Here is a 144,179-nt window from a genome sequence, read left to right on the forward strand (position 1 = left end):
CTCCAACTATCAGAACTAAGAAAATGAGTGCAAAGGAGGAGAAGCGGACGACCAAATCAGAGAGAGAAACCATTAAAAAAATGCTTGTTTTTCTTTACATCGCTGCTAGGGATGTAACGATAAATGATATTATTGATAACTGTGATAATTGAAAAAATTTGAATGATAGCTCAATAGCCAGCTTAAATGCTAATTCGTGATAGCTCTATTCTCAGAGGAATACAGGAAGTGAACTTGCATCATGTCACATAAACCGGACATGTTCATCGTTATTTTAAAAATTGAAACGGAAGAACCTAAACACATTTAAACCCTCAAATTAAAACAATATAGCTCTGAATAAGCCAGAACAATACATATTGTTTCTTCTGCCAAGAAAGTATATTGTGTGTTTACTTCCTTCTTTCTTTCATAAAATGTGTGTGAGTAAATACTTTCTGACCACATTTAACAATACCATGATAGTTTTGGGTCACAGTAACAGTATTTTAAAAAATGTCATATTGTTACATCCTTAGTCATCACCTATGCACCAAAATCCAGGCCAATTTAATTATCTATTATTGGATATCCCTGGCATAAGCTTTTACTGTTTGGGGAACTGGCTCATACTGGTATATTGTTAGTTCCTTTATGCACTGGAATGAAAATGACATTTGTCAAGAAACTTGTCAGCCTTCATTCCGATCACAAACTATTAAGATGATATCTTAAAAAAGTGGAACTAATACAAGGCAAGAAGTTATGATAAATAACACAATCCTGTCACTGGATGTGCTATTATCAACAGTATAGTAGAGCTGAAACGATTCCTCGAGTAATTAGATTACAAAATATATTCGAGGAATTTTTGCTGCCTCGAGGTGTCATTAAGTTTTTTTTACGGCCTCTTTTAGTTTTGTTTCGTTTCGCATGGACTGTTTAGGTATTGCACAGCGTGTTTACGTCACAGATCATACGCCCCCTGCACCGCACAACAACGGTCTTTTAAATACGCTTGAGTTTAGAAACCTTTACGCCGACATAACTCGCAATGGCAGACGCCGCAGAAAGCAGTGGACAAGAGCCATAGCAAAACGAGGGAATTAAGAAGTGACAAAAGTTGTCCAAGGTGGGAGAACACTTCACACTAAAATCGAAGAAAAACACAGTAGTATGCAAACATTGCTAAGTGTAGCTTGCATACCATAATAGCACAAGTTCGATGCTGTAGCACCTGTAGAGGTAAGTAATCTGTTATCAAATGTAAAGGCAAAAGTTGTGTTAGTAAAATAAATGTTATTCATTATGATAACCATCATGTGTTCTCTCACTCCCATGATGTCATCAAATGCCGCCAAAAGATGTTGAAAACTAACAACGCTATCCGAGCTGTCGTGTTCAACTAGCCTTTCATTAGTAACCATGCGAAAGTAGTCGTGCAAAGTTATTCAAGTCATGCAAACACATTCTACTTGGATAGCTTGCACTTCCACCCACTATAGTCTCTATAGCATAGGCGCCGATCTACATTTCTGCCAGTGGGTGCTCGGACCGGCGGTAAATCTGACGCTACTTTTCTGAGCATGCGCGGTTTTTGCTTGGTGGTGACTCACCACTGGTTGCACATTTCAAATGCAGTATTAAAGGCACTACCTAATCCACTTTTTATGTTTGATATAATGAAAACTGTTCTTATTGTTTTATTTTTGATACTAACAATATAGTTTTATTTTAACTTTCTCAGGGAATATTAATTTTGAACTAATTTTATATAAATGTGTTTTCATCTCAAGCATGTTATGATGGCAAAATTAACATTGATTCTTAAAATTTAAAACTGTTGTCGTCATTCCTAAGTGGTTTGTCTTTTTATATTGTTTATTGTTGGCAGGTTGAAAACAGCTCAGCGGATTTGTGTGGAGAAACCACCATTTAAACGGCACCGTATAATAATCATCAAAAACGCACGCATGTTTATGCAGTCACACCACACAGCACATAGGGCTGTGAGCGCACCTGTTTTTATTAGCACAATCAATTTGTGCTAATAAATTGGCACAATCAACCACGGACGCATTTCAGCTGTGCGTGTCAGCTTTCAGTAATGAAAACAGGTGTTTAGGAAATAAAAGACAATTAGGTGAAACTCAATAATTGAGGGCACATCTTAACATGTATAATTAAACCTCAATTAAGCAAAAATATTGCTTCGGTCCGGCTGCACCAAATAATAATTTAAATCAATTTAATGAAGTCAAAATACAAATAAGGCAACATGAGAAGTATCCCACACTTCTCTTTTGTAAAGTCAATTTGTACAGCCGATATGGGCATCTACATCAACAATATGATTTGCCTGAGAAGCTGGACAGGACAAAAAAAACAAACTAAAAAAAAATCGAGCAAAATCAAGATTTATTCGATTACTCGATTAATAGATCTGGATATTCGATAGAATACTCAATTACTAAAATATTCGATAGCTGCAGCTCTACAGTATAGTGAGTAATGTTATGGGCTTAGAGTCATTTTCAGTTATGCAATTTAAAGGGGAACTGCACTTTTTTGGAATTTTGCCTGTTGTTCACAATCATTGTGAAATACTGTCACGTTCAAACACTGAGGACATCTGTTAAACAAGACAAAAGGCAAGGAATCAAACAGAGACAGAATTCAATTTGGACTCAATTGAGGAGAGACATGGCCACTGCACTCTCTGTACAGTCCTGCACCACGCTCTGACGAAGAAGGTTTTCGTCACCTCCTTTATTCAGATGTTCAATGTTCACGCACCAACACATGTCACAGCAGGAATGGGGAGTATGTAAAACAGTCATTGTTTTCGGTCGCTTTGAAGTTCAAAGGGAAGAGGATTTCTCGGGCTTGGGCTCTTCCTGGATCCAGCTGGGGCAGGTGTTGGAGGACAATGGATAACCCCTCCCGTCTCCTGACCACAGTGACTTCAAGAGGGCAGCGGGTCATAAACAGCGTTGACCTCGGTCACCAAACAGTTGGAAGAGAGTTTGTGAAATACTTCAGAGAGAGTTCGTTTAACACTTCAAAGAGAGTTCCTCTGGAAGTTGAGCAGATCCTGCCATCTGTCCGTGTTGAAATCACAGTGGAGTTTTACGAGCCTTCTTCCTCTTGTTAGGCCTCGAAAGACAGCATTCATAATACAACGTTTCTTTTGTGATAACTTACAAACAATTATTCCAACAATTCCCTCCTGTTTATCGCAAAAACGTTCCCATAATCTCCTTATCCCTAATAACTTCTTCTTGCAATTTTCAGTTAATGGTTAATTTCCTTACGACAAAGTTATGTTTACACTCAGAATTGAACATACATTTTTCCTCATATTTATGACATTTCTGGAAATAAATCAGGAACACCATCCTGGTAGGTATCCTCGTCTTCAGATTCATCTTCCTTGTCGTCCACCAGGAAGTACATCTGAACAGCTTTATCATCTGCTGGGCTAATCGCTGTGGTAATCAGACGGTTAAACAGAGAACAGACAGGGAATACAACAACATCCACACAACGTCATTATTGCTGAACACGGCCATAGATACCAGATACCAAAGACTTGTATTTGCCAAACACGTCCATCCACCCATCCCACATAGATGTATCTATGCCTGAGTGCTCTTTCATTTTACCGTTGAGGGTGTGAAGGCCTTCCAGTGCTTTGGTCAGGCTACCTTCTGCATCGGTGTTGTTTGGTATGAACGTGCAACACTGTTCACCAAATATTGCGCACACACCCCCTCTTTCCGCTAACAACATGTCTAGCGCCATACGGTTTTGAAAGCCATAATGAAGGTGGCGGTGGCGAGTTGATTAGCGACGGCTTCAAGTCCGGCCTGTGTCCAATTTCCCAATCTCTGTACGTTGTAGTGGGCATAGTTTATTCTGTCAACATTCTTGTTAATCGTACACCACCAGTAGACGTATGATTCAAATCCAGCTGCAACTTGATTTACCAATTTATAGTCGTCAGATATACTTCTTTGGACACCCATCAATATAAGTTGGATCTACAACACTTTGCCAGTTTACATCATGTCTAGTTATTTTCCAATGTTCAGATATCAAACTGTTAAGGCGTGTTAACAATTCTTGTACAAATATTGATACATTTACTATGTGTATGCAGTTATCTGATGATACGTTTCCTAACTGTTGTACAGAGCCTTGCATGTTAATGCAGGTATAATTAGCTTTTTCACATATTTATCAAATATTGGTTTCTGTTTTGTCTCTTTAGCTACAGGGTCAATTTTGTTTTGCTCATTACTTCAATTCAACTTTTTTTTTGACTCATCTTGAGTAATTGTCTGGGCTTATACATACAACACAATCAGTTTTTGTAGCCTTTCCCACTTGCTCCGCCATAAGGAACAAATTAATTACCAAAACAGGAACCAATTATTATCAAACTTTGACACACCATCAAATGGTATGTTTACAACTATGACACAGTGGAATTTGTAGTGTGCTAGTTAACATGTCCCTTTGATAACACAAATACAATTCCAAATACTTGTTTTTTTCCATTATATGACCTTTTTAAATACAATCCCAAATACTTTTTCCCATTATATGACCTTTTTACTATGTGCTAAGTGTATTTAGCTTGGTCTTTCCACTATCTTTCAAATGGTTAGTCCTGTTGTACTTGTAATGTTAATGTACATTTTTACTAAATATTTGCATAATGCTTTTGCTACTGTCAGCACATCTGCTTTTCCTTTAGGAAATATTTCTACCTACTTTGAAAATGCATCTACTATGACCAGACAATAATGTTTTCCTTCACTCTTATTTAGTTAATTGCCTAGATGTTTTATACAATTTTTTTTTTATAAGAATTAAACTATAGGAAGTATAGTACCGTATTTTCCGCACTATAAGGCGCACCGGATTATTAGCCGCACCTTCAATGAATTACATATTTCATAACTTTGTCCACCAATAAGCCGCCCCGGATTATAAGCCGCGCCTACGCTGCGCTAAAGGCAATGTCAAAAAAACAGTCAGATAGTTCAGTCAAACTTTAATAATATATTGAAAACCAGCGTTCTAACAACTCTGTCCCAAAATGTACGCAAATGTGCAATCACAAACATAGTAAAATTCAAAATGGTGTAGAGCAATAGCAACACAATGTTGCTCGAACGTTAATGTCACAACACACAAAATAAACATAGCGCTCACCTTCTGAAGTTATTCTTCATTCGTAAATCCTTCGAATTCTTCGTCTTCGGTGTCCGAATTGAAAAGTTGCGCAAGCGTGGGATACAAAATGGCCGGTTCCGTCTCGTCGAAGTAATCGGAGTCAGTGTCGCTGTTGTTGTCCAGCAGTTCTGTGAATCCTGCCTTCCGGAAAGCTCGGACCACAGTTGTGACCGAAATATCTGCCCAGGCATTTACGATCCACTGGCAAATGTTGGCGTATGTCGTCCGGCGCTGTCTGCCCGTCTTAGTGAAGGTGTGTTCGCCTTCGGAGCTGTGTGAAAAAAGCCACCCGGCCTCTTCGCGTAAACTTCCCTTAACCACTCGCTCATCTTTTCTTCATCCATCCATCCCTTCGAGTTAGCTTTTATGATGACGCCGGCTGGAAAGGTCTCTTTTGGCAAGGTCTTCCTTTTGAATATCACCATGGGTGGAAGTTAGCATGGCAAGCTAGAACCGCAGTGAAGGATGACTTCTCATTCCCTGTGGTGCGAATATTCACCGTACGTGCTCCCGTTCCACAGTGCGGTTCACAGGAATATCAGTTGCTGTGAAATACGGTAGTAATCCGTGTGCGGATGGAGAGATTGCGTCTTTTTATGAACCGGATCCTTGTCGCTTTGTAGGAGCCATTTTGTGGTCTTTACAGATGTAAACAGGAAATGAAACGTACGGTGATATCCGCGCGTTTTTTCTTCTTCTTCCGGGGGCGGGTGGTTGCTTACAGTAGAAGAAGAAGCGCTTCCTGTTCTATGGGGGCGGGTGCTTTCCTTGGCGGTTGCTTGCGTAGAAGAAGAAGCGCTTCCTGTTCTACCGGGAAAAAAGATGGCGGCTGTTTACCGAAGTTGCGAGATCGAAACTTTATGAAAATGAATCGTAATAAAGCGCACCGGGTTATAAGGCGCACTGTCAGCTTTTGAGAACATTTGTGGTTTTTAGGTGCGCCTTATAGTGCGGAAAATACGGTACTTCTGTATAAGGGTATTCATATCCCTCCTGTTGAGCCATGAGTTCAATCATGGCTCAAAACTGCTACCCATTTATATAGATTTTTTGGTAAGATTAGTTTATTGTCTGGACATACATAGATGTCTTCTTTGATCAACGTGACTTCGTTTTTTTTTTTATCCATTTATCTTTTTCTTTTGGAGTACTTTGTTGTTGCATATCTTTTAGTATATCATTATTCATGTCACTAGTTTGTCGTTTGAAATTTGTATTTCCTTTTCTGTTGCTTGTTTTGCTGTTTTGTCAGCAAACACATTTCCTATTGATACTGTGTCTGTTCCTTTGGTGTGTGTCGCACTTTTGTATATTACTATTTTAGCTGGTAGCTGTACTGCTTCTACTAATTCTTTTTTCTCTCTCTTTTTTTTAATTTTTTTGATCAGTTCTCCAATGTGTTACAGATTTTCCTGTTGACTTTATCATTCCTATATTTTGGCTATCTTTATATATATTGTGACCTTTTGATCTTTCATTACTTTACATGCTTCTATTAGTGCTTCTAGTTCTGCCGCTTGCATTGAGCAATTTGATGGTCATTTGATAGCTTTCAAAATTTTCGTTACTGTAACAATCGCACATTCTGTTCTATTTTTATTTCACAGAATGCTGCTTTAGCTTCTGAATTCCACTCTACAGATGATTTAATTTTTTCATTAATTTACTTAAAGGAGCTACTATTTCAGCATAATTTGGTATCCAACTTCTACAATAATTAGTTAATCCTAGAAACTACCTCATTTGCTTCTTTATTTGTGGTTTTTGTACTTGTAGTACTTTGGTTTTCTATTTTCCACAATAGTGCGTCCATTTTTGTTTAGAGAACGTCCTAGATTCTTTACTTCTCTTTTGCATAATTGTACTTTTATTTTGCTTATTTTGTGTCTTTCACTATGTAGATGATTTAATAACGCTAATGTTATTTTTCCTCCTAATTCAAATGTTATACATATTACTTTATGTATTTTTTAAGTAATGTTTTAAACTCACTTAACTGTCTATACGTCACTTAATCTATACTTTTAAACTCTGAATTTACATTCTTCCCATTGTTTATATTTTTTATTTGCAATTATTATTCAACAATATTCAAAGCAAACAGTTGTCTATCGCTAGCTGATAGTTTTCCTGATTGCCATACCTCCTTATTTATTCTATGTTATGTCCTTATCTTATCTTAGCTCAACACTCAGATGTATGGTGTTGCAAATGTCTAAAACATAATCTAACTTAAGAATGTTATACTACACTTTAAAGTTAAACCTACTTTAAACTTACATGTAATAAATTCACTTTCACACCTCCCCCACTGCGCCACGCACACACACACACATGGTGGTGTGTAAGTGCGTGAGTGCACTCTTAAGGGCAAAGGTCAGCAACACTTGAAGAGATTTCTCTTTTTTTTTTCTTTTTTCTCTCTTCTTTCCTCAGCTAATAAACATGTAACCCACTTTATCATTTTATCGTACTATACATCTCAACTCTTATTATAGTTATTAATCTAGGTTTTTATTTGTTCCATTATTTAATTATACATATATATATTTGTATATATAAAAGCATTCTTTATATATCCAAACATACATGTATATCTTCAGTCTACCTTTTCTTCATCTCTTATTTCAATACCCCCATTATCTCTGTCATACACATTAGTTTATTCCATTTTGCATTAATTCTTCTTATTGATTTTTCCCCATTTCTTCATCTATTTTTACTTTTGTCTCATTTTAGCTCTTTGAGATTTTTCTCCTATTTGCTTTTTCTTTTAACCTATTTCTATTTTTATTTGAACCTCTGGGGTTTTTACACAATTTGTACCTGGAAAGATACACACTTAAACACACATTAACAAACAAACAAACACATTTGCAGCGATCTTACCACCAATGGCATACGCTGACAACATGACTAATTGGTGTCGTCTTTTAACAGTCATGCTGAGTTACTTTGATTGTTAATTATTTTTTTTTTCTCTCAGGACAGTCAGTTTTCGCGGTTCCGTTTACCTGCAGTATATTGGCCTCTTCAGTTTTTGAATTTTAGTTTTTAGTTTATTTCGGGTATTTCAGTTTTCGCGGACACCGACGTCCTGCAGTAATTTTGGCCTTTTTTACCTGTTAGAGCCTAGGATTTACAGGGTTTGTCTATGCGTCGTAACCCTCGTCACACGCTTTTTCTTAGTCGTTTCTTTCTTCGTCAATTTAAAACGTACTCACTGCTCTCTGCCTTCCTTCCTTTTGTCCTCGGATTTTCCGTCAGTCTTTCCAATTCCAGCCCGAAATGAAGAAAAAGCAGTTCCTCAATCAGGATTTGGTTGCCATGGTCTTTCTGGTTTCACTCACTCATGCTGGAATCGTCAGACGTGTTGGAATCCGGCTCGAAGGACCAATAAGATGTCACGTTCAAACACTGAGGACATCTGTTAAACAAGACAAAAGGCAAGGAATCAAACAGAGACAGAATTCAATTTGGACTCAATTGAGGAGAGACATGACCACTGCACTCTCTGTACAGTCCTGCACCACGCTCTGACGAAGAAGGTTTTCGTCACCTCCTTTATTCAGATTTTCAATGTTCACGCACCAACACATGTCACAGCAGGAATGGGGAGTATGTAAAACAGTCATTGTTTTCGGTCGCTTTGAAGTCCAAGAAGAGGATTTCTCGGGCTTGGGCTCTTCCTGGATCCAGCTGGGGCAGGTGTTGGAGGACAATGGATAACCCCTCCCGTCTCCTGACCACAGTGACTTCAAGAGGGCAGCGGGTCGTAAACAGCGTTGACCTCGGTCACCAAACAGTTGGAAGAGAGTTTGTGAAATACTTCAGAGAGAGTTCGTTTAACACTTCAAAGAGAGTTCCTCTGGAAGTTGAGCAGATCCTGCCATCTGTCCGTGTTGAAATTACAGTGGAGTTTTACGAGCCTTCTTCCTCTTGTTAGGCCTCGAAAGACAGCATTCATAATACAACGTTTCTTTTGTGATAACTTACAAACAATTATTCCAACAAATACATACATTAATTTATTGCTTTATTTTGTGCCCGCCACAAATACATTTGACAGCTACAAATAGATTTGGCGCTACTACCGGTCTGACTTCGCTCATAAACACATTATAAAAGGACTGTCTGTGAATGTAGCTTGTCGTAACAAATCCATACAGTAGATGGCCTCATAACTGATATATTCATATATTTAACAACTATTCAGATCATTTTTAGATTGTCTTTTTCAAAAAAGCTAGTATCACTCCTTATAAAGAGCAGCAGATGTGTCATAAAAAAATTACAAAATAAAGTAAATTTGTGTTTATAAACACATTTTGCTTTTCATGTTGCTCACTTTTTGTCTTCCACAGATCCCTAAAAATGACATGCAAATTAGATGATGACATAATGTAACCTCCTTTAACCCACCACCACAGATATATTGCAGTCCTGTAGGAAACACTGTCCTCTGAGAATGTATCAAATGTGCTCCATTTTGAGAGATACTGGATCTGAGAGAATGATATACTACTTACCAAAAAGTTCCAATCAGTATTGATGCGGTCTGCCAGGCCGGTGATGAGTAAGGTGAGGTAGGCGGAGGAGAGGAAGAAGGCAATGACAGACACACATGACCCAGTCTTGCAGCAAAGGAACGGGAACATTGGAGGAAGCCACCAGGATCCATACTAAACCACCAAATAACTGCAAACACAAGCATCAAACACTTCAGCATCGTAAATATTAGCATTAAACATTAAGGTATTAATCAATCAAAATATAATATTTAACACAAACAATTGTGTTTTTAATGGCAATAAAACACATAATGACAGCATTTCCACATATATAAGATTGATACCTTGGCATGTGGTAACAATTCACTCAACATTAGGTACAGTATGCATAAAGTGGTGCAGAGGGTCCCAAATACGTGCAGAACATGTAATTGCTATGTTTTCAATTTCTGTCCAGTCCATCCTAAAGCAGCTTGATCAGACTGGAAATGTTTTTGAGCTATGATCTTATTATTTGTGTTTGTTTGTGTTTTAAGTGCTAGAAATCTTCCTCAGCCGACACTGAGGAAGATGAATACAATTAATTAATTGCAAAAAATATTTAAATACTGTCTGTGCCCAAGGTAATAGTTTATTATTCATTGGTGTTAATAGACTTGAATTACCTGTAATGTGTGTGTCCCGCTAAAAAACTTTTGGAACATCACAAATATATTTGATGCTCCCTGTCCGTACTTGTTCATAAACACATTACAATGGGACCATCTGTGTAAATGAGCTTGATAAAAAAAAAATTCAAAAGCATTTGGTCTGACAGAGAATAAGGAGACAGAGCAAGATGGATGCCAACTATGCCAGATACTCTTTTTCAAAATAGCGATAAGCAACAAATCTAGTAAAGAAACTTCTGGAGACTAAAACGGAGAGGCTCTAAAAAGGGTGAAATGTTTCCTGGGTTTTAAAGTGGTTCTATGATGAAATGGACATACGACACTTGGTAAGACTATTTTTGTTAGATTTTTCTTCAATGAGACTTTTTCATCGCAGTGCTTCTGAGCAGGAGACAGGCATGGATCTGTTTACTTCCTGGGTTGTTGACGCGTCATGTTGCCACGTGACTGTTTTTTTCTTTTTTCTGTTTTTCACTAAACCACAATATTATTTTGTACACAGAAGATACATAAGAGTTTTATTTTTATTTGTTTCTATTTGATATCCGAACCTAACTATGCATATGGTGTGATGAATGGGAATTATTTAGGAAACTATTTTGCATTTTGAAGTTGTTCCATATTAAATATGTGATACTTTCCACACCTCATGCATGTATGATATGCATGTGTATATATATGTATATATGTGTATGTGTATGTGTGTGCATATTTTTGTTAATATTACTTCTTTAGTTTTTTACTTTTGCAATTGGATATTTAGTAGCTCTTGGGGGGAGCTTTTTGTTTTGTTTTGTTTTTTTGTTTTCCATGTTTATTTTATTGCCTGCAGTGTACGAGTGTATGTTTGTGTGTGTGTGGATGAGAGATTGTTTATGTGTTTGCTTGAATGGTCCAGTTGTGTGCATGTTTGTGTTGTGTGTCTGTGGCCCACAGTCTTTGAACATATGCCCTCTTCTCTTGTTCATGTTTCATGAACAGAGGAATGATTTATCTGACCATGATCACACACCCTCTTCTTCCTTTCATGTTTCTGAAATAACACTATATGGATAGTTCTGATAGTGAATTCTCCTCTGAAATAGAGGAGAATGAAGATTTGATAAACTCCCACAATTTGGAATCGATCAGTTTCTCAGACCACATCAACTACAAATCACAAAGATTTATGAGCGAAATGGATCCAGATAGAAATGCTCCTCAAAACACCAACAATGATTGTTTATATTATACTGACGTCACATTTGATAAAACATTTATGCAAGATAAAAACATATCTCTAGTACATTTTAATAGCAGGAGTCTATACTCTCATTTTGATGATATCCAGGACTATTTGAATCAGTTCAAATCTCCATTTAATATTATAGGTATTTCAGAGACATGGATGAATGAGAATACAAGTAATGAGTTTGAATTAAATGGGTATGAAATGTTTTGCACCAACCGTAAAAATAAGAGAGGAGGAGGTGTGGCTCTGTATGTGGACAAAAATATCAGCTGTAGTATTGTAACTGATATGTGTTTAACTGTTGAGGAACTCTTCGAATGCGTCACTGTAGAATTATCATTTTCAAATAGGAAACACATTATTGTAAGCTGCATTTATAGAACACCAGGATCCGACTTAAAAATATTTAATGAATGGATGGAAAAATTATTTAAGAGAAACAAAAAAATATATAGTATGTGGTGACTTTAATATCAACCTTTTGAATCCTAATAAACACAAACACACAGCAAAATTTATTGACACCATGTTCTCCATGGGCTTATTCCCACTGATCACACGACCCACTAGAATCACAACACACAGCACGACACTTATTGACAACATATTTTGTAACATTGTAGATCAGACTGTAACTGGAGGCTTGTTAGTGAGTGACGTCAGTGATCATTTACCCGTGTTCATGGTGTATAATATTAACTGCAAAACATCCAAACCTGTAAATAGTGAATATTATCGTAGAGACACAACAGAAAGATCATTAACAGCACTAAAGAATGATTTAGCAAAACACAACTGGGATTCTGTTTTTCAAACGTCAGATATAAATGCAGCTTATAATTTATTTCATGACATTTTTTTCTCACTTTATGATACACACTGCCCCATCAAAAAATGCACTATAACTAACTCCACAAAAACTCCATGGATAACTAAAGGGCTTGCGAACGCTTGCAAAAAGAAAAATTATTTATATAGGACTTTTTTTAGGCATCAAACCATAGAAACAGAACAAAAGTACAAAACATATAAAAATAAATTAACCAGCATATTAAGAGCAAGCAGAAAAGAATACACCACCAAACTATTAATCCAAAAGAAAAGTGATATAAAGGGAATTTGGAAGGTATTAAATACAATTATTGGGCATGGTTCAAACAGTCCTTGTTATCCAGAGTTTTTTGTTGAGAACGACCAAATCATAAGTGACAAGAAGATTATTGCTGACGGCTTCAATATGTTTTTTGTTAAAGTTGGGCCTGAGCTGGCAAAAAAAATCCCAATTAATGATGTACAGCCTATGGAACTTATTGGAAAAAATCCTTACTCGATGTTCCTTACTCCGACTGTCGAAAAGGAAGTTTTAGAGATTATTCATAAAAGCAAGAACAAAACATCACGTGACATTTATGACCTCGACATGAGGACGGTCCGGAATGTAGCGGAAGAAATCATCAAACCATTCACATACATCTGCAATTTATCTTTTCAACTTGGACAATTTCCTTCACAAATGAAACTCTCAAAAGTCATCCCCATCTTCAAATCTGGAGACAAACACCACTTCACAAATTACCGGCCCGTCTCCCTTCTGCCACAGTTGTCAAAAATTTTGGAAAAATTATTTGATAATAGACTTCGTGGCTTCATTGAAAAACACACATTATTATCTGATTGTCAATATGGGTTCCGACAAAATAGGTCAACTTCATTAGCTTTAAGTGATCTAATAGAGAACATTACTAATGGTATCGAGAAAAACAAATTTGTTTTAGGAATTTTTATTGACCTGCAAAAGGCTTTCGATACCATTGATCACCAGATTTTGGTAAACAAACTGGAAAACTATGGCATAAGGGGAGTGGCAGGGAAATGGCTGAAGAGCTACTTGAATGAGAGACAGCAGATTGTTCAGATCGACCAACATCAATCTACACTCATGAACATAACCTGTGGAGTCCCCCAGGGGTCGATACTGGGACCCACACTATTTATAATGTATATCAATGAAATATGTAAAGTATCAACACTGCTGAAGTTCATCCTCTTTGCTGACGACACAACCATTACATGTGCAGGTGACGACGTTAAGCAACTTCTGGCCTCTGTAACTGAGGAGATGATCAAGTTAAAAACTTGGTTTAATACCAACAAATTGTCTCTCAATTTAAAGAAGACCAAAATCATGCTCTTTAGCAATCGCAAAAGTGAAATACCCATCAGGATTGTTATCGATGATACACCAATAGAATATGTTCAACAAAATTCATTCTTAGGAGTAGTAATAGATGAAAATATATCATGGAAGCCTCATATAAATTACCTGAGGACAAAAGTTGCTAAATGTGTTGGAATGATGAGGAGATCATGTCATTTATTGAACACCAATGCTCTGCTTTTATTGTATCATTCATTTATTATGTCATATCTAAACTATTGTGTTGAAGTCTGGGGAAATTGTTATAAATCCCATTTACAGCCTTTAGTCACTCTGCAGAAAAAGGCCATTAGGATTGTGTCCAATGTTCACTACTTACATCATTCAAATCCACTATTCATGGAGTTAAAGCAACTTAAACTGCACGATGTGATCAATTTTAAAACTGCTCAAATTATGTTTAGGGCATCCCAAAACTCTCTACCATCCAATATACAAAACCTATTCCAGGATAGAGATGCTCATCATAGTTACAGTCTAAGAGGAAACAACAAATTATATTTGCCTAAATTTAGAACAACTTTAAAATCAATGTGCATTTCAGTGCGTGGAGTCAGTCTGTGGAACAACTTAGGGGACCAGTTAAAAACCTGTTCTAACATGATTACATTTAAAAGACTGTTTAAAAAAGAAGTACTGAAGAAGTACGAGGAGGAAAGAGAGTGATGCCCTAAGCACAGAGCCATGGGAGAGAGGTGTATGGTCAGAGAGTGTTTGGGCCTGTGTGTGTGTGTATGTGTGTGTGTGTGTGTGTGTGTGTGTGTTTTGTCTCGTCTTGTCTTGTTTTATAGTAACAGTGGTACTATTGTATTGTTAGTGTACAGGAGCTTTTCTTGTTTTTGTTTGTATAGTATTGTTCTTGTATTATATTGTTTATGTTAAATGTGGAATGAGTGAGAGGGGTTGGGATATTATAAGCATTTGCTTCATCCAACCCCTTTTCAAGCCTTGCATAAATGTCCCTGCCAAAATGTTTAAAAAAAAAAAAAAAGGTGTGTGTTGTACTGTGCAGGTTTGAAATAAATAATTCAATCAAATTCACCTTTTCTCACTTATAAATTAGTTTAGTTTAGTTTAGTCTTTATTTGAAGGAACAATGCACAGAAGAAACATTAAGCTCAAAGACAGATATGTTCTGTACCAAATTATAGCTAAATAGCTAATTTCCATCTGCAGTCCCTGGCTACCTAAATTAAAGGGATACAAAAATCATGCAATAAAATTATGACAATAAAATCATACTATAGCATGTAATCAAATTAAGAAAAGTCATAAAATGCCCTTTCATGGACACATACTTAAAATACAATACAACCACACCTCTTTTACATCATCACACAAAGACAATACATGCTCTTGTTCACATCTGTCATCATTTGTAAAAAAAAAAAAACAACCATGATTTTAACAGACACACCTCACAATTTACAACAAAAATGCTCTCATGGATGAATATAATACACATTAAGTTGATGTGTCAAACATAGTGCCCACCTTAGTGACCGTGTGAGCAGCTTTGATTACTCCAAAGCCACTTTTGAACTTCAATTGTGAATGAAGAGTAATCTGTTACACTTTTCAAGTTTGTTGTGAGGTCGTTTCATTCCTTTATTGCTTTTATATGAAAAGGCTGATTGTGCAAAAGATGTTTTACATCTGGGTACGCTACACTGCCCCCTGGTGGAGGCTCGTGTGTTTCTAGTTGTCATAGCAGATGTAAACTGGACAAAGTGCTTAAGTGGCGCTGGTGCAGTGTTATTTAGGATTCGATGAGCCATTCGTATTGATGCTAATCTTTGAATGTTAGCTAAATTTAACAATCTATATTTTTGGAGAACTAAACAGTGATGGTGGTGTTGTGGTTTTCGGTCAAGGATTTTGAGCGATTGTTTGTGCAAAGTTTCCAATGGCCTCAGTGTCATTTTGCTTGCCTGCGACCAACATGTTAAACAATAATAAAAACGAGACATAATCATTGCATTAAAATAAGTTTGAGCTGCCTCCAGTGTTAATGAATACCTGATACATTTGAACGTTTTTATGTTGTATTTAAGACTCTGGCACATCTGTTTGATATGTTTTTTAAAGCCAAGTGTTGGCTCTAAAATGACACCCAGGTAACGATATTCACTATGGTATTTTTATTTATTTATTTATTTTTGTCATAAATACAATCATGAGGGCTTACGGACTGTATCCCTGCAGACTGTATTGATCTATATTGATATATAATGTAGCAACCAGAAATATTAATAACAGAAAGAAACAACCCTTTTGTGCGAATGAGTGTGAATGAGTACACATGGAGGGGGAGGTTTTTTGGGTTGGTGCACTAATTGTAAGTGTATCTTGTGTTTTTAATGTTGATTTAATAAAAAATATAAAAAAATAAAAATAAAACATTTATTTTTATTTTTTTATTTTGTTTCTTGTGCGGCCCGGTGCCAATCGATCCACGGACCGGTACCGGGCCGCGGCTCGGTGATTGGAACCACTGTTTTAAAGTACCAGTAGAGTGAAAAAACAAGTTGATTCCATATTGAAGCTATTATAATATACATCTGATTTATGACTCCAAAATACTTACAAAATTTGCAAATATGATCAAAATAGTATTAATCTCATGGAGATTCCCGAGCCATTTTGAGAGTTAATGAGGAAGCCAGTCATGTGATCCGTGATGTAGAGTTAGGAAGCACAGATCCCTCCCCCACAACAACAATGCTAATCATGCAGACTTTGTGAGAGCCAACGACTATTACAATTAAAATTATAATCCAGAACCTTATATTTTTGAGCGCGAACACAAAGAATGAGCAATAAGTTTTAGAAGCACAGTGCTAAACGGATAATTTAGTTTAGATAAAGATTCAATTGCAATCCTAAAAGGTTGCCACAACTAGCGTCTTTTTGTGTAATTTCTGTCAACTCAGGGGGACCTGAAAGTCGACCAGCCTGTCGGTCCATGGCCACATTTGTCTACTACCGGATAACTAACCCCTAAACGAATAATTATTGAGCCTAAGCCCCGTTTCAGCCACACTAAACCATCGTTTAAAGTCCCCCTCCTCGGATAAATTTTAACACGGGTGAGTGCGCCGTGTATTTCTTGAATCTCAGGCTCTTAGCTTTGTATGGACTCATTGATCGTTTACAAACTGAGTTCGGAGAGGAAGTGACACCAGAAAGACCAAGCGTGTGCTTTGTATTACTTGGCCATTGAGGGAAAACTACGGAAAACGGCGAATGCTTTTGGACTGGAAAAGCAGACTGTATCAGTTATTGTCCGCCATATATGTTGCGGACTCAGCGTCTAGGTCCAGAGTATATAAAGTCACCAAAAACGAATGGACAATGAAGGTGACCAGCCTGTCGGTCCATGGCTACATTTGTCTACTACCGGATAACTAACCCCTAAACGAATAATTATTGAGCCTAAGCCCCGTTTCAGCCACACTAAACCATCGTTTAAAGTCCCCCTCCTCGGATAAATTTTAACACGGGTGAGTGCGCCGTGTATTTCTTGAATCTCAGGCTCTTAGCTTTGTATGGACTCATTGATCGTTTACAAACTGAGTTCGGAGAGGAAAGTCGACCAGCCTGTCGGTCCATGGCCACATTTGTCTACTTCCGGATAACTAACCCCTAAACGAATAATTATTGAGCCTAAGCCCCGTTTCAGCCACACTAAACCATCGTTTAAAGTCCCCCTCCTCGGATAAATTTTAACACGGGTGAGTGCGCCGTGTATTTCTTGAATCTCAGGCTCTTAGCTTTGTATGGACTCATTGATCGTTTACAAACTGAGTTCGGAGAGGAAGTGACACCAGAAAGACCAAGCGTGTGCTTTGTATTACCTGGCCATCGAGGGAAAACTACGGAAAACGGCGAATGCTTTTGGACTGGAAAAGCAGACTGTATCAGTTATTGTCCGCCATATATGTCGCGGACTCAGCGTCTAGGTCCAGAGTATATAAAGTCACCAAAAACGAATGGACAATGAAGGTGAAGGCAAAGGAGTGAGGAGTGTCCTGACCAGATATCTAGATCCCTAGATTGATTGATGTAAAATGTTCTTTTTCACATTGTGTACTTTCGTGTCCAATAAATATTTGATTAATTTATGATGGCTCAGGTGTGAGTCACTGCAATAGGGCTCCACAGCACACTGAATTCCAGTTAATTGAAATACCACAACACTGGATATTGTTCAGATAAGTAAAATTTAAGAACTTGCACACTAAGCAACACTGGAGGTGACTATGACGTCTCACAGACAGCAAGCGCACCTTCTTACATATGTTATATATATATACGCCCTCGCGGAGCAGAGAGGTCGCAGCATGGGTAACGTTAGCTGTGATGCGAGTGGTAATACGAGAGAAAGAAGGTGCGAATCTGGTAACAAATGAAGGAAGAATTAATTCTCAAGAAAAACCGCACAGGGTCCATCCTGTCGGTGGTTTGGCTTCAAATGGGAATATGTCGAACAGACAACTGTAATTTGTCAATTGTGGGGCAAAAGCATTGCTACAAAAAGTAGCATTACTACTAATTTGGAGCATCATTTGAAAAGTCACCTGCTAGAGAATGAAGAGTGCTTACTCCGCATGTCAACATCTCCATTCGGTGCCACACCAACAAAATGCAGAGGCAACCATTTCCAGATCAACACCGTATGAAAAAATTAGTCAACAACAGAAGGAGATAACGTCCGCATTAACCTACCACAGAGCGAAGGACGAACACTATTTGATTTCATATTATGCAGCTCATTTTGACTTAATTCAGTCAATTTTATTCTAGGGACCCGGATGCAAAGCTATGGTGGGCCGGATGTGGCCCTCGGGCAGCCAGTTGATGACTGCCATTATGTGCTTGTCGTTTTGGTTGAGGGTGTTCAAGTTTTGGACCGGTAGTGTATAAAAAATAACGAAGGTCACTTACAAAGTAAATACATAAAGTTGTTGGGAGAAATGAGGGGAGAATGCAATCACCTTGTAGCTGTAAGGTCTTCAGCGGAGACCAAGAGTTAGCTATGCTAGCTAGCTAAACTTCCACTTTTCCTATCAGATTCCCCATACACTTCTACAGTTTTATTTTAAGTCTCAGTCCATTTTTTTAACTGTAAAGCAAACGTCCTCCCCTCTGGCTCTGACCCGTTGTAAAGCCGCTGGAACAAAGGACAAGAGTTGTGGGGGGTGGATTCCTCAGGAGTCAAGTGTCCCCTGTTGAACAGGTTGGACAGGTGCACTCCGGGCCACTCCCAGACGGCAACAATGCTGCTGCGTTTAAAGACATCACGGAAACATCAGTGTCCAATTGGACTGTGACCGAAAGAATGGGCTACTATCCAGGGCCGCCTGAGGCTAAATTGGGACTCTCAGCACGATTTTATTTGGAACCCCCCCTGCAGTCATATACTATTTTTTTTCAAACTTTTTTAATATAAAACGTATTATTTTTCAAATGTATTACTTTATACCAGGGGTCGGGAACCTTTTAGGCTGAGAGAGCCGTAAGCCAAAGATTTTAAAATGCATTTCCGAGAGCCATATTATATTTTTTAACACTGAATACAACTAAATGCGTGCATTTTTAAGTAAGACCAACATTTTTAGAGTGTAACAAGTTTCTTATTCTTTTTAATAACATTGTTATTCTGAAGCTAACCAATAATAAATAAAATACTTCTTACCAATAATGCGACTTCTTGAACAGGTGCGGTAGAAAATGGATAAATGGATTAAAATGCATGAGAATGTTTTATATTTTGAACTTTATTTTTAACACTGTGATTACCAGCGGAATTATACATTACTTATCGTGTTAAGCAATGTCAGCTAAGATTTATCTGAAAGCCAGATGCAGTCATCAAAAGAGCCACATCTGGCTCTAGAGCAGGGGTCACCAACGTGGTGCCCGTAAGGACCAGATGAGTAGCCCGCTGGCCTGTTGTAAAAATAACTCAAATAGCAGCACTTACCAGTGAGCTGCCTCTATTTTTTAAATTTTATTTATTTACTAGCAAGCTGGTCTCGCTTTGCTCAACATTTTTAATTCTAAGAGAGACAAAACTCAAATACAATTTGAAAATCCAAGAAAATATTTTAAAGACTTGGTCTTCACTAACTGACAAAGAAACAGATAACAGATTTGGTGTCCAGTTCAAAGTGTGACATGATTTATTTAAAAATTTGAGAGTTGACTTTTGTATTTTACATGAGTTATTATTGGTACAAACATGGTGCAAAGTAATTCATGATTTGTTAAAAAATATTAGTGGCTAGCTAGTTAAAATGCTGAGGTGCCGTGGCATGCCGGCTGTGGGCGCAGGGCTGGGCCCTTATGGCTTTTTGCCGGATGGGATGCCTGGTGGGTGGTGGGCGGGGGGGGCCTGGACGTGCGGGAAGGGCTGCGGGGTTTGGTGGCGCTGGGCACTGTTGGCGACCAGGCCTCTTGTTTATTTTTATTTATTTTATTTAATTTAAAGGGTTTATCCATCCATCCATCCATCTTCTTCCGCTTATCCGAGATCGTGTCGCGGGGGCAGCAGCTTAAGCAGGGAAGCCCAGACTTCCCTCTCCCCAGCCACTTCGTCCAGCTCCTCCCGGGGGATCCCGAGGCGTTCCCAGGCCAGCCGGGAGAGATAGTCTTCCCAGCGTGTCCCGGGTCTTCCCCGTGGCCTCCTACCGGTCGGACGTGCCCGAAACACCTTCCTAGGGAGGCGTTCGGGTGGCATCCTGACCAGATGCCCGAACCACCTCATCTGGCTCCTCTCGATGTGGAGGAGCAGCGGCTTTACTTTGAGCTCCCCCCGAATGACAGAGCTTCTCACCCTATCTCTAAGGGAGAGCCCCGCCACTCGGCGGAGGAAACTCATTTCGGCCGCTTGTACCCGTGATCTTGTCCTTTCGGTCATAACCCAAAGCTCATGACCATAGGTGAGGATGGGAACGTAGATCGACCGGTAAATCGAGAGCTTTGCCTTCCGGCTCAGCTCCTTCTTCACCACAACGGATCGATACAGCGTCCGCATTACTGAAGACGCCGCACCGATCCGCCTGTCGATCTCACAATCCACTCTTCCCCCACTCGTGAACAAGACTCCGAGGTACTTGAACTCCTCCACTAGGGGCAAGATCTCCTCCCCAACCCGGAGATGGCACTCCACCCTTTTCCGGGAGAGAACCATGGACTCGGACTTGGAGGTGCTCATTCCCATCCCAGTCGCTTCACACTCGGCTGCGAACCGATTCAGTGAGAGCTGAAGATCTTGGCCGGAGGAAGCCATCAGGACCACATCATCTGCAAATAGCAGTGACCTTATCCTGCAGCCACCAAACCAGATCCCCTCAACGCCCTGACTGCGCCTAGAAATTCTGTCCATAAAGGTTATGAACAGAATCGGTGACAAAGGGCAGCCTTGGCGGAGTCCAACCCTCACTGGAAACGTGTCCGACTTACTGCCGGCAATGCGGACCAAGCTCTGACACTGTTTATACAGGGAGCGAACTGCCACAATAAGACAGTCCGTTACCCCATACTCTCTGAGCACTCCCCACAGGACTTCCCGGGGTACACGGTCGAATGCCTTCTCCAAGTCCACAAAGCACATGTAGACTGGTTGGGCAAACTCCCATGCACCCTCAAGGACCCTGCCGAGAGTATAGAGCTGGTCCACAGTTCCACGACCAGGACGAAAACCACACTGTTCCTCCTGAATCCGAGGTTCGACTATCCGGCGTAGCCTCCTCTCCAGTACACCTGAATAGACCTTACCGGGAAGGCTGAGGAGTGTGATCCCACGATAGTTGGAACACACCCTCCGGTTCCCCTTCTTAAAGAGAGGAACCACCACCCCGGTCTGCCAATCCAGAGGTACCGCCCCCGATGTCCACGCGATGTTGCAGAGTCTTGTCAACCAAGACAGCCCCACAACATCCAGAGCCTTAAGGAACTCCGGGCGGATCTCATCCACCCCCGGGGCCTTGCCACCGAGGAGCTTTTTAACTACCTCGGCAACCTCAGCCCCAGAAATAGGAGAGCCCACCACAGATTCCCCAGGCCCTGCTTCCTCATAGGAAGACGTGCTGGTAGGATTGAGGAGGTCTTCGAAGTATTCCCTCCACCGATCCACAACATCCGCAGTTGAGGTCAGCAGAGCACCATCCCCACCATACACGGTGTTGACACTGCACTGCTTCCCCTTCCTGAGGCGGCGGATGGTGGTCCAGAATTGCTTCGAAGCCATCCGGAAGTCTTTTTCCATGGCCTCCCCGAACTCCTCCCATGTCCGAGTTTTTGCCTCCGCGACCGCTGAAGCCGCACACCGCTTGGCCTGTCGGTACCTGTCTGCTGCCTCAGGAGTCCCATGAGCCAAAAGAACCCGATAGGACTCCTTCTTCAGCCTGACGGCATCCCTCACCGCCGGGGTCCACCAACGGGTTCTAGGATTACCGCCACGACAGGCACCAACTACCTTGCGGCCACAGCTCCAATTGGCCGCCTCGACAATAGAGGTACGGAACATTGTCCACTCGGACTCAATGTCCAGCACCTCCCTCGTGACATGTTCAAAGTTCTTCCGGAGGTGGGAATTGAAACTCTCTCTGACAGGAGACTCTGCCAGGCGTTCCCAGCAAACCCTCACAATGCGTTTGGGCCTGCCAGGTCTGTCCGGCATCCTCCCCCACCATCGCAGCCAACTCACCACCAAGTGGTGATCGGTAGAAAGCTCCGCCCCTCTCTTCACCCGAGTGTCCAAAACATGAGGCCGCAAATCCGATGACACAACTACAAAGTCGATCATGGAACTGCGGCCTAGGGTGTCCTGGTGCCAAGTGCACATATGGACACCCTTATGTTTGAACATGGTGTTTGTTATCGACAATCTGTGACGAGCACAAAAGTCCAATAACAGAACACCACTCGGGTTCAGATCCGGGCGGCCATTCTTCCCAATCACACCTCTCCAGGTTTCACTGTCGCTGCCAACATGAGCGTTGAAGTCCCCCAGTATAACGAGGGAATCACCCGGGGGAGCACTCTCCAGTACTCCCTCGAGTGAATCCAAAAAGGGTGGGTACTCTGAGCTGCCGTTTGGCGCGTAAACGCAAACAACAGTCAGGACCCGTCCCCCCACCCGAAGGCGGAGGGAAGCTACCCTCTCGTCCACCAGGTTGAACTCCAACGTGCAGGCTTTGAGCCGAGGGGCAACAAGAATTGCCACCCCAGCCCGTCGCCTCTCACTGCCGGCAACGCCAGAGTGGAAGAGAGTCCAGCCCCTCTCAAGAGAAGTGGTTCCAGAGCCCTTGCTGTGCGTCGAAGTGAGTCCGACTATATCTAGCCGGAACTTCTCCACCGCACGCACTAGCTCAGGCTCCTTCTCCCCCAGCGAAGTGACGTTCCACGTCCCAAGAGCCAGCTTATGTAGCCGAGGATCGGACCGCCAAGTGCCCTGCCCTCGGCTTCCGCCCAGCTCACACTGCACCTGACCTTTATGGCCCCTGCTATGGGTGGTGAGCCCATTGGAGGGGGGACCCACGTTGCCTCTTCGGGCTGTGCCCGGCCGGGCCCCATGGGGACAGGCCCGGCCACCAGGCGCTCGCCATCGTGCCCCACCTCCGGGCCTGGTTCCAGAGGGGGGCCCCGGTGACCCGCGTCCGGGCGAGGGAAATCTGGGTCCTTGGTTTGTGTTCTTCATCGAGGTCTTCGAGCTGCTCTTTGTCTGATCCCTCACCTAGGACCAGTTTGCCTTGGGAGTCCCTACCAGGGGGCATAGAAACCCCCGGACAACATAGCTCCTAGGATCATTGGGACACGCAAACTCCTCTACCACGGTAAGGTGGCAGCTTAAAGGGTTTATTTTTATTTTATTTTATTTTTTTCTTTTCTTTCTATTTTTTTCTTTTTTTCTTTTTATTTTTATTTTTTGTGTTGTGTATGTATGTGTTTGTGTATATGTGGGCTTATGTATATGTGTGTGGTAGAGATGCGCGGTTTGCGGGCACAACCGCGGAGTCCGCGGATTATCCGCGGATCGGGCGGATGAAATTAAAAAAAATTAGATTTTATCCGCGGGTCGGGTCGGGTCGGGCGATTGAAATAAAAAAAAATTAGATTTTAAATAGATTCAGGCGGGTGGCAGTTAAACCAATTCGGAAATATATATACATAGTTAAATGTTGTTACCCACATACGAAAAACGAGCAGGCACCTGCTGCATATGCCACAACAGAAGAAAAAAAAAGAAAAGAGATGGACACTTTTACGGAGCGGAGAAGGGACGCCTCGCCGGGGTCCGGGACCGAGGCCCCTTCCCCCGAGAGGGCCCCACCGGGAGCCGTAGCTGAGGCGATCCGCGAGAAGGGCCCGACGCACGTCCAGGGTCACTACCGCGCCCACCGCACCGACATCCCGCCTCGTCCGCCTTCGCCGCGGCCGGCGTCACGCGCAGCAGGTAAGCAGCTTACCTGCCCGCCACCCCCGTGGCCGGGGACTCGTAACATGGGTCACTCCGCGCGCCCCGCCCGCGCAGCTTACCTGCCCGCCACCCCTATTGCCGGGGGCGCGTAACAGGGGTCACTCCGCGCGCAGTGCGCTCACGAAAGGGGTGGGGCTCACCCTGGTTGATATAGAGAGCAGGACGGTGGCCATGGAAGTCGGAACCCGCTAAGGAGTGTGTAACAACCCACCTGCCGAATCAACTAGCCCTGAAAATGGATGGCGCTGGAGCGTCGGGCCCATACCTGGCTGTCGCCGGCAGCGAGACGCGATTGGAGGTGCGCTCAGCGCGGCTCCCATATGATTGCGCACTGGTGTGCGTCTGGGTCGTGACAGCGTGGCACGCGAAAGTCTGTGCTGCATTGGATCAGTCTCCTTTCTTTAACAGGCAAAAGCTTTATAACCTCACCATACCTGCCAACTTTTGAAATCAGAAAAACCTAGTAGCCAGGGTCCAAGGGCCGCAGGCCCCGGTAGGTCCAGGACAAAGTCCTGGTGGAGGGTTCAGGGCTTCGCCCCCCGACGCAAAATGATTATTAGCATTCAGACAGGTTAAAATGTTGCTAAAACCATCACTTTTCTATCAGTCACAGTGACTTTTCAAAACAAAAATATTACAGCAAAAATCATATGGGTTGATTGGCATGTTTATTCTGTAAGCTAACTTCAATAGTTTGAAATTATTTTGACAGTTAATGCCAGTTATCCTGTCAACCTTTCACAAGACTTCAATTTGTTAATTGAAAGTATAAACAATATAAACACTTTTTACAGTAAACAAATGGTAAAACAGTACTAAACAATTCCATTAAAAAAAAATTGGTGTCATTATTAACTTTCTGTCCAAGCTTGTATAATCTACTGCCTTGTTCAATTGTAAAAAATATTCTGTGCCTAAAATTCACATTTCTATCACAATTATCATACTGTAAACATGGTAAGCTAACTTCATTAAAATTAATAGTCCTGTCAATAGCATGGAATTACAATTAAAATGTAGTTTTTTTGTAAGCCTTTCAAAAGAATTCAAAATATGAAAAATTAATGAAAATTAATTTAAGCCACCAGACACTTGAAAAGTGGCACATCACATCTCTAATGTAATCATTTGAACTTTTCAACAGAAATAGCACTGCAAAAATATTAAGGACATACTTCTGTATTTTGGTAGTTATGCTGTCAACATTTAACAAGATTTCTTCAACTTGGACTTGAAAGCATAAATAGTATAAACACTTTTAACAGTATGTCGTGCTGTGAAATACAGCCGACAGGATTGCACACCAAACACGAAGCAAGGCCAAAGTGCATGCATGGTGCAGGAGAACAAAGGACTTCTTTCATTTAAGGTTTGTGATAAACCATCAAACTCATTCGTTAAAAGGACTCTATAGTAATATAAAGCGAATTTTTCTGGACATTATCATGCAAGAAAAGTTTATTTTTGGGACCGCGATCACCGCGTAATGATTTTTAAAGGTTGCATTACAAACATTTAACTGTCCCATGTGATCAGCCAGTGCGATTGGAAATCCATGCTCAATTATTGCCTCCGTAAATAAAACTTCGGCATTTATCACATCCAAAGAATCTGTTTGGGCGACGAAAAACGTTGAAAGTTTTCCACTTGTATCGCTAGCAACGGCATTAGACTTGTGTTTTTTTGTCCCAACGTGGTCTTTTACATCGCTAATTCCTCCGTGTCCGATCGAAAAATGTTGTCTGCACAAGGTGCAATTCGCGTAGTTTTCACCCTTTTTTTTTTTTAATTAATGAAAAAACATATTTTTTATCACTGCAACCGTAACCCGGAATAGGTTGATGAAAACCGTACGAATTACGGGAAAACCGGAGTAGTTGGCAGGTATGCCTCACTAATGCCTTGCATCGTCTATATTAGATATATAACAACGGGCGGGTGCGGGCGGATGGCGGGCGGGTGCAGTTCTGATCAAACGTTACATCGGGTGGATGGCGGATGGTTGACGACTTTCTGACGCGGTTGCGGATGAAATAAATTGCCTATCCGCGCATCTCTAGTGTGTGGGTGTATTAATGTGTATATATGTGTGTATGTGTATATGTATATGCATGCGTGTGTATATGTGTGTATGTGTATGTATATGTATATGCATATATGTATGTATATGTGTATGTGTGTATATATGTGTGTATGCATGTGTATATGAATGTGTAGGTGTGTGCATGGGTGTGGATGTCCGGTGGCTCAATTGGCCTGGCTGTGGATGAGTTGGGGTAGGTGGGTTGGTGGCCTCGGTGGTAGCCGGGGGTGTGCGTTGTTGTGGTTTACGGGGTTGGTCGTTTTTTTGTTTTGGTTTCGGCGGCCGCGGGTGTTTGCACTGCGGACGGGCGGTGGTGGTGATGGTTGCTGCGGTGATACCAGCGGTTGGCATCGCTGTGTTGGGTTGGAGTGGTTGGGGGACTGTGGCTGGTGTCTGTGCGCTTGTGGGGTTGTGGGGCTGGCTGGCGTTGGCTTGCCGGCTGGTTTGGGGGATGGCGTGCGGATGGGATGCATTGGCTTCTTCCCCCGTTGGGGGGCTCCTTCCCCTGGCCGGGACTCGTATAGGCACGTTGCTGTGTGGATGGCCGGGATGCGGTGTTTGCATTGGGCGTGGGGGCTGTGCGGTTTTTCTGCGTTTGGTTGCCGGTATGGGTTCTGCAGGGTTGGGTTGGGGCGGGCGGGGGCTGGCTCTGTTTGGCGGGGGGAGGGCTCGCGTGGCGTCACGTTAAAGTGGTCTGGTGGCGGACTCCTGGCCGTAGTTCCTGGTTGTCGGCCGCGTGGACTGGGGGGATGTCCGGGCCCTCTACTCCTCCTACTTATAGCACACACAGTCACACATATATAGGACTTTGGGGATTGTCCTGCGGGGAGGCATGGCGGGGCATTGAGGATGCCTCCAATGGGGCTCCAGTCCTCCTGTCTTGTCCCCTGCTCGTCCATCCCTCAATCTTAGCTGCATATTAGACACTTAGGATTTGGGGGGCTTGGCTTGGTTGGGACCCACCATGACCTTGATGTCCCCCAATTTTAATCGCATTATTAGTTCCCACAAGCATACATATCTCACTCACGCTACAGTACACACATCAATAGGGACTGGAGGTCGGCTGTAACGGCTGACCTCCTAATTTTAACTACACAGTAGACACTCTGGGGGCCTTGTACACATGCATGGGGGGGTTGGGGTTCGGCGCACCCCTCATTGCCTCGTCGGCCGGCGGGGACTGCGGTCTGGTGGCCTGCCAGGCTTTTATTCATTTTATTGTTATATATTTTTTTATTTTTAATGTATTTATTATTTTTATTTTTATTATTTACTTATTTTTATTTTATTTTATTTAAAATTTTTTTTTTTTTTTTAAAGGGACGGCGTGGCGCAGTGGAAGAGTGGCCGTGCGCGACCCGAGGGTCCCTGGTTCAATCCCCACCTAGTACCAACCTCGTCATGTCCGTTGTGTCCTGAGCAAGACACTTCACCCTTGCTCCTGATGGGTGCTGGTTAGCGCCTTGCATGGCAGCTCCCTCCATCAGTGTGTGAATGTGTGTGTGAATGGGTAAATGTGGAAGTAGTGTCAAAGCGCTTTGAGTACCTTGAAGGTAGAAAAGCGCTATACAAGTACAACCCATTTATTTATTTATTATCATTTAAATCTTATTATTTATTTGTGTGTGGCGTCGCGCGGGTCTCACTTCCTGTTGCGTGGGGTCCGTGCCCGTGTGGCCCGACCTTGCGCTGTGGGGTCTCTGTTGGTTACTTGATGTGGTGGCGGCGCGGCCCCCGTGTCTGGTCTGGATGCTGTGTCTCGGTTGTTTGGGCGGTGGTGTGTTTGTGCGGGTTTGGGTTGGGGTGGGGGGCCTTTTGGTGGGGGGGGGTGTTGGTGTCTCTTGTTTGCGTGTTGGCGTTCGGGCTGACTGGCGGGCTGGCGCCGGCTGGTCTCCGTGGTCCTGGTGGCGTGTGGTTGCTGGTCGCAGTTTTTTTTTGATCGCTTTGATTTGATTGGCTGGTGCTGGCTGTCTGGGGTTATTGCGGCTGCTGTTTCTGCTGCCGTTTGTTTGTGGTGTGGGCGCCCGTGGCTGCTGGGTTTGGTGCAGGGGTGTGGCTGATGTTGTGACTGGTGGCAGCGCGCGCGCGTGATGGCTGTCGGGGCTGACGAACTGTGTATATGTATGTATATGTGTGTGTATGTATGTATGTATATATATGTGTATGTGTACATATGTGTATGTATATGTATATATGTGTATGTGTGGGTATGTATACATGTATGTGTATGTATATATATATGTATGTATGTATGTATATTTCTGGGGGTGCGCTCTGGGCCTGCCTGTCAGACGGGGGTCGACGCCTCAGGCTACTGCATCCGAACTGCGTGTCTGGAGCTCCTGGGTCCCGCTGTCCATCCCTTCCGGGTGCCCGTCTTGGTTGGGGCCTGTTGGGCCTAGTCCCTGCGTCTATTGTGGTAGCTTGGTGCTGCAAGGTATTCCGAGGTGCTGCGAGTCGGCCAGTTGCTGGGGTAGTGACCTTGTTTGTCAGCATGTCTGTGATCTTCTTTTAATTCTTTTTTTAAATTTATTTATTTATTTATTTATTTTTTAATATATTTTATTAATATTATTTTTTTATTTTTCCCCTCCCTCAGAGGGGGGGCTCGGCGGGGCGGTTGCTGGTTGTTCCATCTCCATCGTTGGGGTCACTGCAGGTGGGGTGGGTGGTTCCCGTGGCCCTGTGCCTGGGTGGTCCTGCGGCGGCCGATTTGGGTGGGGTGGCCGGGGGATGGCCTCGCCGCGCTCTCCGGGGGTGGGGGATGGGCTCGTGGGGCCCGGTTGCCGGTGGGGCGGGGGCGGTCTTCCCGTCTGGTTGCGGGGAGTCTTTGGGTGCCTCGGGCGGGGCGTCTCGCCTTTCTGCCCGTGTGGGGTGTGGTCTCTCGCTGGCTTGGGGTCTGGCTGTCCCCTGCTTTTCTCGTGCCCTGTCCTCTGCCGGGTGCGTCTGTCTGCGGCCTGCTGCTGGCCCTTGTGGGCGGTACGGTGGGCCGGGCTCTGGGGTTCCTGTTGCTGGCCGGCTTGGCTGCGTGGGGGCGGTGGTCCCTGGTTCCCTGGGCACCACGCCTACTGTTTGTGGGTTGGGCTCTCGGGGGTGATGGGGCCGTGCTCTGGCTCCCACGCACTCTGGGAGTCGAATGTATTGTACATGCAAATTCACATATGCTCACATACGTACATAGGTACCTACGCTCCCACATACATACACAAATACAGTACATATTTACCTACCTAAAGTTCGTACATCCACACGCACATTCAATATACAAACATACACATACACATACTGTACATATACATTCACTGTACAAACACATATACACATTCTGTACATATACATTCATTGCACAAACACATATACACATTCTGTACATATACAAGTACATATGCATACTTACACTCATGCACATAATCACGTTTCATCAAACATATATTAACGTTGTTGCCCTAGGGTAAACTGGGTGTAACACATGGCACACTGACAAAGCTTAACCTATTGTGACTATAACAATCTACAAGGTTAATGTAGGTTGCTTCTCTTTCTCCCCCTCCATTTTTCTGCATTCTTTCGTATCTCAAGTTATCATTACGTATGTGTATTGTTGCATTTAAACAACTGTATTGTTGATAATAAAGGTAAATTATTGGTATTGTTCATTATCAATAGCGCTATTTCTATTAGTATTTGTATTGATCCATTTGTAGTGTAATAATGCTCATTGTCATTTCTGTATTATTTTTTATTTTTCGCTAACTGCTTATTTGCTATTACTTTTACCATCATATTTGTACATGTCGTATTTGCTGATGTTGCTCTATTGTTGTTGTTGTTGTTGTTGTTGTTGTTTGCTGTTGTTGTTTTTGTCTCTCTGTCTAATCCCCCTCTTGTCCCCACAATTTCCCCCTCTGTCTTCTTTTTTCTCTCTTTCTATCCCCTCCTGCTCCGGCCCGGCTGCACTAAATGATAATATAAATACATTTAATAAAGTCAAATACAAATAAGGCAACAAGAGAAGTATACTACACTTCTCTTTTGTAAAGTAAATCTGAACAGCCGACATGGGCATCTACATCAACTATATGATTTGCCTGAGAAGCTGGACAGGACACAAAAAAAAAAAAAGGTAAATTGAGCAAATTGGCTATTTCTGGCAATTTATTTAAGTGTGTATCAAACTGGTAGCCCCTGCGATAGGGTGGCGACTTGTCCAGGGTGTACCCTGCCTTCCGCCCAATTGTAGCTGAGATAGGCTCCAGCGCACCCCGCGACCCCATAGGGAATACGCGGTAGAAAATGGATGGATGGAAACTGGTAGCCCTTCACATTAATCAGTACCCAAGAAGTAGCTCTTGGTTTCAAAAAGGTTTGTGACCCCTGCTCTAGAGCCATAGGTTCCCTACCCCTGCTTTACACCTAACTTGAATTTAATTTGATGCATATTTTGTGCTAAAACAAATTAATGGGAAATACATTTTTCAGTATGTTTTTGGTGCAAAGTAACAAATTAACATCCTTAAAACATATACAGTGGAACCTCAATTAAATAACTTAATAAGTTCTTGAACAGGGTTTGTAAATCGAAAAGTCTGTATGGTGAAGCAAATTTCTCCATAAAAAACAATGTATATATGAATAATGGATTCCAGCCTAAACAAAAGTCCATAGTGAAGGTTTGTACACTTAAAACACAATTTAAAGTGCCATACAGTAACGTAACAGAGAGTGAAGTATCAACATATTATTTAATCCATACCATCCATTTGCTACCGCTTGTCCCTTTTAGGGGCACCCTGGACAAGTCGCCACCCCAACGCAGGACTAACACAGACAGACAACATTCACACTCACATTCACACACTCGGGTCAATTTAGTGCTGCCAATCAACCTATCTCCAGGTGCATGTCTTTGGAGGTGGGAGGAAGCCGGAGTACCCAGAGGGAATCCATGCAGTCACAGGGAGAACATGCAAACTCCACACAGAAAGACCCTGAGCCCAGGAATCGAACCCATGACCTTTGTATTGTGAGGCACACGCACTAACCCTTGTGCACCGTGCTGCCCATATTATTTAATAACAAGCCAAAACAATACAGTAATGACAAGCTGCTCTCCCTGTATGTGCTCCTCTGCCAACACATGTACACACAGAGAAGTCCCTTTGGTGGCCTAAAAATTTATCAGAAATCACAAAAATCTTTAACTGTAACAACCATATTGCTACAATAATAAACATTTAAAAAAGCAAAATCCACTTACATTAACAATGGCAAAAGAGGAGGTGACGAGAAAAGGAGCAGACAGAGGGGAAGAAGGCAGGGGACGTGTGTGTGTGTGTGTGTGTGTGTGTGTGTGTGTGTGTGTGTGTGTGTGTGTGTGTGTGTGTGTGTGTGTGTGTGTGTGTGTGTGTGTGTGTTTTCTTGGAAGAGGCTCCATTTAACGAGAAGTAGTCTTTTCAGAGACATAGTTTGGGATAATTGGCTCGATCTTAAAAGTTTGTAAAGCTTGCAAATAGAGACGTTCGTAAATCGAGGTTTCACTGTATTTGTAAACCGTTCTAACTTCATTCCGCCTAGCATTAACGCCCATTACCAGAACTAATGCCGTGCACCACAGGATCCACTGGTACTCAATGGGTATATTTGCCATTATATTCTTATTAGTGACGGGGCAGGAAGCGACTACGAATACGTTACATAAGTAGAATTTCATAAGAAGCAACCTGTCATTCATTAACAAGTGGTTCTTCATTCAAAACGGGGGGCCCTATGGATCACGTGTGACTTTTCCAGAAAACAATCATTATTCAGTTATAATTATTGCAGTTCCATTTTGTTGGGAAAAAAAGAATATAAAGAATGTATATGTATATATATATATATATATATATATATATATATATATATATATATATATATATATATATATATATATATATTTTGTGAATACTGGAGAGGGGTGTCCAAAGAGCAGCCATTTGTGGGTCACAGCTTGCTTTTAATCTAGAAACAGAAACAAAGAAGTAAAAGACAACAACAGCAAAAAGAAGAAAAATAAAAACAAACATGCATAAAAATAGAGAAAATACCAAAGAAATTGCTAAAAATTAAAATTAAAAAAAACTTTGTCACCTATAACAAAGCTGAGAGCAGACTGCTTTTTCTTAGCATATGTAAATTGGATTTTTTTTTTTGTCTCTGATGTTATGGCATTATGGAAACCATAATTGGACAGACTACATTATTACGGAAATGTACCGAACAATGTTTTGATCATATGGTCATATCAGCAGACCGCATACAGTATCTGTCATGACTTGGTCCTTGGGTTTAGTTTTTCCAGAATGCAATGGAAAGTTGGCTCGGGCGAGACGGGAATATGAGTACATATTTTATTTTTTACACTAACAAAGGACAAAAAAAAGAAGCAAACAAAAGGCGCGCACAGTGGCGGAGAACAAACTATGAAACCAAAGAGACTATAGCACAAAGGCAATTAACTAAGAACACGGTACAAAACACTTACTGTGGCATAGGACTGTGAACATGGCTTGATGATAAATAGTGTGCAGAGCATAAATGCGGATGTCGCCAGGCTGACAAACTGAAAACAATGAACTTAAATACTACAGACATGATTAGTGAAAACAGGTGCGCGACTCAAAACGTGAAACAGGTGCGTGACGTGACAGGTGAAAACTAGTGGGTTGCTATGGTGACAAACAAGAGTGCACAATGAGTCCAAACGTGGAACAGGTGAAACTAATGGGTAACCATGGAAACAAGACAAGGGAGTGAAAAGCCAGAAACTAAATAGTCCAATAACTAAACAAAACAAAACATGACTAAAACAAAACATGATTACACAGACATGACCGTATCAAGTTGTATCGATTCATAGCACACAACTTACAGCATTTAAGTCAAAAATACATGTAGCTACTGCTTGAAGTGCATACAAATTCATGATTTCAGTCTGTACAAAAAAAACCAACGTATTAAATCGCTCCCCCTACATCCGTTAATCTTTCAGTACGCTGCCCTCTGTGGAAATGTACATGTAGTGCTAGTATTTCAACAATAAACTGGATATAGATGCAATAATAATTTAACAACTCATAAATAAGATTTTTTTTTTTTGTAGTTTATTAACAGTGTCAAAAGACAAAAGTGTCTCTAAACTTTTATCTGGTACTGTATGTCTGCCACTGAAACATGGAGTTAAAACAATCACCAATTGCTTATGTAGGAGGGAAAATAAGGATAAGAGTGGAATTTATTGATTACTTATTAGTGATCAAGGATAAATACAACTAAGGGGACAATGGTGTGGCTACTGGTTGACTTAGACTTTGAAGGCGTTGAATAAGTAAATACAGTATATATTCATAAGTTAAGAGTTAAGACTTTGGCATTGACTGACTTTGTTGTATTTTTTGTAAAAACACATCAAGACGGAAACTTAAAGGTTAGGAAAGTTACTTTGCTGTTGTATTGAAAAGAGCACTTAAAAGAAAAAAGAAACATGCCACTGTTAATGTTTAGCTAGGATTTGGAATATAAAAACCAATATTGACATAACCTCTTGAAAGCATTCTGGCCTCAGTTGAGTTGAGGAGGAGATGAGACGTTACAATGAACAACAGGACGGTGCCTCTCATCGCACACCAGCAATGTTTTTTACAGCACGACTGCTAGGCTGGCAAACCTTTATTACTGTTAACAGCAATCAGATACTGTATGAAGGAAATAGCAGGCAAAGTGGTGAAAAAGCAGTGAGTCCCAATGAGTCCTTTGCATGGACAAAACCTCAACACAGAAACAAAGGACATGTAACACAAATGTCCATTGAATACATTATTGGGATGTTATTGATATAAAGATTTTTATGAATATTATATGCATTCAGAGTCTTTATAAGCCCTGCACACAGCTTTTCCTATGCTATGCTCTTAAAATACTTTATACACTAAAACCTACTTTATTTTTTTCGTTCATTCTGTCTTTCTTTCTAAGCTTCAAGTTTTTTATTAAAACCATTAAACAACTATAATTGATAGGCTTTGATACAGTTTTTGTTTTCTTTTTAGCTTAGTACAGTACTGCATTTGTACATCTTCTCAATTGTTCTGTAAATTAATATTATAAGTATTGTTAAACTGGGATTAGGTTGGCGTTGGAGTTGCACTATTTTATTGGATTAGACTGATTAACATTCAGTAAAAAAATAAAAACAAATTAAAAAAACATTTTTAAAAAGCCGTTTTGCAGGCCTTCACTGTGTGAATAAGTTGTACGTGCCAAGTGGAACTATTGCAACCTGTAACCTGTTTTGAAAAGGTTTTATCATAATATACATACAAAATAATATATTACGTTACGTGTTGAATTGAGAATTGATTCTGAAATCGAATCGTCGCCCCAAGAATCCTAATCGAATTGTGAGGTGCCCAAAGAGTCCCACCTCTAGTAAACATAGTTTGTCATTTGTCTCACATATATAGTCGCAATCAAAAGTTTACATACACTTGTAAAGAACATAATGTCATAGCTGTCTTGAGTTTCCAATAATTTCTAAAACTCTTATTTTTTTGTGATAGAGTGATTGGAGCACATACTTGTTGGTCACAAAAAACATTCATGAAGTTTGGTTCTTTTACGAATTTATTATGGGTCTTCTGAAAATGTGACCAAATCTGCTGGGTCAAAAGTATACATACAGCAATGTTAATATTTGGTTACATGTCCCTTGGCAAGTTGCACTGCGATAAGAGGCTTTTGGTAGCCATCCACAAGCTTCTAGCAAGCTTCTGGTTGAATTTTTGACCACTCCTCTTGACAAAATTGCTGCAGTTCAGCTAAATTTGTTGGTTTTCTGACATGGACTTGTTTCTTCAGCATTGTCCACACGGATAGGACTTTGGGAAGGCCATTCTAAAACCTTCATTCTAACCTGATTTAGCCATTCCTTTACCACTTTTGACGTGTGTTTGGGGTCATTGTCCTGTTGGAACACCCAACTGCGCCCAAGACCCAACATCCAGGCTGATGATTTTAGGTTGTCCTGAAGAATTTGGAGGTAATCCTCCTTTTTCATTGTCCCATTTAAACCACCAGTTCCATTGGCAGCAAAACAGGCCCAGAGCATAATACTACCACCACCATGCTTGACGGTAGGGTGGTGTTCCTGGGATTAAAGGCCTCACCTTTTCTCCTCCAAACATATTGCTGGGTATTGTGGCCAAACAGCAACATTTTTGTTTCATCTGACCACAGAACTTTCCTTCAGAAGGTCTTATCATTGTTCATGTGATGTCAACTTTTGATCGCGACTGTATATACACAATATAAAAATAACACTTTGCTAATATAATTAGAGACAGATATTGAAGTACAGTTGAACCTACAAAGTCGATTGCTAAAGTTTTCTAATTTGGAATTTGGGGCGGGAAATCTGCTCTGAAGTAGCATAAAATTGATGATATCGAACCAAAGACGAGAAAAGCGATGGCCATCATGGAACAGGAAATAAAACTAAAGCTGTATACACCACCCTTCCTTTTGGGAAGGGTGTTGCCTTTCAAGCGCATGGGTTAAAACATTGTACTCATACTTTATTAGTACATTAGATTAGTGTTGTCCCGATATTAATATTTTGGTACCGGTAGTGGTAAGGCGAAGGGTTGGGGAACCGGTACTTTTAAGAGGCGGTATAGTACCGAATATGATCCATTAGTATCGTGGTACTATACTAATACCGGTATACCGTTCAACCCAGCATTGTATAGTTGATCTACAAATGTATTACCAGTCCCTTTAGGAATTTGCAAAGTGTCAATTGCGCCAATTTTCGCAAATTCAACCAATTCCCGCTAAATTATGCTCGTCCTCGCAACTTTATCCAATGCCTGCAACTTCCTCGCACATTTTGGCCAATCAGCGTCATTTTCGCTACTGGAATTTGTCTCTGAAGGGCGTTCAAACACGCATGTCAACTGTCTAATCAAAGCTTGTGTTTGTTTCTTGTGCAGACGAAGCAGAAACAACGTGTGACAATGTATCTTTGTTGCTCAAACAGCACAATTGTTGTCCTCTGGCATTGCTCAGACCTACTTCTGGTTCTTATTTGCAGTGCTAAGCCTTTTGGGTAATGTAGTATATGTACATTTAGCAACACAGCGGCGTCCTCAATTCTTATTTTACATTAATTTATATACTTATTTATTAATATAGATTAAGGCCATTAAGAACATATTTTTATTTGCAATGCTGACCAAGTAAAGAGGCAGCGTTTACATGATAGAGATGTTGAAGTGTGATGATAACCTATTCATCGTTTCTCATTTACCAACAAAAACGTGCGCCATAAATCACGTTCAACAGTTCACAAATACTCTTAATGTGCGAGGGTATATATGTTGGACCAAAAATGGATGTTTACGATAGACCAGCATAAAACATACATGGCGAATGTCTGCAACTTGTGGACGACAGAGCAGACAGAAGAGAATAAGGAAGGAAGACTTAGGTGGTGTTTCTTTCTATAACTTTAAAAATATATTTCTATTATTAGTTAAAATGAATTAAAACAGTAGTGCAATTTGACGATGAGCTTAATGCTTTTACTGCCATCGAGAGTCGACTTTTATTGTAAGTCGGTGTGGTATAAAACATGTAAAACATATTTTGTTGCAATCATGTGCTTTATTAGGTGAAGGTTACAAGGAACACTTGAAATATAGAGGGGATCCATCCATCCATCCATTTTCTACCGCTTGGCCGTTTCGGGGTCACAGGGGGTGCTGGAGCCTATCTCAGCTGCATTCGGGCGGAAGGCGGGCTACACCCTGGACAAGTCGCCAACACAGATAGACAGACGACATTCACACTCACATTCACACACTGGGGCCAATTTATTGTTGCCAATCAACCTATCCCCAGGTGCCTGTTTAATTCATAAAATCACCAATTGAATCAATGTCATTGAAAAATTGAAGCCTCAAAACATTACATCGTTTGTCACAACTTTCTGAAAAAGCTGAAAACAATCATTTATTTCGTGTGGGGGGAAAACATTGGGTAGGTCGAAGTTCCGCTGGAAAAGAAATGAAGGTGAAGATGCCTGATGGATATGCAGTAGATACAAAATGATGGCGTCGTCTGTATAATCAAACACAAGAAGCAGACTCACAAAGTCAATGTTAATCTTCACAAACCCAGGGCAATTGTTTGCCACAAGGCATATCGTTCCATCCCGGTCCTGCACGTGAAATCTCAACACAGTCCTCATGTCCATTATCGTCATTGGGCTCCCCTTTCTGCCAGAATCCTTCAAAGTCCAGTTCTTGCCCGTTCACCCACTTCCACTTGCCCTCTACATCTATATCAGACAGCCCGATCCAGATTCGGTTGTAGTAAGTGGTGACAAATTCCAGCTCTTCTTTTGTGGTGATGATGGCCAGGTCGCCTCCTCGGTCCTGACAGTCTCTTCGACTTGTTTGCCACGACCTAGTTTTACCATTCTTGGAGATGTAGTAGCATTTCTCCTGGAATTTGACCCAGTCAGCTGGACAGAGTTTTTCTATTGGGAGCAGGGTCACATTGTTATTTGATCAATTTAACACAACACAATGCAACAACAGCAGCTTCATAGGAAGTGTGCATGTGTTTCTGTCATCGCCATGACAACCCAGGCGAGCTTCTTTATTTACACATGTGCTCGACTAGCTTAGCTGCTTCTCATATACAATGGTATTAGCATTAGGACCAGCTTGGTGCTCATTTAGACCTACTAATTAATTATACAAAGATCAATTATATATATATATTATAATTGATCTTTTCTTCTCTCAACTTTCACATGAAAACTGCATTTTTGGGGAATTTTGGGCATCATTCACAATCCTTATGTTAGATAAGAACACATGTCTTTTCCTTTTATGTGCGTTCTAAATAGTGAAAAACGGCTAGTATGAGGTGGCTAGCAATGCAATCTATTCCGCCTGTCAAGTGTTCTAAAAAAATATCCAAAAACTGACAACAACGCTCCTTTTTCGTTCCGTGACCTGCTCATGAATCAAGCTAAAGTGACATTGGTATTATAAGCGAAACAGCACCATGTTGTAAACCGTCTCCGCGCTTACTCGTTGTGCGCGTACGTCAGCAGCCAAAAGTATTTTTTTGTAAAGTTTTACTGTATTATTATTTTCATATTATGGAGCCAGAACTCTGCCAGTAAGATTTGGTATCGACTTTTTTTTTTTTTTCATTATAGAAAAAGTTGTATTGGCACCGAAACAAGTTTTGACAAAAAATGAATACAAAACATTGAAAAACATTTTTTGATGGATGTTTTCAATGCCAATTTTCGTACTTTTGTACACTTTTATTGATTTTGTGTGTTTCAAAAGTTTTTATGATCGTTTCTCTTTTTTATGGTTTTGTTTCTCTTATTTCGGTTATCACTTCTTTTTTTTTACGGTTTTAAACTAATGGCAGTTTTTCAGCGCGAGGGGCGGGTGCTGTGGGCGGGGCTTTTAACAAGTTTACCTGGAAGGAGTTTTACTGGACTGAAAAAACACCGTAGAAGAAGAATGGAGGACTGATGGCGATTAAATCAAGTGTAAAACTGATATGATATCTTCGTGTTAACCGAGCCGTAGTTTGAGGATGTAATACAAAACACAAAACCAGTGAAGTTGGCACGTTGTGTAATTCGTAAATAAAAACAGAATACAATGATTTGCAAATCCTTTTCAACTTATATTCAATTGAATACATTGCAAAGACCAGTTATTTAATGTTCGAACTGAGAATTTTTTTTTTTTTTTTTGCAAATAATCATTAATTTAGAATTTAATGGCAGCAACACATTGAAAAAAAGTTGGCACAGGGGCATTTTTACCACTGTGTTACATGGCCTTTCCTTTTAACGAAACTCAGTAAACGTTTGGGACCTGAGGACACCAATTTTTGAGGCTTTTCAGGTGGAATTCTTTCCCATTCTTGCTTGATGTACAACTTAAGTTGTTCAACAGTCCGGGGTCTCTGTTGTGGTATTTCTATCATTACATTGTGATGAGCCTCACTTTCGCGACGGTGGAACGAGATGGTTGCACGCACACACACACACACACACACACACACACACACACACACACACACTACAGTTGTAGTGAAAGTATCATTAGAAAATAGCTACTAAACAAATTAGAAGTTACCCAGCTGTTACTAAGTACTTGAGTAGTTTTTTTTACTAAGTACTAACTCAAGTGATGACTACTTTTTACTTTTACTTGAGTCATTTTACTCTGAAGCAGGGATCTTCAATGTATTCCAGGCCAAGGAGCCCCAAACTGAGAGAAGGAGCAGGAACCACTTCCTTATATACGGTATCGTATATACAATTGTGTTTTAAATGAAACTGCTCCTGAATGTACCTTGTTATAGTCCAATACTAAGATATTGAAATAATATAGTTTAGAGCGGCTAATAGCTAGCTGGCAACTAGCGCACATATTGCTAGCTGACAACTTTTGCTAGTAGACATATAGCGCGCTAAACGCTAACTAACAATTGGCACGCTAATCGCTAGCTGGCAACTACAGCTCTAAGTGCTTGCTATCTTCTTATTTAAAAAATATATTGGGGGAATAGGTACGTGTCTCTGGTATTTCTAAACTACTAGAGTGAGTTGGATCAATGTTAATGTGTATTTGGAGCAGTGGTTCTTAACCTTGTTGGAGGTACCGAACCCCAATCAGTTTCATATGTGCATTCACCGAACCCTTCTTTAGTGAAAATAAAATGTTATTTTTTTTCAAATTCAAGACAAAGTTATATGTTTTTGGTAACACTTTAATATGGGGAACATATTCTAAGTAACAAAGACTTAATTTAGAGTTATTTGGTTAGGGTTAGGGTTAGAGACAAGGTTAGAGGGTTAGGGTTATAATAAGGCCATGCAGAATAAGGCATTAATACTTACTTAATAATGACTAGTTAAGAGCAAATATGTTACTAATTTGTATGTTTATGAACAACTAATTAATGGTGAATATGTTTCCCATACTAAAGTGTTACCATATTTTTTTACTGGTGCACAAAATGAACCACTGATTTAGAGGTATTTACATTTGTGAAAAAATTGCATGGGGAATATAGTTTATTTTTTTAGAAGTCGAATCAACCCCCCCTGCAATTACCTTTGCAGACCCCTGGAGGTCACGGACACCCTGTTGAAGACCCCTGTGCTAAATTAACGGTACTCTTACTTGAGTACAATATTTGCCTACTCTATACCAGTGTTCTGAAAATTACTTTTTAGTTACTCGTTTCCTTACAAAAAAACAGTGCCAAGTGACGAGGGATGTCAGCAAAAGCACGCTCAGAGCAGCTTTTTACCTCAGCTGTGTTTGTTAGCTTAGCAGCGGCAGTTTTGGCAGCTCTGTTGAATCTTTTCACTGGATTGTGTTAGCGCTAGTTAGAGATTGACTGTGCTTCCGTGGCTGTAGTCTCCTTGTCCACAAACGGTGTATTGTACTATTGCAAGCTTGTCGCTTCAATTATTAATTCCCTCTTAGTAGTAGTAGTAGTAGTACAAGTGTGTGTGTAATTAAACCTACACATTGTTTGCTGTGTGATGGTGCCTCTTCCTAGCTAATATCAAGTTCATTTTAGTGTGGTGCTGGTTGTTGCTTTCATTAGTAAAAAGTTACTTCCTGCATTGACCTTGCAGTGCTTCTGACTCTGTCTTGTCGACATCCAACTACATCAAAAGTAATGCGCTGCATTACGTCAAACGTGTCGGTAACCTAAGGCTATGTCTACACTAAGCCGGATAACCCCTTAAACGAACAATTATTTAGCCTAAGCCCCGTTTCAGCCACACTAAACCCATCGTTTAAGATTCCCCCCCTTGGATAATTTTTTACACGGGTAAGTGCGCCCTGTATTTCTTGAATCTTCGCTCTTAGCTTTGTATGGACTCATTGATCGTTTACAAACTGAGTTCAGAGAGGAAGTGACGTCAGAAAGAACGCGCCACAGCCAGCTTCATAACAACTGGAGCTAACCACAGGAAAGACGGAGGCGAGTCATCCAGACATGCCCGTGTTTGTCATTCTTCTAAATGTACAGACGCTTGTGGAAATCACACATGAATACCTTAAGAGAAGAAAACGCGTGATTGCAGCTATTTCGGATACAACACATCTCAGACGGCAAGAGAACTTTCGAATGTCCGGTTGAGCTGTGATTCCATTTTCCGAAAAACTTTGTCCATTAGTCGAAGGAGAGTCAATGAGAATGCGGGCTCCCGTGGATGTGATAAAAAAGGTAGCGTGTGCTTTGTATTACCTGGCCGTCGAGAGAAAACTACGGAAAACATCGAATGCATTTGGACTGGCAAAGCAGACTGTATCAGTTATTGTCCGCCATGTATGTCGCGGACTCAACGTCTAGGTCCAGAGTATATAAAGTCACCAAAAACTAATGGACAATGAAGGTGAAAGCAAAAGGGAGAGGAGTGTCCTGACCAGATATCTAGATCCCTAGATTGATTGATGTAAAATGTTCTTTATCACGTTGTTTACTTTCACGTGTCCATTAAAGATTTGATTACTTCATGATGGCTCAGGTGTGATTCACTACAATAGGATATTGTTCAGATAAGTTAAATTTAAGAACATGCACACAAAGCAACACTGGAGGTGACTATGACGTGCACATTTTCCACGCATGCGTACTAGGTCACGTTGCGCCGGCGGACGGACAGGGGTGGGGGGTCTTAAATGACCATTGTGTGTGTGTGTGTGGACATGGATAAGGTTAGGTGGGATTTACCCTGGATAACCTTCCGGCTTAGTGTAGAAGGGGGCTAAGTAAAAGTAATGAAAGTAAAAGTATAAGCGTTAGTAACACCGTTTCCCTGACACTGCTCTACACCCACCTCTCCATGCTGGTTAACAAACAATAAAGAAAGGATATTAAAAACCTTAAATGTTTTTGTATGAGGCCCTCTGTGGAAGACAAAAGTTTGAACATGCCTAATTTATACCAAAAGACCCCCAAGGCATCTTTTAGTTTGTCAAGCCAATGCCTTACTTGAATAAACAAATGCAAAGTGGTGTTGATAGAACTTGAAAAATACTTACCATCAGGAGCAAGAAATGTTTAAAAAATACAGATCAAGCTTTACTTGGGAATTGAAGTAAATATGAATGTGTTTCATATTTCAAGGACTGATCTTTTCTGAACAATTCCCTTTGAGATCAAATACGTTTGTACCTCCTTATTATCTTACAGGTCTGAACTTGTTGTCTCTGTGCATGCCTCACCTGTTCTGTTATTATTCAACTCTTTGGCCTCCTCCTTCAAGCCATCGCGACTTTCTACCGCAGTGTCGAATCGACTCTGCAGGAACTCCAACGCTTTGGTCAGGTTGCTGGACACCAGCCTCAGATGGTCTCGCTCGTCTCTCAGGGAGTCCCGCTCTTTCGTGACGGTGTCTCGCTCGTTCAGGAGGGTATTCTTCTCATTTCGCAGTGTATCTCGCTCGTTTTGGATGGTGTCTTGCTCCTTTTGGAGAGTGGCTCGTTCGTTTTGGACGACGTCTTTCTCATTTTGGAGGGTGTTTCGCTCATTTTGGAGAGTGCCTCTCTCATTTTGGAGAGTGCCTCTCTCGTTTTGGAGGGATACTTTCTCAACCTCGAGAGTGTCTCGCTCCTTTTTGAGGGTTTCTTTCTCATTTTGGAGGGTCTCTCTGTCATTTTGGAGGGATTCTTTCTCACTCGTAAGAGCGTCTCGCTCACTTTTAAGGGTTTCTCGCTCGTTTTGCTGGGTTTCTTGTTCTCTCTGTAAGATGTCACGCTCCTTCTCGATGGCTTCCTGCTCATTTTGCAGGGTGTCTCGCTCAGTCCTGAAGGTGTCTCGCTGATGTTTGAGGGTGTCACTTTCACTCTGGAGGGTGCTTCGCTCTCTTTGGAGAATGTCTCGCTCATTTCGAAGGGTGTCCCGCTCCCCTGTGACATTGTCTTTCTCTTTAGTCAGAGAACAGAGATTGTTCTCTAACCGGTTGTTGCTTTCGAGCAAGGTGCTGTATTTGCCTTGTAGGTGGAAGCATCGTGAAGTCAGGTTGTCAGATTTGACGACACTAATGGGCAGTTCGGTGTCTTTCAGATGTGTTGGCCTGATATCTGTAAAAAAAAAGGGCAAACTTATATAGCGCTTTTTCTCTAGTGACTCAAAGCGCCTTAAATTGAGAAACCTATTATCTACATTTAAGCTACATTTACACTAGTGTGGGCGGCACTAGGAGCAAGGTTTTGGGTGTCTTGCCCAAGGACACAACGTCAGTGACTAGGATTGTAGAAGCTGGAGTCGAACCAGGAACCCTCAAGTTTCTGAGCCACGCCGTTCCAAAACTTGGATTCTAATTAATTAAATACATATTTTTTTATCATATTTTTTGTGAATCAGTCATCCGTTATGGCATCTCCACATGGTTTGGAAATCTGTCTGTCAAACTTAAAACCCAACTTCAAAACCTTATCAAGAGGGCTGGTAAAATAATTGGCATGGAGCCCCCTGTCATGACTTGGACTATGGCTTGGTTTGTTCTCCCGAGGTGCAAGTGAATTGGACTGGTCATGGCATGAAGGTAAATACATGATTTATTTAACACTATAACTACAAAGAAAGGATCAAACAAAAGGCACGCACAGGGGCGGAGGTACAAAACTAGACTCTAAACACAAAACTTGCACATTGGCAGAAACTATGAACAATTAAACAAAACACTAACTGTGGCATGAATCGAAACAAAACTTACTTGACATGGCATGAAGTGCGCAGGTACATAGAGTGTGACAGGGGTAAGAATGCGGGGATGTCGTCAGGACGAACAACAGAAAATGAAAAGCTTAAATAACAGACATGATTAACGAAAACAGGTGCGTGACTCAAAACGTGAAACAGGTGCGTGACGTGACAGGTGAAAACTAATGGTTGCTATGGTGACAAACAAGAGTGCACAATGAGTCCAAACGTGGAACAGGTGAAACTAATGGGTAATCATGCAAACAAGACAAGGGAGTGAAAAGCCAGAAACTAAACAAAACATGACTTAAAACAAAACATGATTACACAGACATGACAGAGCCCCTCCCTTAAGGACAGATCCCAGATGTCCAAGAAGAAAATTAACAAGAGTCATGGGAGGGCGGGAGGGGGACATGGCGGTGGGTCGCCAGCCCAAGTGGCCCTGAATCCATCGAGGCATAGTCATGTGGCGGCGGCGAGTGGAACGCCGCTGCAGCAGGCGAGGTGGGCGACCCGGGATGGGCCACATCCGTGGCCGACTGGGAGGTGGGCACACTTGGCGTGGTGGGCGACCAGGTAGCGGCCATATCCGTGGCCGACGAGGAGACAGGCGCGTCGTCAACTTGGCAGGCATGGCAGCTCGGCGTGGCAAGTCAGGCGGCGAAGCTCGGCGTGGGTCTTGGACTTGGTCTAGGCGTGGGTCTTGGTCTTGGTCTAGGCGTGGGTCTTGGTCTTGGTCTTGGCATGGCCGGTCTTGGTCTTGGCATGGCGGGTCTTGGTCTTGGTCTTGGCATGGCGGCACTTGGCGTCGTGGAGCTGCGACTGGTGGCACTTGGCGTCGTGGAGCTGCGACTGGCGGCACTTGGCGTCGTGGAGATGCGACTGGTTGCACTTGGCGTCGTGGAGCTGCGACTGGCGGCACTTGGCGTGGTGGGTCTTGGTCTTGGACTTGGCGTGGAGGGTCTTGGTCTTGGACTTGGCGTGGAGGGTCTTGGTCTTGGCGTGGAGGGTCTTGGTCTTGGACTTGGCGTGGAGGGTCTTGGTCTTGGCGTGGAGGGTCTTGGTCTTGACGTGGAGGAGCTGGTGCTAGCCTTGGTGCGGCGACAGGTGCTAGCCGTGGAGCGGCTACAGGTGCTAGCCGTGGAGCTGCGACAGGTGCTAGCCGTGGAGCTGCGACAGGTGCTAGCCGTGGAGCTAGCCTTGGAGCAGCTAGCCGTGGTGCTAGCCTTGGAGCAGCTAGCCGTGGTTCTAGCCGTGGTGCTGCTACTGGTGCAGGTGGAGGTGGCCTAGCTGGGGGTTGCGGCTTGGCATGGCAAAAGACCGGTGGTGGTGGCCGTGCTGGAGGCTGTGTCTTGGCAGGTCGGAAGACTGGTGGTAGCGGCCGTGCTGGAGGCTGTGGCTTGACATGGTCATGCTGAGCCACCCCACCTGAACAATTCCCAGCCCTAGCCCCCCTCCCCCTCAAGGGGCGGATACCAGACGCTCTCTCTGCGGTCTGGAACTCTCTCTAGGGGTGGGCGGAGGGAAGCAGAAACTTCCCCTTTAAATTGTCCAAAATGTCTATTTTCTACCTGTGATATTGTGGGTGAAAAACATTTTTTTTTGTGACTTGGGCGTGACTTGAGTCCTGGGGGGCGGGGAATCAAAAGAAAAAGAATTCAGAAAAAAAAATCCTGGTTTTTGACGTCATTAGGGCGAAGCCGGGCTGGCTGCTGCTTGCTTCCGCCCGGAGGGGGAGGGGCATGTGGGAGCGGCGTGTCCTGCAGGCTCGCGGAAGTTCTACCTGACGTCCTTCGTCGGGAGCGGCGCTTCCGGCACTGCGCTGCGTCCCCGCATTCCTGGGACCAAATGGAGTCTCTGTACTCCACGGAGGAGTAGCGCCGAGTTTCCTCCTCCATCGCGCACAGGACCGCCCAGAATGTCCAACTCTCGTGCGGAAAAGCGAGTCTGCTGACGACCTACTGTCATGACTAGGACTATGGCTTGGTTTGTTCTCCCGAGGTGCAAGTGAATTGGACTGGTCATGGCGTGAAGGTAAATACATGATTTATTTAACACTATAACTACAAAGAAAGGATCAAACAAAAGGCGCGCACAGGGGCGGAGGTACAAAACTGGACTCTAAACACAAAACTTGCACATTGGCAGAAACTATGAACAATTAAACAAAACACTAACTGTGGCATGAATCGAAACAAAACTTACTTGACATGGCATGAAGTGCGCAGAGGTACATAGAGTGTGACAGGGGTAAGAATGCAGGGATGTCGTCAGGACGAACAACAGAAAATGAAAAGCTTAAATAACACAGACATGATTAACGAAAACAGGTGCGTGACTCAAAACGTGAAACAGGTGCGTGACGTGACAGGTGAAAACTAATGGTTGCTATGGTGACAAACAAGAGTGCACAATGAGTCCAAACGTGGAACAGGTGAAACTAATGGGTAATCATGCAAACAAGACAAGGGAGTGAAAAGCCAGAAACTAAACAAAACATGACTTAAAACAAAACATGATTACACAGACATGACACCCCCTTTTTCCCTTGAAGAAATAGTTAACAAGACAGTGCTGAAGCAGGGTCTTAAAATCACCCGTGACCCACACCACATACAGTATTTCATAGTGAAATTGTGTTGATGCCAAATGGTAAACAGTATAGAACAGCAACATACAAACTCAACAGGTATAGATTTTCCTTTGTGCCACTGACAATCAAAGCACTTAACAACACAAACCTACTGTAATTACCGGATGCAGAATAAGGAGTGCAATATTGGGATAGTGTAATACGGGAGGTGTGCAATACGGCGGGAGTGTAATGTGTGATCTCAACTATCTGATATACCTGCACACTGTTCACTGTCGTCACTGTATTGTCGGATGAACTGTATGTATGTATGTATGTATGTATGTATGTATGTATGTATGTATGTATGTATGTATGTATGTATACATGTATGTATGTATGTATGTATGTATTTATGTAAAACGCTGTGTCTTGATGCCCAAGACAAATTTCTTCTCGAAGACAATAAAGCTTATTATTATTATTATTATTATTATTATTATTATTATTATTATTATTATTATTATTATTATTATTATATAAATCTGGTCAATAGGATGTCGTTGTGGCTTGTGCAGCCCTTTGAGGCACTCGTGATTTAGGGCTATATAAGTAAACATTGATTGATTGATTGATTGAATAACATGTATTGATCTATTTTAGCAGTGCATGCAAGCGTTTCCGCCAGCCACACACTCACATTAGCATTGTTGTTTGGATTTGCAGTCATGTCAAGGCATGTACTCACGTTGGGCCAACATAGCTATGATGATAACCAGCAGAAGAAGACAGATCAGCCCCAAACACACAGCTGCAACTCCAATGTACCACACTGTGACACAAAAACAATAGCAATTAGCAATGTCAATGTGTTGTAAGTTTTAAATACATCTTCAGCATCCTTACCTGATCGTCTCTTTCCATATTCCGATTTATGATCCGAGTCCATCAAGTCCCAACCAGCTGCTTTCATCACCCCTGACTTGCTGTTAAATGTCACTGACATGTGTGCAATTTGTAATCGCACTTTAGTCACCCTCTTGTTTGTCACCCCACTACAAGTTTCACAAGTGTTGCGTCAAAAGCAGCCTTATGAAGGTTTGGGCATCTGCTGAATCGGGGAAAAAAGCAGTAGCCACGCCTTTTGGATTGATATAAATTTAAAGGAGAAGTCTGAAAAAGTTGTTATGATGTGTAATAGGTGTTTAATGTTAAGCCAGCCTTAATATAAACTGTATATTGTACTTTTGTGTAAAACAAATAAGACTCCACTTTACATGGACATTCAAAGATGGCATTTGGCTTGTCTTTATTCTCTGTGGCAGAGCCATCTTTCAAGATGGGAACATTACAGAAGAGTCAGCAAAACTCTAAATTTCTTGTATGCAATAACAGGAAGTCACCAAGCATAAGAGTGCAACATTTAAAATGTTCATTTCTTCCTATTCAACACATCAAGTAAATATCAATTTTGGCTTGTGTGTGTGTGTGTGACATTTTGTCAGAGATCTTGGCTTCACTAATGACACATTAGTTACATTTTAGTTATTCTATCATTCTAACATCCACATTAAAACGAAAAAGTTTTTAAATGTGTGGCGAGGGAAAGTATGGAGGGTCAAATGAGACAAAATTAAATACATAAATACATCAGGGACAAGCGGTAGAAAATGGATGGATGGATGGATCATTATATAACCACTAATATATGTAATAATTTCATCAAACAGCTCTGATATGTCAAAAGGCATTAATAAATCATGTTCTTTTCGAACACCTTTTAACTGATAAGAGTAGTTCAGCCGGGATATGCTCATTTCAAAATTAGATTTACAGTTTTCATTTTGATGTCTCGCCCTGTACCATTTGACCAATTAGAAAGTCTGTGAGTGTGTTACATCCAGGTTGCCAGTTACGCACCGCCTTCTTCATCTGGCTACTGCCACTGGTAAAGTTACTAAATATGTCAGACCTTAGTAAATCTAAAAGGCCTCGTTACGATTCTCAACTTATTATTGACAAAGCCAGGAACAAAACGAGGATTTGTATCAGGGATGGTTTTGAAAGATGGAGACAATTGAAGGCATAGAAGATTATTTTCATCTGACGCCAAACTTGCTAATTTCCTCTTTAATACGTAAATCAGGCATTTACGTTTTGTTATTACTTGTAATAAAAGGAAATTGACATTTCGTATATAAACTATATTTTCCAATACAGTTTATTATCTTGTCTAACAAAGCTAGTATGTTCATGCAACGAATGCTTAGTGTGATGGTGCTTAGCTCCTAGTGTAATGCTTAGCCTGCTAGCCCGGTCAATGACACATGAACATATAGGCTAACGGGGGAAATATGCTCGTGAGCCTATAAGTCGATGAGTATTCGAACTGACACGGCAAAATATATTTTCAACAAATAAAACCTATGTAGATATGGGTAGTGTCAGTGCCTATTTCGTTCTCAATATGCTGATACGCTGAGGAAATGGGTTCCAACATTAGCACGGCATCATGGCAATGTGAAACGTATGAAATCACATGGTAAAATAATTCCGCATTTGTGTAGCCTATAGGCATACCTTGGTAAAATGTCTCCTCTTTAGTTTTGGGCGTACATTAGGCTGCTAAGCATGCTCTACTTATTTTCACCAATATGACCATTGGTAGCGTTGGTTGTAGTTTGTTTTAGTCTTTGTTTCCTGATAGCACTGCCAATAACCATTTGATTGCCATTTGTTGTGATATTATACTCTGGCATGACATACTTCTTCCTGAAAATAGCCTAATTTCTCTGTAAAATGTGTTGGTTAGAGGTTTGTTATTGACAAAACGATTGTCTATTCAGCTATTATGGTCCCAGCACCTCAACCCCTAGTAAGAGGTAGTGGAAATTTGAAGTTCCTTGGAGTCGCCCAGTCGATCGAGCTGAATTCGGTTGCGTATCTGGCAACCTCAGTACTGATTGCAGTACCATTTCTGGCCACTTTATTACATATGACACCTTTAAATGGTTTATTAATTAGCTATAATTGGAGTTAAATATATCAATGTGTTATTAAAAGTGTCACTATTATATATGTAATGTATGTTGTTAGGATCTTCAAACATTAGACAAAAGTATCTAAATAAATACATCTTTAAATGTGTCATTCATTAATCAAATTATTTAGTACATCATGAAATCATAAAATTATGAAATCATGAAGGAATAAAATCAATGATGAAATCAATGATAATGTAATTTTACACTAAATAAATGATGACACATTCAACAACACATTTCTGTATTTAATTTCAATTATAATCAATTAATAACACATAAAAGTAAGTATTCAAAGATGTATTTACTTATTTCATTTTGTCCCATTTGAACCCCATAGGAAAGTAGTACATGTAGTGGTTTAAAAAAATTGATACATCATTTATTTATTTGTACTTGCATGAACATCTGAGTAATGACTCAAGATGATGAGTTGGTAGCCCCTATAGCCCCTCCTCTTCTCCTGCTTTTTGGAAACTCACAGATGAAAAACATAGCGGTGTCACACCCCACACGTCCCCATGTCCCAGTGCTGAGCAGCTCCACACAGGTTGAGTTGGAGCTGGAAGGACTGAGCTCCTCGTCCAGACTCCAAGCTGTAAACTCCTGTGGTGGACTGGAGAGAACATCCTGGGAACTGTTTGTTCCACCCTGATGACAACAAACGGGAGAAATGTATTGACAGGACAAACTGGCAACACCTATGCATCGAATGGCTTCAGATGTGCTGGTATTCATTTTGTAACATTAAAAAATGCACGCAAGGGGTTAAATGATACAGATCAATGCAGCATGTCACTACCGGTGTTCTGGCGAGACATGCTCCCCAGTGGAATTCATGCACCCTTCCATCGGTATGAATCCAAGAAATGCAGAAATGTAATTGCACATTAAAGGAATCTTACACGTGAGTACAATCGTATATAAAGCTATATTTTTGTATTTTGTCTTCTAATACACGTTTCGCACTGCAAAATGTTAATCTAATGTACGAGTTAATAGAAAATTGTTTCATGTAAATATATCAAAGATCAAGTGTTGCAAGGCATACGCCACAAGGATGGGAGCACTTTACACATTTGATCTTTTGTATTGTGAAACATGCACAGTGGTGGTGGTATCAATTAGTTTCGAACATACATTTACAGTGTCATGCATCAAACTTGCAAATTCTCATCTCTCTTTACTCTATGTCCGGAAAGGAGTAAGAAGAAGCAAGGCCTAATCCTACTCCTTTTCCACTTCATATCAACTTCTAACACATACTGTATGTTCACTTCCTGGTGTCATCTTGGAACACAATTTACATTCTATAGTACATCTTCTAAATACAGCAGTTCTTTTTATAAGTCTTCAAATCAATTCTGATTCTTATAATGAGATGTAATATAAATCATTTTCAATAAAGTGTAAGAAGTTAATCAACAGTTTTTCTTCTTTGCACTTTGTAAACACTTGTAGTTTGAACAGCCTCTTCATTTGAGTCATATCAGTACATTGTTTATCTTCTTTGCCGGGCGTTTCCTCTCCGCTGCGGGCGCAACTCGGCACGGCTGCAGGAGATCTGTAGTCAGCACACCTGCCTGGGTTGAACGAGCTGCCTTCATAAGCTCGCACAACCTGCCATGCCGCGCCGGAGTATAACCTTCTTTTCGCGTACATAAGCCACGTCCTGCTCTATGCAAACCTTCCTTCGCTCTCTATGTTTTCCTCCGTTGTGTTTATATGGTCTCACGTTGTCCCTTGTCAACTTTCCTGCAGTCTGCCTTTGTTCCACGTGTCGAGCTGTGCGTCTCGACATACCTCGTTTCTCCCCCTGCTTCCCGGACTGCCTCTTGGATCTCGACCTCCCGCTTGGACACGGATCTCTCTCTTCCCCTGGACTTCCTTGTCTCTCGTTCAACACTTGGTAACACACACTTCAGCTAACTACACACATAGCCTTGCACCACATACACTTTTGGATCTAGTTCACACGACATTTCCTTGGTTTATATTATTATTGTTTTATTATTATATATATGGTCTATATATATATATATATATATATATAATAAATCTTTGAACATTACTGCGCCCTGGTGTCTGAGCCGTCATCTCCCCTCTGTAACCATAACATTAAAAGTCTTAAGTGTTGTACGTGCATGCAAATGTATTAAGTTGGATTTTCCTTTTAGGTTATATTTTCCTTCTGCTGTTGAGAAGAAATGTTGTACATTATTGAGTAACAGATTATAGTTTGCTTTTTACACAATTTTGGTTGTGTGCGGCTACACAAATCATTGAGTTTATGTAATTTAGATTCCAAAAATTAAGGATTTGAATGTTCTCTATATCCAACATTATGTTTTATTCTAACCACCATCTTTTCTAACACGATTAGTGTGTGTAGTGCCCATATTTCTGCACAACAACTCAAATATGGTAACACTAGTGAGCAGTAGATAATATGGAGTTATTTTTTGGTACAGAAAGTATTTTGGTTTTATCATTTTGAAATATTTTTCGCCAATTTATGTTGTGTGATTTTTACATGAGATTTCCATTTAATTATATCATCCTATATTGCACTCAAAAATGTGGTTTCTGTTACTCTGTCAATATTTCCTCCTTCTATTTGTATTTGTGTTTTACTTTCTCTTCTGCTGTTACAAAATAGCATGATTTTAGTTTTATTGAGATTCAGGGATAGTCTTACCTCAACTTAAGAGTGTTTTGATATATGAGCTGTCTCTCGGCTTGTTATGCTTTTAGTTACAAGCAAAAATTGGAGTTACAAGCACCCCCACAACCGAAACATCTGGTCTTACTCACTGGCATTAACTAATAGTTAGAGATTTACATGAAGTGAGTGTGAAGGACAGTGCTGAGAAGAAGAAGTGGAAAATGTTCATTGAGTTAAAAAAATAAATCCTCAACAAATTGACAGAGCAAGTCACCAACTTGGCAAAGCAGTTTGAGAGTATCACTGCTAGTCTGCACCACACTGAAGCAGAATGAGTTTAACGCCAGCCAAAGATGTTGAAATAATATCTAAACGGCAGACATTCATCCATGAAAATCTAGAAAAGCTGATGATGGTGTGTTTGCCGAAAAAGCAGCCGGAAGGAATTACTGTAGAAGTCCACTCTCCAAGGTAAATGCTGTACATTATTTTTATCTTTCTTCATAAAACTACTATAGCTGTTTGTAGTAGTAGCATATTACTTTGTATTGTTGTTGTTGTTTTTTTGCAATATTTGTTATTTAATAGTATTTTTTTTATTTTCAAAAGACATGTTTCTTGTTAAAAGTGTGCTGTTTTTTTTGGGTGGGGTGGCAAGTACTAATTCAATTGACTTCAATCATTTCAATGGAAGACGTTGATTTGGGATACAAGTGTTTTGAGTTAAGAGCTCTGTCAGAGAACCAATTAAGCTTGTAAGTTAAGGTACTACTGGATGTTAGATGGCATTCATGGATTCATATGAATGTGCAGATACAGGGGGTGCATGAATTTCAAAGGTGAGCACGTCTCGCCAGAACACTAGATCAATTTCCCGTATGTGTGCACTACTACTTGGGAAAACTACCTGAAAAGTGTTGCCAGAGACATTTCAGATATTTTGATTCATTATGGCGATGCAGATGAGTTAATTTCACTAATATCTTTAATCTAATTGATAATGATGACGGATTAATTTGCTTTTGAACTGTAATTTTGACAGTCTTACTTTTGACACATGATTTAAACATATTTTCTGTTATACAACATTAAAATAATATAGTGTTTAGTGAATAATATACAGTACTACACTGTATTATTAATACATTTTTAAACAAAACCAATTTTACTCTTTGTCTATATTATATAGTTGCCCTCCATGTCAGCAACTTCTATGTTGGATGTTTCCACACTGTATGATCACTTACTGTGTAGTTGCTGTGAGCCTGCACTCCGATATAAACCCGTGTGAGTCCTGCCTGACCGACATAGTCTGCCATGAGGCGGTTACAGGTGATGGTGTTGGGCATGGCCAGGGCACCGCCTCTTAGCTTGCAGTTCAAAGAGGCCTCCTTAAACTTTTTGGGCTCCCTCACCAGCAGGTAGTAGTGGTCCTCATTTTCTGTTAAGCCCACCATGACTGGCAAAGAGCAGGCAGAATCACACTTTAAGTATATTTACATTTTGTAAAATAAAGCGTTCCTTTTGCAATGCATCAATTCATTCATTCATTCATTTTGCAACTGTTATTCTGTGAGTAGTAGCCTATCTCAGCTGGGTGCCAGCCATTCACACTCACAATCACAACTGCAGTAAATATATCTAGCATCCTTCTTAGAAAAATAATGAGTTATACAGTTAAAAACACAACTTACTCATGACAAAGCCAGGAACAAAACGAGGATTTGTATCGGGGATGCCTTTGAAAGATGGAGACGATTGAAGGCGGAGAAGATTTTTTCATCTGATGCCAAACTTGCATTTCCTCCTTGATAGGTAAGTTAGGCATTTAAGTTTTCTCATTACTTGAAATAAATAGAAATTGACATTTCGTTTGTAGACTTTATTGTCCAATACAGTCTATGACCTTGTCTAACAAAGCTAGTATGTTTCTGTAACGAATGCTTAGTGTGATGGTGCTTAGCTCCTAGTGTAATACTTAGCATGCTAGCTCGGTCAATGACACATTGACATAGAGGCTAACGGGGGAAATATATGCCCGTTAGCCTGTATGTCGATGTGTAGTCGAACTGACAGGGCAAAATATATTTTCGACAAAAAAACCCTATGTGGATATGGGTAGTGTCAGTGCCTATTTCGTTCTCAATATGCTGATACGCTGAGGAAATGGGTTCCAACATTAACACGGCTGTCATCATGGCAATGTGAAACGTATGAAATCACATGATAAAATAATTCCTCATTCGATTAGCCTATAGGCATACCTTGGTAAAATGTCTCATCTTTAGTTTTGGGCGTACATTAGGGATGCTCTACTTATTTTCACCAGTATGACCATTGCTAGCGTTGTTTGTAGTTTGTTTTAGTCTTTGTTTTCTGATAGTACTGACAATAACCATATGATTGCCATTTGTTGTTTTTAGCTGTCAAACTGATTATTATTCCAGGAAGCATACTAGATATAGCTTTAGTTGTGATGTGAGTGTGAATGGCTGGCACCCAGCTGAGATAGTTTTCAACTCACAGAATAACAGGTGCAAAATGAATGAATTGATGCATTGGAAAAGGAAAGTTTTATTTTATAAAATTTAAGTATACTTTATACTGTATAACTCACCATTCTTGACAAACTTGAGTGCATTCCTCAGCTTGCCAACACTGACATCCATCTGTCCCGCCACCCTCCGGTACTTTCCACAGTCACATGTAGTGCCTAGGTATTTGGATACAGGTTCCATGTCAATGAGAGCATTGTTTTCTTTTTGCAGTTCAGCTGAGTACAGCCAAAAAGAGTGAGAAACTACTTTTTTGCTGATCCCTGCTATTTGCAGGGGTTACGTTCTGACACCACCAGTGAGTAGTCAAAAAGGTAGTTACATTTAAATGGATGGGAAAAATGTAATTTTAGACACTACCGGTATATTATTCTCCTGGCATCTGCTGTGCTGGATCATACCTCCCGCTCCAAACCTTCCTGCGTACCGAGATATTGACATTCTCCTCTGATTTTGCATCAACATTTGCATTAAAAGTGACTGTTGTAACACATTGATTAGTTTCAGCTCCAATAACACTTTAATTGCCATTTCTTGCTCACAACAAAAGGAAGTTAACAAGCTATATGCATGGAAGTATAATTCAGACTTAAAGGGAAACTGCACTTGTTTGGGGAAAATGTTGCCTTTCAGCCACAACTCCTACTTGTGGGACACTCGTCTTTCACTTTTATGTGCATTCTAGATAGGAAAAAACCTCTGGTACGAGGTGGCTAACAATGCAGGTGTATGGTTTTAAAAAAAAAACATAAAAAAAAATGCCAACACAATCTGATTTACATTTTATTTTTATTTAGCCTTTATTTAACCAGGTAAAAAATCCCATTGAGATCAAGGATCTCTTTTCCAAGGGAGACCTGGCCAAGAGGGCAGCAGCAAGGTTACATTAAAAACAGTAAACAACACATAAAACATCACATTTACAACATTAAAACTTGCTCACATGACACATGTGCATACAAACAAGGTAGACTGCAATCCTTTCACAGAATTAAACTCATTCAATGTAACAAGGGTTTGAAGTTTAATATTCGATTGTAGGTTATTCCAAGCCTTCGGTGCTGAAAACCTAAATGCTTTCTTGCCCAGTTCAGTTCTTACTTTGGGGACGACAAATTGCAGAACATTCATTGAACGAAGATTGTGACTTCCTTGTTTTTTTGTTAAAAGACAAGACAGATAAGATGGAGTGATACCCAGAATGGTTTTGTAGATGAAAACATACCAATAATTGACCGGCATATTAACAAAACTGTAGCGTATTTTTTATTTTAAGAGATGACACCGAAGAACTACTTTTCTGGCATTTGACACATCGCCTTGCTCACACTGCTCCTCCGATCACTAGCGGGTAGCAAACTACTAGCTGCTGGCTGTGAAATCAATGCGGCCAGCAAATAAGTTCCGGTAATGCTTAAAATGACAAAATGCTGTACATTTTTCACGTTGCCTGTTACTACATTACATACGTACTCACAGCACATATATAAAACATTGCTTGAGGTTTTTGGATTGTTTTTGGAACGCTTTATAGACGTAATAGATCATATCCCATTATCTACATTGTTAGCTGCCTCTTACTATCAGTTTTTCACTTCTTAGAATGCACGGAAAAGGGAAAGACGTGTGTTCCTGTCTTACATAAGTATTGTGGAGGATGGGCAAAAAAAATAAAATATGCCTCACATGCTAAAACACATTTTACACCAGGGGTAGAGAACCTATGGCTCTGGAGCCAGATGTGGTTCTTTTGATGACTGCATCTGTCTCTCAGATAAATCTTAGCTGACATTGCTTAACACGATAAGCAATGAATAATTTCGCTGGTAATCACAGTGTTAAAAATAACCACGCATCAACCAGACTACAAAGCCATCAGCAAAACCATGCAGCACCAGAAGTCGCATTAATGGTAAGATAAGAGACTTATTATACTCTAAAAATGTTGGTCTTACTTAAAAATGCACGCATTCAGTTGTATTCAGTGTTAAAAAAATATTATACGGCTCTCACGGAAATACATTTTAAAATATTTGGCTTTCATGGCTCTCTCAGCCAAAAAGGTTCCCGACCCCTGCTTTACACTGTAAAATGTATATGTACTCCCCACAAATTAAGGACAAGGATAGATGGATAACATACTGTACTGTACATGGTGTATATTTTATATTTGGTTAAAACATGCTTAAAACTTTGTATCAACTTCAGGTGAATAAAAAGAGTTTTTAAAAAACAAACAAATACAAAAACAAAAAAACGCCTAATAATTGTTGTATAACTGTTTTGTTTTGTTTTTTACCAAAAAAGAAAAATGGCAAATCTGCAGTGTATCGGACCTAACACCTGTGAGCATACTGTAAAACTATTCAAAGTGTTGAAATGTGTTGAAAATAAAAGGGTCTTACCAGCTTTCCCCTTCAAACCAGAGGGTCCATCCAAACCTGTGTCTCCTTTGTCCCCTACAGAGAAATAAAGTTATTTTATTTTATTTTTTTAATAAATTATAGTATAATTCAAATACACCCATTATTCTAAGCTTACTAAATATGTTCAACTTCATCAAAATGACAACAATACCATTGTTGCATACTGCCCCTTATTATAATGATTTTCATTAAAATAAACATTGTAACAGAAGACACACAACACCTTTTTGTCTTGCTTTATTGTTCTCAATCAAACCTAAATCCAACTGACAGAACTTTCATCATATGCTCTAAACTTAGCCGGTTTGTCCTCTCCATCCCTTGATGAAGCAGATGGACTTTATATTACAGCCCTTAATATTTACATCAGCTGTAGGAGTTGCGCAACCTCACAACAGTTTGTCAGTAATCAGATTGTACGTTGTTGCACTTACACAATATGACCAGCAGGTGGCGGCATTACACGAGGAATAGCAGTGTAGAAGTTGACTCTTGATGATCTCCACACCATTTTAGATGATGATGTATATGAGCTTGCTGGGCATTTTACAGTGCAAATAATCACTTATACATCCTAATTTGGAGGGAACAGAGTTAACAATATAATATCAATATACATCCAAAATGGCTGAACTCTATTGACCCTTTAAAACGAACAAATAAATGAATTGAAAGCACATGTACAAGAAATACAAAACAATACCCTCAAGGTCTAAGTTAGGCTTGTTGCAAACACAATAAATACACTACAATTTACTGTATAGTACATGTGTGTTTTCATGTATATTTTTTCAACTATTAGGCATAATTACATAATTGTTTCACTTTATATACCAGGTGTATGTGTTATTGAACAAAATACATATTGTTATATAATAAACAAAATAAATCCATGATTACATTATTTATTCACTCTATATCGTATTTCTGTGAGAAATACGGATAGGGAATGGCAACAAGAAAACAAACTTTTGTAGCCTATACAATTCCAAATAGTTCAGAAAACAACCACTTCATTTATTTTTTAGAGATCTGATCTGATGTTTCTTAAGATAGTTTTATTTTCCAGGGGGCCAAATAAAGCAGCCAGGATAGCAGAAACCCTTTTCAGTATGATGCAGTTCAGTTCTACGTGACTGAAAGCTATAATAAACATACAGCGCTAAATTCCTACGTCGGGTGCATTTTTTTAAATGATCTGACTACAGTAGGAGCTCTTGTGATGTCTGAAATGGTGGATTACACATAAACAGAGACAAACTCAGTTTCTTAACAACGAGAGATAATTGCTGTTTTGAGGTATTTAACAAAGTCTAGACCAGACTTGGGCAATTATTTTGACTTGGAGGGCCTTATTGAGAGAAAAAAATGTGTATGAGGGTCGGTATATAAACATGTAACAAACACGGCCGAATATGAACGCAGAGGGTAAAAAAACACCCATAATCTGATATAATATAACTTTTCTGCAAACCTTTGTTGTAAAATACTGTTTCAGGCTGGCTTCTCTGTAAACAAACAAAGACCCACTCTGCTTTGTGCCTCCTGTGTGTTGACTGTTGAGCAGCTTGGACATATAGTCCCTATGATTACTGTAATGAATTGTATATCACTCAAAAGTGCATATTCCAACCATCGGAATATTTTCTATACTCTATACTGAAAATGGCACTGTACATACATATTTTCAATGGTACAGGTTTTAAATAGTTTTTTTTCTTTCTAAAAGCTTAATGGGCTGTATTTGACCCGTGGGTTGTATTTTACGCAGATCTGGTCTAGACAAACTATTGCATTAACCCAGATCCAACAAATTGACTGCCTTACCTTTATCTCCACCGGGTCCCGTCTTTCCCAGGGGACCAAGCTCTCCTTTGAGCCCCGCTTGTCCGGGCACTCCTGGGCAATGAAGAGTAAGAAGAGAAGATTTTTCAGGTAAAGAATTGTCATCATTTCTTTATAAACTTGTTGCAGGATATTTTGTTTCCTTTTTATGTCTTTCTGGAAATATGACGGCTACCAAAGATGATGTACAATCCCTAATTAGGACCAGAGTACTGAACAATATAATTGCAAAGGCCGTATTGAAACTACTTTTAAAATTTTATCCTATTCATTTTTCTTTTGGTTGGGGTTTTTTTTGGTAATTTTTATTACTATTTTTAAAACAAACGTATTTTTATATTCCTTTTTATTTTTTAAAAACAAATACTTTTTTTACATTTATTTTATTTTTTTAAAGGAACTGGGATATTCAGTGACTTTTTGTGACTCAAGACAATATTTGTTTGTCTGTTTCGATCTTTAATAATAGTAGAATTTGATTTGATGAAATATACACTTTAAATTGAATCATCCAAGGCTCCAAATGTCACTAAATATTATACATTGCACATAACAATTGACTTCAACTGATCAACTTTCCTCCTCTAGTGGTTGTGGCCCTAAACAACCACATAAAGTGTTAATGCCCTGACTATATTATTAAAAAATGATTTTCCAGCAAGCACATTAGGCCAGCTGAAAAAATTGAGGGGTCCCAAACATGACTCCCAAATCCTTGCTCATTGGTGCCCTCTACCAATATTTTTAAAATGAGCCCACACCACCAGTTTTACCAATAATCGTGTTTGCTCACAGTTACTCAAAAAAGTCTCAAGAACCCATACTTGCAAGCAAACAGGAAGTAGGCCAGTTTGGTTTTGGCTCAAAGTCTTGGGCTAAAACCAGATTTTGAGGAACTCCCTACAGCAGTGGTTCTCAAACTTAATTCACCAAGTACCACCTCAGAAAACACTTGGCTCTCCAAGTACCACTATAACCACCAATGTTAAAATACAGTACCGGTAGGTTAAGTTTTCAATAAAAACAAGGCAGCGGTTTTATTTAACACGTGTATTTAATATTTTGGCCACTGTAACATTAAACACAATGCACAAACATCATCTACAATGATACTCTATGTACTGTTGCTTGTATTTCGTCACGTGACTTCTTCCCGGAAGTGAAAACCAGTGGTGGTCAACCAAGCCAAGATAGATGTTGTACAGCAAGCAGCGCACAAACTATATGAGTACAAAAGAGGCCTAAATATTCCAGCGATAAGCAGATACAAGCAAAACAATCTAACTATGCAATAGAATAGATCCCTATACTTTATCAAAAAAAATTTGGCAAGTGATATCAAGAATTATACATCGGTCGCCTTCCCAGACATATCGAAATATTGTGCTCCATTCTACACGACAAAACAGATGGAAACTTGATAAGCATGGAGGTCTACAACTTCTTTTTGTGTAGCTGGGTCAAAGAAATTGGTATCAAGACTCTCCCGGATTAATACGCATCGTTTTTGCTCGGGTATGGTTGTATTTCATGATTTAAAGGCCTACTGAAATGCGATTTTCTTATTTAAACGGGGATAGCAGGTCCATTCTATGTGTCATACTTGATCATTTCGCGATATTGCCATATTTTTGCTGAAAGGATTTAGTAGAGAACATCGACGATAAAGATAGCAACTTTGGGTCGCTGATAAAAAAGCCTTGCCTGTACCGGAAGTAGCAGACGATATGCGCGTGACGTCACAGGTTGTGGAGCTCCTCACATCTGCACATTGTTTACAATCATGGCCACCAGCAGCGAGAGCGATTCGGACCGAGAAAGTGACGATTTCCCCATTAATTTGAGCGAGGATGAAAGATTCGTGGATGAGGAAAGTGAGAGTGAAGGACTAGAGGGCAGTGGGAGCGATTCAGATAGGGAAGATGCTGTGAGAGGCGGGTGGGACCTGATATTCAGCTGGTAATGACTAAAACAGTAAATAAACACAAGACATATATATACTCTATTAGCCACAACACAACCAGGCTTATATTTAATATGCCACAAATTAATCCCGCATAACAAATACCTCCCCCCTCCCGTCCATATAACCCGCCAATACAACTCAAACACCTGCACAACACACTCAATCCCACAGCCCAAAGTATCGTTCACCTCCCCAAAGTTCATACAGCACATATATTTCCCCAAAGTCCCCAGAGTTACGTACGTGACATGCACATAGCGGCACGCACGTACGGGCAAGCGATCAAATGTTTGGAAGCTGCAGCTGCATGCGTACTCACGGTACCGCGTCTGCGTATCCAACTCAAAGTCCTCCTGGTAAGAGTCTCTGTTGTCCCAGTTCTCCACAGGCCAATGGTAAAGCTTGAGTTTCATCTTTTGGGAATGTAAACAATGAAACACCGGCTGTTTTATCCGGCACAACAGTCAGGGGGTGCATTCTACGGCGGGGGTGCGTTATCTGGCACAACACCTGCCGCAATACACCGCTTCCCACCTACAGCTTTCTTCTTTGCTGTCTCCATTGTTCATTGAACAAATTGCAAAAGATTCACCAACACACATGTCCAGAATACTGTGGAATTTTGCGATGAAAACAGACGACTTAATAGTTGGCCACCATGCTGTCCCAAAATGTCCTCTACAATCCGTGACGTCACACGCAGGCGTCATCATACCGAGACGTTTTCAGCAGGATATTTCGCGCAAAATTTAAAATTGCACTTTAGTAAGCTAACCCGGCCGTATTGGTATGTGTTGCAATGTTAAGATTTCATCATTGATATATAAACTATCAGACCGCGTGGTCGGTAGTAGTGGGTTTCAGTAGGCCTTTAACTTTGCGCCTAATGCCATGTTTGTTGCTGTTGCACGCGCTGTTTACGAGTAGCGAGTTTTTCCCCATCTTTATCAAAATATCACTCTAGATGTCAATATTATGTATGTGCTCAAAGCTTCACATATGTTTGTTGTCTTTGGTTAAAACTTAACTCTTTTAGGTTTTGCTCACATTTGCTTTTTTTTATTTAGACTCGCCGAGTTGGTGCTTTACCATGAAAGACTCTCCATCTGACTGCTGGCTCCATGTTACTGTCTCCATCACCCTATTTATGTTTTAAGAAGTACAAATATAATCAAGATAATACTTAAATGGGAAATAATAAACATTAAAAGTATATCAAACAAACCTTTAACAAAGTGATCACTGCAAACTTGTGCGTTCTTCAACTTTGCTCACTCAGACTGGAGTGCGTGCTACTTTTTTCATCGTCATTCATCTTCCGCCCTTCTTAACTACCTATCGAGGAACTCTGAAAAAACGTTGATCTTTTTCCCGTTTTGAACGGTACGTACAGCCGAAAAAAACGCACACATAGGGCATTTTTTCTTCAAAAAGGCTAAATGGCGCCGAGTACTAAGAACAAGCGCTGGATTGACAACCACACGTACTCAGTGAGCCGGATGTGATGTCATATGCAACCCAGCAATACAGCAAATACTGTATTTGCGGATTTCTTTGACGTACCACTAGATAGATCCCGCTTACCACTCGTACCACAGTTTGAGAATCATTGCCCTATAAGGACTTTAAGAACAGAGTCCAAATCCTAATCACGGATGCTAAACACATGGATGATTACAAACTACAAAGCCTTTTAGCCCCTGCCATAGGATGTGGGCACAGCATGGTGAAACAAATTGATGGTCTGTCTGACAAATCGCTACAAAAATGCAAATGTTAATAAATTAACTCCTCAAGGTCAGGTCTTAATTGGAGTTTATGATGAATATGAATCTCGGGAGCTGTGCATTTTGTCACTTCCTTAGTGCAGCACCACCCAGTAGCAAGAGGAGAAAAAGTTGAATTAGTTGCCTGAAACACCAAGTTGCATGAGGGTGTAGAGGGCCTCTTGAATTCAGCTGGCAGCTGCAATGTTTATTTGTCATTGTGCTCACTAGATAGCCTCCCTTGGTTAGATATTTTTACACAAAAAATAAATAATCCTACAGTAGTTGGTGCATGTCCAGGGTCTTTTTTTGTTTTGCTTTGTTCATCTGTTTTTCATTTGATTATTTTTATTTTGTTTTGTTTGTTTCCTAGTTATTAATTGTTCTCTTTTTTTTTTGGGGACAAATAAGAATCAGAAGGATGCCCACTGTTGCGTAGTTGTATTGTTCCCATCCATCTTTGTTGGTTGATTTGTGTTTGTTGGTTAGCTGGAATACACAATAACTGAAGCATTGACTTCCATGAAACAGTGCGGCTCAGCGGCACAAACGTGAAACAAATGATGTATGAAAAGTTATTGCAAGGACTCACAAACCGAGTGTTTTATAAGTCAGGCTGTCAAAGTAAAAGCGATAATAACGATTTGACAAAAAAATATTTTAACTGCGCTATTTTTTTATGGGAAAAAAATGACCCTCAGTCCAAAGCAGCGGCGTTCCAGCTGATGTTGAGCCATGAATAGCAAGGAGAAATGGACAAACAAAAGTATACAGTATATTATATCAAATGGCAAGTTTAACTTCAAAGCCCTGGCAGGTCGCTCCTTTGACAAGACCAAAGTTATTTTCATCTACTGTCGCTGTGAGTTGAGTTATCACCTGAGCAAGTGGAGCCACTAAGCTGATAGCTGATACAAAGGGTACTTTGTTTACAACGGACTCTCATGAAGACTGAGGAGGTACAGTTTTTTTAAATTGTCATTAATATATGATTTGTTTTTAAAGTGAACCACAAGCGGTAAGCATGTGTGAGACGGTATGTTTGCTTGTGTGAGATATAGTGTCTGTAGAAGAGTGTTTAAAAAAGCATATTATTTAACAAACAAATGTTTGCATAAAACAAACTGCTCTGTCCCAAGTTGATAGTATTAAAATATTGAAATGATCTGTTTAAGGTATACACAAGTTAACTATAGACAGAATGGGATTAATAATAATTACAAACCCCGTTTCCATATGAGTTGGGAAATTGTGGTTGATGTAAATATAAAAGGAATACAATGATTTGCAAATCATTTTCAACCCATATTCAGTTGAATCTGCTACAAAAACAACATATTTGATGTTCAAACTGATAAACATTTTTTTTTGCAAATAATCATTAACTTTAGAATTTGATGCCAGCAACACGTGACAAAGAAGTTGGGAAAGGTGGCAATAAAAACTGATAAAGTTGAGGAATGCTCATCAAACACTTATTTGGAACATCCCACAGGTGAACAGGCAAATTGGAAACAGGTGGGTGCCATAATTGGGTATAAAAGTAGATTCCATGATATGCTCAGTCATTCGCAAACAAGGATGGGGCGAGGGTCACCACTTTGTGAACAAATGCCTGAGCAAATTGTTGAACAGTTTAAGAAAAACCTTTCTCAACCAGCTATTGCAAGGAATTTAGGGATTTCACCATCTACGGTCCAAAATATCATCAAAGGGTTCAGAGAATCTGGAGAAATCACTGCACGTAAGCAGCTAAGCCCGTGACCTTCGATCCCTCAGGCTGTACTGCACCAACAAGTGACATCAGTGTGTAAAGGATATCACCACATGGGCTCAGGAACACTTCAGAAACCCACTGTCAGTAACTACAGTTGGTCGCTACATCTGTAAGTGCAAGTTAAAACTCTCCTATGCAAGGCGAAAACCGTTTATCAACAACACCCAGAAACGCCGTCGGCTTCGCTGAGCCTGAGCTCATCTAAGATGGACTGATACAAAGTGGAAAAGTGTTCTGTGGTCTGACGAGTCCAAATTTCAAATTGTTTTTGGAAACTGTGGACGTCGTGTCCTCCGGACCAAAGAGGAAAAGAACCATCCGGATTGTTATAGGCGCAAAGTTGAAAAGCCAGCATCTGTGATGGTATGGGGGTGTATTAGTGCCCAAGACATGGGTAACTTACACATCTGTGCAGGGGCCATTAATGCTGAAAGGTACATACAGGTTTTGGAGCAACATATGTTACCATCCAAGCAACGTTACCATGGACGCCCCTGATTATTTCAGCAAGACAATGCCAAGCCACGTGTTACATCAACGTGGCTTCATAGTAAAAGAGTGCGGGTACTAGACTGGCCTGCCTGTAGTCCAGACCTGTCTCCCATTGAAAATGTGTGGCGCATTATGAAGCCTAAAATACCACAACGGAGACCCCCGGACTGTTGAACAACTTAAGCTGTACATCAAGCAAGAATGGGAAAAAAATGTGTCTCCTCAGTTCCCAAACGTTTACTGAGTGTTGTTAAAAGGAAAGGCCATGTAACACAGTGGTGAACAAGCCCTTTCCCAACTACTTTGGCACGTGTTGCAGCCTTGAAATTCTAAGTTAATTATTATTTGCAAAAAAAAATAAAGTTTATGAGTTTGAACATCAAATCTTTGTAGTGCATTTAATTGAATATGGGTTGAAAATGATTTGCAAATCAGTGTATTCCGTTTATATTTACATCTAACACAATTTCCCAACTCATATGGAAACGGGGTTTGTATAATAATTAGCAGCCAGCCTAAATAACCATAAAAAGTAAGTAGAATGACTCCAAAGAATCCATAAAGTCAAAGCACACACAATGTGGATTTTTCACAGAACCAATACGGTATTTTAAAGTAATTTCTATTTCCAAATCTTCACTATAGTTGGGATTGGCATGTAGACTGGGATTAATTCACCAGGAAACTATTGCACTGGCAATTAATGATGTTTAAACTAAACAAATAAACTAGAGGCCTGTTGCTATGAGAGTTTGGACGCGTGCGCGCGCACACACACACACACACACACACACACACACACACACACACACACACACACACACACACACACACACACACACACACACACGCACACACACATACACACACACACACACACACACACACACACACACACACACACACACACACACACACACACACACACACACACAAGTTTAAAACTTTTACAAGTTGATTTTCGTCTTGACAATGTCCTAGGATTGTCAAAATCTAATTTCACTACAAATACTTCAGTTTACACACAGAACAAATTGAAAATTGAGCCTGGATAATGGAATCCTCAGCTATATGAAGAAATTGGATCTGTTGCGCTCTCTTCCCACTGTTAGCATTTGATTCATGTTATTTTTCCCTGTGCTTACTTGCCAGTTTAACCGTCCATATATCTTTCAGATAACAGCTCTTCCTATCACTACTGTTGCTCTTTATAATGGCCAAACCCTCCAACTGGCTTAACGTCTGGATTCCCCGTGCAGCTGCCAGTGGATTAAAAAGGTGGAAGCGCTCATTATTCACGAGGAAGACACATTTGAAACCACCTCGAGCTGCTTAAAAAAAAAAGACAGTGAAGGGATTTTTCTGATCGCAATCCTGAGTTGAACCCAGATTGTTCAGTAACGATCAAGTGCTGGACCTTTGCCTTGTAGTGGACAGAGCACAGAGAACTGGTTTACATCAAACTAACGTCCTGAGGCACAATTTCCATTTGTCAACATGTGCTTCCCTGCTGGCTTTCCCAACATGGGGCCACACAGCAATTAACTTTCACAACAACAAATTCACAGCTCGGTTTGGAGGAGCTTTAATGTAAATGTAAAAAAAAACAACTAAAAAAGCCCACCAGCATTTGTTGACATTAATAAACCAAGAGCAACGCATTGTTTTTGTTTCCAGAGCAATAACTCTCCGGTAGTCCCTGTTAACATTCCAAAATTAAGCCACTGTTTCCTGTAAAATCTCCTAAATTAAGACTGGGAATGTATGCGTCATCTGTTGAGCTCCTGACAAACTGAGAGGCTGTGATGTTGCCACAATAAGTATATACACACTTATGATGGCAAAGTCACATTTACTTACTTTCATGACATTACTGAATGAAGATTTGTGGAGAGAAACAAGCTGCTAGTAATTAGTGACGTTCCAATGTGTGGGTGTGTGTGTTTGTGCTCGCAGGTGCAACAATGGTAGTGTTGTGTGTGTGATTGACATGTGTGTCCAATTGAGGTAGGCCATCAAAAACGAGAGGCTGAGGGTCCATCTCTTGTAAGACACTTTGGTTCCTATTACAATAGGCCGTTTTCCACCAAAAGTTCTGGAACTTTAGGTTCCTGGAACTAGAAATCTGTGGTTTGTGTTTCCACCGCATTTCACAATTCAGGGTAGTTTATACAAATCAGGCTGATGACATATGGAGGAGTGGTTTAGTATATTTCTACACTGATATGTAAAAAAACCCAGACAATTTTATGTCAAAGTTGTCTTACTAAAAAGTAATTAGATGAAATACAAAGCACACAAAACAATATGATTTAATAAAATAAAGTGGACCGAATTGTTCATAAAAAGTCAGGCTTTTGTCCACAATGTCCAACAGTCAGAAAGTCGTCCTATCAGTTAAGATGAATTCATGCCGACAACACAAACTTAAACGTTAGCTTGTTAGCGTTAGCATTCTGTTGACTTGGGTTGAGGCTAATAACTACACAAAAGGATTGTCACTGATTACTTTTACAACATATAATAAAGTAAATAGTTAATAATTAATGTCAGTTAACTTCGTTTCACTTGTTTACTGCCTCCTTTTTTTCACATTTATCCAACACATTCTCAGAGTAGTAAGCAGCTGAGGTCGTTACTTTGAGTCCGACTGAATATTTCACACTCCTCTGTAAATACGTTTTTAAAGAGATTGTCCACTTCTCGTAGCTTTGCATATCGAAATGAAGTTAGTAAAAAAAAAAACAACAACAATAAATGCATATAGTTTAAAGCCTATCCATCCATCCATTTTCTACCGCTTATTCCCTTTGGGGTCGCGGGGGGCGCTGGAGCCTATCTCAGCTACAATCGGGCGGAAGGCGGGGTACACCCTGGACAAGTCGCCACCTCATCGCAGGGCCAACACAGATAGACAGACAACATTCACATGTGAGTGTGAATGTAAAGCCTACGGTTGAGTAAACACACTGCAAGATAGTCCCACTGATCAGCGTTCTTCAGCACAAAGATGCCCCACTAAAGTTCCTGCAAGTCGGAAGTTCGAATCCTTTGACCTTCTTTTTCTCCGTTGTCAAGTTTGTTGCAATACAAATACACAAGAAAATGACAATTTAAAAAAGTCGTCTAGCATTCTGTAATGGTGGTCCTGTTTTTGTTCGAAAAATACGTTTTAGGTACGCCCCCAACTGTGTTTAACCAAATAGCATTTGACAGCACAGCCCGCCCCTGATAAGGTTTCAGGAACCTTCCAAAAGTCCCACCTAGCTGGCAAAAAAGTTCCTGAAGGACTCAATATACACAGGTAGTTTTTGATGAAAATACAGGGGTAACTTCATTTACCCGGGTAAATGGGAAAAGTTCCTGTTCTAACAGGCCTAATAGGCCCTTTTCCACCACAGGAACTTTTCCAGGAACTTGTGAAATATACTAAACCACTCCTCCATACGTCATCAGCCTAATTTGTATAAACTACCCTGAACTTTGAAATGCGGTGGAAACACAAACCACACACTTCTACAGGAACCTGTAGTTCTAGGACTCTAAAGTTCCTGAACTGTTGGTGGAAAAGGGCATATTGTCGCCCATAAGCCAGATGGCCTTGTGGCCATGCAATGCTTTGACCCTTTATTCTCCTGACCTCTACCAATAACCACAAATACATTCCTCAATTTCAAGCCCCTCACAGAAGAGGAAGCACTTATATAAGTTCTGGCTTAGCACGCAAGACTAGAAGTCATTGCAGCGGCGTAAAGAAATGGGAGTGTCATGTTTCAATATTGTGAAGCTTTACCCCATGATGAGGGGACATTGTGGCTGTTCTATAAAGTATTTAGCTTACACAAGGTCAACTCACACAAAGCGAAAAGGCAAAGTAACAAAAAAGCAAAGTAGGGTAGGAGGCGAACGTTTACTTAAAACTCTAGGCTTTGTTTGGTGCCCATGTTTTTTTTTTTTGGTGGACCCATTTTGGTTTTTAATACTACTTATTTATTATTATTATTAGTAGACTCCTGAAAGGCCCCCACCTCACACTAAACCTAACGTTACTGTGCCATATACACACACTTAGTATGTTTAAAGTAGAGATTACCTGATTCATCTAGGATTATAGTCAGTGTATATTAATCATAATGATACACCCTTATTAATATAATTACTATCAGAATTATTAGTGCATCTACTGGGGGTTAAGCCTCCCCTGTCTTTACAAAATAGCGACGCCTCTGTTTCAAACTTTAATCGAGGGTCTTTGAATGCATCACAATTATGTCCTGTGAGATGCAAAAGTCAAACTTAAACATGATTTTGTCCGATGCTGCCACAAATAGATTTATCTTTTTTTTTTTTTTTAACCTTTCTTCTATCATCTCCTGGTTGCCAAATGTTGGCGCTGTGTGTAAATGCTTAAAGGTGAGCTTTGATGACGTTATGATGTTTACGAGTGAACAGTAAATTGTTCGATGCCGGGTTTACCACTACCAGATGACTCTGGCAATTCTTGTTTATTCAAGTCCATGGGAAGTGGATCAGGAGAACACCCCTTGTATTAAGATGAAACTTGGTGCAAATCATTTCAGAATAAATATTGTTAATTTAAAAGACACAGAACTGTAATTTAACATAATACCTGGAACTCCTGGAGGGCCGTTCTTCCCCACTTTTCCCTCATCTCCCTCTTCTCCAATCTCACCTTGATCTCCTTCAAACAAAGAAAGGATTAGCAAACGAACCAAATAAACAAAGCAATTGTGGGCACATTCTAAAATGGAACAGCTTTACCGTGTCAACAATACACAATCCAATTTCTTTTTTTTTTTTTGTGTAAATTCTGATGTATACACAGTTTGTTCGGATTAATATTTTCAGTTATGCAGTACTTCACAAAAGTCTTAGGCCACAACTAGATATTTTTGCAATACTTTATTGAGCACATATACTGTAACTCAAATATCACTTAGTACAATATACAAGTACATATGCATACATACACTCATGCACATAATCACGTTTCATCAAACATATATTAACGTTGTTGCCCTAGGGTAAACTAGGTAACACATGGCACACTAACAAAGCTTAACCTATTTTTACTATAACAATCTACAAGGTTAATGTAGGTTGCTTCTCTTTCTTCCCCTCCATTTTTCTGCATTCTTTCGTATCTCAAGTTATCATTACGTATATGTATTGTTGCATTTGAACAACTGTATTGTTGATAATAGAGGTAAAGTATTGGTATTGTTCATTATCAATAGCGCTATTTCTATTGGTATTTGTATTGCTCCATTTGTAGTGTAATAATGCTCATTGTCATTTCTGTATTATTATTAATTTCTCTAATTGCTTTTTTGCTATCACTTTTACCATCATATTTGTACATATCGTATTTGCTGATGTTGCTCTATTGTTGTTGTTGTTTTTGCTGTTGTTGTTTTTGTCTCTCTGTCTAATCCCCATCCTGTCCCCACAATTTCCCCCTCTGTTTTCATTTTTTTCTCTTTCCATCCCCTCCTGCTCCGGCCCGGCTGCACCAAATGATAATATAAATACATTTAATAATGTCAAATACAAATAAGGCAACAAGAGAAGTATCCTACACTTCTCTTTTGTAAAGTAAATCTTAACAGCCGATATGGGCATCTACATCAACTATATGATTTGCCTGAGAAGCTGGACAGGACAAAAATACAAATAAAATAAAAAATAAAAAAGATATCACTTAGTAGATCTTCAAGGCTAACAAGTTAACATTTTGTTATTTGTGTTTGTTCATTAGCAGGTTACTTCCTGGTTAAAGAGGATGAAAAACAGACATGGGTGCCATTGTTATTCTGGTGGATTGGCCGTTCCTTTAATGATATAGTGACCCAAACTGGAATAATAAACTCCTGTATGAATCACCATCAAAATATAATGTATTCTTCCTTGGTCCATGTGACACAGATCTACAAAGTTTAGTGGTAATAAGGGCCTGAGCGGGCGATGTAGAACACCACAAGGACCCGATTTAATTTGCAATGTTTGTTATTATTATTATCATCATTATTATTATTGTATCATGCATGGAAATTCACTAAATTGGAATGATTTTTTTTTCTTCTGCAACTTTTAGCCTTCCTTTTATTTATTGTTTTATTGTTTCAGAATGACTACTGTGAAAAAGTTTTTAAAACAATAAAAACAAGTGCTGGTCAAATACTTTTACATGGTAATATATGCCACAGCTATTTCATTTCTAAAACCAAAAGGTCCATTGAACTATTATTTATGAGCTCATTGCTGGAGTCAAAAACAAATGAGTTGTACAGTACATGCAAAAGAGGTTTTGGCAAGACGTGATGTCTGAAGTGGCTGCCAAGGACACTTTGTAGCCTGGGTGCTGGGCACAGGCAGGATAGCAACAAACCTGTTTGCATTGGTGCATATTAACATCACTTTATTATCATTTTTTACCGGCTTCATATTTCTTCATAAAATTAAACTGTATACTGTTCAGGAATATTACTTTAATGTGGATGTTATAGTTTGCAGCTGTGTAAAACTGCATTCTGTCATACTCAGTGGAGGTCTTTTTGCCTCTCTTGAGTAAGTAAATAAAAGTAATATAAATATAGCACATCTCACTTACACTTAGTGTTGTCCCGATACCAATATTTTGGTACCGGTACCTCTCCTAAAATTATTTTGATACTTTTCGGTATTTTTCTAAATAAAGGGGACCACAAAAAATTGCATTATTAACTTTATTTTAACAACAAATCTTAGGGTACATTAAACATATGTTTCTTATTGCAAGTTTGTCCTTAAATAAAATAGTGAACATATATGACAACTTGTCTTTTAGTAGTAAGTTAGCAAACAAAGGCTCCTAATTAGTCTGCTGACATATGCAGTACCACATTGTGTCATTTTCCATTGTATTATTTTGTCAGAATTATTAAGGACAAATTGTACAAAATGAATTACAAACCCCGTTTCCATATGAGTTGGGAACTTGTGTTACATGTAAATATAAACGGAATACAATGATTTGCAAATCCTTTTCAACCCATATTCAATTGAATGCACTACAAAGACAAGATATTTGATGTTCAAACTCATAAATTTTTTTTTAATTTTTTTTTGCAAATAATAATTAACTTAGAATTTCATGGCTGCAACACGTGCCAAAGTAGTTGGGAAAGGGCATGTTCACCACTGTGTGACATCGCCTTTCCTTTTAACAACACTCAGTAAACGTTTGGGAACTGAGGAGACACTTTTTTTAAGCTTCTCAGGTGGAATTCTTTCCCATTCTTGCTTGATGTACAGCTTAAGTTGTTTAACAGTCCGGGGGTCTCCGTTGTGGTATTTTAGGCTTCATAATGCGCCACACATTTTCAATGGGAGACAGGTCTGGACTAAAGGCAAGCCAGTCTAGTACCCGCACTCTTTTACTATGAAGCCACATTGATATAACACGTGGCTTGGCATTTTCTTGCTGAAATAAGCAGGGGCGTCCATGGTAACGTTGCTTGGATGGCAACATATGTTGCTCCAAAACCTGTATGTACCTTTCAGCATTAATGGCGCCTTCACAGATGTGTAAGTTACCCATGTCTTGGGAACTAATACACCCCCATACCATCACAGATGCTGGCTTTTCAACTTTGCGCCTATAACAATCCGGGTGGTTCTTTTCCTCTTTGGTCCGGAGGACACGACGTCCACAGTTTCCAAAAACAATTTGAAATGTGGACTCGTCAGACCACAGAACACTTTTCCACTTTGTATCAGTCCATCTTAGATGAGCTCAGGCCCATCGAAGCCGACGGCGTTTCTGGGTGTTGTTGATAAACGGTTTTCGCCTTGCATAGGAGAGTTTTAACTTGCACTTACAGATGTAGCGACCAACTGTAGTTACTGACAGTGGGTTTCTGAAGTGTTCCTGAGCCCATGTGGTGATATCCTTTACACACTGATGTCGCTTGTTGATGCAGTACAGCCTGAGGGATCGAAGGTCACGGGCTTAGCTGCTTACGTGCAGTGATTTCTCCAGATTCTCTGAACCCTTTGATGATATTTTGGACCGTAGATGGTGAAATCCCTAAATTCCTTGCAATAGCTGGTTGAGAAAGGTTTTTCTTAAACTGTTCAATAATTTGCTCACGCATTTGTTGACTTTGTGGTGACCCTTGCCCCAACCTTGTTTGTGAATGACTGAGCATTTCATGGAATCTACTTTTATACCCAATCATGGCACCCACCTGTTCCCAATTTGCCTGTTCACCTGTGGGATGTTCCAAATAAGTGTTTGATGGGCATTCCTCAACTTTATCAGTATTTATTTTCCCAACTTCTTTGTCACGTGTTGCTGGCATCAAATTCTAAAGTTAACGATTATTTGCAAAAAAAAAAAAAAGTTTATCAGTTTGAACATCAAATATGTTGTCTTTGTGGCATATTCAACTGAATATGGGTTGAAAATGCTTTGCAAATCATTGTATTCCGTTTATTTTTACATCCAACACAATTTCCCAACTCATATGCAAATGGGGTTTGTATTAATCTACTTCTTCATTTACTGTTAATATCTGCTTTCTCTTTTAACATGTTCAATCTACACTTCTGTTAAAATGTAATAATCATTTATTCTTCTGTTGTTTGGATACTTTACATTATTTTTGCATTATACCACAAATTTAGGTATCAATCCGATACCAAGTCGTTAGAGGATCATACATTGGTCATATTCAAAGTCCTCATTTGTCCAGGGACATATTTCCTGAGTTTATAAACATAATATAAATAAATAAAAAATGAAAGAAGATGTTGTGTGATGCCAAAAAATATCGACGTAATCATAGTAGTATCGCTCCTGTATTTGACATCAGTACAGTAGATGTCAGGTGTAGATCCACCAATGGCGTTTGTTTACATTTTGACGCCGGTGAGCTACGGTGTGTAGTGAAGCATGTTTAGCTATTCCTCGTCCTGCAGGGATGATATTTGTAAGAAACTTACTTTATTTGTCAACATGGAGGCGAGGATTAGTGATTTAGAAGTAGCTTAAAGACTGCCGACAGCGGCTGGACTTTAGCTGCTTGCTAGGTAGCCATGTCTTAAAGCACCTCTTCCTGAGGGCGTTTCAGTGTTATAACTTCACCTTTATCGTTAGTTTTTAAGCCAAAATGCGTCCGTTCTCCCTTTTCTGTCTACACACTGTGTCTGCTTGTAAGTACTCTGTGATTGTGTGCTGCCGAACATGCTCGTCTGCTCGTAAAACAAGCAATGACACGACGGGGCCCGCGGGGGGAGGGTGGGGGCGATACCGGTACTTTTCAGAGGCGGTATAGTGTCGAAAATGATTGATTAGTATCGCGGTACTATACTAATACCGATACACCGTACAACCCTACGTATACTATTAAATTACTACTTAACTAACTACCACAATCAAAACTGATAGAGTATTATCATCATCCTAATTGTTGTGGCCGATTCAGGAGTTTTTTGTGGGATTCTAAAAGGTTGCCTCACACATTATATAATATATACAGAAAAAGTATGTAGAAGAAAGTACTAGTAGAAAAAAAAACAATAAGGTGACACATCCAGAGAGGTGCATAACATTGGAAAAAAGCCTACGTGACGCGGCTGAAAATACGAAAAAACGTGGGCGCTCGACGTCACGGACACATTTTGAGGTCAGTCGTATCTGAGATGCGTCTTGTCTAAATAATCGCTCCAGTATTGTGGCAGCTGTCTAAATACACAAAGTTACAAAGGGGATTTTTTTTCAGCACACGCAGACACAAACATGGTCTTTACTTCTTAGCTCACTTCCATCACGTCATCTTATGTCACTTTTGCGTCCGCCTGGGCTGAAATTTAAGAAATAAATACTTAACATCACCTGGTGTGCGTTTTTATTAGGTCTGTCCGAACCAGCAGGGGAATCAGCTACTGGATGTCATAAAAGAGAAAAGGCATTCCCTCCAAAAGACTGTGGGTGAACTCGCTGTTAAACTACAGGACGTTCCACGCTGGCTACCTTCATCATCAACTCTATAAACTCCTAGAGAATTATTTTGGTGTTTCCTCAGAATTTTCCATTGTGTTTTTCCATTTGACCACTTACTGACATTTACATGACGACCCACTTACAAGAAGTCTACAAGTTAAATAGCAGTTGGTTAAAAACACATGGGAAAGTATTTATATAGCTAAAGCCTATAGTTTGGAATTACAATATAATATTGTCTTAATCTCACATTCACAATGCATAAGTGGTCATATTTACCTTTAGCTCCAGGTATGAAGGAGTTGCTGCAGACGTCTGGAGAGGCAAAAAGGCAGCTGAACAAGGCTGTAAGACAAAGTAACAGCAAGCCTGTTGTGCATCTTCCTGCCATGATCTATCAAAAACTATTATTTTAAAATATTATATTGACTGTACGTGTTGCCTCCTCTCGTGTATGCCTTCTGAGAGACGTAACCAAAGGACAGCAGGCCAGTGAAGCACTAATGAACAGACATGTTGAAAGTAAGAAAACACACACAGTAGAATGCACGCACCCACGCTTGTTTACATGCTCTTATCTGCTCCTTGTCATGCTGTCGAGCCACACTTGCCAGGGTCTCACATTCCACGTAGCTTAATTCAAAAACCCATCAATCTAAAGTCTGAATAGCAAGCTACACTTGCTATAATAAAGATTTGCGTGTAGTAAAACACGGGCAAATTTGATGGCTAACGACGCAAAGCTGATCTACCAAGCATGTAGAGTAGGGGTGTCACACGTACGGCCCGGGGGCCGGACCAGGCTCGCGAACGGGATTTATCCGGCCCGCGGGATGAGTTTGCCAAGTATAAATACTACCCTGAAAATTTTGAATGAAAAAAACAGCTGTTTTAAATGTGTCCACTGGATGTCACAATAGCAATTATTTGTATCTTTGTAGATGATGCTACATATGTACAAAATAAACCACATAATGTTAGTACATAAATAATAAAAAGACCAATAGAAGGAGGGGCCTGATGTAATAATCTCTTTAGATTAGAAGGTATTTGTGGAGAGGGGCGTGGTTCGCGCGTTCCCTGCGGGCGGGGTGTGTGCGGAGGCCGGCCATGAAGCAGCAGACAGGTGAGTGGATGACTCAGCTGGAACGAGTTATCTAATCACCTGTTCCTTTATTAAGCAGCGTCGGAGACCATGAGAGGGAGGGGACCTGGAAAGCAGCTGAAAAGCCACGGAAGAGTGCTGAAAAGCCAAAAAGAGAGACATTGTGAGGAGGAGGAGAGCTGAAAAGCCGACAGAGACTTATGTGAGAATTGAATTAAAAGAATTGTAAAACGCCGACCCAAAGTGTTGTGCCCTTTCCTGTGGTCCCAGAAGAACCCGAGACAGAGACGTCTTCACAGTGGCGCCCAACAAGACGGACCACAGAAAATGTCGACAACATCCCCGCTGGAGGCGCTGGGCCAAGTGCTGGCCGAGGTGTCAACGGCAAGCCGGCAGCAGACACAGGTGCTGCAGGCATTAATGGACAGAGCAGAGGCGGCGGGAGGAATGTCCGCCATGAAACGCATGGTGGAGGGGGAGGACCCCCAGACATTCCTCGATGTCTTTGAGGCCACGGCGACATTGTGCAGGTGGCCAGAAGAGGAATGGGGCACGAAGCTGCTGCCGCTCCTGGTGGGGGAGGCGCAGCGGGCGGCGGTGAGTCTCCCGGCGTCCGCCCGCATGCAGTATACAAACTTGCGCTGTGCCATACTAGATCGGGTCGGCAGCAGCCCCGAAGACCATCGCCGGAAGTTCCGGGCCATGATGTTGGGGCAAGGGGACCGGCCCTTCGTACTGGCATTCCAACTCCGAGACGCAGCAACCCGTTGGCTCCAGCCAAATGGACTGGGCCCAAAAATGCTGGAGGCCATCATCCTGGAGCGATTCGTGGAGGCAATCCCGGCCAGGACCTCCACGTGGGTACGGTACCACAGCCCCCCGGACATCAAAGCTGCGGTGAAACTGGCGGAGGAACACCTGGCAGTACAGCGGGAGACAACAACCAAAACGGCCAAGGGACCCACCCCAGCACCCCGCCGACGACTCGCCCCGCTCTGGGGGGGGGGTGGAGGGAGAGTCTCCGCAGTGGCAACCAAGCTAGCCTGAGCCACCCGGAGCCAGCGAACAGGTTCACCACACGGACATAAAAAAAGAACACGCACACACACACACCCAGAGACAGACGACAAAGGGGGGGACACGGGGTCATAAAATGTCTATGATTTGTGCATTGCAGGGTACCGACGCTGCGGGGAGAGGGCTTCCCTCGCAGATGGCACCTCAAACCCCAGGGCCGGTGTGCTGGAGGTGCGGACGGCCCGGGCACGTGCGCCGGGAGTGCTCCCTAATGGAGGTGGGGCAGGTGTTGCGGGTTGTCGGGCCTCCAGCACCCGCCCCCGATCGGGGGGAGACGTACTGTGTCCCGGTAAGGGTACAAGGGGGTACATATCGGGCGATGGTGGATTCGGGCTGCAAACAGTCCATGATCCACCAAAACCTGGTTTGGCCCGGGGCGTTGAGGCAGGCGACACGGGTGAAAATTAGGTGTATTCATGGGGATGTGCACGAGTACCCTATGGTACCAGTGGAAATTATATATAAGGAACAAAAGCATAAAGTTAAGGTTGCCGTAAGCGCGCAACTTACGCACCCCGTAATTCTAGGGACGAATTGGCCGGGATTTAACCATTTGGTGACACAATGTGTGGGGTTGCGTTCACGGACAGTAGGCGAGGGGAGTATCCGCGCGGTTCTCAGCGGCGACGCGGCTTCATCCGGTGGGGGCTTCGCGGGAGGCCCCCCCCGGTCCCCCGGTGGCAACCTACTGAGGACTTCCCCCTCGAGCAGTCCCGTGATGAAACCTTGCGCGAGGCCTGGGACCAGGTGCATTATATTGACGGTCAGCTGGTGCGCCCGGGGAAAGCGCGGGTATTCCCCCATTTTTCAATTATTAGGGATAGATTATACAGAGTGGGCCGTGACACTCAAACCGGGGAGGAACACACCCAGTTGTTGGTGCCAAAACACCGCCGGGAAATGGTTTTCCAGGCGGCGCATTTTAATCCCATGTCTGGCCATTTAGGGTATGATAAAACACTTAATCGGGTAATGGTCCGATTCTATTGGCCAGGCCTCCGGGCAGACGTGCGCCGTTGGTGCGCTGCCTGTCCGGACTGCCAGCTGGTGAACCCAGCGGCCACCCCAAAGGCGCCCTTGCGCCCATTACCGCTTATGGAGGTCCATTTCGAAAGAATTGGGATGGACCTCATCGGACCATTCCACCCGAGCACGCTTTGTGTTAGTCCTGGTGGATTATGCAACGCGTTATCCCGAAGAAGTACCTTTGTGCTCCATCTCTGCCAAGAGTGTTGCGCAAGCGCTGTTTCAGGTCATCTCCCGAGTTGGAATCCCGAAAGAGATTCTGACTGACCAAGGCACGTCCTTTATGTCGCGCACGATAAAGGAACTCCACGGGTTACTGGGAATTAAAGCGATCCGCACCAGTGTATACCATCCGCAAACGGATGGGCTGGTGGAGAGATTAAATAAAACGCTGAAAACCATGATCCGTAAGTTTATGCACGAGGACAAACAGAATTGGGATAAATGGTTGGACCCCCTAATGTTTGCGATGCGGGAGGTACCCCAGGCCTCTGTTGGTTTTGCACCTTTTGAGTTGTTGTACGGCCGGAGGCCTCGCGGAGTGCTGGACGTCATTAAAGAAAGCTGGGAGGAGGGTCCAAGCTCCAGTAAGAATGAAATTCAATACGTCATGGACATGCGAGCAAAACTCCACAAGGTGGGGCACTTGTCACGTGAGAATTTGCTCCGTGCCCAAGAACGTCAGCGGCGCACGTATAACAGGGGGACCCAACTACGCAAATTCACACCGGGAGAAAAAGTACTTGTATTGCTTCCAACCTCAAACTCCAAATTACTTGCAAAGTGGCAGGGACCCTTTGAGGTCGCACGGCAAGTGGCTGATGTCGATTATGAGGTTCGGCGCTCGGACCGACGCGGAGACACTCAGATCTATCATTTGAACCTGCTGAAGGCATGGAAAGAGGCGGAGCCTGTTTCCATGGTGACAGTAGTGGGGGAGGAGGAGGAGTTGGGGCCAGAGGTCCCGCGCTGTGACGACCAGCTCACATCAGCGCAGAGGGCGGATGTGGCTGAGTTACAGCGGCGCTTCTCTGATGTGTTCTCCTCGCGGCCCGGTCGCACGGATCTCATCCGACACCATATTGAGACCAGCCCGGGGGTTACGGTGCGGTCTCGGCCATATCGGCTTCCCGAACACAAACGCAAAGTAGTTCGGGAGGAATTAAAAACTATGCTTGAGTTGGGGGTGATAGAAGAATCCCACAGCGCGTGGTGCAGTCCCATTGTTCTGGTTGGGAAGAAGGATGGGACTGTGCGGTTCTGTGTGGATTACCGCAGGGTGAATGAACAATCACGGTTTGACGCGTACCCAATGCCTCGGGTCGACGAGCTCCTGGATCGGCTAGGCACTGCTCAATTTTTCACGACACTGGATTTGACCAAGGGCTACTGGCAGATTCCCTTGTCACCAGAGTCCCGAGAAAAAACGGCCTTTTGCACTCCGGACGGTTTGTACCAATTTGTGACACTTCCGTTTGGCTTGTTTGGTGCGCCCGCCACGTTCCAGCGTCTCATGGACCGAGTGCTGCGCCCCCACGCTGCATACGCGGCTGCCTACCTGGATGATGTCATCATCCAGAGTAGCAGCTGGGAACAACACATGCGGCGAGTGGGGGCGGTGCTCGAGTCCCTGAGGCGGGCAGGGCTCACCGCCAACCCGGCGAAGTGCGCGGTTGGCCGGAGGGAGGTACAGTATCTGGGGTACCACTTGGGAGGGGGACAGGTGCGGCCGCAGGTAGACAAAACAGCGGCAATCGCGGCCTGTCCACCCCCCAAGACGAAAAAAGAGGTGAGGCAGTTTTTGGGACTGGCGGGCTATTACCGGCGGTTCATTCCCCGGTTCGCGGACTTAACCGGCCCACTGACTGACCTCACCCGAAAGGGTGCTCCAGAACTGGTCCAGTGGACGGAGCAGTGCCAGCGGGGGTTTGAGAAGGTAAAAACAGCACTCTGCGAGGAGCCGGTGCTGCACATGCCTAATTTTGACATCCCTTTCTGTCTGCAGGCGGACGCGTCGGGCCGGGGACTGGGGGCGGTGATGTCTCAGCGGGTGGGGGACGTGGACCGCCCCATGCTATATATCAGCCGGAAACTCTCGGACCGGGAGGCAAGGTACAGCACGGTGGAGAGGGAGTGCCTTGCTATCCGGTGGGCGGTCGGGGCCCTCCGCTACTACCTGTTGGGGCGTGCCTTCAGTCTCTGCTCAGACCACAAACCTCTCCAGTGGCTCCATCGCATGAAGGACGCCAACGCACGGATCACCCGGTGGTATCTGGCATTACAGCCCTATAACTTCCGGGTGGTCCACAGGCCGGGCGCGCAGATGGCCGTGGCCGATTTTCTCTCTCGGCCCGCTATAGGGGGTGGGGGGGAGTGAGCGCGGCCGGACGGCTGCCCGGCCTCAAATCTGGCGGTGGAGGCATGTGGAGAGGGGCGTGGTTCGCGCGTTCCCTGCGGGCGGGGTGTGTGCGGAGGCCGGCCATGAAGCAGCAGACAGGTGAGTGGATGACTCAGCTGGAACGAGTTATCTAATCACCTGTTCCTTTATTAAGCAGCGTCGGAGACCATGAGAGGGAGGGGACCTGGAAAGCAGCTGAAAAGCCACGGAAGAGTGCTGAAAAGCCGAAAAGAGAGACATTGTGAGGAGGAGGAGAGCTGAAAAGCCGACAGAGACTTGTGTGAGAATTGAATTAAAAGAATTGTAAAACGCCGACCCAAAGTGTTGTGCCCTTTCCTGTGGTCCCAGAAGAACCCGAGACAGAGACGTCTTCACAGTATTCAACCGCATTAAATGGGAGCACCTTTTTGCCTTTCAAAAGAAATTCAACTTTGGCTCCTAATTTCAAAAATGGATTCCGACAGTGTATTTCTCCCCTGCGTACGGACAATGTTGACTCAGACTTTTTTGACCTGCGCAGGGGTTGCAGACAAGGATGTAGCCTCGTTCTCGATCTGTTTGACTTGGCCATCGAACCACAGCTGTAAGAATAGATAATGAAGTCATAGGGATTTCTGGGGCCGAAGAGCTTATTGTTTCCAATTAATAACACTGACTGTGACTTTACATTTTCCGCTTTTAATTAGAGAGTTATGCTTTTAGATATTATGTCACCCGTACAATGGCAGAACAAAGCGCACATAATTTCGATACGCTGTTAGAATATACATCAAAGGACTTCAAGAAGTGGACAATGTTAACATGTCTGTAAAAATGTCTGTTTTGCCAAAATTCCTCCACCGCTTTCAGATGATCCCCATTTTTTTTTAACAATGTCGACTTTCAAAGATTTAGACAAAATGATAGCAACATTTATTTGGAATAATTCTAATCCTAGAATTAAGAAAATGTACTTAGAGGTGCCAAGGGAAGCAAATAGACTTGGGCTACCCAGTTTTAAATTTCTCCTATTGGGCAGCAAATGATGCATTTGATGGTGAGGAATGTGAAAATTGGACACGAGTTAACATCTAACTCACTTTTTCAGCAGGTGAGATACTTATCAAATGTCCAATTTGAGGTGATTCTTCTCAAATATGTATGTGTGTGTGTGTATATATATATATATATATATATATATATATATATATATATATATATATATATATATATATATATATATATATATATGCACATATATATCTTCTCTTAAAGTTCAGAATATTTTTTTCACACCCTCATTATCCAATAACACATTCAAAATTTGGCATAATAAAGGTTTTGGAATAATACAGGTTTTGCAGTCAACTGTTCTCAGACGACAAGTTTAGTTCTATCAACATTTTACTAAGAGGCTACAAAATACCAGCTACACACATGATTAGGCACATTCAACTACCGTATTTTTCGGACTATAAGTCACAGTTTTTTTCATAGTTTGCGACTGTTATAGTTAATTGAATGACTTTTACCATAATATGTTACGTTAACATACCAGGCACGTTCTCAGTTGGTTATTTATGAGTCATACAACGTACACTTATTCAGCCTGTTGTTCACTATTCTTTATTTATTTTAAATTGCCTTTCAAATGTCTATTCTTGGTGTTGGGTTTTATCAAATAAATTTCCCCAAAAAATGCGACTTATATTTATACTCCAGTGCGACTTATATATGTTTATTTCCTTCTTTATTATGCATTTTCGGCCGGTGCGACTTATACTCCGGAGCGACTTATACTCTGAAAAATACGGTAGGTTGTCTGTGAAAATTGACAACAAAAAAAGTCTGTAAAACAAACTCTATGCAAAATTTAGACCAGAGAACCACCATTACTTGTTATGTAGACCACAAAGGTGTTTTAAATGTAGAAAAAAAGCATAATATGAGCTCTTTAAGTTAACCAAATAAGAAGCGCAATCCTTTTGGTGTGTTTGTCTTCATGAATATGCAAAATATATGCTGATCATCGGAACGCACACTACTGGGAGGAGAAAATTCAAATATAATAATATATAATATATACGTTGCTTGGATGGCAACATATGTTGCCCTAAAACCGGTTTGTGCCTTTCAGCATTAATGGCGCCTTCACAGATGTGTAAGTTACCCATGTCTTGGGCACTAATACACCCCCATTCCATCACAGATGCTGGCTTTTCAACTTTGTGCCAATAACAATCCGGACGGTTCTTTTCCTCTTTGGTCCGGAGGACACGACGTCCACAGTTTCCAAAAACAATTTGAAATGTGGACTTGTCAGACCACAGAACACTTTTCCACTTTGGATCAGTCCATCTTAGATGAGCTCAGGCCCAGCGAAGCTGACAGCGTTTCTGGGTGTTGTCGATAAACGGTTTTCGCTTTGCATAGGAGAGTTTTAACTTGCACTTACAGATGTAGCGACCAACTGTAGTTACTGACAGTGGGTTTCTGAAGTGTTCCTGAGCCCATGTGGTGATATCCTTTAGACACTGATGTGGCTTGTTGATGCAGTACAGCCTGAGGGATCGAAGGTCACGGGCTTAGCTGCTTGCGTGCAGTGATTTCTCCAGATTCTCTGAACCTTTGATGATATTACGGACCGTAGATGGTGAAATCCCTAAATTCCTTGCAATAGCTGGTTGAGAAAGGTTTTTCTTAAACTGTTCAACAATTTGCTCACGCATTTGTTGACAAAGTGGTGACCTTCGCCCCATCCTTGTTTGTGAATGACAGAGCATTTCATGGAATCTACTTTTATACCCAATCATGGAACCCACCTGTTCCCAATTTGCCTGTTCACCTGTGGGATGTTCCAAATAAGTGTTTGATGAGCATTCCTCAACTTTATCAGTATTTATTGCCACCTTTCTCAACTTCTTTGTCACGTGTTGCTGGCATCAAATTCTAAAGTTAATGATTGTGAAACGACGTGGTCGCATAGTGATGCGGGTGTGGTTCTCCCAAGGATGCAGACGGCTTCGGACACAGCTTGCAGGTAGGAAAATTATTTATTTTAAATATAAATCATATGATGAATAAACAAAAGACATGCACGTAGCACAAAAGGCAAAACAAAAGGACTAGCGTGGGAGCTAGCAGCAAAAAATAGCATAGCATGAAATCTAAGTAGTCGTTAACAGTTGTATGGGAACAAACTAGGAAGCCAGACTGAGTGAGGCCAGGCCAAAGACTAAATAGCCCTCTGATTAGCGCCCGGGCAACAGGTGCGCGTCCCGGACACTAACCAGAGGCAGGTGTATACAATCTGCCGTCATGGCAACAGAAATAAACGAAACTCAAGGTGCTGAAAACACATGTGACTCAAACAAACAAACTATGATCCGGGCAGCGGATCGTAACAGTACCCCCCCCTTAAAGGACAGATTCCAGATGTCCCTTGACATGAAATAAAACTAGAACCCAAAAAACAAGAAACGGTTCAAGAGTCCAGGGAGGGTGGAGGGAGGATTTGGTGGTGGGTCGCCAGGCCACGTGTCCCTGAATCCACCGGGGAAGAGTCAGGTGGTGGCGGCGAGTGGAACGCCGCTGCCGCAGGCGAGGCGGGCGACCACGGAAAGGCCACATTCGTGGCTGCCGAGAAGGTGGGCGTGAGTGGCGCCAGAAGTTCAGCAGCCGCAGAGTTCTAAGTCTATGTCTCGGGTGTCGCTGCTGTTTGCGCCACAGGCGTCCATACAGAAACCTCAGAGAGCGCCGCTTGCGCAGCCAGACCACTCGAGGTCGCTGAGACGACGATGAGGGCGAGGAAGGTGGCGGCGTCCTGGAAAAGCCCACCGGAGACGAGGAGAGAGCAGACGTCGCCGTGGAAGCAGGAGGAGTCGTCGTCGCCGTGGAGGCAGGAGGAGACGTCGTCGCCGTGGAGGCAGGAGGAGACGTCGTCGCCGTGGAGGCAGGTGCAGGTTCTGGTACCAGCCGTGGAGCAGGTGCAGGTTCTGGTACCAGCCGTGGAGCCGGCGCTGGTGTGGGTACCAGCCGTGGAGCCGGCGCTGTTGTGGGTACCAGCCGTGGAGCCGGCGCTGGTGTGGGTACCGGCCGTGGAGCCGGCGCTGGTGTGGGTACCGGCCGTGGAGCCGGCGCTGGTGTGGGTACCGGCCGTGGAGCCGGCGCTGGTGTGGGTACCGGCCGTGGAGCCGGCGCTGGTGTGGGAACCGGCCGTGGAGCCGGCGCTGGTGTGGGAACCGGCCTTGGAGCCGGCGCTGGTGTGGGAACCGGCCTTGGAGCCGGCGCTGGTGTGGGAACCAGCCTTGGAGCCGGCGCTGGTGTGGGAACCAGCCTTGGAGCCGGCGCTGGTGTGGGAACCAGCCTTGGAGCCGGCGCTGGTGTGGGACCCAGCCTTGGAGCCGGCGCTGGTGTGGGAACCAGCCTTGGAGCTTGGCATGGTGGAGCTTGGCGTGGTGGAGGTACAGGAGACGAAGCTTGGTGTGTCAGCCGAGGTGCAGGAACAGGTGCTAGCCGAGGTGCAGCTGGAGGTGGCCTAGCTGGCGGTTGTGGCTTAGCAGGCCAAAGGACTGGTGGCGGTGGCCGTGCAGGAGGTTGCGGCTTAGCACGCCGAAAGACTGGTGGCGGTGGCCGTGCAGGAGGTTGCGGCTTAGCACGCCGAAAGACTGGTGGCGGTGGCCGTGCAGGGGGTTGCGGCTTAGCACGCCGAAAAACTGGTGGCGGTGGCCGTGCAGGAGGTTGCGGCTTAGCACGCCGAAGTTGTGCCACCGCACTAGCACAGTTCCCAGTACTAGCCACCCCCTCAAGACGCGGATACCAGACGCGCTCTTTGCGGTTTGGAACCGTCTTCAAGGGTGGGTGGGGGGAGGTAAGGAGGGGGGTATACTCCTCCTCTTTAAATTGTCCAAATTGTCTATTCTCACCCCCCACTTGAGATTGGGTGAGAGAACAGGGGGAGAAAATATGTGCAGTGGGCGGAGCAATAGTCACTGGGGGCGGAACCAAAGTCACTGGAGGTGGAGTTTGAAAATCAGAATGTGACTGACTAGACTTACACTTAGCAAAAATGTCCTGATAATGTTTTATCTTAGAATGAAAGTCATTTGGTATTGGCTGACAGAAAGAATTAGAAGATGGAAAAAATTTTTTTTGCTCAATGATGTCATCGGGAGTGGGCGGAGTTACCTCTTCGGGGGGCGCCAATGAAATGACGTCATTGTTGCAACTGTCCATGTGACTTACAGCCCAATCGGAGAACTGTTTGGCGAAGTGGTCGATGGGGTTGCCAAACATCTGAGGAGGGGAAGTTTGAGCTGCATGTAGCTTGCTTCGGTCCGGGGGAGGAGTTTGCAGGAGCGGCGCGTCTTGGCGGCGAGGGAAAGACCTTCTGGCCGGCTTCCGTCTTCGCTGACGCGTCCCGTACTGCGGGGGTGTGGCGATGTCCTCGGGCCAAACGGAGTGGATTGGGACCAGCTTTCCGTTGGGACCCCATATCAGGTCCTGGCGCTCCGAGGGGGAATAGCGAAGAGTTTCTGCCTCCATCGCTCGCAACACCTCCCACGTACCTTCGTCGAACTCCTCGATGGCCGGTGCGGGAGAATTGTCTTCTGCTGGCTTCCTACTGAAACGACTGGGTCGCATAGAGATGCGGGTGTGGTTCTCCCAAGGATGCAGACGGCTTCGGACACAGCTTGCAGGTAGGAAAATGATTTATTTTAAATATAAATCATATGATGAATAAACAAAAGACATGCACGTAGCACAAAAGGCAAAACAAAAGGACTAGCGTGGGAGCTAGCAGCAAAAAATAGCATAGCATGAAATCTAAGTAGTCGTTAACAGTTGTATGGGAACAAACTAGGAAGCCAGACCGAGTGAGGCCAGGCCAAAGACTAAATAGCCCTCTGATTAGCGCCCGGGCAACAGGTGCGCGTCCCGGACACTAACCAGAGGCAGGTGTATACAATCTGCCGTCATGGCAACAGAAATAAACGAAACTCAAGGTGCTGAAAACACATGTGACTCAAACAAACAAACTATGATCCGGGCAGCGGATCGTAACAGATTGTTTGCAAAAAAAAAATATATTTATCAGTTTGAACATCAAATATGTTGTCTTTGTAGCATATTCAACTGAATATGTGTTGAAAATTATTTGCAAATCATTGTATTCCGTTTATATTTACATCTAACACAATTTCCCAACTCATATGGAAATGGGGTTTGTAGATGCACTGCAGGACGGCTTCTAAAATGCCTATAAAAAGTGGTACATATTTGTCTGCTGCATGTTTCAAAACAAAGCAAAATGCTACCGGCGTGATAACATGAATGTACAGTAAATAGGTGTTTGTTTTTAAATCCTTTTGCACATGTAGTTAATCACACACAACACGGTCACAAATAGTACACACATTTTATAGTTAACACATTGTTTAGAGCGTGGTATTTGGATCTTAGTAGATCAGGCCCTTTGCGTGTCTATGTTCATGTACATGCTTTATACATGCAAATTATCTAAACGCTCACAATACTGGGAGGGAGGATATGCAAATATTGTTATTTTGTGTTCAAAATGTGATTTATCAAGCCTAGAACTGTCTTGCGTCTATATTTAGCTTGTTTGGAATGTACGTGCCAAACGGCACAGTTATGCACAAATGACTGTGAGAAAAGAGGTGATTGCGCTATAAAGACAGACCATGGACAGAGAATACTCTCCGTGTGTGTGTTAACATTTCAGAAATAAAACATTCTAGACATATTGTCTAATACCTTCACAACACGTCTCCCAAAGTGCACCCTCTGCGTGCTAAAATATAGGTTTTGTTGTCGAGATCGACCTATAGCCCAGAAAAGAAGGTGCAGATTGTATTTGTGTGCTGCATTTTCAACAATATAACAAACCAGACCAGATTGTGGCATATGAATGTGTAGGGGCAAGAGTGTCTCCATGGCCACGCAAAATCGTCATTTAAAAAGGGCGGTCTGCACCACTTTTTCATTTGTTATAAATTGTTCACTCAGGCTTAGTAGATCACCTGTAGCATGTCCACTAATAGTACATACAATTTTATTTATTTATTTTATTTATAGTGTTTCAGTGTGTCCATAATGAAATTTTTTTTGTTTTTAATATAAAGAAAAAGACCAAATTTTAAATGCATTATTTATTATGAGGCATTGGAATTTGACTAAATTCATTTGGTTGACTACATGGGAAAATTGTTATTGTCGTTCAATCTTTTTAATCGCATAGTTGAGACTGAATTGACATGACCTCTAAACAATGTAATGATCAATTACGGCAGTCAATTATTATGCCCATCCTTATTTATTACATTGAATTATTTATTACAGTATAACACTGCTTTAATACAGCATCTTTGTCAAAAAATCTCATGTACACTAGGTGCTTTTTAAACTAGAGCTCTAGAGAATGTCTATGGATGCTCTCATTCTTCCAAGTCGTTGTATTCTCAGGGCATTCAATCGATCGCAACTGGACTGTTTGGTTGGTCTTAGAAGTTGTTTTGTCTCTCATCCAAGTAGGCTTCTGCAGTTCATGCGCATTGGCTTAGATTGGTCAGATCGAACCAATTAGACTAGATCTGATCATCTAAGTCTAATTGGTTTAGTTTGTCTTAGAAAATGTTCTGTGTCTCAACCAAGTAGCCTTCACCAGTTTATGCTAATAGACTTAGATTGGTCAGGTCTAGTCTAATTGGTTGAATCTGATCAATTTTAGTTCAAAGGGTTTATCTCTGTCCAATCTAAGTCCGAGCATGAACTGATGAAGCCTACTTAGATGGGAGGCTAAACGTCTAAGACAAACTGCACAGTCCAGTTCCGATTGAGAAGCTTTAGAGAACATGTGTCCAATTTACATTAAGTTTATACTTTCAAATTAGCCCAATGTTTTAATGAATGCTGGCACTGTTATCCTTGAGGTGACATGTCTGTTAACATTCTATAAAGCCAATTCATGCATTTCCATCATGAACATTGCTATCCATGAAAGGTAGCAGACATGCATGTTTCTGACAATACCCACAATCTTTGCATGCACACATTGCTTGGCATATGTTGCTTGAACACACATATGAGACCTACGTTTGCTAAGATTAGAAGAGAGGATGGGAATAAAATAAAGAGATACGAAGGGGAGTTCATAAAAAAGTCTAATTAGAAGAAGAAACTTGGAAAGGAGAGAGAAAGGAACAAAGAACACGTTTGGAAGAGAAGTGGTTAGGGCTGCATGTTGAACTAAAAAAAACATGAACTTTACTTTCTAAATCTCCTTTTGTGACATTATCAAGGCCATTCACATGCTCTGGGGTACAGCAAGGTTGGTAGTATCAATGCACTATTAATGAGAAAGAAAACAAATCTCTTAAAGTCAATTGCTCCCTGAGGGACTGAGTTTGGTAATCAAGACATTAGAACGCAGCTCTTTAAATTTGAGCACACTGCTTCTTTCATTGCCTGTGTTTTGCTTGGCATTTGTTAATGTTATTTGTATTTGCAGACAAAAATCTGCCGAATACCGGCGGACCGGTTGGGAAATGACAAAACATTTTTGTTTTCAGTGATGGAACAACTTAATTGAACTATTGCACACATTGTGCTCTTGAGAGGAAATGATACAGGCCTGTTACATCTCAGAGTTATTCAGTCATCACTTCTTCATGCTGATAGTTATGTTTGTTTCTTTTAGTTAATACCGAAACTCAGTTTATGTCTCATACAGACAAAGGCTCGAAAACAATTTGGGTTCATTCTCTTGATAAGTAACATGGATAGAGTCAGACCAACGTTTCTTTTGGCATCAACTAATGTTTTTTTAAAGCTTTGAAGACTTTAGTATATCATTTCGGCTGTGGAATTCATGGATTTCAAAACCTGTGTTCTTTGGTTCAGCAAATCTTTTATGGTCCTGGCTTTCAGCTGGCTGGTTGGGGAAAGAAGACTTGCTGTGAGGAACAACCAAAGCCAAAAACATGCCTTTTTGCGGCCAACACAGTGCATGCTAAACTCTCACAAATACAACATTTAAGTATACATCATAATCCATGTCATTTGTAAAAAGTATGTACTTGATGGTGGTACCTCGGTTTTTGTCAGTAATTTGTTCCAAAATGTCAGACGAAAAACTGAATCGTTCGAAAATTAAAACAAATTTCCAATAAAAAATACTATCATCACTTTTATGTTTATTAAAAACTATTGTTGGCAAAGACAGCAAAGAGCAGAGAGAGACGAGGGAAATAGAAAGCCAAGCAAACACAAGCTTCATACTTTTCTACAACTTATTTCTTGAATTCAATTGTGTTTCTCAATTTATTTATGAAAGTTCTACTCTACTCTAGCTCTACTATCTTTTCGCAGTTATACCCAACAAAACAAGCACAGAGACTAAGGGCCTGATTTACCAAGATCCAAATACCACGCGCTAGACAGCGTGTTCAAAAAATAAAATAGCTTCTACTAGGGTTGTCCCGATACCAATATTTTGGTACCCGTACCAGTACCAAAATGTATTCTGATACTTTTCTAAATAATGGGGACCACAAAAAAATGGCATTGGTCATATTTAAAGTCCTCATGTGTCCAGGGATGTATTTCCTGAGTTTATAAACATAGTATGAATTTTAAAATAAGGAAAAAAGATTTTGTGATGATAAAAAATATCGATGTAATCATAGTAGTAGACTCGATACGCTATTGTGTATGGTATCATTACAGTGGATGTTGGGTGTAGATCCACCCATGGCATTTGTTTACATTCAGGAGCGCTATCTTTTGTTACAATTGATAAAAAGTGCAAAAGTAGCGCAGATCGCCTTAAGTTAATGGGGTTTTGCGTGTACAGAGGACACTTCGATTCACAAATTCCTCTATTTGCAACCTTTTTGGTTTACAAACTATAAGATCGTGCCAGACGACTCTGTGTGTGAACAATGTGTACAAACTCTTAATTAATTCACTTTGAGTTCTGCTGCCAACCATTTTGTGCTTGCTTGTATTGAAGGGACTGAGGAAGCTAGTTTCATATCGCAGCAATTTTTTAATTGTGATGCGAACGGACAATTCTGGAAAAAGATGCCAAAGCGGACTTATTTCACAGCAGAGGAGAGGACTTACCTCTTGTTCAGCGGCGCCTCTTCTAATGTACACACACGCCCACACAACAGAAACTTAGAATTAATTGTGTGGGGAAGCCCTAAGGCAAATTGCAATGATTACATATAAATGTTTTACAACTATTATTAAATATATAATGGATACAAAAGACTGCACATTATTGTGTGTGTGTGTGTGTGTCATAACACTCATTTCTAGGTTTCCTTTCATATGGGCTTTCTCTACATTCCTAATCAGTGAGTGCAATGCGCACATGTACGTGCAAGCCTTATAAAGCTAAACGTTTACATGTGGTTTGTGTTCCTTTCTCTAATTAAGTGTGTGAGTAACATTCCTACATTGAAAGGTGATTCTATATTGGTAACCATACCACAAAACAACCAACATTTCCCTGCTCCAAGAATGACTTTCAAAGAGCAAAAGTATGTCATTCAGTCAAATAAATTACAAAATAAGGGCATTAACAGATTTAGTTGTCTGCTTTGAACCGCATTTCTATCAAGTATGACTTGCCCTGTCTGTATTCCTTAACATCCAGTAAAATCATAACAAAAGCTTTGTCCCTGGAGGACTATAAGACATATGACAGACTATTGACATTATGGTTGAACTTTTCAGGATATGACGAAGATGATTAATTATCATCACTAAATGATCCCCAACAGAATTAATACTTTTCTGCGTTTGTCCTTGCTCTACTGGACTAAAGTAATCTGCCTAAACTAAACTGTTTAGTAACACAAAACTGTTAAAAAAAAATGTGGAGACACAAGAACACATTTTGCGAGTTGATTGAACGGATTGTCTGTTTATCACATTTATTTTGTGACAGAGCAACATTTTTGTCAAGAAAAGTCTTGTAAGGTATTATCCATGTGTCATCCAGTTCTGATAAAACTGCTGCTCTCAGAACATCAACACAAATCTCTCTGCGACCACCAGTGTTTACAAGCTGAACAACATCTGAACAAAAATGCAAAATAACGAGGTGTGGAATTACAGAGAGAGATACATTGTATTGGGGTGATGAACATTATTATTACATAAGCAAGTAACCTGGCCCTGCGATGAGGTGACGACTTGTCCAGGGTGTACCCTGCCTTCCACCCGACTGTGGCTGAGATAGGCTCCAGCACCCCCCGCGACCCCAAAAAGGATAAGCGGTAGAAAATGGATGGGATGGATGGAAGCAAGTAACCTTTTATCTCCCAATCAATCATCCTCAAACAACCACCGGCTCTAAACCTCTATGCTTCAAGATCATCTGAAACAGTTCAGAATCAATATTGTGACGCATGGGTAAAACGGAATCCATCCTGTTTGGGTCCCACATCAACCTTAAGAAAGTCAATGACTTCACTATAAAAGTGGGTGACATTGGACCAGGAAGGATGAGGTCACCTACCTAGGTTCCATTCTAGAGGCTAATCTTTCCTGTGATAAAATGGCAACCAAGGTAATCAAAAAGGTCAACCAACGAACAAGGTTTCTCTATAGAATCTCCTGTCTGGTCAACAAAAGCACCATGAGGATTTTAGTGGGAAGTCTCGTTCAACCCTTTTTGGATTACGCATGCACCTCCTGGTACCCTAGCACCTCCAAAACCCTCAAATCTAAACTCCAAACATCCCAGAACAAGCTAGTCAGATTACTTCTAGACCTCCACCCCAGATCCCACCTCACTCCTACCCACTTCTCTAAAGTGGGCTGGCTCAGGGTGGAGGACAGAGTAAAACAACTTGCACTGAGCCTAGTCTATAAAATCCGCTACACCTCCCTGATACCGAAGTACATGTCAAACTACTTCCTTAACGTAAATCACCGCCATAACCACAACACCAGGGGGAGCTCCACTAACCACGTTAAACCCAGATTCCGATCTAACAAAGGTCTTAACTCATTCTCTTTCTATGCCACATCAATGTGGAATGCGTTCCCAACAGGTATAAAAGAAGGGCATCTCTATCCTCCTTCAAAACCGCAATAAAAGTACACCTCCAGGTAACTTCAACCCTAAACTAACACCCTCCCCGGATTGTTAATAATCAAATGTAAACAATCAAATGTAGATACTTTTCTTATGCCTTCTGATCTCTCTCTCTCTCTCTCTCTCTCTATGTCCACTACTTGCTGTACATATCCTACCAAGTCAGACCTACACTGTTTCAATATCCATTTCTCTGTTCTCAATTGTTGATGACTGATGATAACAACCAAACCTAACCCCACCCCCCCACCCCGAATTGTAAATAATGTAAATAATTCAGTGTATACATCCTGATGATTATCTTGTGTGATGACTGTATTATGATGATAGTATATATCTGTATCATGAATCAATTTAAGTGGACCCCGACTTAAACAAGTTGAAAAACTTATTCGGGTCTTACCATTTAGTGGTCAATTGTACGGAATATGTACTTCACTGTACAACCTACTAATAAAAGTCTCAATCAATCAAAAAAAGAATAATTCCAAGACAATGTAAGGAGAAGGAGGAGGTGGTCGATGAACAATCTATTTATTAAGGCCATGTCCACACGAACACAGATACTTAATAAACACATATTTATCTCTGCGTTTAGGCCTTTTGTCCACACACAGACGCATACTTTTGTCTTTAAAAACGCAGACTTTTACAAACGCTGGCCAAAGTGTAGTGTTCCGAAACTCTCCACTTAGCGTATGCGTTTACACGGTACAAACGGAGACTTGTGAGGACGTCACGGTTGTACGCTGTCATTTCCAAAGCTCAACAACACTGCCTTGTTGGCTTTAAACACATTATAAGAGGACTTAATGTATGTTTGAACGTAAACAGGCTGCTCTTTTCACGCAACATGAATAAAAAAGACACGTCAAATTGGGCTTCGCAACACTCCCGCTGGCGCAAGTGACAATTAGCTGTTTTGGATACGATCGCTGTGGAACCTCCACCTGATGGAACAACTTTGACAAGCAAGACTTTTTGCTGTGTGTCATAAGAAAGGTGCAACATTATGTTGTTTTTAGTCCTTATTTAACGACAAATCATGAAGTCAACTTACATGTGTTGATGTGTTGCTTCCATTCTTGTAGAAGGAGCCGGGCGCAAAGTGAACAAGCAACAACAAAACAACAATGTACCGTACTAGTGTGTACTGATGTTAAAGACAATATACACTTCTTTGCAAATGTACCATATCACAATATCGATGATTAAATTATTTATAATTCCACGAGTTTTGCAGCGGTACGCGCACGTTCGTGTGCTTTATGTAGGCATTCAAACATGCAAAAATAGTTTCCTTGGCTCGTTAGTGCGTGCCCACACTTCACTGCACATGTAATACATCACCATGTGGCTGAACGCGTTATAATTCTATGAGTGTTGGGTTTCTCTTAAAAACAAGAGATAGTAATGTTCCCAGGGCTCTGTGCACGTGCAGACTGTTTTTAGAGATAATGTAATGTGTCATCGTATGTCCAGTATACCAAAATAAACATAATAGGAGGTGTAATTTCACCAAGTCAGCTATTGCTGCTTTTTTCAGGCTTCTGATTGGACAAAATGTGCATGACAGCAGGTGTATGTGTTTGTGTGTGGACATAGACAGTTTTGAAACTACACTTGTGTGGATGGAGATTGTTTTAACCCTGATTATGTGTTTTTGAAACTCTCCGTGTTTGTGTGGACATGGCCTAATTCTATTCATCTATGTCCTTTTTAATCTCTTTAATGTTGTCGGTATCCACGCAAAAACATCTGCAACAAAACAAGCTGTTCTTTCAACAAGCAGCCATCTTCAACCCCCACCTACACAAACGCACACACTGGGCTCAGCGGCCACAAAGACAGTTGAATGTGACAAATTCAAACACGACAAATAACTCTCAGGTCGCTTCAATAACAATCTAATAACATGACAAAAACATAAATTAAGTACATCGAACTGACTCATAAGCACAAGTCTGCAAAGGGGGAACAACCCCTGTCCGAGGCTGCCGAAGACAAGCTCGCGAGCTTAGAGGTTGGTTGACCTCTCCCTACTTTGCCCAGCTTTTCTGGAAAAGTCTGCTTTTAAAATGTATTTTTAGGAATGTCCGACACCAAGTCAATTTCTTCTCCTACTCCATCAGTGTCAGGCTTGGACGGAGGAAGGGACTCAGATGCAGAGAGGTGATTCCAAATAAAGCTTTTATTTTGAAATACTCTTTAAGCCTCCAGAGCCGAGTAAATTCAATTACTATGAAATACAAAAATACTATCGACAAAATGTTCCAAAAGGGAAAAACCGAAAATCACTCCAAAAAAAAGGAGGAATACAAAAATAAGGACGATATAATTAGCACCGTATCTGTTATCAAAAACTTTAACAAAAAACGCTCCAAACAGGAGGAAGAAAATAAAGACTATAAAACTTAACTACTCTAATCAATGTAAACAAAAAATCACTCAACAAACTTTGAGGAAAAAATCTTTAAGGAAAAATAATAACTCACCACTGCGGTAGAAAAAGGTAGGATAACAAAAGTCGCTCTGAGGGAGGAAAAAAGTCAATTCAAAATTACAGCGTGGGATATTCTGGGAGCAAGGACGTAGACGTGAGACAAGGCAAGGCATGGACATGAACAGGGACATGGAACGCAAGACAGGCACGAAAGCTCGAGACAATCTGGCACAGAACAAGGGGAGGCTTGGGCTTATAAAGAACATGAGGGTAATGGGAAACAGGTGGAAACAATCAAGGGTCAGGAATGACGTCAGACTGGTGACACAAGAGGAAGGACCCGTGATCTGAAACAAGAGGAGTTGCTTTTCAAAATAAAACATGTAGATCACAAGACAGAAAAAACCAAGACAAGACTTTCCTCACCGCGGTGTGACAGTACCCCTCCCTTTAGGGCCGACACCTGACGGCCCAGATTGTCCGGGATGGTTTCTATTGAAATCCTCAATGAGGGTGGAGTCCACGATATGCCGAGAAGGCACCCACTGTCTCTCCTCTGGTCCGTACCCTTCCCAGTCCACCAGGTACTGTCTGCCCCGGCCCCTGCTGCGAACTGCTAACAACTTCTTTACTTTGTAAACAGGACCGCCCTCAATCATCTCGGGTGGTGGAGGGGACGTGGTGGCTGGAACCAGCGGGCTTACTTTGACGGGTTTCACTCGGCTGACGTGGAAGGTTGGGTATACACGCAGGGATCGGGGCAGACGGAGTCGTACAGCAGAGGGTCCGATGACTTTGGTTATAGAGTATGGACCTATGAATCGTGGTGCAAGTTTCTTGGATGGTACTTTGAGTCGCATGTCTTTGGTCGAGAGCCATACTCTATGCCCTGGCTGATATGCAGGAGCGGGTTTCCTTTTACGATCCGCTGTCTTCTTCATTCGGTCTCTTTGTCGGATCAGCACCTGACGAGCTGCTGCCCAGATGCGTCGGCAGCGTCGGACCAGGGCATGTGCCGAGGGGACCGATACTTCCGGCTCATTGTCTGGAAAGACTGGAGGTTGGAAACCATAAGCAGTTTTAAACGGAGAAAACCCTGTGGCAGATGTAGGTAGTGCATTGTGAGCATACTCAACCCAGACCAGGTGTTTACTCCATGTAGAGGGATTCTGGGACACCAGGCACCGGAGGTTGGTTTCCAGTATCTGGTTGAGGCGTTCGGTCTGGCCGTTGGCCTCCGGGTGATAGCCTGAGGTCAGGCTGGCCTTAGCTCCGATGAGTCTGCAGAAATCCCTCCAAAACCGTGATACAAACTGGGGCCCCCGGTCAGAGACAATGTCTTTCGGGAAGCCGTGAATCTTGAAAACATTGTCCATCATGATTTCTGCCGTCTCCTTGGCGGAGGGCAACTTAGGCAAAGCAATGAATCTCACCATTTTGGTGAAACGGTCCACCACAGTTAGGATAGTGGTGTTACCTTGAGAGACCGGGAGCCCCGTAACGAAGTCCATGGAGATGTCTGACCACGGTCTGGAGGGAATAGGTAGGGGCTGCAACAAACCCATACGGGACCCGGATGATGTCTTGTTCCGAGCGCAGACCAAACATGCCTCCACATACTCCCGAACCTCCGGTTCCATGGATGGCCACCAAAATCGCCGAGAGATGGCGGACATCGTTCTCCGCACTCCCGGGTGGCATGAAAGCGGGGAGGTGTGAGCCCAATGGATCACCTGTGAGCGCAACCCAGTCGGAACAAACAAGTGATTACCTGGGCACCCACTAGGTGGCGGGGTTCCACCATTTGCCTGCTTCACCTCATCTTCTATTTGCCATGTAACCACTCCAACCACACGGGACAGTGGAAGGATAGTTTCTGGTTCCTTGGCAACAAGCTCGGGGTCGAAGCGTCGAGACAGGATGTCTGGCTTGACGTTTTGAGACCCCGGCCTGTAAGAGAGAGAGAAAGAGAAACGGTTAAAAAAGTGCCCACCTGGCCTGGCGAGAGTTGAGTCTTTTAGCCTTCTTTATGTATTCTAGATTTTTATGGTCTGTCCAGACAATGAACGGAAGATCGGCCCCCTCAAGCCAGTGTCTCCATTCTTCAAGGGCGAGTTTGACCGCCAACAACTCACGGTTGCCGACATCATAGTTCTTCTCTGCCTTGGACAGACGTTTAGATAGGAAGGCACAGGGATGCATCTTGCCATCCTTCTCAGATCATTGTGATAAGACGGCTCCGACTCCTTCGTTGGAGGCGTCCACCTCCACCACAAATTGGCGTTGCGGGTCTGGCATGGTGAGAATAGGAGCCGAAGTGAAACGCTGTTTTAGGTTCTGGAATGCCTTTTCAGCTTCTGGAGTCCATTGGAATTGTACCTGAGTGGAAGTGAGGGCATGGAGAGGGGCCGCTATAGTGCTAAAACCTCTAATAAACCTCCTGTAGAAATGAGCAAATCCTAGGAACTGCTGAACCCTTTTGCGGCTATCAGGAGTGGGCCAGTCGGTAACTGCGCTAATCTTAGCCGGATCCATCTGGACCTTTCCCGGAGCTACTATAAAACCCAAGAAGGAGATAGTATTAACATGAAATTCACTCTTTTCAGCTTTGACATATAGTTGATTTTCTAGTAGTCTTTTAAGGACCCTAGTCACGTGCATTTGGTGGGTATCAATGTCTGGTGAATAAATTAAAATGTCATCTAGGTATACATACACAAATTGATCAAGGAAGTCTCTGAGTACATCATTTATCATAGTTTGAAAAACAGCGGGTGCATTGGTGAGTCCGAATGGCATGACCAGATATTCATAATGTCCACTGGGAGTATTAAATCCAGTTTTCCACTCATCCCCCTCCCTTATACGAATCAGGTGATAGGCATTACGTAGATCAAGTTTGGTAAATACCTTAGCTTGTTGGATTTGGTCAAATACTGATGTCATGAGAGGAAGAGGGTACCGGTTTTTTATGGTGATGTCGTTGAGTGGACTGTAATCGATGCACGGTCTCAAGGATCCATCCTTTTTGCCCACAAAGAAGAAACCGGCACCCGCTGGTGATGAGGAAGGACGGATCAGCCCCGCTTTTAATGAGGCTGTGAGGTATTTCTTCATGGCCGTCCTCTCTGGACCGGAAACAGAATACAGACGACCTTTGGGTATGTTGGATCCTGAGATCAAGTCAATGGCGCAGTCGTATGGATGGTGTTGAGGAAGAGACATGGCTTTGGTTTTGCTGAAGACTTCTTGTAGCTGGTGGTAGCATGGGGGTACGGATTTCAAGTCCGGGTACTCCGATTCTGTGGTGGGGTTTGCAGAGAACAGGTTGAGTTGCGCTACACTTTTTTTGTGTGTAGCACCTAAAAAACAGTCATTAATACAGTCCTTTCCCCATGCTTTAATTTCACCTGTCCTCCAGTCTATCTGGGGGTTGTGTTGAAAAAGCCAAGGTAGTCCCAAAATCGAAGTGTGTGAGGCGGCTTTGAATAGATATAAGCGAATCTTTTCTTCATGGTCTTTAATATTTATGCGGATGAGTTCTGTGGCATGAGTAATTACAAACAGTTCCTTCCCATCAAGAGCTTTAGCTCTAATTGGTCGAGCTAATGGTTCAGCTTTGATCCCTAATTTTGCAGCCAAAGACCAGTCCATCAAACTCTCGTCTGCCCCTGAGTCAATGAGCGCCCCAATGTTTGTGACTGTGTGATGTTTTACCTGAATCCTGGTGAGGGTACGCTTATTAGGAGTAGAAGTAGTTGGTAGACTCACTCCTATGGGTCGTTTGATTGGACAGGTGGCGACGAGGTGACCCGGTTCCCCGCAGTAGAAACACCTTCCTTCTAGCTGTCATCTTTGGCGTTCCTCCTGTGTCAGCCGCGCTCTCCCCAGCTGCATGGGATCCTCACCTTCCATCAGGGAGCTGGAACGACTCGACCCAGGTGGAGTCGTGTAGAAATCCGGTCCGTGTTGCGTCTGGTAATGTGCCGCTCCTCCCGTGGTGGAGGTTCGTGCGCTCCGATGTCGTCTGAGCTGCGTGAGTCTGTTGTCGGTACGGACGGCGAGCGCAATAAGCTCGTCCAACCCAGCAGGTAAGTCTAGTGGGACAAGTAGATCTTGAATAGGAACGGCCAGTCCTTTCAAAAAAGTGTCATAAAGAGCAGCGGAGTTCCACCCGCTCTCTGCCGATAGCGTGCGGAATCGGATGGCATAATCACAAACCGAGTCTCGACCTTGCCTCAGTCTGCTCAGCTCCTGTGCCTTCTCTCGGTTGTCGGTGACAGGATCAAATGTCATTCGTAGTGCAGTCTGGAAATCCGTGAGTGAGTTGCATACCGCTGAACCTCGGCCCCATTCGGCGGAAGCCCAGGCCTTGGCTCTACCCATCAAGTGAGACATCATAAAAGCAATCTTCGCTCTCTCAGTGGGGAAGGCGTGAGGATTAAATTCGAAATGAATTGAACAGTCTATCATAAATGATTTGCTTTGTCCTGTTTCACCTGAATATGATGCTGGAGGTGCCAATTTACTTCCGGCTCCGGCGAATGACGTAGGCGGTGGTTGGACAGGTACGGGTGCCGATGCGGCGGATTGCGGAATCCGCATGGCCATCTCCTGCAGCTGGGTGGTTAGTCGGGCCATATGCTCGGCCATAGCCGTCTGGAAACCCTCTTGGCGTGAGAGGCGTGTTTCCTGATCCTGTATGGCGGCGGAAAAATGTCCTTTCTCTGCTGAGTCCATACTGGCCAGATTGTAATGTCAGGCTTGGACGGAGGAAGGGACTCAGATGCAGAGAGGTGATTCCAAATAAAGCTTTTATTTTGAAATACTCTTTAAGCCTCCAGAGCCGAGTAAATTCAATTACTATGAAATACAAAAATACTATCGACAAAATGTTCCAAAAGGGAAAAACCGAAAATCACTCCAAAAAAAAGGAGGAATACAAAAATAAGGACGATATAATTAGCACCGTATCTGTTATCAAAAACTTTAACAAAAAACGCTCCAAACAGGAGGAAGAAAATAAAGACCATAAAACTTAACTACTCTAATCAATGTAAACAAAAAATCACTCAACAAACTTTGAGGAAAAAAATCTTTAAGGAAAAATAATAACTCACTACTGCGGTAGAAAAAGGTAGGATAACAAAAGTCGCTCTGAGGGAGGAAAAAAGTCAATTCAAAATTACAGCGTGGGATATTCTGGGAGCAAGGACGTAGACGTGAGACAAGGCAAGGCATGGACATGAACAGGGACATGGAACGCAAGACAGGCACGAAAGCTCGAGACAATCTGGCACAGAACAAGGGGAGGCTTGGGCTTATAAAGAACATGAGGGTAATGGGAAACAGGTGGAAACAATCAAGGGTCAGGAATGACGTCAGACTGGTGACACAAGAGGAAGGACCCGTGATCTGAAACAAGAGGAGTTGCTTTTCAAAATAAAACATGTAGATCACAAGACAGAAAAAACCAAGACAAGACTTCCCTCACCGCGGTGTGACAATCAGCCATTTTGAGTGTTATTGTTAGTAAAACTTTGCAGACTAGTAATCTTGACAAACTGTTCCTGTTGTTTGTTTGTTTTGAATCTATATGCAGTTGAAAAGCTACATTTGGTGTGCTTTATCACCACTATCTGCTTATTGAACATTGCATGTTTTCATCTGATAAATCAATCAGGGAATGGAACAATGCTGACATGGTTGACTTGTATGTCTGCTCGCAGGCTCTGTGTAAAATCTAATTGGTTCAGAAAAGGTGGCATTGCCAACAGACAACTGGCCTGCACTCCTCACTCTGAAGGCCCTGGGCAGATTACATTGACATGGCAACACACAGAAGCTGAAATATGATTGGTCCAAAAATATCAAAGATACACTTCCTAAAAGCAGTGCAGCGCACTTTACAAAATGATGATGATAGACTGTTGAGAATAATTAATACAATGTCATGGACAAAAATATTAGAGTTTAAGTTGTAAATGTAGGTCAATTCTTCTGATTGTGTTTAGAGATGATGTTGCTGGCCGGACCGCCCACCACCGCATTTAGGGATATTGAATGGTCTGGCCAGTTTGAAATTAAGTCTGAAGACTCCAATGAGGTGGCGACTTGTCCAGAGTGTACTCTGCCTTCCGCCCGAATGCAGCTGAGATAAGCTCCAGCACCCCCCGCGACCCCGAAAGGGACAAGCGGTAAAAAATGGATGGATGGATGGACTCCAATGCAACTGGGATAGGCTCTAGCACCCCGCGGGACCTCATAAGGGACAAGCGGTAGAAAATGGATGGATGGATGGATGGACTCCAAGGCCCATACTGGTGGTCTTCTTATTCTATAGTGATGTAACAACTGATGAATGGAGAATAATTTGTGTCTCTTACGCGTGTTTGTTAAATCTCTTACAAAGCTCACCAAGTCCTTGTCAATTTTCAGATTCACCGTCTTAGATTTATTTTACAGTCTAATTCAGGGGTCGGGAACCTTTTTGGCTGAGAGAGCCATGAAAGCCAAATATTTCAAAATGTATTTCCGTGAGAGCCATATAATATTTTTTAACACTGAATACAACTAAATGTCTGCATTTTTAAGTAAGACCAACATTTTTAGAGTATAATAAGTCTCTTATTCTTTTTAATAACATTGTTATTCTAAAGCTAACCAATAATAAATAAAATACTTCTTACCATTAATTCGACTTCTTGAACAGGTGCGATAGAAAACGGATGAATGGATTAAAATGCATGAGAATGTTTTATAATTTGAACCTTATTTTTAACACTGTGATTACCAGCGGAATTATTCACTACATATCGTGTTAAGCAATGTCAGCTAAGATTTATCTGAGAGCCAGATGCAGTCATCAAAAGAGCCACATCTGGCTCTAGAGCCATAGGTTCCCTACCCCTGGTCTAATTGTTTGAAGCAAAGAAATACAATTCCCTCATGGCCACAAGCAGGGAAAGGGAGACATCCTGCTTCCTCTGGCTCCTCGCACAATGTCTGTCTTCTCCTTCTCCACAAAGTCTGATATCCTTTTCCAGAAGGGGGGTTGGGTTGTCTTTGTATCATCTAACTCCGGTTTCCATGGTTACTGCTCCTTCTCTGGCTTATCTTGATGATTATTGCCGCTCGTGAATAACTCGCACCCTCATGTCAGGGCTCTATTGTGTGTCTCTTTATATGTGTTGTTTTACAACTAACCATTTACAGTAATACCTCAATGTGAGCCTCCTGCAATAGAACTATAGTCGCCTTGTTTTTAATGGCGATCTGTTCGATGACGTTGAGTTTAGCGGTGGTAAGGCCTTCAACGTTGAGCTGCAGTAACGCTAAACCAACTAGGCTTTTTGCGATCTGCAGACGTGGTAAAGAAATTAGTTTCGCTTTTGTAGGCTTTTTGAACCTGTAAGCTACTTGTGGGGGAGGCCACGTAGAGGCTGTCTTTGTCTCCCCCACAGTAATACTTAATGATTTATTACAATAACTAGCATGCAGAAATATAATGGTAAAGGTAAAGTACCACTGATAGTCACACACACACACACACACACACACACACACACACACACACACACACACACACACACACACTATGTGTGGTGAATGAAATTACCCTCTGCATTTGATCCATCCCCTTGTTCCATCCCCTGGGAGGTGAGCAGCTCGAGAATCATTTTGGTGATTTAACCCCCAATTCCAACCCTTGATGCTGAGTGCCAAGCAGGGAGGTAATGGGTCCCATTTTTATAGTTTTTGGTATGACTCGGCCGGGGTTTGAACTCACAACCTACCGATCTCAGGGCGGACACTCTAACCACAAGGCCACTGAGTTTAGTTAGTAAGATCAATATACTAATTTTATTAGGTGTATGTGTATGCTCGCAATAAATGTAGTAAGCATTACAAATATTTTAATCCTTCACTGACAAATAGCTTAGCATAACATCATGGCAAAGTTTGAAAAAACAAACAATGCACACAACTATAAACAGTCAATGCTGGTCCACCATCTCAGTAACAAAGCGTTTTTTCTCCTATGCAAATAGCATCAAATGATTTTGAAACAGTAATAATTAGACTACTTTGTTGCTTGGACAAGTGTTTCAGGCAGCTTTGATTGACATTAGAAACCACCAAGAATGGTGTTAGCATGTGAAAACAAGGAGAGAAGCAAAGGTTGCAGGAAATGGCTTGTAACCATTTCACACATATTGTGAAATCTCACCTAACCAAAAATACATCTGGGGAGATGGATGCATTTCCAAGTTTTCATTCTTTCCTTGGATTTCCTGAAAACAAAAGATCACTGAGAGGAATTTGAAAACAGACATCATCTGAGGCCAACTAGTACAGTTAGACCGCAGGAATTGTTGCGCTATGATGATCAAAGCAAGTCAGCAATTGAAACATTATTTCATTTCATTAGGGAAGCCACTAACATCCGTCCTCACGTCCCCTCGAAGATATTACTCATAGTGGGCAACCCGGCGATTGCTTCGATGCTTGTGAATCAAATGCAGACACACTCACATTTGGAAGGAACAAAAGTAAAGACCAAACTTAAAGTAGAGAAACCATGTTTCTTAACTCGTTGGTCATTTATTCTGAATGAAATTTGTTTTATGCAGCAAAGTGGCAACAAAGCTCTGAAACTTGCCGTCAAAGATGAAGACCAGCAACGTTTGTTAGTAGTCTGCTGCCATTCGGATGTTTGATGTGCCAGTCCTATTCCTTGTTGAGGATCAACGTGTTTGCCTGTATTTATGCTTATTATATATCAGCTGCTAATGTAGAATGTACATCTAAGTTGTCTACTTAATTGTCATATGAGGTGTTTGAAATCACTATGTAAAATTGATAATGCTAATCACTATTGAGTATATGGGATTTTCAATGTAAATTAGCATCGAGCTAGCAAATTTGTAAAAAAATTGTTTATGGTAAATGTCTTTGAACATTTCATTTTGAAAATATTCGGCTCATTCATGACAGGCACGCTACCATTTTTTTTACTTGGAATAAAAATCCCACATTTCCAGGAATTCCACATTTTCGGGAACATTTTTTCCCATTAGAAATAGATAATTTTTCAAACTACCACAATTACCACATTTCTCAACTGATTCAAAGCATTTCAAATTCAACATGCTCCTTGCTAATGTTAGTCAATTGCTAACAAGCTGATGTTAGCATGCTAGTTTTTTTTTTTTTTTAAACAAATTTTACATGTATACATGTCAGAGTTAAATATTTTGGTGCTCACAAATGATAGGGTTAGGGTTAGGGTTATATGAGGTGTTTGAAATCACTATGCTGTGAAAAGGCTAAAAAACACTTAAAAAGCACAAAAAGTAGCAATTAGCACAGTAGTTAACGCCAACATGAGCACTCGAGATTGATCAGTGAGGCCACAATGGATGTGTTGCAAAGCACAAAATAGGAGGATGAGACATTAGTACACTAAGACAAGGTTTGTACACCAAACTATATTTTTATTTGGTCTGTGATTCCTAACTTCAAAAGTTTGTACAATGAGGGCTTCATCAATTAAGGTTTAAATTCAAGGCTCTACAATTTGGAACTCGGCTGGAGTATTTATTAAGAACATGTTATCTGTCAGCTGGGCTAGCAAGAATAGACTAAATGCTAGTGGAAGCAAAATAAAAAAACCTTTACAGACACTTTTTGCCAGTGGCGGGCCGTGCGTTTCCCACCTAGGCCTTCAGTGATGTCCTGTGTCCAATGATTACCTCTAAAAAATACCAATAATTGATGTCACCACATGACCATTGCTGGAGAAATACTATACAGAAACACATTTACTGGGCATTAAACCACATGAACAGTGTAGAATACGGGTTATTTTCTGGCGCATTTAAAAATCAATAAACCCGCGCCAGCAATTAAAACATATCTTATGTGGTACTGTCAAAATTAAAATTGAAAAAAACATATTAAACGTGAAATTAAGAAATAAAATATATGAACTCACAATTTGTAGAACCCATTCGACGCCGTATAAGCTGTCTCACAAGATGTAGTTTCTCTTTAAATATCCTTCTTGAAAATGGCCTTGCAAATATATGTTGTCTTGTCTAATCATAAGACAATGCGTGTTGGCTGAGTTCTTAAAGTTTACTCCACAGCGTGCTCATCAATAACATGTAGCCGGCATGGCTACCCAAAGGAGGCTACTGCGCATGCTCTTCACTAATGTGGCATGCTGGGTAATGGAGTTCTTATGTTACCTAGCTCATAACATCACTATATATTTGCCTTAGGCCATCTAGAAGGCCTTACTGACAACCACTCATGATCTGATTGGCTATTTCAACTGCCTATCACTGTATGTCCCCGTTCGCTTACAGTGCACAGACGCCTGCATTGTTGATTCTGAAGGCTCCGGGCAGATTTGGTACAGCATGGCAACATAAGCTAGCTGAATTCTGATTGGATAAAAACTCTTTAACCTAAAAACAACAGCGCTGGAAGGAGCATAACATGACATGAAGAGAATATGAATACTTTTAGATATTTAGGGAAAGTAAATTAAAAATTACTTTTATCTTTAATTATGGTCATGATAGAGGGTGGGGGGTCACCCACATCTGCAGTCCTCTCCAAGGTTTCTCATTGTCATTCTCATTGACATCCCACTGGGTTGTGAGTTTTTCCTTGCCCTTATGTGGGCTCTGAGCCGAGGATGTCATTGTGGCTTGTGCAGCCCTTTGAGACACTTGTGATTTAGGGCTATATAAATAAACATTGATTGATTTCTGGTTCAAAGACATGCACCTGTGGATAGATTGATTGGCAACACTAAATTGGCCCTAGTGTGTGAATGTGAGTGTGAATGTTGTCTGTCTATCTGTGTTGGCCCTGTGATGAGCTGGCGACTTGGCACTTGTTTTGTGCTATCACACTGTTATTTTGCACTACCTCCAGTTCAAACTGCATTATATTTTCATTGAATAGAAAATATTTGAGAAACATCTTCACAAGTTTGGTTGAAGCTTGTCATTAAGGAGCCAAAGCAGCTAAGGACCACTACTCTCTACTCTAAACTACCTGCACAAGATGTAAAGACACTCTTTATGTTCCACTTGTGATTTTCCTGTTTTCCTTCCACAGTCCAAAGACACTGACTTTGAAATCATAAATTGCGTAAAATACTTTTCAAACTAATTAAAAAGGGCACCAATTTTAAGATCCTTGTAGTTCTCCACACAGCGTTTTGTGAAATGGAGTCTAGTACAATACGCAGCAAATATTGTTCAGAAAGGTAGGATTTAATCCCAAAGATTTGCAAAGACAATGTGGCAAATAATAAAAATGTTTGTAATATGTAGTGTAATAGTAATTATTCAATTCTGAAAGAAGATAATGTAGTCATTTTCTAAAGTAGCTGGGTTGTGTGAGAACAGGTAGTCTTCTCTAACTGTGTATAAATTCACTTGGACTGAGGTCACTGAAAGGTCATGGTATGGTTTATTTTAGCAAAAGTAGACATGTGTTGGACATAGAAATGCAGTATGCGTGACCCAAAGTACAGTTTATGTGGTCATGTGAAGGATGGGTGTTTACATCTGCCTTAAACTTTGCTGATTTTGGTTCAATCTTTGGCGATTCTTCCAGGAAGCATTTTACTCAGACACGACTTCATTTCAAGACAAAAGTTTGTCTTTTTCAACCGTGACTGGTGGCTTTCCTCGAGTTTACACAACCTGCTCTGTTGCTAAATGTCAGCCATCTGTTTGTTGCCTTAAACCGACCCTAACCTCCACTCGATTTGTTATACTCGCTTCTCGTGTGACACCCGTTCATCCATTTTCCGTTGGTGACACAAACGTCCCACGATGCACATTTCACTGTACTGTGTTTGCTGTCGGGAACATCTGTAAAATCTGATCTGACACGTGATGCAAATGAGGCGCAGCGGGGCATGTTACAGTTAAGTGATGTATGTACGTTCCTTCACGGTTGAGTCGTTTGCATTTTTTTTTAACCACAGTTGCACAAAGAAATGTTGCATCAGCTTTTCTGAACATTATGAATAACGCAAGTATTTGTTTTTGTGAAGTTTTTTTTTTCCACACCTTATTCTAATCGGAAATAAATCAAACTGTAATATGAAATATGAAATATGGATACAAATAAACACAACTGTCCTTGTAAAATATTGAATGACCATTGTTGTTGTCTTATTAGTCTTTAGACCTGGCACTGAAGCCACAGACTTTGCTGCCTTTAATTATACTGCAGCTTTGATTGTGAATAATAGATAGAGATGTCCGATAATATCGGCAGGCCGATAAATGCGTTAAAATGTAATATCGGAAATGATCGGTATCGGGTTTTTTTTTAATATCGGTATCGTTTTTTTTTTTTTGTTTTTTTTATTAAACCAACATAAAAAAACACAAGATACACTTACAATTAGTGCACCAACCCAAAAAACCTCCTTCTCCCATTACTACTCATTCACACAAAAGGGTTGTTTCTTTCTGTTATTAATATTCTGGTTCCTAAATTATATATCAATATATATCAATACAGTCTGCAAGGGATACAGTCCGTAAGCACACATGATTGTGCGTGCTGCTGGTCCACTAATAGTACTAACCTTTAACAGTTAATTTTACTAATTTTCATTAAATACTAGTTTCTATGTAACTGTTTTTATATTGTTTTACTTTCTTTTTTATTTCAGAAAATGTTTTTAATTTATTTATCTTATTTTATTTTATTACTTTTTTTTAAAAGTACCTTATCTTCACCATACCTGGTTGTCCAAATTAGGCATAATAATGTGTTAATTCCACGACTGTATACATCGGTATCGGTAATTAAAGAGTTGGACAATATTGGAATATCGGATATCGGCAAAAAGCCATTATCGGACATCCCTAATAGTAGAGCTAACTTTTATCCCACACATGAAATTCTGTTTTGGAGGGTCAGGTCAAAATGCAATTGCAAATAGGGGGATCCAACTCGATATTATCTTTCATTGTCATTTAGGCTACTGGTGGCTGTGTTTGTCCATTTAGAATTTAGATCTGTTTCTCAGTACAATTATATAGCAGTGTGTATTATAGTTGCTCCAAAGCATTCACACACCAAAGGCCTGATTAACTGAGGTCCAAACACCACGCGCTAACAGCATGTGCAATTTAAAAACTAGCGAGTACTAGGGTTGTACGGTATACCGGTATTAGTATAGTACCGCGATACTAATGAATCATATTCGGTACTATACCGCCTCTAAAAAGTACCGGTCCCCTGGTCCCCCGTCGTCATCACGTCGTGTCATTGCTGGTTTACGAGCAGAGGAGCATGTTCGGCAGCGCACAATCACGGAGTACTTACAAGCAGACACAGTGTGTAGACAGAAAAGGGAGAACGGACGCATTTTGGCTTAAAAACTAACGATTAAGGTGAAGTTATGACACTGAAACTCTCTCAGGAAGAGGTGCTTTAAGAGATGCCTAGCTAGCTAGCGGCTAAAGTCCATCCGCATTCTGCAGTGTTTTAGCGACTTCTAAATCACTAATCCTCGCCTCCATGGTGACAAATAAAGTAAGTTTCATACAAGTATCATCCCTGCTGGACGAGGAATAGCTAAACATGCTTCACTACACACCGTAGCTAACCGGCATCAAAATGTAAACAAACGCCATGGGTGGATCTACACCTGACATCCACTGTAATGATACCAAGTACAGGAGCGTATCTAGTCGATACTACTATCATTACATCAATATTTTTTAGCATCACAAAATCTTCTTTCGTTTTTAAAAAATGTATACTATGTTTACAAACTCAGGAAATATGTCCCTGGACACATGAGGACTTTGAATATGACCAATTTATGATCCTGTAAATACTTGGTATCAGATTGATACCCAAATTTGTAGTATCATCCAAAACTAATGTAAAGCATCCAAACAACAGAAGAATAAGTGATTATTAAATTTTAACAGAAGTGTAGATAGAACATGTTAAAAGAGAAAATAAGCAGATATTAACAGTAAATGAACAAGTAGATTAATAATTCATATTCTACCACTTGTCTTTAATAATTTTTACAAAATAATAAAATGATACATGACACAATATGTTACTGCATACGTCAGCAGCTAAGTAGGAGCCTTTGTTTGCTTACTTACTAATAAAAGACAAGTTGTCTTGTATGCTTACTATTTTATTTAAGGACAATCTTGCAATAATACACATATGTTTAATGTACCCTAAGATTTTTTGTTAAAATAAAGCCAATAATGCAATTTTTTGTGGTCCCCTTTATTTAGAAAAGTATCGAAAAGTACCAAAAAGTATCAAAATACATTTTGGTACCAAAATATTGGTATCGGGACAACACTAGCGAGTACTATTAGTGGCCGTGTTGCGTGCAATCTGCTAACACTGCATATGCTATTCAAAAGTGGCGCAGACCGCCTTATTTAAATGAGGATTTCTCCTACCATGTGGTGCATCACCACGCAGACACTGTCAGTTATTGCACGTTCATGTTATTATGCTCTTACCTGCGGCGTTTTGTTATGTTTTCAAACATGCAATCAACATCTGCCACTTTTTATGGGCATTTTAGAAGCAGTTGCAGAGTATATCGTTGACACCACTTTTTTTTCTTCTTTTTTTTTTTACAGCCAAAAGTGCGCTAATTGGAGAGAGGCTGCACTTTTACTTTTCTCAGGACACAACAAAATTCATACTTAAAGAAGTTAAATTTAATTTAAATAATATTTTAATAATATATATTCTATGTGAAAAAAAACGTCATTAAAAAAATACTAACGGACACAAAAACGCACCAATTGAATTTGTTTTAATCAGCCCCTTAACTCCTCTTGCAGCTATAAACATTTTAAAATGATGTTGCAGAGTATGTCTAATGCCTAATATTTTTTTATTTTAGACTGTCCAAAATGTTGACACATGCAAACTGGACGGATGATTATCGTCTGTCCATCGACTGTGCAGCGCCAGCACTGATCCTGCATCCGTGTGTGGAACAGTCAGTTTACACGTCCTTCTAACACGCATACTTGCCAAACCCTCCCGGATTTTGCGGGAGACTCCCGAAATTCAGCGCCTCTCCCGAAAACCTCCCGGGACAAATTTTCTCCCGAAAATCTCCGGAAATTCAGGCGGAGCTGGAGGCCACGCCCCCTCCAGCTCCATGCGGACCTGAGTGACATGTCGACAGCGGCCAGCCTGTTTTCACGTCCGCTTTCCCACAATATAAACAACGTGCCTGCCCAATCACGTTATAACTGTAGAATGATCGAGGGCAAGTTCTTGGTTTCTTATGTGGGTTTATTGTTAGGCAGTTTCATTAACGTCCTACCAGCGCAGTAACAACACACAACAACAGCAGTCACGTTTTCGTCTACCGTAAAGCAGTTTGTCTGCCGTAAACAGCAATGTTGTGACACTCTTAAACAGGACAATACTGCCATCTACTGTACATGCATATGTGACAATAACATCTAGGGCTTTTAGAGAGTGCAGTGCACAACTGCTATACTATATATATATATATATATATATATATATATATATAAATATATATATATAGTTTGCATGTTCTCCCCGTGACTGCGTGGGTTCCCTCCGGGTACTCCGGCTTCCTCCCACCTCCAAAGACATGCACCTGGGGATAGGTTGATTGGCAACACTAAATTGGCCCTAGTGTGTGGATGTGAGTGTGAATGTTGTCTGTCTATCTGTGTAGGCCCTGCGATGAGGTGGCGACTTGTCCAGGGTGTACCCCGCCTTCCGCCCGATTGTAGCTGAGATAGGCTCCAGCGCCCCCCGCGACCCCAAAAGGGAATAAGCGGTAGAAAATGGATGGATGGATGGATATATATATATATATATATATATATATATATATATATAAATATATATATATATATATATATATGAAATACTTGACTTGGTGAATTCTAGCTGTAAATATACTCCTCCCCTCTTAACCACACCCCCAACCACGCCGTCCCCCCGGGGACAGACCTGAAGTCAACTCATGAAAAGTTTTCAGACGTAATTTGACAACAATGGATGTGCACATGCTGTTTCTAAAGGTCCAAAATTAAATAATCATGTTACAGGCACAGACTAGACAGCTATTTGGGAGGCCTGTGTCAACTACAAACCCCGTTTCCATATGAGTTTGGAAATTGTGTTAGATGTAAATATAAACGGAATACAATGATTTGCAAATCCTTTTCAACCCATATTCAATTGAATGCACTACAAAGACAACATATTTGATGTTCAAACTCATAAACTTTATTTTTTTTTTTGCAAATAATAATTAACTTAGAATTTCATGGCTGCAACACGTGCCAAAGTAGTTGGGAAAGGGCATGTTCACCACTGTGTTACATGGCCTTTCCTTTTAACAACACTCAGTAAATGTTTGGGAACTAAGGAGACACATTTTTTAAGCTTCTCAGGTGGAATTCTTTCCCATTCTTGCTTAATGTACAGCTTAAGTTGTTCAACAGTCCGGGGGGGTCTCCGTTGTGGTATTTTAGACTTCATAATGCGCCAAACATTTTCAATGGGAGACAGGTCAGGTCTACAGGCAGGCCAGTCTAGTACCCGCATTCTTTTACTATGAAGCCACGTTGGTGTAACACGTGGCTTGGCATTGTCTTGCTGAAATAAGCAGGGGCGTCCATGGTAACGTTGTTTGGATGGCAACATATGTTGCTCCAAAACCTGTATGTACCTTTCAGCATTAATGGCGCCTTCACAGATGTGTAAGTTACCCATGTCTTGGGCACTAATACACCCCCATACCATCACAGATGCTGGCTTTTATACTTTGCGCCTATAACAATCCGGATGGTTCTTTTCCTCTTTGGTCTGGAGGACACAACGTCCACAGTTTCCAAAAACAATTTGAAATGTGGACTCGTCAGACCACAGAACACTTTTCCACTATGTATCAGTCCATCTTAGATGAGCTCAGGCCCAGCGAAGCCGACAGCGTTTCTGGGTGTTGTTGATAAACGGTTTTCGCCTTGCATAGGAGAGTTTTAACTTGCACTTACAGATGTAGCGACCAACTGTAGTTACTGACAGTGGGTTTCTGAAGTGTTCCTGAGCCCATGTGGTGATATCCTTTAGACACTGATGTGGCTTGTTGATGCAGTACAGCCTGAGGGATCGAAGGTCACGGGCTTAGCTGCTTACGTGCAGTGATTTCTCCAGATTCTCTGAACCCTTTGATGATTTTACAGACCGTAGATGGTGAAATCCCTAAATTCCTTGCAATAACTGGTTGAGAAAGGTTTTTCTTAAACTGTTCAACAATTTGCTCATGCATTTGTTGACAAAGTGGTGACCCTCACCCCATCCTTGTTAGTGAATGACTGAGCATTTCATGGAATCTACTTTTATACCCAATCATGGCACCCACCTGTTCCCAATTTGCCTGTTCACCTGTGGGATGTTCCAAATAAGTGTTTGATGGGCATTCCTCAACTTTATCAGTATTTATTGCCACCTTTCTCAACTTTTTTGTCACGTGTTGCTGGCATCATATTCTAAAGTTAATGATTATTTGCAAAAAAAAAAAAAAAGTTTATCAGTTTGAACATCAAATATGTTGTCTTTGTAGCATATTCAACTGAATATGGGTTGAAAATGATTTGCAAATCATTGTATTCCGTTTATATTTACATCTAACACAATTTCCCAACTCATATGGAAACGGGGTTTGTATGACATGATGAGTGAGAGTTGAATGAGAAGTGTGTGTGTACAAAGCTCACCTGAGATGTTGTTATCGCTGTTTCTTGCTTGCTACTAATAAAAATATAAAGTAGTTGTTCTGCAAGGCAAAACCCTTGCTTTTTCCACGAGTTGAATCAAAACCGACTCGTCACAAACGCCCGCCAGTGGGTAATGACGAATGGCGACACTCAGAGATATTCCGTGGCGTTGCCGTTCAGCAGCTGTTACGTATCTCGAGGAAATCCGGGGATAAAGTCCTATTAACGTTGCCCAAAATGACCTCAGTCTTGACGAAATATCAGATAGGGTAGGATGCAAAGATGTCAAGTGGGTGTAGCTGTCAGATGGGTGTTGAGAAAACCACCTCAGTCTTTCTCACGCCTCCACCTCGCAGTTTTGGGTGTCACTCTGTTTTTCTAGTACACTTCATCCAGACATGTGGTTGCACTTTGACACGAAACGTCCCTCATGTTCCCAGTGATTGACTTGCACGTCAATTATTTCTGTATGGCTGTAAAGTACTGCTACCTCCAACAATCTGGGAAATAACCAGTGAATTAGTGCAGGCTGTTGAACGACAGATTTCAGTCATGCCCATCATTGTACATAAAGCTTTTTAAACATGCATATTTAAATTCAGAGGTGGGTAGTAACGCGCTACATTTACTCCGTTACATCTACTTGAGTAACTTTTGGGATAAATTGTACTTCTAAGAGTAGTTTTAATGCAACTTACATTTACTTTTACTTGAGTATATTTATAGAGAAGAAACGCTACTTTTTCTCCGCTACTTTTATCTACATTCAGCTCGCTACTCGCTACTAATTTTTATCGATCTGTTAATGCACGCTTTCTTTGTTTTGGTCTGTCAGACAGACCTTCATTGTGCCTGCCTTACTGGTGACGTTTCACTCCGTTCCACCAATAAAATGCAGTCACTAGTGACGTTTGACTCCGTTCCACCAATCAGATGCAGTCACTGGTGACGTTGGACCAATCAAACAGAGCCAGGCGGTCACATGACCTGACTTAAACAAGTTGAAAAACTTATTGGGGTGTTACCATTTAGTGGTCAATTGTACGGAATATGTACTGTACTGTGCAATCTACTAATACAAGTTTCAATCAATCAATCAAAAGTGTGAAGGAAAAAAGACACTTTTTTATTTCAAACGTACTGTAATATCTGTGATATTTGTATAAGTGTACTGTGTCTTTAAGGTTTTGGTAAACGCGCATGCGCGTGTGAGTTAGCGGTAAGGGAGAGTGTGTGTGAGCGTGAGTTGTGGCTAACAGCAGCTCGTGTATGTGTGTGCGTTACTTTCAACCGATTAACAAGTTACCGCTGGTTAATAAAGCGATTGAGCAGCACATCCTCGTCTGTGTGACTCCTTCTCCACTGCGGGGCATTACAGTACATCCCGTCACAAGCCTAAAGACTGACTGTACAGTTCCTGTCTTCACAATAAAAGTGCCGCTCCATCGCGCTTGCGCTTTCAAAATAAGAGTCTCCGAAAGCCAGCGCAAACAAGCTAGCAAGCTACGGAATTTGCCGCCAATGTATTTCTTGTAAAGTGTGTGAAAACGAATATGGAAGCTGGACAAATAAGATACCAGAAACCAACCACTTTCATGTGGTATTAGACAGAAAGGAGGAACTTTTTTTCTCCTGCATTTGAAAACGTGGACGTTAAGCACTGCTGTCTGATTACAATCAATGCAAGTCATCAGAATCAGGTAATACACCAACTTATATTCTTGTCAACATGAAAGAAAGGAATCTATATGTGTTAAACATGCATGTATATTCATTAAAACACCTTTAACATGTAAACAAAAACGGCATAATAAATAAATATAAATGATATACTGTATATATCAATGTATGTGTATATATGTGTATATATATATATATATATATATATACATATATATATATATATATATATGATATGTGTGTGTATGTTACTCATCAGTTACTCAGTACTTGAGTAGTTTTTTCACAACATACTTTTTACTTTTACTCAAGTAAATATTTGGGTGACTACTCATTACTTTTACTTGAGTAATAAATCTCTAAAGTAACAGTACTCTTACTTGAGTACAATTTCTGGCTACTCTCCACCTCTGTTTAAATTCAATTAAAACAGTCGGGTTTGCAGCACGTTGAACTAGTGGTCAGTACGTCTGCTTCACCGTTGGAACATCTCTGAGTTGAGTAGGGTTGCAGGATATATACCATATAAATGGCATAGATTTGGCCGACAATAGAGCTTTTAATAGTATCATTATATGGTGAAAATGCATGTTGATGACCAGAGGTGGGTAGTAACGCACTACATTTACTCCGTTACATCTACTTGAGTAACTTTTGGGATGAATTGTACTTCTAAGAGTAGTTTTAATGCAACGTACTTTTACTGTTACTTGAGTATATTTATAGAGAAGAAACGCTACTTTTACTCCGCTACTTTTATCTACATTCAGCTCGCTACTAATTTTTATCGATCTGTTAATGCACGCTTTGTTTGTTTTGGTCTGTCAGACAGACCTTCATAGTGCCTGCGTTTCAACAAATACAGTCACTGGTGACGTTCACTCCGTTCCACCAATCAGATGCAGTCACTGGTGACGTTGGACCAATCAAACAGAGCCAGGGGTCACATGACCTGACTTAAACAAGTTGAAAAACGTATTCGGGTGTTACCATTTAGTGGTCAATCGTACGAAATATGTACTGTACTGTGCAATCTACTAATAAAAGTTCCAATCAATCAATCAATAGTGTGAAGGAAAAAATACCTTTTTTTATTTCAACCGTTCATCCCGTCCTGTCTTCACAATAAAAGTGCCGCTCCATCGCGCCTGCGCTTTCAAAACAAGAGTCTCCGAAAGCCAGCACAAACAAGCTAGCAAGCTACGGAGTTTGCCGCCAATGTATTTCTTGTAAAGTGTATAAAAACGAATATGGAAGCTGGACAAATAAGAAGCCAAAAACCAACCACTTTCATGTGGTATTAGACAGAAAGGAGGAACTTTTTTTCTCCTCCATTTGAAAACGTGGACGATCATTATCATCACTACTGTCTGATTACAATCAATGCAAGTCATCAGATACAGGTAATGCACCAACTTATATTCTTGTTTTCATGAAAGAAAGGAATCTATATGTGTTAAACATGCATGTATATTCATTAAAACACCTTTAACATGTAAACAAAAACGGCAAAATAAATAAATATAAATTATATACTGTATATATCAATGTATGTATATATATATATATGTGTATATATATATATATATATATATATGTATATATATATATATATATATATATATATGTATATATATATGTGTGTATATATATATATATGTGTGTGTGTGTGTATATATATATGTATATATATATATATATATATATATATGTGTGTGTGTATATATATATATATATATATATATATATATATATATATATATATGTGTGTGTATATATATATATATATATATATATATATGTGTGTGTGTGTGTGTATATGTTACTCATCAGTTACTCAGTACTTGAGTAGCTTTTTCACAACATACTTTTTAATTTTACTCAAGTAAATATTTGGGTAACTACTCCTTACTTTTACTTGAGTAATAAATCTCTAAAGTAACAGTACTCTTACTTGAGTACAATTTCTGGCTACTCTACCCACCTCTGTTGATGACCAATGTTCCCTCTAATTGTTCATGTGTCTGAGCAAACACGAAAACTCCCTGAGCATTCAGTGAACATCACATGTGGCAATATCAGCAGCACACCTGTCTCAAACCAATCTTTTATAATAACACTCAAATGAGAGGAGTCATTTTCATGAGATTATTTTTGTAATATTAGTGATTTGGCCCACTTGTAATGAAAATAAAATAAATCTTGTTTTTCATAAGCTATGGATAAGTATTGTACAATATGTCTGGGTGGGGGTCCTGCTTTGGAAATCATTTTTACCCCTTTCAGAGATCACATTTAGTTCCCCTTAAACATCCTCATGTTGCACAATGAAATGTAAGCATAGGATGAAGTGTGCATTCCTGTAACTTTCTCTAGTAACAGCATTTCATGGTTAATATCAATCAATTAACATTAATAATAAATGACAATAGAATAAGCACACATATGACTGAGGAGTCATAGTGTAACTTTGTGTGGTGTTTGAGTTGTCCGACTTTTTGTGTGTCCATAAACGCACCAGTGGCTTAGTGGTATGCGTGTTGGTGACAGATGACAAGTTGGTTTTGGCCTGGTTTGTACGGCAGAAAATGACTAGTTTTTCGAGATAGAAGTTTTTTTACTCATGTTTTTGTGCGGTTATGGCCGAATATAAACAGTTTTGCTCAATAAAGGGATCGATATAATTCCTGTCCCCGAAGCATCTCGATAGACGTTACAATAATTGAACGGTGTTCAATTCTACGATGTTGACGAACACCGTTAGGGCCGCTTGTTGTCACTGTCACTCAGAGTTGCATTGCAAAACTACACAGAATAAATGTGTTTATTTTGTTTAGAATTCAGATGAGATTTGATTTGGTGCGCGGCATATATTTGCTGTGCGCAGAGGACGCTTGAGCAGTGCGCAATTGCGCAGGCGCGCACCTTAGAGGGAACGTTGTTGATGACAAATTCCAGCTGTGTCCTGCAAATTTGACAGCGCCAAGCGAACAAACGGATCCTCCATGCAATACACCATTCTCACTAGTTGCTAACGTCCCTCCACAGTGCAAAGCCACTTCTAGCCTTAATGACGGCAAATAAACTATGTTTCTTACAAGTCCCTGGAGGACGAGAAATAACTAAACATGCTCTTTGGGTTAATTGGAGACTCAATGTTTTTTAGGTTTGAACGTGTGTGCGTGCGAACGGTTGTCTGTCTTTATGTGTCCTGTGATTGACTGGTAACCAGTCCAGGGTGGACCCTAACTGCCTTTCGTCTGAAGTCAGCTGGGATAGACTTCAGCTCATTCGTGACCCCATGGGGACAAGCAGTATAGAAAATACAAGGTGTCATGTCTGTGTTGATCATGTTTTTGTTTGGCCATGTGCTGTTTGTTTTTTGGACGCTTTTTAGTTCCTGGTTGTTCACTCCCTTGTTTTGTTTCCATGGTTACCCATTAGTTTCACCTGTTCCACGTTTGGACTCACACACCTGTCACCAATCATGTCACTGTTATTTAAGCCTGTCTTTTTCTGTTGGTCGGCCTGGCGACATTATCTGCTGTTACCCTTGTCACTCATGCGTTTATACCATGCCATTGTTCCATGATCATTTCCATGCTTGTTCCAAGTAAGTTTTTGTTTATTCATGTCACGTTTAGAAGTTCTTTTGTTTCATGTCCTTAGTCTACGTTAAGTGTAAGTTTTTGTTTCATAGTCAAGTTTGTACCTCCGCCTTGTGCGCGCCTTTAGTTTGTTCTTTTTGTTATAGTAAAAATAAATATGTTCTTACCTTCACGCCATGTCCGCTCCAACTTTTATTGCATCTCGGGAAAACAAACCCGCCATAGTCCCCTTCTTGACACAAGGTCATAGTGGGTCTCATGTCTGAATGAATTGGCAGACAGTTTCACCTGATTTCCATACTTTGATCTGCTCTAAACTATAACCATCCATCCATCCATTTTCTACTGTTTGTCCCTCTTGAGGTAGCGGGGGTGGCTGCACCCTCCCTAATGTTATGAAAAGACTCTCGTGAGATAGAAAGAAAACATAGCGGAATTTTCTGTGACTTATGCTACTCCCTGATTTATAACACTGAGAGATATAAGACTGTGACTTAAGTTCCTGGCACCAAACTGAGATCTTACATAAATCACTGACACAACAAATTAAGTTTTGTGGTAGATGACTTATGGAACGACAACAGAAGGACAGATTTGTATTTGAAGACTGATGTTGAGTTTCAGCAAGGCTGGTCACGTGTGTTTCATAGATTTTGGATTAAAACAAAAGGCGCACTTTACATGTGTTTCATCACAGTACACAAGCATGTGTGCAAATATGGCTGGCTGGGAGAAGTGTTTTTTTCAGCATGATGTGTGAGATGAGACGCTAACGTGAGGGAAAATTGCAAGGCCGCGGGACTTGACGTATGGGTCCATGACAGTCTGAGAGAGCGGCTCACACTCGGTCTATAAATCCTCCCCGTGATGTGGCGGTTAAACTGTGACACGAGAAATTCGTGCAGACTCCAAATGTTGACGCTGATACCATGACGAGTAATTGATTCCAACTCGGAAACAAATTGACGTTAAGCCACAGCAAAGTGGTCAAGTTACAGACATCATTTGACAAAGTACAAGGACGAAAGATGAAAAACATGCATCACTGATGGATAACATTTTTTTTCCATGGCTCAAAGTTACACCATGTTTTGTGTTGCGTCAGCGTAATGAGTTAATAAGAGTAGTGGATATACATTATACAGTATGCATACATTAGATGTGCGTTTCAATCATTTTAATGTATATTTGCCTGAAACATACACTGAACAATATGTTGCACAATCTCTGTATGATTACATAACTTGGCGTCACTACATGTATTTTATTTATGACAGTCTTTGAATGTGTTCATCAGCTGAAGGTTACATATTTTGTTTGGAACAGAAAATATTTAAAAAATGTGTGTTATGTGTGGGCTGGACATTAAAAAGTCAAAGTATGCGCATGCCGTTTTTTTATTTTGTCAAAAAAATTTAAAAAAAAGAAAGTTTAAAACATACATTATATATTTAAAAGAGAAAACTCATATTACTTTTGACACCTAAGCATGACATTATTTTCGGTGTCAAAACTTGTGTCTGTAATGCTAGAGAGACAATGGATGCCTGGCTTCGACAGATGCATGGTGAGAGTGTTAGCGATGTGACGTTCGCGAACGAGTCGAGTCATTTGAACGGCTCTTTCAAGATTTTTTTTTTTTTTTAACAAGACATTTTAATATGAACATTGCTTCCCACAGTACTTGTGCTAGCCACTTTTAGCACTCTACAAGCAAAGAGTGTCATGATCCGTTGCCCGGATCAAGTTTTGTTTAGTTTTTGAGTCTCTCAGTTCCCGTTTTGACCACCCCCGGGTTTGGGTTTTGGTTGCCATGGGTGCAGACTGGTTTCACCTGCCTCTGATTAGTGTACGGCATGCTCACCTGCTACTGGGCACTAATCAGAGAGCTTACTTGTTCCCGTTGTTCGCCACACTCAATCTGGCTTCCTTGTTTGCTGCATGCACCAAGTTACATTGGATGAATTCCTGCTTCTCTTCTTTGCTCATGATTCCTGTGCCAAGTTTTTGCCTGAGCTCCCCATGCAATTGGCATGCGTCTCTTTTGTTTGGTATCTCATATTTTTGTATTCTGTATGATTTATGAGGAATAAACCGTTTTCCTTACCTGCATGTTGCCTCCGAAGATTCCGTCTGGGAGAACGACCCACGCATAAACATGCGACCCAACCATGACAAAGAGGAGATATTACCGTCTAAAAAACAATAGTTCAGTAGATATTGTAGCCCGGTTTTGTATTCACATTTTTTATTCCAGTTGTATTTATATGTATCATAAACATTTTACTCTTATTTGCATATGTTTTCTGTATATGTAAAAATAAAAAATAAATATGCATGGAGTAGCATGCATAGTTTTTATTGTGCCAGAATTTTTTGTTGTTGTATTTGTTAGCAAAATAGTGAATTCATGGAACTATGGCACCGACATACAAAAAAACCACAACCCAAATTATAATAATATATCAGAATCCTTTCCACCAATAGAGTACAAATTGGTAGAATATGTAAATTAGAATTATTATGATGCATTTCTGGTACCAGTGATAGTTGTGTTGATATTTGTAAAAAATATATATATAACCAGCCAGTCTTTTGAACGGCTCTTTGACAGCAACGGCTCCCTTCAAAGAGCCATAAATCTCTTCTCAAGTCTGTGTAAGTCTAGACCAGGGGTGTCCAAAGTGGCGCAGCACATTTTTTAACAGCCTAAAAATATTATTACAAAAACTCACCCGACAAGGAGAATTCAAAAGCAAATGGATGTAAAGTAACGAGAAAAGTTTAAATGTTGACACTTAAAAATTATGGATTCATGATCTATTTTTTTCCCAATCAATACAAATAACCTCCTTCTTCTCAAGACCAATACAGAAAACCGATGAACTTGTTCATCCAGTATATATTATTTTGTCAAATGTAGATTGAAGCGTACTGTGTGCGCGCCCGTTTTTTTTTTTTTTACCTAATCAGTATTTGGAGCAATTTTTATGTTATTCGATTTATCTGTATGATGTCATAATTCCTCATATCCACACAATAATTCTGTCTGTCTGTATTTATGGTGTACCAGTAATAAAAACGTAGCTGACATGAGGGCTGTTTTCCTTCTCTAAAAATAAATGTATTGTCTGCTTTGAAAGTGAAATATACTGTATAACAATAGCCCCCGCATCCTTTAACTATTCAGTATGCAGCCCTTAGTGGAAAAAGTTTGGACGCCCCCGGTTTGGACTTTAAGATGATATTTTGCCAGTTTTTTTTCTTTATGACATGACTTGCATGCCTCTGCGTAGGAGACAAACATATTGTTGTTTCTTTTGGTTTGGAGGACTTCCTTCCCATCATTGCACAGGTCGCCCGGGGACGGGGGGGTCCCCACATCTGCGGTCCCCTCCAAGGTTTCTAATTGTCTTCCCATTGGGTTGAGTTTTTTCTTGCCCTGATGTGGGATCTGAGCCGAGGATGTCGTTGTGGCTTGTGCAGCCCTTTGGGACACTCGTGATTTAGGGCTATATAAGTCAACTTTGATTGATTGATTGGTCATCTTTGCTCTACTGTCAATTCCTGACAAGCAAGAAGGAAAGTCACTTTAATGTTAGATTCGATGGGCCTGGTTTTCAATCTCTGTTCATGAGGTTTTGGGACTCCTCTGAAACAAACCAAGCATGCCTTTACAGAACTTTGTGCGATAACTAGTCTCCTTGAAGCATGGAGTGCATGGTATGGCAAGTTCAATCAGGTGAAAGTAAAGTTGTCCAAAAACATGCACCTATATAACCTTTAAATCACAGCGACCCATAGAATTTGTGATGAATGACATCAGTAGGACAAAACAGTAGTTTAGAGTTAGTTGAAAAAGTTACGGCCTCACATGGTTGCTGTTGGCGTGACCCCAGGATGCAAAGACCGCAGGCAAAGTGCAAGTAAAAAAAAACATTTTTTAGGGAAAAATCAATGGATATAGTGTAGTAGGGAAATGCACAGGAAACATAAGGAAGCTATGAAGCACTTCCAATACAGAGCAATCAAAGCAAAATGATCCAGCCTAGTTTGGAGGGCAGGGCTGGCATAAAAACCATCCTGATTATCAATCAGGTACAGGTGAGGAAGCCAGCGCTAAGACAAGCAAAGTGTTGGAGGCAAATAGGAAGTGTTAAACAAAATGAACAACCAGGAAGTAATAAAGAAACTAAGGAAAGTATTCATTAAGTCCAAACTGTCCTGTGAGATCATGACAGAAAGTTGAAACATGCAACTACAAACCCCGTTTCCATATGAGTTGGGAAATTGTGTTAGATGCAAATATAAACGGAATACAATGATTTGCAAATCCTTTTCAACCCATATTCAATTGAATGCACTACAAAGACAAGATATTTGATGTTCAAACTCATAAACTTAATTTTTTTTTTTGCAAATAATAATTAACTTAGAATTTCATGGCTGCAACACGTGCCAAAGTAGTTGATGTAACACGTTGATGTAACACGTGGCTTGGCATTGTCTTGCTGAAATAAGCAGGGGCGTCCATGGTAACGTTGCTTGGATGGCAACATATGTTGCTCCAAAACCTGTATGTACCTTTCAGCATTAATGGTGCCTTCACAGATGTGTAAGTTACCCATGCCTTGGGCACTAATACATCCCCATACCATCACAGATGCTGGCTTTTCAACTTTGCGCCTATAACAATCCGGATGGTTCTTTTCCTCTTTGGTCCGGAGGACACGACGTCCACAGTTTCCAAAAACAATTTGAAATGTGGACTCGTCAGATCACAGAACACTTTTCCACTTTGTATCAGTCCATCTTAGATGAGCTCAGGCTCAGCGAAGCCGACGGCGTTTCTGGGTGTTGTTGATAAACGGTTTTCGCCTTGCATAGGAGAGTTTTAACTTGCACTTACAGATGTAGCGACCAACTGTAGTTACTGACAGTGGGTTTCTGAAGTGTTCCTGAGCCCATGTGGTGATATCCTTTACACACTGATGTCGCTTGTTGATGCAGTACAGCCTGAGGGATTGAAGGTCACAGGCTTAGCTGCTTACGTGCAGTGATTTCTCCAGGTTCTCTGAACCCTTTGATGATATTACGGAGCGTAGATGGTGAAATCCCTAAATTCCTTGCAATAGCTGCATGGTTGAGAAAGGTTTTTCTTAAACTGTTCAATAATTTGCTCACGTATTTGTTGACAAAGTGGTGACCCTCGCCCCATCCTTGTTAGTGAATGACTGAGCATTTCATGGAATCTACTTTTTTACCCAATCATGGCACCCACCTGTTCCCAATTTGCCTGTTCACCTGTGGGATGTTCCAAATAAGTGTTTGATGAGCATTCCTCAAATTAACAGTATTTATTGCCACCTTTCCCAACTTCTTTGTCACGTGTTGCTGGCATCAAATTCTAAAGTTAATGATTATTTGCAAAAAAAAAAAAGTTTATCAGTTTGAACATCAAATATGTTGTCTTTGTAGCATATTCAACTGAATATGGGTTGAAAATTATTTGCAAATCATTGTATTCCGTTTATATTTACATCTAACACAATTTCCCAACTCATATGGAAACGGGGTTTGTAATTTGACATTGGAACTCAGATAGCCTTGCAATCTTGGGTTGGATATTGTTCAAAATGTACTGGGTTCTTTGAGAGTAATACTACAATAATCCTTAAAAGTTTAAAGAAAACCAACAAATGCTCAGGGGATTGAGCCTGTAGTAGCAAAATAGACAACATTCACACTCACATTCACACACTAGGGCCAATTTAGTGTTGCCAATCAACCTATCCCCAGGTGCATGTCTTTGGAGGTGGGAGGAAGCCGGAGTACCCGGAGGGAACCCCCAGCTTTATATGCTGCATTTAGGTATAGCTAATCATTACTCTACTCTAAATCGAAATGTTTTCCCCAACTGTCCATTGCCAGTTTTTTTCGGGTCTTCAATATCATGAAATGCGTCTAATGACAAAATCACAGAAAATTGTGAAAAGTAAGGAAAGTAACAATTTCCGGACAATTGAAGTAAACTGCAAACAGCTGTCTTTTGACAGATAGTATGATGGAAAGACTTTGAGTGAAATGTGTCTTGATCATAGATGCCAAAAAGTGTTGTTATTCTCCGCAGTCTTTACACAATGATCATAATTTATATATCCATACTAGATTGGCTGTCATTCCCTAAAAACTTCATACATTATAATCCCTCGAAGGGTTAAATTCCTGTACCTCTTCCCTGAAGAAAACTACATCATTGAGATACTTGTGTCCATTTTTCTAGAATTTTTCTTCTTGTTTCCGTTAGAAATGACTACATGTCACTTGCAGATTAAATCTCTCACTCTCCACAGGGATTATGGCAAAACATATGAATACAGCACATGTCAGGAAGGGCGGGGAAGGACTGGGATGATGAAAAGCAGATTTGATGACTGATCGATTCAGACTCATGCTGAAGTTCATGCTGGTGTTGACAGCAGTTTCAGTTTTGTCGTCCTTAATTTGCATACATATGTTAGATATCTGAGGTCCCTTTCACCACATGTGCTATTGATGTGTGTAAACTATTTGCCACTTATATGCATGGGAGTCATTTTTAAACACCAGAAGAAAGCATGGCTTTTTCAGAGAGTGAAGATTGATTTCAGCATCTTTTTTGTTCCAGAAGATGGATCTTCTTTTTGGTCTGATGAAATCAACATCAGAAATACTGTAAAATTACAATAAAACAACTTTCTTCTAATCTTAGAATATATATATATATATACATATATATACATATACAGGTAAAAGCCAGTAAATTAGAATATTTTGAAAAACTTGATTTATTTCAGTAATTGCATTCAAAAGGTGTAACTTGTACATTATATTTATTCATTGCACACAGACTGATGCATTCAAATGTTTATTTCATTTAATTTTGATGATTTGAAGTGGCAACAAATGAAAATCCAAAATTCCGTGTGTCACAAAATTAGAATATTACTTAAGGCTAATACAAAAAAGGGATTTTTAGAAATGTTGGCCAACTGAAAAGTATGAAAATGAAAAATATGAGCATGTACAATACTCAATACTTGGTTGGAGCTCCTTTTGCCTCAATTACTGCGTTAATGCGGCGTGGCATGGAGTCGATGAGTTTCTGGCACTGCTCAGGTGTTATGAGAGCCCAGGTTGCTCTGATAGTGGCCTTCAACTCTTCTGCGTTTTTGGGTCTGGCATTCTGCATCTTCCTTTTCACAATACCCCACAGATTTTCTATGGGGATAAGGTCAGGGGAGTTGGCGGGCCAATTTAGAACAGAAATACCATGGTCCGTAAACCAGGCACGGGTAGATTTTGCGCTGTGTGCAGGCGCCAAGTCCTGTTGGAACTTGAAATCTCCATCTCCATAGAGCAGGTCAGCAGCAGGAAGCATGAAGTGCTCTAAAACTTGCTGGTAGACGGCTGCGTTGACCCTGGATCTCAGGAAACAGAGTGGACCGACACCAGCAGATGACATGGCACTCCAAACCATCACTGATGGTGGAAACTTTACACTAGACTTCAGGCAACGTGGATCCTGTGCCTCTCCTGTCTTCCTCCAGACTCTGGGACCTCAATTTCCAAAGGATATGCAAAATTTGCATGGTTGGGTGATGGTTTGGGGTGCCATGTCATCTGCTGGTGTCGGTCCACTCTGTTTCCTGAGATCCAGGGTCAACGCAGCCGTCTACCAGCAAGTTTTAGAGCACTTCATGCTTCCTGCTGCTGACCTGCTCTATGGAGATGGAGATTTCAAGTTCCAACAGGACTTGGCGCCTGCACACAGCGCAAAATCTACCCGTGCCTGGTTTACAGACCATGGTATTTCTGTTCTAAATTGGCCCGCCAACTCCCCTGACCTTAGCCCCATAGAAAATCTGTGGGGTATTGTGAAAAGGAAGATGCAGAATGCCAGACCCAAAAACGCAGAAGAGTTGAAGGCCACTATCAGAGCAACCTGGGCTCTCATAACACCTGAGCAGTGCCAGAAACTCATCGACTCCATGCCACGCCGCATTAACGCAGTAATTGAGGCAAAAGGAGCTCCAACCAAGTATTGAGTATTGTACATGCTCATATTTTTCATTTTCATACTTTTCAGTTGGCCAACATTTCTAAAAATCCCTTTTTTGTATTAGCCTTAAGTAATATTCTAATTTTGTGACACACGGAATTTTGGATTTTCATTTGTTGCCACTTCAAATCATCAAAATTAAATGAAATAAACATTTGAATGCATCAGTCTGTGTGCAATGAATAAATATAATGTACAAGTTACACCTTTTGAATGCAATTACTGAAATAAATCAAGTTTTTCAAAATATTCTAATTTACTGGCTTTTACCTATATATATATATATATATATATATATATATATATATATATATATATATATATATATATATATACATACATATATATACATATATATATATATATATATATATATATATATATATATATATATATATATATATATATATATATATATATATAATGATAAAAAAGGAACCACAGACAGACAGATGTCAATATAAAACAACAGACAGCTGCATTCCTGAATGGACAACCAACAAGCACACAAAGGGCTTATTAACCACCCATATTCCAGTTGTGTTACTGGGCTTTAAAAAATAATTTGCTCACCATTACCAAAACAATTGTCTTTATTTTACACTTCCTTGATAACAATACCCTAATTTAAAATAATGTAACTTTTTGCCAGGATGCAACACTAAACATTTCTCAATATTTTGTGACAATCTGTCACTTCATTTCTGTTTGTGCTTCCATGTTTTGTATTTACTTCCTATCAGTGCTCTTATTTTGTTTCCATTTCCTGCTTGTCCCGCTGAGCGCTGTGTTTTTTCCCTCACCTGCTGCCAATCAGCATATTTCTATTTATGCCTGTCTAGCGTGCTCCTCAGTGCTCGAGGTTTGATTTATGTTTGGACCTTACATGCACAACTGCTTCATTTTTTCTGTTTCTGATATTAAAAGCATCTTACCTGCTCATCGCTCTCCTGGTTCCTGCATCTTGGGGTCACTACTACTGCAGCCATGCGAGTTTGCGACTTTATTGACAACATCTGAAATAAGATCATCCGTTCGTTGATAAATTGAAGTATTTCAGAGCAACACCCAAAAATTAAATGGCCTAAATTTTTGGCAAATGTAATGTTTTTTTGTTTTGATTAAATTTCAATTTAATAACACACATTTATATTTTAAATTATTAAATGTTCAAAAGGAGTGGGAAGAAGCAGATCTTGTCTGATCGCAACCCTGTGCCATAAATTGCATTTTAAAGCAAGCGAACTGATGTTAGTACACAACGTTAATGCTACCAAATATAATGGGACAAAAATAAATTATTATTTAACTTGAAAAGCACTCGGCAGGCGCAGACCTCTACCAGGCCCCATCTCCCATTGGAAAAAAAAATCCATCCATCCATCCATCTTCTTCCGCTTATCCAAGGTCGGGTCGCGGGGGCAGCAGCCTAAGCAGGAAAGCCCAGACTTCCCTCTCCCCAGCCACTTTGTCCAGCTCTTCCCGGAGGATCCCGAGGCGTTCCCAGGCCAGCCGGGAGACATAGTCTTCCCAACGTGTCCTGGGTCTTCCCCGTGGCCTCCTACCGGTCGGACGTGCCCGAAACACCTCCCTAGGGAGGCGTTCGGGTGGCATCCTGACCAGATGCCCGAACCACCTCATCTGGCTCCTCTCGATGTGGAGGAGCAGCGGCTTTACTCTGAGCTCCCCTCGGATGACAGAGCTTCTCACCCTATCTCTAAGGGAGAGCCCCGCCACCTGGTGGAGGAAACTCATTTCGGCCGCTTGTACCCGTGATCTTGTCCTTTCGGTCATAACCCAAAGCTCATGACCATAGGTGAGGATGGGAACGTAGATCGACTGGTAAATTGAGAGCTTTGCCTTCCGGCTCAGCTCCTTCTTCACCACAACGGATCGATACAGCGTCCGCATTACTGAAGACGCCGCACCGATCCACCTGTCGATCTCACGATCCACTCTTGCCTCACTCGTGAACAAGACTCCGAGGTACTTGAACTCCTCCACTTGGGGCAGGGTCTCCTCCCCAACCCAGAGATGGCACTCGACTGTTTTCCGGGCGAGAACAATGGACTCGGACTTGGAGGTGCTGATTCTCATCCCAGTCGCTTCACACTCAGCTGCGAACCGATCCAGTGAGAGCTGAAGATCTTGGCCAGATGAAGCCATCAGGACCACATATTCTGCAAAAAGCAGAGACCTAATCCTGGAGCCGACAAACCGGATCCCCTCAACGCCCTGACTGCGCCTAGAAATTCTGTCCATAAAGGTTATGAACAGAATCGGTGACAAAGGGCAGCCCTGGCGGAGTCCAACCCTCACTGGAAACGTGTCCGACTTACTGCCGGCAATGCGGACCAAGCTCTGACACTGATCATACAGGGAGCGAACCGCCACAATCAGACAGTCTGATACCTCATACTCTCTGAGCACTCCCCACAGGACTTCCCGAGGGACACGGTCAAATGCCTTCTCCAAGTCCTCAAACCACATGTAGACTGGTTGGGCAAACTCCCATGCACCCTCAAGGACCCTGCCGAGAGTATAGAGCTGGTCCACAGTTACACGACCAGGATGAAAACCACACTGTTCCTCCTGAATCCGAGGTTCGACTATCCGGTGTAGCCTCCTCTCCAGTACACCTGAATAGACCTTACCGGGAAGCCTGAGGAGTGTGATCCCACGATAGTTAGAACACACCCTCCCGTTCCCCTTTTCAAATATATATGCTAAATCTAAATCCGAATGTTGAATTCAAATATGAACATTAAATATACATGTTAAACGAAATATAAATGTAAAATGTTAAATTTAAATCTCGATATTATTGTAAATGTTAAACTAAATCTAAATGTTGAATCCAAACTTATTTTAATTTTTCTGAGGGAACTCTCCTGAAGGAATCAATAAAGTACTATTAATCTACCATTTATCATGGATTGATTAACGTGGACCCTGACTTAAACAAGTTGAAAAACTTATTCGGGTGTTACCATTTAATGGTCAATTGTACGGAATGTGTACTGTACTGTGCAATCTACTAATAAAAGTTTCAATCAATCAATCTATTTATCTATCTATCTAACGGTAAATATACATCTAAATGTGAACTACAAATGTTTAATCTAATTATAAATGTTAAATCTAAATATTAACATTTTAGGTTAAATTCAAATGTTGAATCTAAATCTGAATGTTGAATTCAAATCTAAACATTAAATATACATGTTAAACTAAATCTAAATGTTAAATCCAAATGTTAAACTATATCTAAATGTTGAATCCAAACATTAAATCTAAACGTTAAATCCAAATGTTAAAAATAATTATAAATGTTAAATCAAAATGTTTATTCTAAATAATTGTTAGATTTAAATGTTAAATCAAAATGTCAAATGTAAATCCAAACAGTAAAACTAACTGTAAATGTTCAATTCAAATCCATCCATCTGTTCATTTCCTACCGCTTGTCTCTTTTGGTGTCAACCCCCCCCCCCACTAAATGTAAGTGCTAAATACAACTATATCCAAATTAAACTAAATCCAAATGTTAAACTAAATCTAAATGATAAATCCAAATGTTAAATCTAAATGTAATGTAAATGTAAATGTTACATCTAAATCTGAATATTAAAAGTTTAATATAAAAGTTTAAATGAAAATGTAAAATATATATGTTATACCTAAATCTAAATAATAAATGTTCTGCTGGTTAGCGCCTTGCATGGCAGCTCCCGCCATCAGTGTGTGAATGTGTGTGTGAATGGGTGAATGTGGTAATACTGTCAAAGCGCTTTGAGTACCTTGAAGGTAGAAAAGCGCTATACAAGTATAACCCATTCATCATTATATATATAAAAGTCAAACCAAAAAGTTAAATATAAATGTTACACTTAAATGTAAATATTAAATATTATATGTAAATGTTAGCACTAAAACATTACATTTTGGATACCACCTTGGCAAATTTGTTTAGAAGCAGTTACATGGCTGTGTAAAAAGTATTCAATGCATCGGTTTTTGTCAGTGTCATTTACTGTCATTTACATGGTCACTATTATATATCTTGTACAATCTACAAACGCACATTTTGATATAGTTTCCTGTATCTTTGACAACTAGTTTCTGTGCATTTCTGGCTTGAAAGTCCCCTGCGTTTCTGTAATCTATCTAACGGAACTATTGCTCATCTCATTTTGTTTGGACTGCCGACTCACTGACATCATCATCATCATTACGGCCCTCAAAAGACATAGCGTGGTTGTGCAGCCCATTTGCAGCACAGACTGTTTACTTTTTCTGGAAGTAGGCAAATTAGAGCCACAGTCTGATTACTTGTGTTCTTCCTGTCAGTCGTTATCATTTTTGCTACCTTCCAATTTTCTTTCTAAAGACATACTTTATTTTCCTGCCAGCGAGTGTTTCACTCTCCTTCTCTGATGACCCAAATATGTCAACACAGGTCCTGTTGGAGAGAGAAAAAGGACAGAAGGTGACCGTTTCCCGGGCTTGCTGGTTTTGATGAGAGGAGCAGACGGAGCACTGGCAGCACAACAGTGAGCTGCTCCGGTAGAACGTAAGCATTATGTGACCAAACACAAAAGAAAGATCAGTCAAGATGCACCTCAGCAGTGCAAGATTAAAAAGCCTTGCTCCGTAAAGATCAGGACAGCCATTGAGGTCTGAAAGTTTATTTGCCAAGAATGAATCAAGATATCCCTGTGAAAAAAAAAATGTTTGAAAGATTTAAGGTCAGAGTGAAATGTCAATTTTGTGAAAATAAACAGTGCTGTGCACTTTCCGATTGTTCGGTTTTTGGGACATTGTTTGTGGAAACTGGCGTGAATTTAGCTGTGGAGGTCTTCTGACTCGTATCATGTCAATACTGGTTGGGTGCCAGCTCATTTTTTTACTCGATCTCTCTATCTACAGTATCTATCTATTATGTGCATTTTTGAAAAGAGCTTAGTAATTGCGGCGGTTGTCTTTGCTGCTGTTTGTTTGTGGTGTGGGTGCCCCTGGCTGCTGAGTCTGGTGTGAGGGGGTGGCTGCTATTGTGGTTTGGGACGGCTCATGCGCGTAGTGGTTGTCGGGGCTGGAGGACTTGCCGGCTTCGTTTTCGTTTGTTGTCATGTAGGGTTGGCTTGTCGGGTGTCGGCCCGGGCCTGTCCTCACACTTTGCCGCGCCGTCCTTTGCTCCCGATGTCGTGCCGTCGTCTGGGTGCGGGTTTGTCTGGGTTTTTTTTCTTTCTTTCCTCAGGGGGAGGTTCTGCCGAGGCACTTGCTGGATGTTCCATCTCCAGCCGCCCCCGTCGTGTTCTTCTGGGAAGGGTTGGGCTCGTGGGGACCCGGTTACTTGTGCGGCGGGGTGGTCTTCCCATATGGCTGCAGGAAGTCTCTCGGCCCCTCGGGACAGGGCATCCCGTCTTTCTGTCCCTCGCTGGCTTGGGGGCTGGCTGTCTCCTGCTTCTCCAGTGCCTCGTCTGCGGCCTGCCACTGGCCTGCCTGGCAGCATAGTGGGCTTGGTTCTGGGGGTCCTGTCGCTGGCCGGCCTGCCTGCTTGGGGCCAGGGGTCCCTTGTTCCCTGGGTACCGCACCTGATGTTTTGGGTTGGGCTCTCTGGGTGGCTTGAGCCGTACTTTGGCTCCCGCACGTACTGGGAGACAAATATTTTGTACATATAAATACACATACATTCACCCACACATACACACAATTATTCATAAATATGTACATACATACTTACATTCATTCATACATACATATGCGCACATATAGGTAAATATGTGTTTGCATAGGTACATACGCTCGCACATACATACGCAAATACAGTACATACAGGTAAAAGCCAGTAAATTAGAATATTTTGAAAAACTTGATTTATTTCAGTAATTGCATTCAAAAGGTGTAACTTGTACATTATATGTATTCATTGCACACAGACTGATGCATTCAAATGTTTATTTCATTTAATTTTGATGATTTGAAGTGGCAACAAATGAAAATCCAAAATTCCATGTGTCACAAAATTAGAATATTACTTAAGGCTAATACAAAAAAGGGATTTTTAGAAATGTTGGCCAACTGAAAAGTATGAAAATGAAAAATATGAGCATGTACAATACTCAATACTTGGTTGGAGCTCCTTTTGCCTCAATTACTGCGTTAATGCGGCGTGGCATGGAGTCGATGAGTTTCTGGCACTGCTCAGGTGTAATGAGAGCCCAGGTTGCTCTGATAGTGGCCTTCAACTCTTCTGCGTTTTTTGGTCTGGCATTCTGCATCTTCCTTTTCACAATACCCCACAGATTTTCTATGGGGCTAAGGTCAGGGGAGTTGGCGGGCCAATTTAGAACAGAAATACCATGGTCCGTAAACCAGGCACGGGTAGATTTTGCGCTGTGTGCAGGCGCCAAGTCCTGTTGGAACTTGAAATCTCCATCTCCATAGAGCAGGTCAGCAGCAGGAAGCATGAAGTGCTCTAAAACTTGCTGGTAGACGGCTGCGTTGACCCTGGATCTCAGGAAACAGAGTGGACCGACACCAGCAGATGACATGGCACCCAAAACCATCACTGATGGTGGAAACTTTACACTAGACTTCAGGCAACGTGGATCCTGTGCCTTTCCTGTCTTCCTCCAGACTCTGGGACCTCGATTTCCAAAGGAAATGCAAAATTTGCTTTCGTCAGAAAACATGACTTTGGACCACTCAGCAGCAGTCCAGCTGGTGTCAGTCCACTCTGTTTCCTGAGATCCAGGGTCAACGCAGCCGTCTACCAGCAAGTTTTAGAGCACTTCATGCTTCCTGCTGCTGACCTGCTCTATGGAGATGGAGATTTCAAGTTCCAACAGGACTTGGCGCCTGCACACAGCGCAAAATCTACCCGTGCCTGGTTTACGGACCATGGTATTTCTGTTCTAAATTGGCCCGCCAACTCCCCTGACCTTAGCCCCATAGAAAATCTGTGGGGTATTGTGAAAAGGAAGATGCAGAAAGCCAGACCCAAAAATGCAGAAAAGTTGAAGGCCACTATCAGAGCAACCTGGGCTCTCATAACAAGTATTGAGTATTGTACATGCTCATATTTTTCATTTTCATACTTTTCAGTTGGCCAACATTTCTAAAAATCCCTTTTTTGTATTAGCCTTACACAATATTCTAATTTTGTGACACACAGAATTTTGGATTTTCATTTGTTGCCACTTTAAATCATCAAAATTAAATGAAATAAACATTTGAATGCATCAGTCTGTGTGCAATGAATAAATATAATGTACAAGTTACACCTTTTGAATGCAATTACTGAAATAAATCAAGTTTTTCAAAATATTCTAATTTACTGGCTTTTACCTGTACATACACACCCACGGTACATACATCCGCACGCATATTCACTGTACAAACATACATATATACATACTGTACATATAAAGTTAAAGTACCAATGATTGTCACACACACACTTAGTGTGGCGAAATTATTCTCTGCATTTGACCCATGACCCTTGATCACCCCCTGGGAGGTGAGGGGAGCAGTGGGCAGCAGCAGTGGCCGCGCCCGTGAATCATTTTTGGTGATCTAACCCCCATTTCCAACCCTTAATGCTGAGTGCCAAACAGGGGGGTAATGCGTCCCATTTTTATAGTCTTTGGTATGACTAGGCCGGGGTTTGAACTCACAACCTACCAATCTCAGGGCGGACACATATACAAACACATATGCGTACATACACTTATGCATATAATCACGTTTCATCAAACATATTTTTACGTTGAGGGGAAACTGGGTAACACACAGCACACTGACAAAGCTTAACCTATTTTTACTATAACAATCTACAAGGTTAATACAGTTCACTTCTCTTACTTCCCCTCCATTTATCTGCTTTCTTTTGTAATTCATGTTTTCGTTACATATATGTATTGTTACATTTGAAACAATTGGATTGTTGACAAATTAGGTAATTATTGTCATTATTCAATATCAATAGTGCTATGTCTATTGGTATTTGTATTTGTATTGCTCCATTTGTAGCGCAATAATGTTCATTGCCATTTCTGTGTTATTAATAATCACTTCACTAACCGCTTCTTTGCTATCACTTTTCGTATAAAATGTGTACATATCCTATTTGCTGATGTTCTGTTATTGTTGTTGTCTCTCTGTTTTATCCCCCTCTGGTCCCTGCAATTTCCCCCTCTATAGTGCTTTTTCTTCTTCTGTCTATCCCCTCCTGCACCAAACATTAAATACATTATTTTAATAAAGTCAAATACAAATAATGCAAAAAGAGAAGTATCCACCACTTCATTGTAAAGTAATGATAAAGATATGAGCATCGACATCAACAATATAATTTGCCTGAGGAGCTGGACAGGACATGTTAAAAAAAACAAAAAAACTTCAATAATTTCTAAGTGACTGTGAGACCATGAACGTTTCCTGACAGTAGGAGTTTCCCCAATACAACTTTTTCCCTTCCGACACTACTGTATATTGGAGCCATAAATATTGTCCAATACTGATATTAACTCGATACAATACCACCACAAATCATAGTAAATTCTAGGGTTGCACAGTGTACAGGCACTAATAAAGTACCGCGGTAAAAATGAATTAAAAAAGGTACTATACTGGAAATAAGTAGTATACTATACATACTTTTGTTATTTTGTAGTGTGGAACGATAGAAAAGGTTGGATTGGTTTAATTAGTCAAACAGAAAAAATTGTTATGTATGAAAAACACCAACCGAGACAGATTTATGCTTTTGAAGTGAAGTGATGTATTATGTTTTGCGATAGCTAGTGGTCACAAAAATGTTCATGGCGCAGAACGTTTAATAATGTAAACAGGTTTGTTACTGATATATACGCTTCTGCCTTGGGGACTTTATACATATCTGTAAGTACCGTATTTTTCGGAGTATAAGTCACACCAGAGTATAAGTCGCACCTGCCGAAAATGCATAATAAAGAAGGAAAAAAACATATATACTGGAGCCCGGCCAAACTGTGAAAAAAACTGCGACTTATAGTCCGAAAAATACGGTAATTGACAGAAGATAAAAAATAATTATTGACATATGTTATGTATTAGACTGCTGACTACTGGCTAAAAGCTATTGTGCGCTTAGCAGTTGTGTAGCTGCGAGTTCCTAGTAGCCTATTGCCTACTGTATAGAGTATAGATTACCATGTTACCGTTTATAAATGACTTCACTAACATACAAAAAAAGACCAACCTTGTGTGCTTATTGGAGGACATTTACATGTTAACTGACTGTTCAGCTTTGCACAAGTAAACATGTTGTAGGAGTGTATCAGAGTTTATATACAAGATTTAAAATGCGAACCGATATCATCCAATATCATTTAGTTTTTGTGTGTGGCATCAGACCAATAGCCAGTATCAATATCGGATTAAACACCCTTCAAATTAAAACGATTCAAATTAAAAATATATATATTTTATTCTGCATCTGCAAACTGCTTCGTCTGTAAACTTAAAAAAAAAACATTAAAACATTTATAAGTTGTGTTATTATGTTTAGTAGGCAAAGACTACAGTATTTTTATTAAGTGGAAGAGGGGTCAAAATGGCTCCTTCAAATAGTAAAGGTTGAGGACCACTGATCTACTGTTGATAAATAGTAACACAATACAGATTTCAACCATTATATTTATATAAAAACACGCCTCCTAATTCAAACAAAAGAAGCATTTGAACCTTTATCATAAGTGGCTTAAAAATATTGTGGAGAGTTCAGTTCAGTGAGCCTCTAAAGGATTAACTCTACCGATGTGCTTTTGCTATTTCCCTGTTGGCTTTGTGTTTTTTGTGACACCCCCACAGAGGAGCATCAGTGGAAGAAAAATGTGTTGATAACCATTTAGCAGGAAACTGGCCTCATGGAGACATTGGAAGGGGTCGAGATGCTCATTACAAAATAATGACACAAAATTTGTATGTTATAGATCAGTGGTTCTCAACCTTTTTTCAGTGATGTACCCCCTGTGAAAATTGTTTTAATTCAAGTACCCCCTAATCAGAGCAAAGCATTTTTGGTTGAAAAAAAGAGATGAAGTAAAATACAGCACTGTCATCAGTTTCTGATTCATTAAATTGTATAACAGTGCAAAATATTGCTCATTTGTAGTGATTTTTCTTGAACTATTTGGAAAAAAAGATAGATTTTTATTTATATTTATAAAGGATTTTTGAATTGTTACTATTTTTAGAATATTTAAAAAAAATCTCACGTACCCCTTGGCATACCTTCAAGTATCCCCAGGGGTACGCGTACCCCCATTTGAGAACCACTGTTATAGATGATGACCGCTTCTAGGTTAGCTACCTCTCTATGCCTCTGTATCTTTTCTGCTAGATCTACTCTATCTTATGCTGCACATTTTTTTCTCTTTTTAAAAAAAAAAGTATTTATTTTTTGCTGCAGAGAAGAGGAACCACATCAGTCCACAGCATACAGCAAACAATACCCCAGCACTGACTGGAGGGAGAGGCAGGTTTATATAGGAGCCTGATTGGCAATTGCCACCAGGTGTGCCAGACTGCCAATCAGGTACAGGTGAGGGGAAAAAGCGCACAGGGAGACATGCAGGAAAAGGAACCTAAATAAGAGCGCTGACAGGAAATAAAACAAACACAGAGAAAAAAACGAAATATAACCCAACTGTCAGTGAGAATCCTGACACAATATCAACGTCTAATTCTTTCACAGGTGTTCGATACTCTGGCAGTTATTCCACAAAGCCAAAAGGAAACGTAAAAGTCCTTTGTTCCTCAGAGAGCCCTAAAACATTTTGGTTTCATATTTTTTTTTACATTTATAGCTGAAATGTACCAAACATGTAAGGTTTTTATTTAACCCTTTGAAAGCCTTTTGATCAAATGATGTCACAGTTTTTAATTAGTATAAATTAGCTTAAAACATGAGTTGTTTTACTAATTTACACCGGTCTGATGATGTAATCAAAAGGTCTTAAAAAAGTTAAACATTTGAAAAAAAAACATCACGTTAGATATTTTTGTTTAGGACTGAAGTTTATTGAGAAATTTGAGGGGGAAAAAAAACCCAAATGTTTTTAAGCCCTCTAAAAACTTAAGGATTTTTATGTTCTGTTTGGCTTTGAAGAAAGTCCTAAGATGGTTAAGTATGTTAAACTTTTACTTAAAACATCCACTTTAAATTATTTCCAATCGAAAAAATTATAGTGAAATTAAAATAATCAACGTTATTTTAAATGTTCTCTATTTTATGGAAATTATTACTTAATCGTCAAAACATGAATTTCTGAAATTCAGTTGTTTAATTTATCATCTAATTTAATTGTACTATAAAAACAAATGTTTAAATGCTAAATCCTGCCTCACTATTTGTTAGAATAGAAAAGCCGCTTAGTGGAATGGTTAAATATGTTAGAATCGAACTGCCAAAAAAAGTCCAGTTGTTTCCAGTGTTTGGGGAATAACATTACATACAAATCACCGCTTCACTGAGCATTTTCATATGTCCAATTAATTAACTTTGATTCCACTACTGGAGCAAACACAACCCCGCTGCTCAGCAGTCATAAATCAGGTTTAAGTTAGAAAGATAATCATCACAAAAATCACTGAGGCGGTATGTAGAGTCCATCCATCAAAACCAAACAGGCTTCAAGTGATCCTGCCTGTCTTTTCCTGTTCATCTAAAGTAGCCACAGGAGTTTGGAACCATCGTTATCATTAGTCATGGACCCACTTGGGTGTGAGTCACCAAACGGATACTTGATGGTGCTCTGATGTAAAACGCTAACCACGGCATGTCAGGAGGATGGGCACCTGGCAGGTTGCAACAACAATCATTTAAAATAATGTGACATCCAATACATGATTGCTCGCGAAGACAATTCCAACGGGGGAAATATTTAATAATAATGACGACAAAACAAGACACAAGTGATCCATTTATTAGAGGTATTTAGAGTGAGGAGTTTCCCCTGTGACAGCCAAGCACACACAGTCATGCACACATTGTGTACACTAAAACACAGACAAAATCAGTTGCTAATGAAGTCAACACAGTTTATACGTGAATAAGAGCCAGCAAAGGCAGATTGTCTTGTATGTCAGTGCTGTCTTTTTATTTGGCCAAATATAAATCAATTATGGACAGAATAACATCAAGTTCTTACAGTATGCATGGGGATTTCCGCACTATTTTCAGGTATAGAAACTCCATGAGAGAATGTGCAAGAAAAGAACTGGTTTCAAGTCAGCCACCGGGAATAAGAACTTTTTTCTTGTCTTTAGCACAGCAGAAGTTGATTTGTCTGCAATTCAGACAGATGGCAATTTATTGTTGGTCTGGAATAGTCAGTAATAGAAATGAGAAGAGCCACAAGTGTGTTTCTAAGTAGACCTTGATAAGGAAAGAGGAAATTGCCTTTAATACAGCCAGCATTCATGTTTTTTCAATAAATCATGTTGATTATCATGGGAGATGCACTAGAAACTCCACCTGTTTTCTGCATTTTCGAAGCAGTTTTAAACTAAATAAGCCAGTTTTCACATGTGAAGATGTGATTTTTTTTTTAAATCACAAATATATAATTATCAATTGATCCATTTTCTACCGCTTGACCCTTTTGGGATCGCGGGGGGTGCTGGAGCCTGTCTCAGCTCCATTTGGGTGGTAGGCGTGGTACACCCTGGACAAGTCGCCACCTCATCGCAGGGCCAACAATCAATTAATCAAAATTTGTTTACATAGCCCTTAATCACAAGTGTCTCAAAGGGCTTCACAAACTAACAACATCCCCTGATCTAAACTTACATTTGGGAAAGGAAGAACTCAAAAGAACCCAACTGTAGAGGGAACCCTGAGAAGGGATCGCAGATGGAGGGACCCCTCTTCCTGGGTGATCGGCTGCAATGGATGTCGAGTGGGTATAATTATTTGATTGTTAAATTAATAGATAATGCGGGAGTCCAGTCCATCGGGAATCTGAATAGCTTCTCTCATCTCCAGTGGGTCTGCGGTGGGTATGCTCCAGACGCCACCGCCACCTCCTGCTCCACGCAAACACACGGTTTCACTGCAACTTGTTCTGCCTCCATGCCAGCTGACAAAGCGCCTATCTCGCGCATGTCTTATTTCCTTCTCGACGACCGCGACGGTGGCCGTTCCAAGGCCGTTCTGCATGCCAACAGCAGCAACGCTTGGGCACGGGCCTCCGTGGCTACTGGAGCACTGATCCTGTGCATGTCTGCCTCTGCGGTGGTCGTTTCATGGACGTCCTCCACGCCATGCTGCTGCTGGAGCGTTCACGGCTGGTCCTTCTCTTCACCAGCTGCAGCGAGCAGCCTTCCACTCTCTGCCACCACCTGACACCCTCGCGCTAGCTTCAAAGACACATGGCCTGGACGGGTGGCTGTTCCTTCGGCCCTTCATGGCGGGGGCCCAGTTGGGCAACTCACCACCACCTAGTCCACCCTCTCTTTGTTTAGAATGGTATCCGTTTTACTGAGGGCGATTACTATCAGCATTGCTCATGACAGGTTTGACTTGTGTGTTTTCCTGTGTATTCATGTTTAGTCTATGTCTAGCGCTCTTATCTCTCTTGGTTCTTTGTAAAGATGGTCGCTCTCCTTCTATGTCTGCTCTGCTTGCTTCTTTGTTTTGTCTTGTCTTCACTTTCTTGTTGCCTCTTTTTGCACTGCTTTCCAAATCTAAACAATTGAATCGATCAACTTTCCTCTCAAGAAAATTGACAAGATCTCGTGTTCAGGGTAACCTGTCTGTCCTGTCGGAACGGTTGTTGCTGGTCATACGACAGACTCCTGGGATAAGCGGACTGCCGCCTGCTTGGCGACCATTTCAGGTCAAAGATGCAGACGATATCATAATATCATGACATCTGCTGATTGGAGTAAGCGTTGCCCTGTATTGACAAAGTGGAAGTTGATACAGTCAGATTTTCCTTTAGGACAGTGCAGTAAAGACGAAAACAAACTATTTCCTGTCAACAACACCTGGAAAGATAAACTCTGTTCCTTTGACACCACTTGCAGAATGACTCCAAGACATATACAGACTTAACACATACACCATGGACCATGGCTACATATATACACACATACCCCCACCCCCATGACCCCACGTGGTATGAAGGACAACAAAGCAGCGCCCTAGTGGCTGGCAGCGTAGGGACGGATGCCTGTCCTCTCCCCTCCTGTTGCAAGTCTTGTGGTTTCTGTGTAGAATGTCCATGCGTGCGTATTGGTTATCAAGATTTTTTCTCAGCTCCAGTCTGTGCCCCATAGGAGCCCAGTCTGAGATCGATTTTTTTTTAAACTCATCTTTACCGAGCATCTACCTTTTTCCTAGGTTTTATGTGGCGACCCATCACCGTTCCTGTTCTGTCTCCTGTATAATGTTTGTCTAATCTTGAACGGCTTTGTGGTGAAAATGAAATTTCGTTGTACTTGTGCAATGACAATAAAGAGCATACTATACCATACCACACTATTATTTTCAGTTTCCATTTCATGTGTGCTTCCTCGTCTGCCACTGACCGCTGGCTCCCACACCTGCCCTGATTAGCAATCAGGACACACATGTTACTGGTTTTCAATCATCAGTGCCCTTAGAACACAGCTAGATCAGTGGATTATGTATAGTGTCTTGTTCTGTGCTGGGCACATGCTAGCTGTGCAAGCCCAGTATAGCCGTCTCCTGTCTTAGCATCTTGAGGTCACGACAACAACAATTGCTAAGCGCAACCATGATACAACCGGCTTGATTTTAAGATGTGTAGTGAAACTTTTAAAACATTTTTTTTTTTACAAATCTGTCTGTCTTGAAGTGGCTGCATGATGTTCGTTCATCTAGCTACAGGCAGGTCTAAGGCGGATATGCGTCATGGTACGTCAAGCAGAAAAAAACCCCAAATGGAATTGGATAGACTCAGATGTGAATCAGGTCTTGATCGTGTGTGGGTATAAATTTAATTATCTGCCAATGTGACTGCAGTGTATGAGTACACCACACATTAGATTCAGCTCTTATATCGGGAAGGTATTGATCTATGTTCAGTCTGTTAAAAACTAAACCTTGGTCTCCTTGAGTTTTTTTTAGAAGATCAACAGAAATTTACCACTGAATGAGACCAGGCTGCTGTTATGTCAGCTCAGAGTTCATTCAGACATCTAGTTTGGCAGCTCTTTGACGAGATGAGAAAAGAGAAGAAGGGGAAATTGGAACAGTGTGTGACCACAGAAAGGCCTTCGACCGTTTTAATGTGTTCCACTAAAAAGAAGGCGAAAGCAAAGAACATTGAAGCCCGGTTTACGGCTGTGTCTCTTTTGCAAGCGCCCTGGGCAGGATGGGAGGCATGACAGTGCTGCCATTCCCAGCTCTTCCTCTGACGTGTCTGCATTGGTTTGTTTTTGGCCTTTATCTTTACATTCATGAAATAGTAAGGATGACACTTTTCTTCCGATCTCGCTGGGTTCAATTGATTCGCGGTTGTGTCATTTAACAGGAAACCACGTTGCAATCATGGGGACGTTAAACACACAAAACTAAGCTACAGGAGGGTGGCCTTTTCCGCATGCAACTATTCTTTATAGAAATATGACATTTTCAAAAGAACAAACGTGACCATGATGGATCACACAGCCACATCAACCGTCTTAACTTCCGAGAATACACGCAGATACTGGCCCAACTAAAGGCTTTATTTAGCTATTTCAATCCTGGGCTGCCTCGGAGGAATATAGTTAATCACTAAAACAGAACCTTGGAAAGAAATCCCCTCGCGGCAGGAGTCGGCAACATTGAAACCACATTTTAAGGAGGGACAAGGGCCCACTAAAGCATACTTAAGATTGTTGAAAACTCACACAACCTTGCACACTCCCAGAAGGAAATACACATTACGGATGATAGCAAACCTAGGCAACGTATCTGATGGTGTGTAACCTGTGGAGACTACACAAGAGACCTGTGTATTTTTGATTAATTAGAATAATATAGCAGTATAAATACATTTATCTGATTATAATTATACTGCTGTAATTTCCTTTGTTACACTTTCTGTACTTGAACAGTCTGACCTCCTTGTCATTCATTGGGTTTTGAGCAGCGATGCCAGTAATGCGTTATTTGGTAATGCTAATATGACCACGCTTTTTAGTAACAATAGATATATATTTGTCCTGTCCAGCCACTCAGGCAAATCATATTGTTGATGTATTTGACTTGATTAAATTGATTTATATTAATGATTGGCGCAGCCGGACCGAAGCAGGAGGGGATAGAAAGAAGGACAAAAAAGGAAGACAGTGGGTGAAATTGTGGGGACTAGAAGGGGATAAGACAACAACAAAAACAACAACAACAACAACAACAACAGAACAACATCACCAAATACAATATGTGCAAATACGATACACAAAATGATAGCAGAGAAGCAGTTAGAGAAGTAAATATTAATAACACAGAAATTACAATGAACATTATTACACTACAAATGGAACAATACAAATACCAATAGAAATAGCTCTATTGATAATGAATAATAATAATAATAATAATTACTTCTATTATCAACAATATATATATTGTATTTATAACTTGATTCATAAAAGAAAGCAGATAAATGGAGGGGAAGAAAGAGAAGCGAACTATATTAACCTTGTAGATTGTTATAGTAACAATAGGTTACGTTTTGTCAGTATGCCGTGTTTTACCCAGTTTCCTCTAGGGAAACAACGTTGATATAAGTCTGATGAAACGTGAATATATGCATGAGTGTATGTATGCATATGTGCTTGTATATGTACAGTATGTGTATATGTATGTTTGTACAGTAAATATGCGTGTGGATGTATGTACCGTGGGTGTGTACAGTATGTATGTACTGTATTTGTGTATGTATGTGGGAGTGTACATACCTATGTATGTGGGTAAGTACCAATGTGTGCATGTATGTATGTATGAATGAATATACATATGTATGTATACCGGTACATGAATAATTGTATGTGAGTATATATGTGTAGAGAGAGCCCAACCCAAAACATCAGCTGCGGTACCCAGGGAACAAGAGACCACCGGCCCCACGCATTCAGACCGGCCAGCGACAGGACCCCCAGTAACAAGTACCGTAATCTAATGCGTTACTATTTCCAAACCAGTAATTGGAATAAAGTTACTTATCCAAGGTCACTGAGCGTTACTATTTTTGTAATTTTCCTTAACAAATATAATGTTAATTTTCTGACAGTAAAGGTTGGGATACAAGATAGTCATTGTGCGGTCATTTGCAGCTTGCATATTAGTTTGTAACAATGTGGTAAATGAAAAATGTTATGAGGTGAGCCACAATGACTATGTTTGTCCTGAGCCCCAAAATGCGCCCTTTTATCGGACCTTTGTCTACCATGACACA

At 41.1% G+C, this 144,179-nt stretch overlaps 2 protein-coding genes and 1 long non-coding RNA gene across 3 annotated transcripts; all 3 read right to left on the minus strand.

The window, feature by feature from the left end:
• Nucleotides 1-6,074: 6,074 nt before the first annotated feature.
• On the minus strand, nt 6,075-31,773 carry LOC133598607 (uncharacterized). The gene is made up of 3 exons (XR_009814719.2): nt 31,684-31,773; nt 9,753-9,921; nt 6,075-8,650 (listed from the first exon to the last, which is right to left on the minus strand). It is a non-coding gene; the product is annotated as an uncharacterized lncRNA (long non-coding RNA).
• A 5,657-nt stretch (nt 31,774-37,430) lies between these two features.
• On the minus strand, nt 37,431-47,874 carry LOC133592530 (uncharacterized). Its single transcript, XM_061945157.1, has 4 exons — nt 47,722-47,874; nt 47,564-47,647; nt 42,761-43,618; nt 37,431-38,004 (listed from the first exon to the last, which is right to left on the minus strand). Exons 1-4 carry the CDS (start codon nt 47,819-47,821, stop codon nt 37,625-37,627), a joined length of 1,422 nt encoding a protein of 473 aa, XP_061801141.1. The 5' UTR covers nt 47,822-47,874; the 3' UTR covers nt 37,431-37,624.
• A 2,308-nt stretch (nt 47,875-50,182) lies between these two features.
• Nucleotides 50,183-75,790, minus strand: colec10 (collectin sub-family member 10 (C-type lectin)). Its single transcript, XM_061945170.1, has 7 exons — nt 75,634-75,790; nt 69,979-70,050; nt 59,330-59,401; nt 57,482-57,535; nt 55,139-55,234; nt 53,769-53,980; nt 50,183-50,507 (listed from the first exon to the last, which is right to left on the minus strand). Exons 1-7 carry the CDS (start codon nt 75,743-75,745, stop codon nt 50,277-50,279), a joined length of 849 nt encoding a protein of 282 aa, XP_061801154.1. The 5' UTR covers nt 75,746-75,790; the 3' UTR covers nt 50,183-50,276.
• Nucleotides 75,791-144,179: the final 68,389 nt, after the last annotated feature.

This window comes from Nerophis lumbriciformis, linkage group LG04, assembly GCF_033978685.3.
Source record: "Nerophis lumbriciformis linkage group LG04, RoL_Nlum_v2.1, whole genome shotgun sequence".
Lineage (NCBI taxonomy): Eukaryota > Metazoa > Chordata > Actinopteri > Syngnathiformes > Syngnathidae > Nerophis > Nerophis lumbriciformis.

What these genes read in the sequence shown, in the direction of transcription:
- LOC133592530 (XM_061945157.1), bottom strand. Translation starts at nt 47,821, where the DNA reads ATGTCAGTGACATTTAACAGCAAGTCAGGGGTGATGAAAGCAGCTGGT. An exon ending in CATAGCTATGTTGGCCCAAC is followed by an intron (nt 43,619 to 47,563) that starts GTGAGTACATGC and finishes TTTTTTTTACAG; the next exon opens with ATATCAGGCCAACACATCTG. An exon ending in GTTGAATAATAACAGAACAG is followed by an intron (nt 38,005 to 42,760) that starts GTGAGGCATGCA and finishes TGCTCCCAATAG; the next exon opens with AAAAACTCTGTCCAGCTGAC.
- colec10 (XM_061945170.1), bottom strand. Translation starts at nt 75,745, where the DNA reads ATGGCAGGAAGATGCACAACAGGCTTGCTGTTACTTTGTCTTACAGCC. An exon ending in CTTCATACCTGGAGCTAAAG is followed by an intron (nt 70,051 to 75,633) that starts GTAAATATGACC and finishes CTTTGTTTGAAG; the next exon opens with GAGATCAAGGTGAGATTGGA. An exon ending in GGGACCCGGTGGAGATAAAG is followed by an intron (nt 57,536 to 59,329) that starts GTAAGGCAGTCA and finishes ATTTCTCTGTAG; the next exon opens with GGGACAAAGGAGACACAGGT.